The sequence below is a fragment of the Aythya fuligula genome, chromosome 5 (genome assembly GCF_009819795.1).
Source record: "Aythya fuligula isolate bAytFul2 chromosome 5, bAytFul2.pri, whole genome shotgun sequence".
Classification (NCBI taxonomy): Eukaryota; Metazoa; Chordata; class Aves; order Anseriformes; family Anatidae; genus Aythya; species Aythya fuligula.
The window spans coordinates 5,878,922-6,023,100 of record NC_045563.1 but is presented as its reverse complement, the minus strand read 5'-3'; the positions used below and the strand labels follow the sequence as shown (position 1 = coordinate 6,023,100).

Sequence of the window (144,179 nt, the reverse complement as noted above, 5' to 3'; positions counted from 1 at the left end):
GAAAGCAGTTCCTATCTTGCCCATCAGCTTTTTTTTTTGGTGAAGCATTGTGAGAAACATTTAGGTTTTTCAGGTATATGTATGCTCAGTTAAGCATGAAGCTTGCTGCGAGCCATCTGACCTGGGTGCTGCTCCCATCTGCTCTCCACGAGAGGAACAGGACGCTCTGACCACGGCTGGGAATCACAGCAGAGGCAGAGGAGGAACAGCTACTCCTGGCTAGGAAGACACGGTCCCTGTCACCTTAGGACACTGTAACTTCACCATGACAAGTGCTTCTCAATGCCAGTGCTGGGTTGCTATGCCCGGGATGTGTTTCTGAGAATGCATCCACTACAAGGGCTTCTGTTTTTTTTTTTTTTTTTTTTTTTTTTTTTATCTTAAGGCCAGTTATTCAAGAAGGCCTAAAAGGGTCTCCACAAAAGCAAAAGAAGTGCTGTGTGCATCTCCTGGCATCCTGCAAAGAGGCACTTCTCTACTTCCACCTTTCTCTTTTTCTTTTAAATGAGAATGAAAAAAGGTTCATGCCTTATCAGGGTACTGAAGAGACACATTTTTCTATACCTGAAATATCACAAACATTCATAGGACAGGCTACTGGTAAGAAATACAGCAAAGCTGAGCTAGGCTGCTTGCTCCAAGAACTACAGGTGGAAATCTGGCAAAAGCATTTCCAAGGTTTGCTTGACAGCATATTTTATTTTATTTTATTTTATTTTATTTTATTTTATTTTATTTTATTTTATTTTATTTTATTTTATTTTATTTTATTTTATTTTATTTTATTTTATTTTATTTTATTTTATTTTGTTTTATTTTGTTTTATTTTATTTTATTTTTTATTTTATTTTATTTTATTTTATTTTATTTTATTTTATTTTATTTTATTTTATTTTATTTTATTTTATTTTATTTTTTTGCTTTGTTTATTCACCAGGGATATAGCGATTCTTTCCCAGGGAAAGGTATGGCATTTCCAAACCTATTGGCAGGAAAGGCCAATGCTGTTCATTTATTTTTTTTATTATTTTAGCACAGAGATACTTTCATGCTCTGATCTTCTTGACACAACTGTTACCTCTCCTTTATGTTTGGAACGGCTCTGGGTGCCACGGGCATGGTCTGGCCACATCAGCCTTTCTTTACAGCACTGGGACAGACAGGGTGCCTAAAATCCAGGTGGAACATATATGCCCATCTCATCAAAGGAAGTTAAATTAAAAAAAAAAAACCTTTACATAGAATATGTTAAAGACCATAATGTGCTGTTAGATTATTCCTTTGGTTATTTACAGCTTTATTTGTTGGGAGAAATTATTCCACCAGCACTGGGGGTTTATTTGACTGACTGTACTGCAATGGAAGGGCTGAACCCCCAAGCATTCTAGCCTCAACCAGGGGAAGCAGAAATAAAAAACAGTTCCCAGTATTTCTACACAAGAATTATGGAGTATTTTCCCCTATATCACAACAATCTTCTCCTCTGCTGTAACATATCTGCGACCAATCATTCCTTAGACTTACACATCAACCCACTAACCCTGTTTCACAGATCAACTCACCTCTTAGATGTGCAAAACAAAGCAGATTTTGATCAATTTTCATTATGTTTTGTGACTGTGCACGTGACATAATTTAAATAAGCTTATCCTACTCAGAAAGAAAAAAAAGCATTCCTACCACAGTTTAGGTAAACCAAGCAATTATTCTGTTACTAAGTGTAATTAATGCCTAATGTTTTGCTTTGATTAATTGGACAATCAGCATCTGCTCCTAGTAATAGGGATTAGTAACCCAAGCCGTCTCATATATTAGAAGGTAGGGGGTTCTTCAGTATTAAAATCTCTTTTTCCACATTCATCCAAAAGCAGAAAAAAACAGCCCTGTACTATTTTCTAAAAACTGAATAAAGGGGGGGCAACAAATTTCTGAAAGAATATGGAGAAAGCTTTAGAATGTCTTCAAGAATTCATATTTTTTAGTCAGTAAAATCCAGTATTCTCCATTTATTATTTCTCCAAGAAAGGAAGAAATTTGATCTAATTCTCTGACAGTTTTTATGGACAAATGACCAAACCATTTAAGATTCTGCATCTTCTAGCAGTAGAGGCATTTGGAAGAGGAAGCTGAACTAAATAAGAATCTGCATTTGGTATTTCTGTGTTGCTGATTACTGCTTCTCTCAATTTAGGAAAAGAAGGAATGGCATTTTAGATATAATAGCTATTTTTCTCAATATTTAGTTTCTCCATTTTATTTTTCTCTGTGGCTAAAGAGTTACAACATGCAGTGAGATTACAAGGCTAATCGTGCTTTATCATCTCCTATAGATCCCAACGCTGGAGCTGGAGTGCAGTTAGATGCAAACACTAATCCAATCGTGTAACAGACATCCCCATATGGTTAGTCACCAGCTTTGCCTTAAGCCAATCAATAATCACTTTGATAAAGAAAAATAAATTTGGATTTTTTTTTGTTGTCGAAAGGTCATTTGGCCTCTGATTGCTGCAACCACCAAATTATAGCCAGGTGTTATGGGATTCTCCGTCGCTTCAGTGTCCACTCAAAAACAGTTCTTGCAGTGGGTGGTAGGTAACTTAAGAAATGATTCTCATTCCTGGGATTACTGCAGAGCCAAGAACAGAATTAACTTGAGCCAGACACTTTGCTTCTAAAAGCCTATAGTAGAGACTAAGCACCTCATAAAGTGAGGTGGGATTTCATTGTAATATAAACAAAAAATATATTTGAAGAAACACTGTCAGTATAAGCCATTGAACACAGGAGGTTTGTGGTGGAGGCTCACCTGGAGGCTTTCACTCTCCAGTCTGTGACCACTGCAAGAATGAAGAGTGAATCCATAGTAGGCACCTGATAAGCACTTGGTTTAGTCAGCTGATGGATGCTTTCACAGAAAAGTTCATCTGCTCTGATACATCCGGTACTGAAGACAGTGAAGAGATCATAAATGCCAACATTTCAAGCTGTGCTACTTTAGCCTCTCTCTGAATTTGTTTGGTTAAGGGCTGACTCCTCTGTTAGGTCACAGGCTGTGCATACGTCCCCTGTACCAGGTCCTCTGGGCCAGAAAGGCTATTTCAAGTTGTCCTGCATAGGGATTTGTGCTGCAGTTGTGGATGGACTCCAGCAGGTAAGGACTGATGATGAGGGATGAGGACTGATGACTGAATATTCACTCTACGCTCAGTTCAATCCAATGAATAATTCTCTAGTAATAAGCACTCGATATTCACAATGAATTGCCTTTAACCAGATGGGAGGTGAAACAAAGACATTGCAATAAACTTCAAAAATAACGCTGAATACCTGCATATACAAAGAAAATAAGATCTGCTCTAAGATGCCCCACCAACCATGTATTAAATAACTATATTTTATACTGAAAATTATATCTTTTCTTGACTTTATTTCCTCTTGGCTTGTATGTTTACTCAGATGGCTGTCCTATGTCATAAACATGCATCAGTTACATAGCTAAGGTCTTACAGTTACCTTCATACCCTTTTCTCTTTTCCTTCTATCTAGTCTGGCTTTACCATACCTTTCAGATGTGCCTTTCCTCCTGTTGCATATCACGGTGCTGAGATTCAGGGTTTTATTTCTCCTTCTGGAATTGAAGCTCCCTTGTCTTCTCCATTTGTCTTTATGGAGACCCAGAGACATGGCTACTGAAGCAGAACATTTTTTCTCTTTCCTGACACTGAAACCAAGTTCTGTCTTCATAGTCTGTCTGTAATATTTTAAAATGAATAAGTGAGCAACCAGATCCTCTTTGCTGTGTTGAAAGTACCAGCATGAAGTGTTACTCCTTAAATTGTACACTGTAGACATATCCAGGAACCTCAGCAGGGTGAAGCAGGAGCTGTGCATTAGACTACTCAGCCATTAGACTACTTCTTATGGGTCACGTTATGATATACAGTCAGTTCTGATCTAGATGGGGTGAAGATACTCAAATAGACTCAGAAAGAGCAGAACAGCAGCATTTCTGTGACTCTGCACCAGACCCTCTTCATCTATATTGCTTGCACGATGTCCACGGGAGTGATTTATCTGCAAGCTGGATAATCTGCCAGGGAACAATGGCAAGGAAACAAAGAATGCTCAGAGTATGTAACAACTCATAGCATTTAGAGGTTCTTTCCCCCAGAAGTTCTATAAAATAGGGAATCTAAGCATTAGCAGGTACCAAGCACTCAAGATGCTGGAATTTGTTAGTGAAAGTTACTTACAAGCCAGTATGCAAAGTAGGACCTCAGCAAAAATAACCTGCCTAAAAGATGCCCAAAATCCAGCTCCTAGACAAAGTCTTTCTCAGTATATATTCTCTAGCTAGAGGATGAGGGCTGTTTTGGTATATGTACTCTGGTAGGCCCCTGCATTCCTCATTGCACCGTGGTGCATCTTTTTACCTCTGTTTGTAATTAGAGCTGCTTTTTGATTGGTCTTGACAGCAGTTTGAAGTGGTCTTTTTGTTCAGAAATGTCACCAGGAAGTATATTAATGGAGAGATGCCAAAGGTATAAAAGCTACAGAGTCCCAAGTTACAATGGAGATATATTCTTGTGTATATTCCAGTGCAATCTTTGCAATATAAAAGCAGAGACAAAACATCTCCTACGTTTCTTTCCTCCCTTGAATTCCATCTTTCACCACCCTATTCCCTTTGCAGATTGGTGAGCGGCAGTTGCTAAATATATGCATAATAGTGAAAACCACTACATAATACACTGCATTGAAAAAGAGTCCTGCCAGGCTTCTAGGTCAAGGGAAGGAATATCTCTTTCTTTCCTAGTCAGCTTATCTTCCCATTTGTCTCCTTTCTCTTTATGAAAGAGCTGATGGGGAAGGTCTCCAGTTGAAGGAGCTATTCAGAAAAAGACCTGACATTTTGAATCAAAATTCACACTGCCTCCAAACATCCCAGTGCTATTAAACAATAATCAAAGTAGAATGAAATTCATATTTACTCTGAAAACAAAATACATGCAGGTATTTGATTTAAGAAAATCCAGATAAATGCCTTTTAGAAGAAATACTTGAAAAATGGGTGCAAAATAGATAGTTTAGGTAGAGTGCGAAAAACAAAGTAACGCCTGAACCTATGGGATGAGGAGAAGAGCAAACAGTAGGCAGAAGCACAGATGTTTGTATTCTTATTCTTTAGAAGAATGCAAAGGTAAATGGGGACAAAGACTTGGAAAGGGTCGCCTATTTTACCAAAGCACACCCCTGGTGTCACAAGCACTTTGGTGACAGGCTCGGAGGTTCACAGCACAGCACACACCAGTCCCCACGTACCATCATTTCTGGCCTCTGTGTCTCACAGCAGTCTCTGACAGTGACACCAAATTTAACACCTTCAGTGCACCGAATTAACGCTTTCAGTTCTAGTGAAAACTTGGATGACACTGGGGAGATTTTACCCCAAAAGTATGGGTAACAGCTAAAAAACTATATCCCTAAACCAAGTACAGGTACATGTGTCCATCTGCAATGCAAGTTGTCACCTGAGCTGCAAAGCGACCTCATAGCAGCCAGGCAGGCAGGGATCGTACTGGTTTATGCTCAGGATTCCCAGACAAACTGTTTCAGGATGTGGTATTTCTTGGTAGGTCAGGTTGGTGGTTGGACTTGATGATCTTGAATGTCTTTCCCAAGCTAGATGATTCTATGATTATCCTTACAGCCATGGGTGTATAACCACAGAGGATAATGAAATAGCAAAGCACAAAGCCAAGGAGGTGAAAAAGCTCTTTGTATGCCCTGTTGCTTTTCCTTTAACCTGGCAGTAAAGAGAAAGCAACCACTGCAGTCATTAGAAGCTCTGATACAATGAGCTGGAACACCAGCGAGGACCGGCGAGGTGTTTGCTAACCTCACTGAAGACCCACGGCTTGCAGGGGCCCAGACACATCCCATACAAGCTCTTGTGGTTTGCCACAGTCAGAGGCCTCATGTCTCACATACGATACATACCCACAGTAATTCCACAAGGTGACAGGAGCAAGCGTAGAGCAGTTGTGAGATGCTTCTTGGCTCATCACCTAAGTGCATCCCTAGGACTTTTGAACACCTCAGCAGGGTGAGCAGGGTTACTCAAAAGGGAATTATTGCCACATATGAGATCTCCAGACTGTTGTTGAGCTGGGAGAGTCCCAGATCCATGGCAGCCTGTGTGTGACCACAGTGGGTTGTGCAGACTGCTGCTCAAAAGCAATGATCTACTGGATTTCTACTGCTAAAACCCTTCTGCAAGAGTTTTGCTAGGAAGCACAATCCAAAGGCTGTATTCTGCTCTCAGGGACACGTACACAGAGCCCCCATTAATATGTACTCATGCTGAATGCATCTGCCTATTGCCTGGCACCAGGACATCCCAAGGTAGCAGAGCACCACAGGAAGCTTCCTGCTCTTCAGAGGCTGGATTAGAAATGCTATAAAGCTAAAGAAAACATCACCTTCGTTAGAATGATCCACTGTGCTTCACAACAGACCTGACTCCATCACTTCGTGCCCCTGCCCTGCCTTCCCTGCCTCCCTGCTACAGGATAAAAACCAAACAAACAACAACACATGCATCTGCAAAGCCTCCAGGGGCAAAACTTTCCTCCGCAGCCTTCATCGCATCTCTCACTCTCATATTCAGAAGTGCAGAATTCATTGTATAATCCACACCCACTCAGCACAGACATCATTCTTTGACATCAGAGGAAAAGTTAATGTATGAAGAAATAAAAGAATATGTAATGGAGATTTCCCCAGAGCAGAAAGGAGTGGAGAAATCTGCCATCGCGTATCATGCGTCTCACTAACAGATACATATTCATTCTGCTTAAATGTATTCTGGTAGTTCTTATGTATTCCTTGTAGTTCCTAACAATTATATCTGATCTCTTTGTTAGGGACAGAAAATGTAGACTTAATAAGATGTCAACAGACAAGGAGTATAAAGTAATTGCCCATTACGCTATAAATGTGTTATAATCATTTGCCAGAGGGAAAAGAAGTCTAATTGAATGAAAACTCTTGATGGTTTCATTATGCTTCTATTAAGAGGCAGTCAGTCCTCCTGATCCAAATACAAGGCTCGATGCTTCTTGCATTTACATCCGCAGAAAAATTGAGGGAACTGCAGTTTGCCAATGGATTTGCAGCAATGCAGGGCTGGAGTAAGAGAGATAGGAGTCAGTCCTGAGCATTTCTGAGCCAGGATGAAATGAAAACATTTACCGTGCATGTGACTGAGGAAGAAAAATTCAATACAAATGAAAGCAAAGCTAAATAAAATGCCAGAGCTCTTTTCAGCAATGCCAGGAATCAAGCAAGGTCTGTCTGTGGGGAGAATGCAAAGAGCTAAATTTCTGCCTTTCAAATTGCACTGCTAAAAATCCAGGGTAATTATTTGCTTATTAGTTATTTAATAAAACTTCCCTTTCTCCATTCTCCCTGCCACCCAGGCAGAACACAGCTGTTAAAATCCCTTTCTGTCTTTGCCAAGATCAGCCCAGCCTTTTTCAATCCCTCCCTAACTCCCCCTTTCTCTGCTGCATCTTGTTCAAGCTTCTTGTCCTTGCCTTTGTGCCCTGCATAATTCCAGCTCTTCCCCACTCCGCGTGCTACCCCCCGCACATCCTCCATGCCCTACGTACCAACTTCAGCATCCTGTGCATCTGCTTCTCTGTGAACCTCTTGGCATTTCCCCTGCTGCCACTATTCACAGCTTCCCTGAGGCGCTTCACGAAGTCATCCCCCTCACCTACTTCCAACACTTTTTGAAGAACCTTTTCTTCCATGACCTTAAATAAACACAACACCTGGTGGCTTCATCTGCTTAGCACATTACAACAGGGACTGTCGCTCCTCCTCTGCATTAGTCTCACTGAATATGTAGCTTCAGTGCCGGTGTGCCTGCCCGTGCTTCCCCAGCCCATCCATCTCGGTGGCTGCTGTAAAATTGCTCGTGAGCATCCTCTGGCAGGAACTGTGAATCTCCGTGGGGTCCCACCTGTGCTGGAGGTCAGACAGATGGACACTCCAAAGATGTGTAGTGTCTGGGAAAAATAAATAAATAAATAAATAAAATTTGGTTTGATTCATAAATGTCTTTTTTTTTTTTTTTTTTTTTTTTTTTTTACAGTGTGAGTAAGCACCCCTATGTAATGCCTTTTAGCCTCTGACAAAAGGCTGACTTTCCTTAATTGCTCTCCACCTGTTTCTTAAACACCATGCACAGCTCCCTGGGGATCTGCAAACCACAGCTGGGAAACCTCCACTCGCCCCTTTGCTCCCCTTGATCAGACAAGTGAGTGCAGCTTCCCGAGCAGAGGTATTCTGCTCTAGGTGAGGGCTCCTTGAAGCAGTGAGGATGCTCTCTGGAGGTAGCAAGGAGCAGTGATCCTTTCTGAACAGGAGTTTAAAGTGGTTAGAAAGCCAGACTGCTTCTGCTGCTTTGCATGTATGCAAGATCCTATGTACATGTAAGTTAGGAGACAATTTTTAAATCAGACCAGGCATTACACATGTTGTGCAAACCAAGATGTTGTAACCAGGACCATCACCCAAAACAGGGGGAAACAGGATGACTGTCCAGCAGTTCCTCCTTCTATCCCTAAGCCTTTAGGCTTCCCTGTCCTACCTGTCTACCTGCCTGCCCAGGCAGTCTGTTGCATACTGCTGGAGAGGGGGAGGTAGCTGGGGACACAACCGGGGAGAGAAATTTGGGGCACAAAGGGCACAGATCCATCACAACAGAGGCTTCACTGCTTCATGATGCAGTACTTCGTTACTCTGCATTGCTGTATTATCTTGCCTTCATTTAATTGGCTTGTGCACTTAGGTGAACAAGCCATTGCAGAATTCTTGAATGATGAACATTTCAGTTAATTTCCCGTCTCTTTTTGGCTGGGACAAAGAAACCTATTTCTTTCCGCCTCTTCAGAGAGGCTTGCTGCTGTATGCTGTTAATAGGGTCTGTCCTCTGTCCCCCAACTCCTCTCTGTTTGCAAAGCCACTTGCTTGTGTAATGTAAGGTATCTTGCACCCATTGTAGAGATTTACTTTCATGGACACCAACATCCTGGGCTCATAAGAAGATGGTATTAGCCAATTCCAAAATATTGGCTGGGAAACAGCCGTCTCAGCTCAGGTTGTTGCTGAGAGTCGCACTTCAGCATGCAGTCCTCTGCTTCAGACTGAAAAGTTTTTGTCATGTTGTTTCAGGCTCTGCAGAGAAAATTGCTGGTGGAGCTGTATCTGCAAGTGGAAATGTCTCCCTCCAGACAGAGTCTGGTCCAAAGCTACCTAGAGTTAATGGATTTCTTTCCCTAAGGCATCCAAAGTGGATTACATGTAACGGCGATGAACTGGTTTATAAACAGAGGAATAGTCTCTATTTACAGGCTGCCTTTCCCTGAGAGGATGAGTGGTATTGGTAATAAACATACAGCTTCTTGTACGTAGCAGTGGGATTACTTGTATCTCTGCTTTTTTTATATATAGATATAGATACTCTCTGTTCAGAAAAACCCAATGGAAGAAATGTAGCTAAAATGCTGTCTGCAGCCTGATGGACTGATAGACAATCCATCAAGTATTTGGGGTGAAAATGGGGTGGATTGAGATGATAAACAAAAACTGGATTTTATGTAAAAGATAAACAACGATCACTAAACCCATGTTGTTTAAGATTAAACACCACTGTTATTTTTCACAACACAAAACCAAACCAGTGCCAAAATACCCAAACTGTTTTATCATGTTAGCCTATAACTAAAACTCAGCACTTTTAACAATTTCTTTCAGTGTAATGCAGCTATGTTCAAAGCAAGGAATATAAAGGTATAAATGAGGAGTAATTCTGCTGAAATCTTTAGCCAAAATTTCCAGACTGGAAATAGAAAAGCAGGACTTTTTGTTGGATAAATCTTATTTTTAGTGAGAATTGAACCCTCATCTTTCCTGCTCTTGCAAAAACCCTCCAAGTGCATAGTTATGCTCTGAACTCAAAAGCATCCTGTATTTTAGTCGTGTTTTGCTGGTTGCTTTTCAATTGCAGCTGTTCTGGGAGAAAAAAAAATCTGACTGTATTTCAGAGTGATTATCAAAAATGTAGATTTAGGAGAATAATTTTAGGCACCCAAGCTTGAAGTTTTGAACAACGGGATTGCATTAGTGTAAATAACAGCAAAGCCACAAACCTGGGAAAAATAATAAAGCAGAAGGATCTCAAAGAAGAAAATCCAACTCCTGCAAGAGCTGCCAAGGATTACCATAAGGCAATAATTAATGACTGTTGCTGCTGGGTCTCTGGCTGATGCAGGGGGAATATTGATATAATCCTATTAGTGTGTTGCTCTCATTAATGTACTTATGTCAATTAGCTGAGCATTTTAGCAGAAAGGTGAATTTATATATATATATATTTAATGTAACATAGATTTCCAGTGCAAAAATCAATTTTGAACAACCACCAAAGATCAAGGTCCATTAACGAATCTCATCTGACACTAATGTTGTCTAATTACATTAAAATGTCAAAACTAATTTAATGGCATCAGAGCTCCCTGCTACATAAATAAACACAAGTATGGTTACTTTTCTGAAGAATTTCATTTCCAAGCAGAAAAAGGTGACTGGAAATTCAACTTTTGCTCATTTTCCACATTTCTGTCATTATCACTTGTTTGGAAAGCTCACCAGGACATTCACCAACATCTCACCAGCAAAACAACAGAGCTTTGTGGGAGCATTTAAAAGAATGTGAATCTGGTTGTAATTGGGCAGAAAAGAAGAGGGAACAGAGACTGCAGTGAAGATGCAACAAGGGTTTTCATCACTCCAACACACTCGAGCCTTGAAAATGAGTTGAAATAGACCTTGAACCAACAACTGTTCAAATGACTGATAACTGGTTCAAAGAGAGGAGATTTTAACCTAATTCCCATTGTGTATTTTTTCTTCAACAAAATAAAACAGAAGATTCTTTCACAGTTGCCAGGGCTGGAGCCTCTGTAAGAGATTATGAGACATGCAGCCAGTTACTAAGTTCAGATACAAAAGCATTTCTGATTGGTTTCCCGCAAGACGAAATTCTGTTATAAAACCTGCTATTCATTTTCCATTGAAAGAGCAATTTGGGAAACTGTCTTCCTTTGTGCTCTAACTAGGCAGCAGATGGTTCCAGATAAGTTTTACTTGGTCATATTGATTTCACTGAAGGGATTTAGTTTTGTTTCTCAGCTGAATCACAGAATCACAGAATGGGTGAAGCTGGAAGGGTGGTCTGAAGGTCATTTGGTCCAACCCCCCTGCTCAAGCAGGGACACCTAGATCAGGTTGCCTAAGACCATGTCCAGACAGCTTCCAAATATCTCCAAGGAGGGAGAGCAGATTAAAATATGGGAGATGCATCTCAGTCTCCTGAAATGGCAGAAACCTCCTGCAAAGCAGCTTCAGTGTCGGTCCTGCTGTTGGTGACTTGGTCACCAAGAGGATCTCCTTCCCTTGTGATAGCTCAAAGACATCTGCTTCCTCCTGCAGCATTTGTGTAGGGAATATCACTGGCAGACCCAGTGTAACACAGACAACAAACAGACAAAGGACAAATGAGTGGCTGTGTGGAAAAGACATTGTGCAATGTGATTATTTTTAAAGGCTGTCCCCAGTGTGGGCTTAATAAATAATTAAATCCCATTATTTACAAGCTCAGGTCCATTTTCACACAAATGCACTTCAAACTGCAGTGATAAAAAAAAAAAAAAAAAAAAAAAAAAAAGGATGCTTTTTTGTTGATTTTTCTTCAGTGCAGCCCTGAAGCAATAAACCAAATTGACTGCTAAATTTAGACATGAATACAGTCTGGCCAAGTCATCTTAGAGTCTATAAATTTATTAATAAGGGAGATCAAGATGAGGCAGGAAAGAATCCCTGAGATACAGAGCTGCTTCCCCTTTTAGTGGGTCAAGGATACTTTGGGATTTGAAACACGTTTTGTAATCTCCAATTGACATGTCTAGGTCTAGGTTTCTTCTGTTAGCTGTGGAAGAAACCTCCACAGAGGGGAAGCAGCTGGATGGGCACCCCTGACCAGGATGTTCCTGTGCCGAGGGGCTGCTTGTTCCAACCCAGCAATTCCACACTGCTTCCTCTGGCTTTCCCTGGCCCTTTGGCTCACTCCCCTTTTTCCCAGTTGTTAATCCTGACTTAACTCCTTCCCAAACAATTGCCCTCATGTCTCATTATCATGCTGGTCTTTCTGACCAGCTCCTCTGAGCTGTTCCTCACTCATGTCGTGTTTGGTGTCTCTATTTAGAAGAGAAAGTCTGGCATAGGAACACCCAACATGTGGATATAGCAAGGTCTCAGGATCTGTCATAGTGAAAATAAGCAGAATAAGAGCTCTTTTCTAAGCAGCATTTCATACGTGTCACCTATCAAAGGAGTCTTTTTGAAGCCCTAGCTGGTGCCTGCATGTTTTCTGCAAAGCAGGTGTGATGGTTGATGCTCGTACTCCTCACACAGTCCTTAACCTTTAATCTTAGACATTTCACAGAGGTGTCCAGTTATTTCACAACTTCTTCCAGATAAGAAAATAAATCCATAGCAAGAATAAATGATATGTCCCCAGTGCTGCCAAGTAGCTGACCCATTGCGTGGCAAGGTAGGAATTGAAAGAGGAGGGATATGAATAGGGAATTTGTGCCCTTCACTGGAGAAAGTCTTATCTTCCCAAAAGAGGAGAGTAGGCAAGATGTCACCTCAGAGTAGTTAATGACATAATCTGTCTTACTGCCCTTCTTCACATACCTACACTTCTCAGGCATGTCATGTTGTGCAAGAGCTTCTCTCCTGAAGAAGCCTGGAAGCTTCTCCAGGAATTAAACCTTAGACTTAGCCTTGAAAGACTTCTCTCATTTCTCTCATGATCCTCCTGCCCCATACAATGCATTTCTTCTGCAAGGACAACACGGGTACAGACAGTAGGGTTGTAGATTTTATGTTTAATACTTGGGGAAATGGTCTCATTTGGTGTAGATCTTGTGTCCAGAGAGTGGTCAGTGTTGGATGAGGGACCAAGACACTTACTCAGTTACCTCTGTCTACCATCTTTTCCTCCTGTCCATGTTGTGTCTGCCTCTCCCAACATCTCCTTTCACCTCCCTTCCTTTTCTCCTGTTCTTACCTGGGGATCACTGTCTGCAGTGGGCTCGCTCGGCTTTGGAGTGGCAGATTGTGCCAACAGCACAGCTGCTGCATGAAATAGGTTAGGAAAAAGCCAAGAGGGAGCTTCCAAGACAAGGATGTGGGGGAGGAAAGGTGTCAGATGAGAATGGAGGCTCTGTTGCCAGAGAGCCTGCTTTCCTGTGGTAATGCACCTCTGCAGGACTTGGCAAAGGTAAACACGAATGGTCTGTGTGATGCAGCTGCTGCTTTCTCTGGGGTTAGAGTTTGCAGTCAAGAAAATTACAGCCTTTTATTTACTTAGTGGGAAGTTTCCACTTTTGACTGCTTTGCCGTAACACTTGTGTGCCCATCACCCTTGTGAGTAAGGGACAGCAAGACAAGAATCTGCTCCTGTGCTTAGAGCATGAGCTTGAAGCTGGGGCACTGCTGTGGGCTTGACCCTGTCACTGACAGCATATAAATCAGCCATCAAGTTTGCAGTGCCAGTCAGTGACTCTGAAGATTACAACTCAGACTAACTAATGTTTGAATTCTTTACCAATCCCCCAAGTAGCAGAGTCAGTCCAACTCACCTCTTCCAAGTGGCTTCAAAGAGACTACCCAAGTCAAGAGAGCAGAACGCGATCCGTGGCAGCACACAAAAGGATTGGTGTTTGCTCTACTTGGCCAAAATTCATTTCAAAATGTGTCAGCATGAATGTAGGTGAAGTACCACTGTGAAGAAATGAGGACATGATGAAGATCAGTGTGACAAAACCATGTCTCCAGGACACACTGTACATGACAGCCTAAGCTTTAGACCAGGCATCCTGCCCCAGCCTGCCCCAGATATCTACGCCTGCCCCAGCCAACTCGAGACTTGTACAAAAGAGCAACTTCTGTTCTCAGAGGAGTCAGGAGAGCGTAAAGCAAAACTGCTTCATTCAGCACCAACACTGGCTTCTGTCTGCACAAGAAATGGATGGAATTGCTGCAGTTCAGTTCCAAACTACCACATGATGAGGCTGTTTTTGGGATCCCAAGAAGAGTCCAAATAGATTGGCACCTTGTTTGGGTTGGAAAGACTCGTGTTCAACGAATTTGATCAGGCTGATAATTTATAGGTAATCTGTGCTTCTTAATTATCCACTGTGGGGTTTTCCAAATTCTGCATGGCAATGCCAACACATCCCCCATGCCCGTGCCTATTCAGTGCTTGCCCTCTCCTGGCCCAGTGCATTACTGCGTGTGCTTTTCCTCCAAACATTTAAGAGTTTGCAAATTTTCCTCTCCTCCTCTGTTTCAAAGCTGGCTTTCCCCACCTAGGATTTTGCCCTTTGCTAGTAGGAAGGAAAAAAAAAACACACACAACACAATTATAGGTGAAAGTTCCTCTGCCAACATCCCCAGGATGTAAACTTGAAGTCTGAAACCATGGATATTAATAAAATTGCTCTTGTTATGCTGCCTGCTTCTGGTGATCAAATCTGCCCTCAGTGGTCTTGTTTTACAGAAACAGAATGAGGGTGATACAATTCACAGCTCCTGGTGTCATTAAAGCCCTTGTGCTGATGGGGAAGGAAGTCCTGCTTAGAAACACCTACTTAACAATTTGGGTGATTTTTTTCTCCTTTAAATTCCCCAAATTTGGCATTACTGGGCAAAGAAGAGATAGTGCCCTAGAAGCAACCACTGTCACCTATTTTCCCCAGCAACAATTCTCACATCTACTTGGCTATTCTTCTTAAATTGCCATCTAATTTTCAGTATAAAGAGTGTCTAAGTTATTTACTTTTCCATGATTGCAGCTTTATTACAAACCTGCAGGAAAAATAAGAGCTTTCATTCTTGTTTTAACTCCTTCAAACTTCTGAATTCATCTTCCCCACAACACACACATGACACAGAAAAAGTGTCATTTAAAGAGCATCCGGAATAAAGGTTGACATATTTTCTTCTCATGTTCTAATAAAAAGCAAGCATATAACCATAGTCTTGTAATTAGCATGTTCACTAAATACCATGTATTTTGCATCAGGTCTTGGAATGAAACCTGAAAGTAAAATAAGCACATTTCCAGAATGACTGTTGGACACAAATGAGAGATGCAATTCTTCAGCACAGACCCATCCTCAGAACAACATGGAACTTCACAAATGTGACTGACGGGTGGTCTGCACACGAAAAATAACAGCAAAAATAAGCGGGGTGAACAGTGTCATTTAATTGACTTCTGCCACTACAAATCTAGGCCAGATGCAGCCCTGGATTTCCAGTCACTTAAGAAAGAGCCTCTTACAAAGAAAATCTATTTTGCGAGATACACAAATGAAAGAGCTTGGAAGGTCACCAAACCTAAACAGTTAAAAGCAATCGCGTTTCAATTAAGTTGAACTGAAACAAACAGGCTTTAGAGAGAACGGTAAACACAGAAATGTTTCACTGAGCATTGAGATTAATAAAGACCATATCTTCTGAAATGTCTTTAAGAGCCGTCTCATCGCTGCGCAGACATGAGACATTGCACTGCATATTTCCCCAACTTCCCTGCGCCAAGCCAAGCACAAAAATTAAATAGTTTTTCCCTCCGTTCGAGATTAAATAATGGTGATACGGCCATCCGAAGCGCAGTAAAAGGGAAACAAATGGATACGCAGTATTAAGAGAGTTAATTATAGATGCAGATTAAAAGGCAAGACTGAGTAGTGGAAGAAAAGGAAAGAGTAACCTCCGGCGCAGAGATACTGACATGCAGCAGTTGTCAGTCACCTAGCAACAAGTTTCCTATCCCTGCTGTGCTCTTTAATTCAGCAAATCTGCTCAGGATGTTGGGCTGTTCTCCTGACAAAACGCATTATGTAGTAGACTAAAGGATACAAAAATCCACTGTACACAACACTCTGCTCCCTATTGACCACTGATCCTTTCTCTCAACCCACAAAAGAGGCTTGCATAATGCTCTGAAAAGAGAAAAGTCTCAACAGAGAAAACATTTGCTTGTAATTGAGATTGACTACATAATGAAAATGATGTTCTTTTTTAAATTCAGCTTGTTGAGGCCATGCTTTTTGTCTCCTGGCTCTCAAAACCCATCCCTGCTGGGAAAAGGGGCAAACATTGTACAAACTCAAACCTGTGGGTTTTTTCCCTTCTTTTCACTGGAAGCACACACACGCACGCATGCACGCACATGCATTTTGTAACTAAATGGCCAAGACCGGCTCCTAAAGACTTAAACAAGTTTGAAAAGAGAGAAGACAAATAGGAAAATTGTTGTGCGATTCTGCATCGGAGGAAAGCTGCCTTACTTCTGAAGGAATACTGGGGTGGGGAAGGCTGAATATGTTTTGTAATTGTTTTGACTAGCAGGTACTGCTGTCTGAGAAGAAAAGTTGTTTTATTCATGAGTCTGTGCAGTAAATTATAAGCAAAACCAGGAACGATCTGTGTGCCCACATAAAGTCTGGGCTGTGCTTTGAGATAATGATTACCTAAATACAAAGAATAAGCAGGGTGTTCAGCTTAAAAGACCCAAGTCTTGACCCAGCGAACTCTCTTCCAGTCTGTGGCAGAAGTCTGGGGGAGTGCTTCTCAAGAGGAAAGGCAGAGCGGTGTCACTGCTGCCACCACCAGGATAGCTGGTGGTAGCTGGGTGTCTTGTCCTATGTCTTAAACCTTGGTTGGTCTTCTTCAGAAGACAGTAGCAAGAGGGAGGAAGGAAATAAGGGAGAAATTACAGCCCTATCCAGCTCACATGGGTGCTCCCAGCAAATTCAGCAGAAGAAAACAAGCCTACTGAAGGCTCTGGGGTTTGACCCTAATTGGCACACTGAGCTCTTCGGGATGGAAATGGTTCATTTGTCCTCTGTATAGCACCTAAGGAAGCAGAGGCCTGGCATCTGAGAAGCTCCAGAGGTGCAGGTAATGGCACTAGCACATGACAAACCTTTCTGTTGATGTGGTCCAGCTGACTCAACAAGTGTGAAACTCCAGCTAAATGAGTGGTAGCCTGAGAAATGATCTGGAGTCCCTTACAGAGTAAGACTAGGCAGTATGTCAGTGTGGAGCATGAGGTTCATGTCCCAAACCATGACAGCAGGGGAGGGAGAACTGGTCCCAGAGAGCTCCAGGGCACAGCACAGGTAGGAAATATCAGGAAAACCTGATTTCCTCAGGATCCCTTCCCTTAGAGAAGGGAAAAAAGGCAAGGGCCATGGTTTAACTACTGTGTGTTTCCAGAGGTAATAAAGTACTTTCCCTGCTTGTACCTGTAATGTCCAGATGCTCATTCCTGCCCAAATGCTCCCGTTCCTTTCTGGGGCTGAGCTGAAGTAAGTTGGGGACAAAATGAAAATAGATATACCTTATTTATTAACTTACACCCAGATCCTTTTTTTTTTTTTTTTTGTACTTGGTGTGGCTGAGCCATGGCCAATTGGTGTGGGCTTTCCTCAGGGTTCATCTCACAGAATAAGGATAAAAGGTTAAATACTTCAATAATAAGAGATAGGTATCGATGACTTTATTCTCTGGGTTACTGAAACATGTTTAACAATTTCTCTTCTATATCAGTGCTTTTGCTGATCTAACATTTATTCTCATTTTGTGTTGTTTTATATATCAAATAACAAGTTGATTCTTTGTTTCCTTTATTTTAATAACCATGGCTCTGAAGATATGGAGGGTTACTAACAATGTGAGTGTAACGCACCTGTTAAAAAATAATGGATTGGGAATGGCTGCCATGAATATATTACATGCCCACAACCAAGAAAAAGTAGAGTTGTATATTTAAAACCTTCCCTCTAAAAATGATTGCGTCTCTGAAACCAATCAATTAATTTTGAAAATTTTTATTGCCTTTTTAAAGCAAAACCAAAATTTATTTTCAAGATAATTTAAACCAATAAACTAAAACTTAAGGATTAACTTCATGAAGCTGGGAACAATCAGAAGATAATGTGTAACAGCAGGAAAGTGGGTTATATGAAAACCCCAAAGAGTTGTTAAAAACATGAAATAATAGAAGGTTTAGAGAAGTCCAATGGAATTAAAAAAAAAAAAAAAAAAGCAGAAAAAAAAAGCAGAAGACATGAATAACTGTGGTGCTGGTGAAATACATCTTGCTATCTTCAAAACCAGTGTAGTGTTGTTTACAGTAGAACTTAAGACCCCCTGTCACTCAGAGAGTGCTGACAGATTTCATATAGGAGTTTCAAAGAAAAAGGAGTTGGATCAATCATAGAATATACAGAAGTCCAGACTGCTCAAAAAATGGAAGAAAAAAAAAAAAGGCAAATATTTAGGCTAAGAAGTAACTCCTAGTAGTACAGAATTAAGAGAACACATAGAAGTATTTACACCTATTTCTGGAGCTTTGCAAATATATTCAACAGAGATATTTGTTTTAAATCTACCTACAAGAACAACCTGTGTAAATCCTGGATGAGCTTAAATCTGTGCAGCTCCTTCCCTGCCAAGCTAGTGCACACCAGCTGCAAAAGGGACCTGGTATTCTAAAAGCAGAATTTCTGCTATGAAGAATATTAATTTTCAAGTATAATTTTTGGAAAAGTTTTATCTTGGAAAAGATAAAATTAAAGTGGACACCGGGGTCAGTGCAGAATAGTTGGATCACATCCCACCAAAAATAGGAATCGCAAGGGATTCTCCTGTTGATATGTTAAACTTTTGTTCATGAAAGTTTTAATCAATTAAAATGCATTATCTACCCTCTTAACTTTCTCAGAGAGGATTATCTGACATTTACTATTCACCAGTTTTGCTGAAAAGGTTAATAGTTCACAGGCTGAAGTTAGAAGTAAACAGAATTGATCATTCCTAATGCTTTGGCTGAAATGGAAGGGCTTTGTGTTGACAGGCTAGGAGATGTAATGAGCCTCTAGTACATTCTTAAGGCTTGTTTCATTTGCTCTGTGAATGGGGAAAGTAAAATTATAGTCTATAGGTGTTTTCCATGGTTCTTTCATAAGCAGGCCTCCTGACACCAATTAAAGAGATTATGTCATCAACTGAAAAGAAAGCTATAACCTTGTATGTTAATGCCGTGATTACTTAAGACAGGGTCACTGGACCCAATAGAACAGTGAATGACCTTGGTGAAATTAACTTCAGAGCTCAATTCCTAATTAACTGTTTTGAATGAAAGAATGTGTGATTTCAGGCTATTGGTCAAAATATTCACTTTTTTCTGTACAAGGACTTTGCCACCAGAAGTTAGTCTCCAATAGCATGAAAAACGGGAATAAGATTAGGAAATGGCAAACAGCATGCCCAGAGCTTTATGAAAGCAGATATTGTGCCCTGGATATTTTGTCTGAAAAACCTTATTCTCTTGAGACTTCTTTACCCACAGTTTAAAAAATACTGTCCTCAGGAGGAAATCACACATTTGAAAACACATCTAGGACAGATGATATTGAAAAAAAAAATTGCTCTAGAGTACTAATAAGAAACTATTTAGAAAATGTAAATGTATATTTATAAACATTATAAACTTATCATCTAATTTTAATAGAATTGAAGCATATACAATCATCTTGTCAGGGAATTATATTTTCTAACATCGAATGTAAAAAGGAGACAGGGAAACATTTTTAATGTGTTGCTCTTCTTTGTCCTTGGGGTAAGAGTACTGGATGCTCCAAAACCAGGGTAGATTGCCAAAGTCCCCCTTGACTTTGTCTACCCAGTGTCACAGGCTGCTCTCTATCAGAGATGTGTGCAATCAGCCCTCGTGCTGTAGTATTGTTAAGGGCTGTGTTTCACTTAAATCTGTTGCTCAGCAGTACACCTATATTAGACCTCTGATCAGCTACGTTAAGCCTCGCTTACACATGGTTCACTTTACCTGGAAGAAATACACATCTGAAAACATTTTCAACACTCACAACCATCTGATCTGGCTGTAAGAAAACCAATTTAACCTGTTAGTCTTTTACTAATTTCCTATTTTGCTCTTTTTATATATGGTCCAAGTCATATTCAAACTAAGAGTGCAAGTCTTGAGGATGTTGCTAATCCAATATTCCAGCAAGGAGCAAATTCATCTTCAAAATTATTATAAAGCTAATGGCAACTTGCTTCATGCAAAGAAAACCTTCAGATCTGAGCTGCTTGTATGAATACACCCTACTTCCATGGGCCTGAATTCACAGGATGACATGTTTTATTTAGAGATTATTGAGGATTTTAGTGAAACCATTAAATAAAGAAACTGTAAAGGAAAGTGATTAGAGTTTATAATTTAAGATCTCTTTAGCATACCTTTCATTTTTTTTATCTGCCAGATTTCAGGTGATGTGGAGAGAGAACTTGTGCTGACTTAACACCTCTTTCTTGATGACATTTTCTGGCTGGAGCTATTAGTGCCTTTCCTCATCTCACACCATTGTCTCCAGTCAGCATGCTCTCACCCAGATGGGAGGACAGCCCTGCTCAGACACACTGGGCTGTCCCTGTAGACCATGCAGGGTAGTAGACAACCAAAGTATGTGCTTTTGTAGCTGTCATGCTTCTCTTCTTTCATGTGCATGGATGAGTGTGCACATGAGGACACCGGCTATGAGAGATGGGCTGCCAGTGTCTCCCTATTACTTGTTATACATCAGTGCCCAGAGGCTGTCACTGTGCCCTGGATGTGCTTGGTGCTCCACAGACACACTGACAAAAAGGGAAGAGCTCAGCACCACGTGGGGGTTCCTCAAGTGTTATTATTTCATTTTACAAAGGGGGAAGCAGTGCAGGAGTCTAGATCTGATGCCTAAATGAACCTGTGAGGATTGGGGTTTGGCATCTTCACAGCTCAGTGCACTGGGCTGAATGTGCACGCGTGTGCAGGGAGGTATGGTCCCCTTATTAACAATGGGTTAATGGAGATGTCTGTACCAGCTCTGAGAATGGAAGTGGTTTCCTTCCCTGAATGCTCTGGATGTGCTCCTGCTACTGAACGATGCAATAAAGCTGGTTCCTCAATCTGGCTGCTGTAATGGGATGAGGTAAGTGAACATCGAAGTAGCTCAAGGAGGGGAGGCAGGAACCTCTCCAATCTGCCCACATCCAATTCTACTGGTAGAAGTGATTAGAAACAACGTGCCAGAGAAAGCCCAGAGTACCTGGTGCTCGGAGACAGTGGAGGTATCTATGTGCCATGCACAAAATTCCCACAGGGAGTCTGTACCAATGCCAAGGAGTGAGCCAGCTTCCTGAGACCATCTCCATTCACAAACCACATCTGTGCCAACCATACAGCACTGCTGGTTGGCCACCAGGCCAGCTGCTCCTCTCCTCACGTAGAAAGAAAATCTGCCTGGGCTTGGACACAGGCATTCACTGTTCATGGGAACACTCTGAAACATCAGAGTGGGCAAAAGTGTTTTCCCACGGTCACCATGTTATAAAAGAGTGTGATTAAAAGGGGATCTACATCCAGCTCTAGGGGACAGCTAGGGAGACTGAAGGAGATGCACCAGCAATTAAACTGGTGCAAGCTGGGTAACATCGCTGATTCCTGCCTGAAGTTATGGTGTGTGGATGGGGAGACATTAATTAAACATTAAGATTTGTGAAACTTATGACCATGTAATATGGGCAAAACAAAGCACACAGTTCAGTTTGAATCCAACCAAATATGAGCAGCTGCTTTCTCTAATAAAAAAGAACCCAGAAAATTAAATCTCATATAGCTTTCTGGCTTTATTTTTATTGTGGGTCAAAAATATGCCCCTTAGACTGGGCAGGAATGTAATCAAACAAGCCATGGGTTAGACATCACCAACCTCACAGTGAGTTCAGCCCCACAGAGCACACTTCAGATAACCAACCACCTTTCACACTCTGTCCCCTGGATAATAAATGGCAAAGGAGCAATTGGTAAATTTGCTGAAAGGTGCAATTAAAAGCGATAGGGACATTCTGCCTGCTGAAAGCAACGTATTCTTTACTGCTTGTTTGTGGAGGGTGGAAAAGAAAAGGAAAGGAAAAGATTTCTCCCATCACTGTGGACCACCCATGAAACTTTTTGTCTCCTAATTCTAGCACCATAAAGAAAAGAGATACTTGTTGCTTAAAGCAATGCCTGGAGTTCTCATGTGTGTTGCTCCCCATACAGTAAGGCTTTTGGAAGCTAATTGCATTAACATGTTGTCAGAGTAAAAGCAGGTGTTGCAACACCTGCATTTTCTAAAGCTGAATTTCATTAAGAATCTTTGCATTTTAGGAGGGTCAGGGCATGTGGTTTATACAAAGGTGATATTTAAGGGGCTGGGGCTGCACAGAACCACTAAATTGGAAAGGTTAATAACTTGTGTCATAAAACCCTGCAAATTATTGGCTACTAGAGCTAAGGCCTGGATAAATTGGGAGGAGCTGCTGGCTCCCTCAAGGGTAGAGAGGCCTTACAGACAGATCTTGGAAAATTAGAGGGCTGGGCAATCACCAACAATATGAAATTTAACAAAAGGAAGTGCCAGGTTCTGCACCTGGAAAGAGGCATCCCTGGATATCTGTACAGACTGGGGGATGAGAGCAGCCCCACAGAAAGGGATCTGGGGGTTCTTGTTGATGGCAAGTTGGATATGAGCCAGCAGCGTGCCCTGGCAGCCAAACGGGACAGCTGTACCATGGCTAGCATGGCTTTGATGGCTGGTTTGAGGAGCAGCTGAGGTTCCTTGGTTTGTGCAGCCCCGAGCAGAGCAGGCTGAGGGGAGGCCTCATGGCGGCCTGCAGCTCCCTCACAGGGAGCAGAGGGGCAGGCGCTGAGCTCTGCTCTCTGGGGACAGTGACAGGACCCAAGGGGATGGCATGGAGCTGGGACAGGGGAGGGTCAGGCTGGGGGTTAGGGAAAGGGTCTGCACCCAGAGGGTGGTTGGACACTGGGACAAGCTGCCCAGGGCAGTGGGCACAGCACTGAGCTTGATGGAGTTCAAGAAGCATTTGAACAATGCTCTTAGACAAGTGGGCTGATTTTTGGGTGGTCGTGTGTAGAGCCAGAAGTTGGACTTGATGATCCTTGTGGGTCCCTTCCAACTCAGGATATTCTATGATTCTGTGATTCTATTATAGCACTGAGTTGTCTCAACGAATTCAGCTCAGGCATGCTTTTCAGAAGTGGCAGAAAAGTCAGTTTGTGCAGTTTTTTGGCCCATGCTTTAGCCTTTGCTGAGACCCAATTACAGTGCTCAGGACTTTACAGGATGCAGCTCCTTAGATCTGGCCTTTGAGCATGTAGGGCTGAAGTCATCAGGCTCTCTGGCACCATCTTCCTTCAGAAGCCAGGTCACTGTAAACAAGGCAGGGTTTAGTAAATAAATATTGTGGTTACAAAGAACATGACAGTAGCAACACTACATCTAGAAATTCTCCTGGTGGTGAGGATTTTCTAGGAATAGCAGTTTACGGGTTAGAAAGCCCAAAGTAGAAGACCTGTTTACTCACATGAGTAAGGGTACCAGTACTAGGAGGGGTGGCAAGATTAAGCTCTGAAGGAATGAAGTGCTAAGTGTCAGTGCTAAAGTGCTCTGACACTGAGGAGGCTCTGTAGAAACTTGCACAGTTGAGGATATGGCCTGTGACATAACACATTCAGCCATGCAAGCTTCATGCGCACATGTCCATGTCATAAATACCAGCAACTTGTTAAGTGCATATAATCCCTCCCACTAGAGACACAAGAGCTACTTTCTTGTAAAAAGCACGTTAAAGTCTGGAGAAAATACACTGCCTTGTGCCAACACTCCCTTGTACACTGAATCATATGAGAGGTGAATACATCTTGGTTGAGATGCCCTTACTGCAGCAACAGCCCCCTCTACCACTTGTCCATGTTTGATATTGTACCAAAGCAGCAGGAAGAAGTTTGAAAAGCTCTGTTAAAAGCAGAGAGATGATTTCTGTAGGGGAGACAGTGAAGGGCAGCAAAATATCCATCTTCCAGGTAAAAATCCTGGTGCTGAGGGTGTGGACAACAGAGACCTAGGATAACTTAGAGAGACCACTGGAGTCCAAGTGAAAGTGAGGCTTTCTTACACTGCTGATCTAAGCTGAGAAGATTCAGAAAGGATTTAAACTCAGTATTGCTATGAATGTACTGTGAGGTTCAGAGAGGTCCAGTTCTGAGTCCTTTGTGTACTATGGTCATATTTCACATAATGCTTCAAATTAAGAATTAATATCTACTTCTGTTAGGTATTATTAATCTCATTGTTATTACTGGCCTCGTTACTCACATGCAGCGCGATCATACTCTCATGGCCTGTGCATAATGTACTGCATGGTTTCATTCCAACTCACTACAGCTTTCAGCCCAAATTATCCTTTCCTGAAAAGTGCCAGCTGCCAGCAACCATGGAGAGAAGTATTCTCCCCCCCGACCCTTATCCCTTCTAAGTGCAACGAGTTGCCCCTCTTGAATGCAGTACTTCCACAGGATGCCTCTTGCCCTGAACACACATGCTAGACACCCACCACAAGGGAAATCATTTCATTACTAATATCAGTTGAAATATTTAGTTCAAATGCACAGGAAAGCAGTGGCAGGCTCTAAACAGAGCAAGGCAGATTTGTCTTGTAAATGTTTTGGAATAAAATCTTCCAAAGTGGAAATGAGAGATGGGCAGCAGAAATGACTGACATCCGCTTCCTTCCTTCAGTTGTGGGCTATTTTCAGATATGACTGACAATGTCTTTCCTACTTCCTTCCTCTGAAATCCACTTACTTTTGAGTAAATATGCTGTGCCTTCCTTCTTTATGACTATTAGCAAGTGCACAGATCCTGGATAGCAATTACTTTTTGTGCTTTGAAAATGGCAGTGTGGAAACCCACAACTATTTTTCACAAGAGCAGCCTTCCCAAAGTAGCTTGAGAAAAAGGAGCAGCTGCCCATTGCCCTGGAGAGCCTGCTGGGACTGAGAAGGCTTCAGTATCATCAGCTTTTCCCAAATGATGCTCCAGCAGCCATTTCCACATGAGCTAAAACAGTAAAATACTCCTATATAGCACTCTTCACACCAGCTGATCTCAAAGCACTTTACAAATACAGTACCACTATCTCTTTTTCCTAGGCAGAAATGATCAGTGCCTGGATCATTTGGAAGGCAAAATACAACCAAAAACAGAAGAAAAGGCAACTGAGTTCCCCAGGCACAGCTTCAGACCATAGGCCACACTGCTCTGTCTACCCAAGAAGAACTAGGGTAGGCAATAAAGCTACTTTCAGACTGTTTGCTGGTGGATAGTCAAGCCTGTATTATGACAACCTTGATATTCAGATTTAGGATGCCTCTGATTCAAGTCCTTCTTTGGCAGGTCTTCTCCTTCAACCTTGAGGAGCCCTCCCTACAAGGCATATGAAACACAGGAGGCTGCAGGTATGTGGCTGCAGGACTGGAATGGCTTGAGGAAAACAAGTCATTAAAACATTCCCTCAAACCAGGCGGGATGCTGTGTCTTCCTGAGCTGAGAGCTTGGTGCCAGGGAGCCTCAAAGCCACGTGCTGTCCTGTTCCTGTGCACAGGGACAAGTGCTAATGGCAGTGCACACTTGGTTTGGAACCGGTGTGCGAGGAGGAGATGGCTGAATGCAAGAGCTGGAGCAGTCAGGGTGAACTTCTCTTGACCTCTCCCTAATGTCAGCGTTTGAGCACAAAACCTCAGGCTTTCATACACTACATGTTTTCATTCATTTTAACAGATACATTCATGCTGCGATTGTTCCAGGTTCTTCTGTTTCCATTTTCCCTGGGGATCAGCGAGTCAGGCACATACAAGACATCTTCTGCCAGCAGTTACACGCTGCTCTTTGTCACCATGCTGCAGCACTGTACCATGAGGAAACTGCTCCTCTCAGTTTTGCTGCGCTCTTTTCTTCAGCTGGGATTTTTCCTGACAAAAGGAACTGGAGCCCTCTTGTGTCGAGTTTTGAAGCTTGCAAAAAAATCTCTTCGGAAAAGCAGAGACACGCATGGATTAAGCCATCTCAGCTTCACCTGGGAGCTGCTGACAAGCTGCTATTAATAGGCATCAGTCTGCTCTGCATTGTCTTTGCATTAGTAGCAACATTACATAAAGTGATACTCCAAAATAGACTTCAGCTTCAAAAGCTACAGACTTAATTATAGAAAGATAAATTAAAAAATCTTATCATATACAAGCAGCCTACTTTAATCTCAGTGACCAAAAAATGTGGCTTTTTTAATCATTGGAGTTCAATTAATAGGGTACAGGATAAGCCAACTATGTAGGAGGCATATATTAGAGAGAGCAGTGATGATTATAGGATTTGCAATTTCACTTGAATTTCAAAGCCAAATAGAAGAAATCAATCTCTGTTCACACCTGCTACACAGAGCTGTGCAAAAGGACTAATTTCCACTTATGGAAACTCAGAATGAGTTTTCCAAAGACTGAGAGCTTTCAGGATTTGGTTATGGCAGAACAGAGTACACACTTTGGAAAAGGTAGCATTTTAACTACTGAGAATTCCTAGGATTGTTTCAAACATATAAATTTAGGTTTATTTTTCATTAATTTTATTTATATATTATGCTTTTCTGCCTCTTTCAGTGACATCAACTTGACTGTAAAGGCTGATATTGAAACCACTTTAAAAGCAAGTACCACATTTTCTTTTGAGAAAATAAAAAATTTATTTTGCAACTATGATTGTTTCACTTTTTCAAAGCTGGGGAAAAATTAGCATTGTATTTACCTTAGTATGTTGTTGTTGTTTGTTTGTTTTGTGGGGAGATATTTTTATTTCTTGTAATCCTCTTCTGATTTAAATTTTCTGCTGTGGACTCATTTAAGACAGCCTATAAGAAGTGTTACCTGTGTTTTTAAGTCCTGTAAACTGGCTTTGAATAGTCTCTAGACAGGGATCCTAATTGTATATCTTGCCATTTAGGGACATTTTATTAGACGTTATTGGTGCTATTATTTACTGCAAATTGCAATGGTATTCTGCAGACCTGTGAGAGAACAAGGACCTTGTCATATCTTGCTCACACTGGCTCAGAGAGACAGGGCCTGTGGAATAACATCATGCAGTACATGGCCTTGTAGAGATATGATCTCTAAGAAAGCCAGTCTTAAAAGGTCCTGTGAAGGAAACAGTTTAGAAAGAGGATTTTGAAGACGGGAAAAAAGAGGTGATGTTATTAGTGTGAGGCCCAGTCCTCTGAGATGAGCCCCCTCTGTCACCTGTGTAACACTTTGAAGACCGAGACCCAAGGTGAGGGGGCTTTCCAAGCAACGCAATCAATAGCAAAGAAGTAGATGCAAATATTGTGCATTTCACTGTTTTAATTGCACATTGGCTTCTCCCCTTCTTCCAATGCAATTCAAGACCATGTATTTCCTGTGTGAAAGAAGTAACCTAAGCTGTGAACCAAGAGTCCCCACAATGACTAGAGTTTTCCAAGCTTGTAAGACAACATGGGGATATGGCTTTTTGTGAGCTGCTGAGACACCCTCTGAAAAGTCAGGCCTTGTAAAGATGTTGCCAGTTTTTCTGTTGCAAGAAGAAGTACGCATTAATAAAAGCACTCAAGAACATTAAGTCACTTAAAAAAAACAACCCGTCTACATTCGGTTTGCAATGTAGATAGATATATTCAGTATAGGTGAAAGTCATGTCTGATCTTTCTCTATTTTACTTCCTGGTTCTCACCATATGTCAACGATCATGATTATAATCTGACACAAAAGTGTATTCAGAAAGTGATGCATTTCCTTTACTTGTGGTTAAATACAACACCTACAGAAAAAAAATACTTTGTGCTTTGAGATTGCAGTAACAGCAACTGGATGAGATAACACATAGGTATTTCCGTTTTTACTGTCTGGATTGCGAAGCACATCAGAGATTGAAAACCACAGCGCAGTTGCTGACTTTCACCATGGCACAGCTGAAATGGAAATAATTGATGCCGATAGTACCTTTCACTGAGACAGGATTCCTAATACCTCATGCAAACAGCAGCTGCATGTCTGAGAGACACCGAGCTCTAACGAAGCAAAGAAGGAAGAGTGTGACAGAAGACATTATGGTAATGTACTGTAATGGGACTGGCTGATTTGAATAAAGTAGCATGTTAAACACTCCATTGTCTCTTTACTGTGTGCCATGGCCCTATTTACAACTCTAAATTTAAGATATTTGCACTTAATACAATTTGAGACAAGCCAACATGTTCAGATTACAGTATTTTTCCATTTATTTTGTTTTAAAATTTTTAAAAAGAATACATAGAAACTTTGTCCCTTGGTGGCAACCTGACAGCTATGAACAAGCTTTGTGGCAGCATTACCATCATTCACCCCTCAGATTCATCTTTTGAAATGAAACATTCGTCCCAAGTCCAAGGTCAGGAGCAAGTCACCTGTCAGAAACACTACCACTCTTGGAAAACAGATAACATTTGTTTTTGTAGTCATTAGAGCAATAAACATGCTTTATTGCCTATCCATAATGAAAAACAAAACAAAACATTAATAAACTTAGCTACAAGTAGCTGTAGACCATCTGCAAGGACAAACCAATGGCTGAGACTGTCCTCTGCATGCATGTGGTAAAGGCAAGAGGAGTGCAAAGGTCTGGGGCTGCCATGGTGAGTGCTGGGGCAAGTGCAGGCCTGATGCCCTGTGGAGAAGCTGCCCCCATGGCATTTCTTCTCACCAAAGCTGCCCATGGAGGAGGCAGAGCTCCAGGGCAGTCAGGATTTTCCATGCCTGAGGCACAGCCTCAGCCCTGGGCCTCCCCAGGCACCTTCATGCTCTGTGAGGGGCTCAATGTGTCTTGTGCAGAGGTAAGTTTTTAATAAATACTTCACAAACTGCTGCCAAGAGACTCTCTACCCCCAAAATGGAGCTGGGATGGTGTGGCTGATTCTCCATCGGGGGACATGATTTAAAATGTGATCCTTCCCACCATGCCATGGACTGGCCAGCTTAGGACAGGTGACCTTCTAAAGTCAACAGCGTGACGCAGGCAAAGATAAAGAAATAATTTGATTAACAGAAAAACTTATTATTGAATACAATGACTTATTGGTCTGATACAGCAGGGCTGCTTGCAAATGGAGCACAGCTGGGGGTAATCTCCCAGGAAAGAGCTCCTAGGAACAGTATCACCACGAGGATAACGTGGTCAGTGGAAGAGACAAGATGGAAGGACCGCCATCAGCTAAGATGGCAGCCTGCATTTATAAACAGAGTCATGTTTTCTTTAAGCAATCTTTTTTATTTGTAAATTGTTTGTTGCTGCATCCATGCCAGGATTAAGCCCTCCCTGAGTGGTACTACACAGTCAGTGCAAAGCATTTGCCAGAGTCACAGACCTGTTGCCTCTAACCTCTGTGTGGAGACTGCAGCAAGTCCCTTTCCTCACAGGGCTATACTTGCTTTTGAGTTGCAGAGGCACCGCTGTTTTATCATTCTTGATCATGTTCATATTCTGATTTGCTGGTGAAGCCTGAAAAAAAACACCCTCAAGTCTTGAAAAACTTGAATTGCAACTGAAATGGGGAGGTTTTCTACTTTAATTCCCCTTCCCTCCACCTCGTCCCCTTCCCCCCCGCATAAAGTCTTCAATAAATCAAACATTTCCTGCAGGGCCAAATATCACTTGCATTTTTAATTACATCTTCTTTTTAACTCAAAATGCAAACCTTTGTTCTCTTTAAAGATCATTGAAATCATTTTCCTTAAACTAAGGAAACTTAAAATGTAAAATTCTTACAGAATTATAAATGTTTAATTTTGTTGGTGCTCAGATGGCTGCTTATGAACAGCTTAATTAAATGTATATAGCTTGTAACTTTCTGAAATAGCTGAACAAGTGGTTACTTGTTTCTTTATTTATTTGATACTCATCTTGATTGAGAGATTTGCAGCTAAATCTTTCTCCCAGTTTTACCCAGCAACGTTGCTGAGCTCTGGGGCTCAGAGCTATGTGTCCTGTGTATTTGTTACTAAAGCATTTCTAGTTGACTTTGTTTTTCATGTAACCCTCAATTTAACACTTCAGGAGCTCAAGAGTGCCACTGTTGGTGGAGTGTTTCTGCCTACATATTTAACATCTTCTCCACAGGTCCAAAATTTCATAAAATCTTCCATCAGAGACGTGGAGTCCCCTTGTAGTGAATTTAGGCCTGTCTGTTGGAAAGGGTCTTTCCTTGTTCCTGTTCACCAGTCTCTCAGAAATAGCTCAGGGACCCACAGGTTGAAAGGAACGGGTCTGGATGAGTGCTTCCTACTGGCTGGTGAGGATTTTGGCATGTGATCACACAAAGCTGTTTTATTTGTTTGTGTGAAAGGTTGGTTGGTCCACAAGAATCTCGTGGCTGAGGGTTGTCTCTGGTGCCCCCAAATCAGGAACTCCTGGCTTAAGAAGATGACAGAAGATGGTGCTGAAACCTGTTGATCATGACAGACTATGAGGTGCTCTGTGCACAATTTTGATCCCTGCTTCCAGAGGCATATATAATCAGAAAAGACACCATCCATCACAGGTAAGCACGCCATGTGATATGGCATTGCAGCAGAGGGATAACACCACAGCACACCTGTGGTGTGGCAATGCCCAAGCAGCTCACAGCTTTTCTGCTGTGCAAGGAGCCCTCTTCAATGTACATCATGGAACAGGACAGCCAGCAGCATCTGACATGGGGCTGGGGGGCAGCCTTGAAGTTGGAAGGAGCTGTGACACTGCACTGCAATGTCATGAGCTGCTACTGCTTGTAGGGCTGTGGAGAATACATGAGAATTGACAGTGAGGTCACGGAGATAATACAAAGGAGCTAAAGTGGCTGGAAACCTGGAGAGAAAATGACAAGTTCTTTTGCACTTTTTGAAGCTGAACCTTATTTACTTCTGGGGACAGATGATCTGAAGAGCTGATGTAGACTAGCGGGTATGTTAGAAATTCCAGGAAACTAGGAGAGCATCCCCTTAGAAACATGTAGGTAATGAACAACAGAGGAAAAATGAGCAAGGATAATTTTGGATCTGAAAATCAAGGAAGTTCCTAATAGAATTATTCATTTTATTTAAATAAATATGCATAAAAATAACTGATTGGTTAAAAATAAAAAGACAACACAACCAGATGTATTCACGCATGACTGGATTTGAACTGAATTCTCTCAATGGCATGATGCTCATCTTATTTATTTATTTATTTTTGTATATACAGGGGGAGGAGGGAGTCAGAAGTCAGGTCTGACAAAGCAGAAGTCACCCATGAGACAGTCTTTCACCTTGCATAAACCTAATGTAACTCCTCTCTTGCCACAGGAACAGCACTAAGGACACTGAACTGCTGGTCTGTACTGCTCTGGGAGCATGTGTTCAGGGCAGAAATGCTTGGCACAGGTTAGTTTCTGGAGAAATGAGAATGGAGAGAAAATTTGCTGAGTGTCCCAAGTTCAAGCACATCATGTTTAAGTTCTGCAAATGCAAGAGGGCAAACTGGCCTACAAACTTTTGTGAATTGGACCATGAGTCATGATTAATTTATCAAGCTGTTCTAAATACATCAACTAAAATAATGGAAATATTAAAAAGTTATGTAATTCCTCCTTGCCTGTGCTTGGGCTCTGTTTGTGATGGCTGAAATATAAGCTGAACTAGAGCATATAAAAAGATTTCCAAGAAAAAGCCTTTGTTTAACATCTCCCATGCATCAGATATTCCACTTGCCTCCCAGATGAATATATTCTAAATGATGCTTTTGCTGGCCACAGAAAATTACTTCATCTATTTATACTTTCAGATCCATGATCTTATACATTAATAAATAGTAATGAAGTCCTGAAGTAAATACCAATGCTAGAGTTGCACTGGAGATCTTGCTGACATTTATAAATATCTGCAGCTTTTATGGTTCAGGACACTGGCAAAGCTTACAGATTCTGTTAAAATTTATCATGATCATGTAATTGTACATATGGTCTCTCTTTTAAAAGTATAATGCATGGGTTTAATGGAATATTTCTGTTAGGCAGCACTGTGTGTGTTTGCTTCCTTTACCAAGTTGCTGTGTAGGTGTACCTTAGCTGACCTACCAAACCCACCATTTTTCATCTCACTTGACACCAAAAAACACACATAATTTGGACTTTTCTGAACAATGGAAATATTTCTATTTTGTGACTATTCACTGCTCTGACTTAGGCATCCATTTATATGTCTGTCTGTTTATACTCTAACAGATAAGCCAACAAATCTAAGAGCCATTCCACTTCTTGTCTATGCCTACATCTATCAACAGGACTACAGGACTTTGTTCCCTGCAGAGGAAAATTTAGCTCAGTGACCCAAAAAATACCTTCCAGATGAACACTGTTATTGCCCTGCCCCAAAAGGCAAGAGAGGGGAATTCCACAATACAGTCAGGGACTGAACTGGGCATGGGACAATCCTGGGCCAGTGATATTGCTCCTGGGATAAAGCCAAGTTGAAGAGCTGAAGCACATCTGTAGCAGTTGGTTTGAGTCTGGCCTTTCCCAGAAAAGTTTAAGGTATCAAGTGTAAAGAACTTGGGATGGAAATTTATTTCAGCCTCAGATTCACTGGTGGTACAGTGACCTCTGAGCCAGTTTCTTGCTGATAGCTCCTAATCATCAAATAATGCTTAACTATGTGCAAATAGACAAATGCCATAACATACATTCCTTCAACAGGCAGTCCTAAGTGTCCAGTTTCTTGCATGTATACCAAAAGATGGGGAAGTAGGAGGTAATTCTCTGCTCCAGAGAACTCTAAGTATGGCTTTGCTCCTTCTACAACAGGAAGACCATTGCTTTCTCTTGTTCTCTCAAATGTTCTCCTATCCAAGCAAGAATCATATAGCTGCAGTCCCTGATCTCTGCTAAAACTGGTAAAAAATTGGTAACTTCCACATAACAAAATGGTTAAGGCTCCTTTACGTGGTTAACTTTCACATTCCAGGTGAGCCTCATGTTCAGTCATCCCCATCTAACATTAGGCTGGATGGAGGCCTTGGGATAGTCATAGAATCATGAAATGATTCAGGTTGGAAGAGACCTCTAAGATCACTTAGTTCAACCTTTAACCTAGTACTGACAAGTCCACCACTAACCGAATGTTTCTAAGTTCCACATCTCAGTCAGAATGAGAGGAACCGTTCAGACCACACTTCCTTGGTTTATCTGCAAAAGATCTCACGCAGATACAGGCACTTCCAGTATCTCAAACACTGCATACCTACCTGGGTCCTAAATGAAAGGAATATTTTCCACTTAGTAAAGGGATTTTGCATTTCTGAAGCCCAAACACTATTCTCATTTAAAGAAAGTTAACAGTATGATGTGCTACCTCTTTAGGAAACCTCATAGAGGAACCTCTGAAAACAGCCACTTATTAGTTCCTTGTGCAGTCAGCAGAGACGTGAGCCCTGTGATTGCCAGTGCTACTGCTGAGGATGAGACCATGAAGAGAGCAGCAAAGGAAGGTGGAATGGCCTTGTATTGAGGCAAATACTAGAACTCAGAAGCAGATGGGATTTTGCTTGCAGGCTACAGGATGGCACTTCTGACTGCACAGTGTAGAAATAGCTTTTTAAGAGAACATATGAAGGACTGTTAGACTCTCTTCTCTCCAGATTTCCAGAGATGTGCTTATGCTGGTCTAAAAGAAATGTAACACTGAGGAAGGGAGAACGGCTTGCTGCATATGCCACAATACTGACCAAGTCAAGCGAAAACGCCAGTGTTGGTGGCACATGAAAAATTAGCTCCCTGAAGCAAAGTAGGCAATGACTTTTTTATGCTGACTGGAAAAGCTGCTTGTGTTACACACTTAGTCTTCTCCTACCTATAGCTCTTCCGAAGTAAGATTAGCTAGCCTAGTAATTTTACATATCAGATCTTTTTATTAGACAATATAATGTCTACAGATGCTGACTAATGTAACCTGAGTGAGTTAAAGGATTTGGCAGTGACTCATGTGTTTAGACATGTAACTTCATCCCCATTTATCATCATTCTGATAAAGGGAGGGAAAGCAGTGATGAAATAATTGTGTACCTAAAAAAAGGTTGTAAGGTCATGTTCTGATCCATATCTAGCAGTGTTAAATTGCAAAATAGCACAACGAAGTCTGCTTACTTTCAACAGAAAACTGGATAAAAGTGTTTGCCCTGATGTTTAACCTCAGGGACCAGAGAGGAGTTGTGCAGAAGAAATAAAGAACTCAGTTTTTGTGTCTGTATCAATACCAAGAGCAGATTTGAGACTGATCTTAAGACAGCTCAACTGCTTTCAGCATACACAGCGCATCTTGCTAGGACCTCTGCCATTGTCTCTGCTTCTCCTTCTCCCTTCCTGAAGGCTTCATCCAGCACAGGGCCATGTTGTGCAGGAGCCCTGTTGAATGCTTCATGGCACCATGGTGCACAGAGATCCCAATCCAGACCTAAGGGTTGTGCAAAGGCAGTTCTGTGAAGATGAAATAATCAGTTTGAAAATGGCAGAAGAGCAGCATTGGGTGAGGGGAGCAGGAGGGAAGGGTGAGGGCAGCCACAAGAGTGCAGTTGGGTGTATAGCCTCTGCGCTCCGTGAAGAGAAAGCTAGCTGAATATTGCTAAAAATCACAGCTAGAAAAATGTACTTTAAATGCCTTTATATGAACTTGCCAATTTATCATGCTGTTTGTTTTATTGGTTGTAACATCTCGCTACTAAACAAATCATTGCTTCAGCTAACGTGTGTATTTTCTGCCAGTTCAGATAAGACCAAAGGTAATAAAATAATATCCTTTCCACATTTTTTTAATTTTGTTTGTCAAAAGACAAGGTCTCTTAAAGGTCATATCTTGATAGAATTCCTTTTTTATCCCCCTGTTGTGCTAAAATAGATCAGTATTATTGACCTTGACAACAATGCCTGAAAGGTTTAGTGACAATCTATTCTGTATCAATGAGCACATAAAACTGCTTTTATGGGCTGGGGCGCTCTCGGTGCATTTGATAGCAGGCAGATCGGCTTTTCTTGACAAGGCATCGAGTAAAAAGATTTAATGTCTCCATCTCAATGTGAATTGGATCGTACTCTCCTGACATGAGATCCCCAGCCCCAGGGAGAGCCACGCTCGGTGCTGTGTTGCTGCATTAGTCGCTCGTAATGGCTACACGAAGAAACAGAGCATGACAAGAGCTAAATAATAACATGAGCGAGGAATTGTCCAGGTTTCACCAGCCTCTCTGCTTTCCCAGGCTTGCTAACCATGAAAAGCAGTAAGATGCTTTTAATGGAGTTTTATTTTTATTTTGAAAGCACTCTTTTCGAAGCATGCTTTGTAAAGGTAGCTCGTGCACAATGAATAGGGCAGCCATGGGCTCTGTTAAGGATCAGACGAGAACTCTGTGTTGGCTCTTTCAAGTGGCTTCATATTTGGGGTGGCGAAGCAGCTGATCAGCACGTCTAACTGCTCTCCTGTAGCTGACTCCAGTTTCAAAGGGGCCAGTCCTCAGCCTGTGTATTCTCTTACACCTGCTCTCGTACTGCTGCTAGGGCAACAGGTCTCTCTTATTTGATTTCTTTTTTTTTCTTTTTCTTCTGAATTCTCTTCTTCATTGATCCCCACTCCAAAATAACCAATAAAAATCCAGTTTTAACTCTGTATTTGGTGAAGCTCTGGCCCAAATGAAGGCAAAGTAAATGTGCCAGTAGTGTCAGTGGGGGCAAGATTTCACTTGTTTTGTTAGAAACAGGTTTTGCCAGAATCCTGACTCTTTCCCCTTGAGATACAGTGATTACTGGAGGAGAGGGTAAGGGGATGGGAGAGGGAAGAACTGTAAGAGATAAATAGATGTGTAAGAAATCCTGCAGTGGGAAAATGTGCAATGACTGTTGTTCTGGTGTTTTGTATTAAAATCTGAAAAACAAAGCACATGAAGAAAAGAAGACAAGATGGAAATTAAGAGTTTTGTTTCAAAATTTACATTTCTCTGGTGTAAGGGGTTATAAAAAGAATCCTTGCTAATGGTCTGAGTTACCGCCCATCATTAGTCTTATCTCCGTAATGTCTGTTCTATCATGTTGTACATTTCAAGGTCAAAAAAATTCATCTGGAAGAGCAGCAACACACAGCAGGTTTCCCTGAGCCCAAGCACTTGTTAACCAGCCTCTTCACTACTCCACCACCGTGAATGAACATCAGCCTCATGTATTTGGCCTCAGGGTGTTTTTCCCTGCATTACTGTGCCTGGAAGTGGCGCAGAAGCATCATGGCAACTCTTTGTGATCTCTACTGGAGATGCAGGCTTGCAAAGCAGGCTGAAATGAATTTTGTCTAAGGATGAACGGCTCCCACATCAGTCCAAAGGTAACTGGTTTAATTGAGGACAATATTTGGAAAGGAGAAGTGTCGCTCACCACAGCACAGTGCCCAGGACTGGAGAAACACTGAGCACAGACACACCGTGCTTCCCTCCTGAACTGGGCACAGTGAAGCTGCACATGGGAATATGATCTGCAGTGTGGCAGCTGTGCAGTTCTGCCGGGACCTGGAATAAATATCTGCCTGTATGCATGTTGACCAAGCAGCAGGGCTTATGCAGACACCCCTAAAAATCCCATTCTCCTTTCTTTCTCAAGAGTACAGTATTGCTCTCCCAAGAAAGAATGTTTCTGTGTTTCACATTTCACCCATATCAGATTTTTTTTTTTTTTTTTAATTCCTGCAGTGGCAGAAGGCATAGGGAATTGCCAAAAAAAAGAGCTTTGATCAGCTCAGCTGCATTCCACGTCTCCATGCAAGGCCCACCACCATCGCTTACAACATTCACTGAGCACAACACAGTTGCTGCAGGTCTACAAAATCCATCTCAGATGGCTGGCAAAGCAAATTCACTGGCAGTCAGATTCCTGTTTCAACCATTTAAAGGGTAGCTTGCAGATCAAAGGGATGCTGGAAAAAATGAAGACCTAAGTTATTTGAAATACAGTCTCGCTTGGAATAAGCCACAGTGGGGTTCCTTTCCTAAGACAGCCCCTACCTCCAGGTGTTGCTCTGGGAATGAGAACAAAAAGGGGAGGTAGTGGAGGATGAACAAAACCCCCCAAAAGTACAGGAAAGAATGAGGAAGAAAGGAGAAGAGTAATCGTTCCATCACCAGCAGACTCCTGAGCAGTGCATTTGTTCTTCCTGTATGAAAAATTCTTCCTTTGCCATCCAAAACAATCACCTGGCATTTAGCTTGCCTTCAGCCCTTTTCCCCCATTGCAAGCATGTAATTATTTACACCAGGTGCATTGCTTCAACCCATCTCTTATGACGTCCCCATTCACAAGTAAAGGATTGTAATTTGCCAGCCTTCACTGAAGTTTCTTTGTCGACGTCTCCTACCCTGGGTGTAACGTTACATTGACAAGTAGCACAGCACAATGGAAAGGGAAATAGAATTTACTCAGCGAACAAAGGGCATCAGTGCTCCCTGCCTCTAACCCCAGGTGACTGTACAGAGCTGGCTGCAGGGTCTCTGGCGACACAAGGCGAGGGTCATACAAAAACTGTGAGCGTGGCAGCAGAGCCGGGAGACGGCTACACCTGCAGCAGCCCACGGCTGTGCACAACCATAGGGCTTTGTGCGGTTACTTTTTTTTTTTTCTTCTTCTTTTTGCCAAATGCTGCTGCTGCTATTTAAAGTTTAAATTAATAAAAGATTTTAGCTGGCAGGGTCCTCGCAACCCAACAGGAAAGTGCCCGATTGCTGTGCCATTCAGACTGCGTAGCCTGGGCTTTTGTGCGCGGAGTTGCCATAGGCTTTGCTGATGGCTGTGTGCAGGATCTGGTGTGGTAGCAGAAATGCTGAGAAAAGTCAGGCCTCGTGGCACCCGTGACACTGAATTTTGTTTCACTGAAGCTCCTGGAATTTGCCTGTTGCTTGCAGGTGAGGCTGGACCCATCCTGGTGTGTGCGGCCAGCACCTCACCGGCCAGAGCTGCTCCCTGACAGATTCCTCTATGCACTGCTGTAAAACAAACAGGGACCACAGTAACAAGAGAAAACTGAGGAGTGGAATTATAATTTTGTTTTGATGTAGTACATCCAGGCATGGATGAACTGGGCACTGATGTGTATCAGTGCTGCCTGCTTAGCCCTGGCTATGCAGAACAGATGCCACTGCACAAGAGGCTGCTTGCAGCACAGTCTCTTTTCACCAGCCTAAATCAAAGGTGTCTCCTGTCTTTCCTTCCCCCAAAAATCACAGGGTCACAGGCCACATGCAGATGCAAATAAACCTACTGAGACAATGATGTAAACACTGTCTCTCCCATCATTTCTCATTGCTTCTCTTCCCTGAGAAGTATGAGCAATAAGCCAATAACCCAATGAGTCCTGGATGCTCAAGGGGGGACATTCCTACTTCTTTAACCTCTGGGATACTCCCTCCATCCCCCAGTCCACCCAACAGTTAAATGGCCAAAAAAAGCCTTCGTGACTTTTCTAATTTTTCAGTTTCTTTTCCTTTTCAATCTGTTGCCAAACACACAAGTAAAATTCAGGGGCGGTCAGCAGGACAGAAGTCTCTTCCTCTGAACATCCCCAGAGTAGTAGCTCACAACAGACCTCAAGAGCTGCATGCTGCTGATGGCACCAGCAGGCAATTTTGATAAATTTGGCACAACTTTCTGCTGAAGCCCCTGCTGCTATCTGACCCACCCTGCCTTCTTCCAGCGTGCCCGCTGCTTGCTGTGAAATCCGCTATGGAGGCACCTCTCCGCGCTTCCTGCAGATGCTTCTGACTCATGCTGATCTACCAAAGATTAGGCAATCCTGCCTTTGAAGTGCCCCGAAACATGTGCTTTAAAGGAAAATAAATTAATTGAAGCAACATTGGTCTGAGCCCTATCAAGGCAGAAATCAGACAGAGGCAGAGGGAATGGCCTTGAGCCTTTTTTTTTTTTTCAGCGCTTCCTCTGACCCGCGGGGTGGAGGAGGAAGTGGGCAGATGTTTCAAATGGCGACATGACATCAGCGGGGTTTTATATCCTCCATCTGTATGAACCGTAAGGCATAAATAAGGCCAGGCATAATTATTCTTAAAGAAATTAAGGCATGAGCAAGGCACGTGCATGGCCCCAAAAGGTAGCTTGTGACGTGGGGGAAGTTTGGCTTCCCTTTGAGGCCAATGAAGATCTGTCCATCCTGCCCATCACCATCCCTTCTCCCTCTAGAGCTGCAGTTGTCCATGGAGCTCCTGGGACACCCAGACAAGCCCCAGGCAATCTGTGCGCTCACTGAGACTGGTGGTAATGAGAGAAATCCAGAAACGCTGCCATTTCTCTGTGCCACGTACAGTAACTCAAAAGCTTTTCAGAAAACAGCTTTCTTGAAGGACACTTCTCTTCTAGTGCATTTGAAATGACCACCTCAGCCTTGCTGTTTGAAGCAGCAGGTATCTCTCATGTGAACAAGATTTAAATTGGAAAGGAATAGTATTTAAAAAAAAAAAAAAAATCCTGCCTATCTCCAAATTGTACTTTATCTTAAATGCTGTAAGAAACTGGCCCACCGGTGGGATGAGGACTCTGTTCAGTACTTGAGCCATCACTAGGCTGTTGCTTGCCCATTTCTGCATGTTTTCATCAAGCCACCACACAACCAGCCTTAGAGGTGTCCCTTACCACCAGCTGCTCAAAGGAAGAGTGCAGAAATGGGCATAAGGCTGTGCTGCAGCACTTTTGGACCTTCCAGGTTCACTATAAACTGTGCCTTGGGTCCAGCCACGAGCTGCTTGTCCCACCCCACCACCTCGTCTGAGCACCTCTCTCTGTCTGACTCTTCCAGAAGTGCTGTTTTACAGCCAAAGAGCAGAACTAGAGGCATCCTGCCCTTGGAAAGGCTTTGACATCCATAGGTGAAGGCTGTTGCTTAGTAAGAAGCATTGCAAGGCACTGGTGTAGGTTTACCATATTGCAACATCCTGATTTTTGGAGCACGCTGCTAATGCAAGCTTCTTACTAGAGACTGGAGAATTAGCCTGGAGATCAGCCGGAGACCACTAGCATCTGATTTTCTATTAACTTCTCTGTTTCCTCTGCTATGTTTTTCATCACTACTCATCACAATCAGATGAAATGAATTGACAGTTCTGGCCTCTTCCAATTTATCGCATGGGATTGTTTTCTTTTTCATTAACTTGTTTTGATCTTTGCTGCTTTTTGTTCTGGCAAGTATACCCTGTCTGCAAAAAGAAAAAACAGGTAAGTGAGTGTAACATTTTGGCCCTCATTTTTTTTTTTTTTTTTCCCCAGATTTCTAGTAGGAGCTCAGAGGAAGGGCACTGCTGGTGCTGAGATGGCTGGACCTTGTTTTCACGCTGCCCACATTTTCAGTTGCTCAGTCCTGCAGCAGCCAGCCTCAGTGGCAGCAACCCAGATCCAGCACTCACCACTAACCAGGAGAAAGAGGCCATCCTATTCTAGGATGTCTCCCTGAGAACAGACAGACAATTATTTGGAGCATAGGAGGGGAGAAAGAGAGAAAACTTCACCACTGACAGCCTGTTTTACAAGCATTTGTAAGTCCCACTTACAGGAAAATTACAGCAGGAAAATCCAGTGTTCACAGCTGGCTGGAAAAATCCCTGAAATCCTTTGATTCTCTGTTCTGCAACAGTTGGGACTTGGTCTGAAATTCAAATTAACTCTCATACCCTGCCTAGAATTCCATTTTGTGCCCCAAAGCAAAATTTCCTGCATAATTGTGTGTATTTAGGTCAGTTCTCCATTGTTCGCTTGTGCAAAAGAAAATAGATGATTTGCTAGTGGAGAAAATTCCTAATACAGTTTTCAAAGGCATTTTTGCAATTAGAGATTGTGCTCCTAAATGAGACCGGGTACTGCCTTGAGACTTTATGTGTCTCTTTTTGACAGCAGGGTGACTCCTTTTAAGCACAAACCGTATCTGACATTCGTATAGGAATGAGCTGGTTTGCCAAACTGTGCATTTTAAAAACTCGTCCCATTTCATACTTCTACCAGATATTAACCAATATTATGCAATATGTGCAAATATTACCATAACCAATTCAAGTTTAAGCCAAAGAAATAACACTGCTCATCTTTTCCTGTTCTAAGGTTCTTTTCCCTGCAATTTTTTCCTACACTTAACTTGTGTGAAATCCCTTTTATTTCTAAATTTCCACTGTGAGAAGTACTGCATTAGTTTCTTCTGTTTATGTCTGCCTGTAAAGCACAAGCCACACACATGGACAGACATATATAAACATGTATAAAATATATAAACATTTTAACTTGTGGAGGTACAGAATTAAATCAAAATATTCTGAGCTGAGTGTCATGAAGGAGAAAGCTCTCTTAAATGTTCAGTTAATTGGCTTAGGCCAGGGATCTATGTAAAGCAATATCTTTATCTCTGTATCTTGCTAAAGAGCAAGGAGCATGACTCAAAATGTGTATTTTTCTCTACATCCTAGTGGCTTGGTCTTGTGACTTCATCAATATTTTTGTGAATGAGCTGTCAGAACAGATCCAAACAGTCTGAACAAACACATCACACAAAGGCCCTGTTGGGGCAGAAATTCAGGGCAGTGACACCAAAGGCTGGGTAGTGAAAAGACAAAAGCAGATTCCATGTGTAGATTTCTAGGCATGAATTAAATATATATATATTTAATCTCTACTATCCCCTCTCCCCTCCAGAAGCTTGTGAGGGACAACAAAGCATCACAAATCTACTTCGGGATGCTGGGAGAGGGGGGGGAGAAAAGAATCAGGTCAAAGCACACAATATACAAATCCTTGGGATGCCTTAGGGCACAGAATGCAACGACCTCAGACGGTTTTGAAAATCGATTAGAGAAGGCCTTCAGCTGCATGGAGTCAATGACCCTATCTATGCATATCAGGAGGAAAACAGCTAAATCTCCTCTGAGCTAATACTTGTAAGGGTTTCTGGCCCAAGACCTGCATGGTGGCTGGCGAGAGGGGACCTAAGGAAACAGTCTCACCCAGCTGATCTTCCTCAGACCAGATGAGGAAAACATTGGCTTTCTTTTCATAAAGATCTGATTTCCACGAGATGAAAATAGACGGTTCCTGGTCTTCCTCCTCCCCTTCAAAAAAACATCACCAGCTGTGCTAGGGGTCACAATGTAATAGACAAAGAACGTGTGTAATTCAGGAACTACAACTGCCTAATGAAATATATGTCAAAAGAGACAGCTGGCCTGAAGGCTCGGGCTGCCCAGTGTCTTTGTCTTAAGGTTTTCTCTAGCTAGAAGCACAGGAGAATTAGGAGCGATGAAAGGGAGTGAGCTTTGTCTGGTATATCCAGTTGCCAATGTCTCCTTTTTTTGTATATATGCTTGCACCCATCAGGATTTGCTAATCCTGTTCAGTTAAAGCTGTTCTGCACAGACAATACAAGCCAGAGCCAGGGCACGAGAACGAAGGGCTTTGCTCCCAGTGAGCAGACCATTCAGACACTGGAGGGAACCATTGAGTGTGATTTGGAGAGCAAATAAATGGCAATATTTATTGCATGGAGCAATATTAAGACTTGCAGTGCTCCAGCAGACACAGAAAAGTGATTCTTGTGGTATGACTGGCAAGAGACTTCCAACAGCTGCTTCAGGTATCCTTAACAGAGCAGGAGAACAAGAGAAGTTGAAGGTGCACAGACATGCGTTGGGTCTGCTCCTTCCATGAGTGCTTGGACACAAGCAAGATATTTATGCTAACCATATAAAAACATTTTAAAAGAGATAAAGATGAAGAAATTGGACATAAGCTTGGAAACAACTACTGCTTAACAACTGGTAAAACTGGGGCAGGGGGATTACATTCTCAAAAGCCTACATTTTTGTAACACGGAGAACGTGATACACCAGCACTGGTTCACTACATGAACAAACATGTTCTAGGCAGCAGTGCAAAACCTTTTGAAGTCAAGCAATACTGAAGAGTTAATCAAAAAAATAAAAAAGGGTCAAAAGTAGCTCCATTAATTTTCTTCTCCTTAGCTAATGTAGACTGAGCAAATGTGTTTTCCTTTCTTTCTTCTTTCAAAAAACCCCATAGCAACGGCAGGGGAAATGAACTGCGGGTTCAGCTCCATGAAAACATATGGCCAGGCTTACTTTTAAGCACGCGAGCATCTTGCTGGCTTCAGCTGGCACTGAGCAGTCAGCGCCCGCTGCAGGACACTGCCAACACCGGGCAGACTGGGTGGAAATGGACAAAGGGTCTAAGCACTGTCAGATGAGCTGAGACAAGTTATTCGCACTACAGCATGAATTAGCTGTCTGTAGAAATGGAAAGAGTTTCGTTTTTTAGCAGTGTACCTAAAAGCTTCAAACCCTCTCAGAGCAGGCGTCAAAGAATGGAAGCACAAACTATTGCTTGCAGCAGAAAATGTACAAAATGCAAGGGTGAATATGGCAACACCTTGAGAATTTGCAGACTTTTCCAGAATACTCTGTGAGCTTCAGGCCAAAAAGAGATGGTTAAGGAAGAAAAATCAAAGGAATCAGGCGTATGCGAGAGGTGGCAGAAAGGAATGCACTTCACTGCCTACAAAGCAAGAACCGACCGCAGAACAAGACCCAACTGATTTGTGTACATAGGGAATATCGAAATTAGGCTAAAGGTTACAGTCTACCTAGAAACACAGTGATAAACTGAGTACAGCCCCTTATCAAATTTTAATATGAAAGCTTGTTATTAGCTATTAGATAACAAAAGCTGGGCTGTGGCCTGGAGCAGTTTTCTTCTAGCTGAGCTCACATCCATGCTGAGGTTTTCAGGTAAATCAAGACCCTCACCCTCAGCTTAACATTTGAAAATGGGGTAAGACCCAGCCCTATTAGGCTGGCCACCTACTAATGTTCCCTAACAGAAAAATAAAGCATTTTTATATCGAAACTCCTGTAAGTTTTAAGAGTATAAAATCATTAAGGTAATATATTTCTGTAATTAAATATTGACATTATTTTAATTCATTTTGTAAATTTCATTATTAGTATTTTCAGTATATGTCTTCTAAAATCAGCCTTCAGGTTTTTGTTGCTGCAGCTGGTTCCTGAAATCCAGGCAGTCTTCAGACCATTACTGGGATTCAACAGCAACAGATTAGAGGGTGGAATTGGAATAGGCAAGCAAGCTAAGATAACTGAAGGTGAGCATTAAAAAAAAAAACAAATAAACAAACAATTGCAAGGACAGGAAAAAAAAAATCTGAAATGCATTGTTAAGCATAATTATAATATGAAGTAAAAGATATTAGGATTAATACTGATTTATTTGATTGTGTTACTTCATATTCTTCAAGTAATAGACTCCCACTACACCCATGACGGGGTGGGTAATTTATTACTCTTCTAAAGGACTACTGAAAAGCTTCTAGCTTTTTAGAAAGAGTAATTTTGGTAAGTAGGAAATGCAGAAAAAGCACAGCTACAGAAGACCTGGAGGTCAGCCATGTCCAAATATCCTATTCCTACCATCTAGCTCTTAGTTTAGTGATGACATAGGTTATTTTAAAAACAGACCAAAAAAGATTTTGTTTCCTTAAATGCCTTTTTTTTTTTTTTCATGCTTGTGACATCCTTTGAATTATTTTGTTGAAGTAATTTAAACATAGCTGTTTTATCCTGTACCTTTTTATAGTTTATGGGACAGGATTCAAGTTTCAGAGGAAGGTGACTGTTCCCACCAAGTTATACTTGGTATTCATGAGCCAGCAGCAAACTCTGTTGTGCTATTTCAGAGGAAAGGGGAAGAGCCCTGGTGCAGCTTCGGCAAGATGATACTTCCTTGGAGAATCAGCCGGATGCCAGGCACTGGCACAGACTCTTCTACTAAGGGGTAAAGACAAGAAAACACATAGAGCTACTCACGGTTAATTCATAGTTAATTCATATCTGCTCTATTCTACAAGCACACTCGCTGGTTTAAATGTGGATTCAGCAAACTTAATTCAGGACAAGTCTACATTGTAGGTCATGGCAAAGTTTGCAGTCCTGTATAAGAGGATTAAAATCCTGGCAAGCAAAAGTTTTCTTAAAGTCGAGGATGAACACCAGAAAGCTGCTAATGGGGCAAAGAAAATAAATCTGTTTCACAACAGCTGTGGCTCAGAAGTAGGATCTTTCAAAGGATGTGGCTAATTTTAAGTCCTCCCACTTCTAGTAAAAAAAAAATAATAATAATAATACTGGAAAGTTTCCAATAAAATTGAGGAGTACAAGGTAATTTGATCAATACATGCATTCTAGTTATACTGATGAGATTCCAGTCCTGCAAGCCCACAAATATGAGCCATGCACCAAGTTCACTCAACACCCACTCTCTTGTGTATGCATATTTGCAGGAATAATCGTCCTAATTATTTGTAACAGCAGCTGTAAACAACTCTCTTTGCTCCTCCTTGCCAAACTCGCCTTCATTCCTTCAGAACTTCGTTGCATTAGAATGAGCCCTTGCACTCTTTAAGAATGCTGAAGTGAAATCGCAGTTAAATGATTTAACTGGGCTTCAGTGTTTTACCTTTTTAAAATTAGCCCATGTAGATGGTGTTTGATTGAACTCAGCCACAACAAACTATTAAGTTAGCTGAAAACATCTGTCTAAACACTGCTGGTGACATTCACATTTATTATTACCCGTCAAGCATTACAAAAGCATTTACATGAACCAACAATGCTATTCGGAGGCATATTATTCTTTGCCTCTGAGGAAAAAATATACTAAAACTTAAATTTCTAATCAGAGGGGATAAAGCATTCTTTCCACTAGCTTTGAGCTAGAAATCAAAGGGACATACCTTATCTCTCTCCCATGTTTGCTCCATTACTGTGAACCAAGGCTAACAGCCAATTGTATCAGAGCAAGTTCATTTTTTTTAATCCCCAGAAAACATTCCCTCATTTTGCTAGAATCTCATTAGTTTTGATTTTTAATCCTTAAAAGGATGGTGCTGAATCTGTAGAAAAGGCACTGCTCCAGGTAACAGGCAATAACCAGATACCCTCCCACCCCCTTTGCTGCTGTGATTTGTACAGCCTGTGTCAGAATCCTACCAGCTCTCTGGCTATCATAAAGACTTCAGGGAAGACAAAATGTGAACTGATAACATATAAGATCATTCTCCCTCCAAATTATACAGGTTAAAAGGAGCGTGAGGATTTATTTTATACCTTAACATCCTTAAATTCTACAAATTACAGAGCTCTGTCCTGCATTTTACGGTACCGAGTCAGGACAGAAGATGCAAATAGATCTCGCTCCTGTGTGACTTGGTTTTCCAAAAGTTGGGCATCCCCAGCTCTCCTGAAAACCCCCGACCAGGTGACTTCTGGGGAAGGTCACAGCTGGAGCCAGGCTCGCTGCTTGATCTTGGAATTTCAACATGTGAGGGGAAATCAGTGAAGAGGGGGATTTTTACTTCTATGACTAACCAATGATGAAAATAAGCATTTAACAATGCGTTTTAATAGCACGAGCTTGAATTAGAAAATGGAATGAGGCCTGATATCAAGTTTGTAATTTAGTGACAAAACAGAGGTGAAAATGGTTTATAGCATACCACTCAAATACACACACACGATGTAATTGCCCGTTTTATTTAGTGGAATCACTTTTGTAGATTAGAAATATTTCCAACTCCCATTTTCTCCAATGCAAGCCTCCACCATCAACAGGCATAACGCAGTTTGTTCAACTGATTCAAAAAGAAAAAAAAAAAATACAATCTCAAAAGTTAAGTTAGAAACTAAGTTCACACATTTTCTTTGGGACCAGGAATCTGTACATAGTACAAAATATACATTTATTGAACTTTCTGTAAACACACAGTTTGAATTGTGTAAAACTGTAAATAGTGGGTGAACTACGTGGAGAATAATTTATTATTATATATTGTTATACATTCTACTTAAGGAAAATAGTTATGCTCTTGTATATTACTCTGTTAAATTTATAAATTCCATAACGAGGCTGCAAACATGCTTTTCAAGCTTGAATCTCTCCATTCGTAACACACATTTATACAAGTCATCAGTGAAAAAGTTACACTTTCCACAAAATAGATATAAAGAAGTCATGAATTTTCTAAAAAGACAGGCACAGCATGTCACTACAAACGAGACTCTTTTATGAGACGATGTGGAGTCAATCCGGTGAGAAGACAGGTGAAAACTCTCTAATTCAGCATGTTTGTACAGAGCCTTAGTAACAAGACAGATGCTAAAAACCCCAAATCCCTGCTTTGAAATGTTTATAAAGCAGCCGGTTCTGGAAATCATACTCGACTCTGCACTTCTCAAATATCCCATATTCCCTGGCTTGTGTCTCATATTACCCAAAGCCATTCGGTTTTGTGAGCAGTGATCTACCCGGCACGATTCGCCACGAACATTTGCGTAATTCAGCACTTCCTCTAAAAACTAGATTCCTGGCACCAAAGAGTTAGATCCAGTTAATAAACACAACTCAACTCTTGGTACTCAAGGTCACTGTGAGTCACACCACCACATATAGCACACAATTAAATGTATGCTAGGGAAACCCAGCTGCCAGCATCCGAGTGCCTACACAGCCTAAACCAGCAGAGCAGTGGGGGGACTATTTCATAACACCCAGCTTCCAATGTACACATCTGGAAATTTCAACCTGCAGCAGACTTGAGTCTAGCATCAACCACTCAGTAAGAATAAAAGCTCCCCTAAAAATGCCGGTAGGCCCATTACTGGACATGGAAGCAATGCCATGTGTATTCACAACATGTATTCCTAGAGGTTTTGGGCTTCATTGCTTTCCCATCCAGGTGACTCATTTTGTTTTCCATCCTTTTATCTGTTTTTTATAGCCAAAAGCACTACGTGAAAGACTGAACCTCTTAAATCATGCCCCTCTGATGTTTTAAATGAAAAAAAAAAAAAAAGCAAAAAAAAAAAAAAGCTGTTGACTTACACCTTCAAAGAATTAGAACATTGTTACATCCAATTTACCTACCATTTTGCTTTAAGATTGCCCCTTCTTCCTCTTTGGCTTTGAAAAGCTTTTTCAAAACCAAAACAGAATAAAGATTATATTTCTCTTTAATTACAACAGAAGTAGGGCAGTTAAAGCTCCAACAATACTTGTGCAAACTTTACATATTGTGAGTGATGCTCCATCCACATCAGCAGGCTGTGAAGTGTATGCCTGATTTTCCCAAGATCATCTTAATTCAGTTTTCCCTCGCAGTACAAACAAAAATACTGTGCTTCATCCTGAAACCCCAATAGTGAAAATGAAATTGGCTACTCGTGTTTCCACTGCTCAGATTGAGTTGAATTCAGTAATACAAGTGAAATTAAACTCTGAAGACCTCAGTCTACAGGTATCAATAGAAGTAAAAGGATGTAATGTTTTCTGACCTGCCAGTCTCAGTTTTCTCATTTTTCTTCACAAAGATATTTCTCAAAAGAAACAACAATGACATCTCCTTCACTCTGAAGGCTTACTCACAATATGTATCAAGTCCTGTCTACTTTAGCTGCACAAAACCACATGCTCCCACCAGCTCTTCAGAGCCATACAGTTAATGGAAGCAAAAATGAATTTCAGTTTTGGCTCAATGTTATTGAGTGAGCTGAGAAGTACAGATGTAGTGCTCTTAAAGAAAAATGCTGCTATCTGACATAGCACTCACCCTTGCAAACAAATTACTAGTTACGCAGTAGTAAGGACCATTGGGTTTCTTTTCCTTTTTTTTTTTTTTTTTTTTTTTTTTTTTTTTAATTTAAACAACAAAAAAAGTAGATGCCTGGTAATATTTTAAAAAGTGTTCGGGCAGGAATCAATGAGTTAAACATGAAAATCTGGCTAGGTTAAAACAATATATGCTGTAGAAATCTGACCTATCATCCCATCCCTACTGAAGTTTTGTTACTTTCAGAGTAGAACTATTTCATTACTTCTATAAAAGGCAATCTTTAAGTTAAGCCCACTTTTCCAAACTTTGTGGTTGCAATGGTTATGATTTTTTGCTGTTTTATTTAAAGCAGTCTTCCCTTATAACCCTTTTCCTAAGACACCATTATCACTCCTAGTCTCTAAGCTTGGAAGCAGACTTTTTTTTTTTTTTATAGAAGCGTCTACAGAACGGGGAAAAATGTTTCAATGCTATGCAGAAGGAGTATCAAATGAAAACATAGATAAAACAAGTAATAGGCATAAAACCTAGCCCGCTGTAGGTCGACAACTAAGACACAATCAGATTAAAGCGCCAGACTTTTTCATGTACTAAAAGTAAGTCGTAGAAATATTTGTAGATTTTCCTGGAAACTGTTTTTCAGCAGGAGGTGATGTAATCTCTACTTTTAGCATGCTCTGTGTTCTTTTCTACTTGAAAGCTTTTAGCGATCCAGGGCTGTAATGAAACGCTTTACATTTTCCTACAGCTTCTTAAGCTTCTGGGATGAAATGTCGCAGTCCAGCTGACCGCTGCGTCATTTACAAAGCAACATCTCTATGAAGCAAAATAAAGGTACAAGAAGCTTCAGAAGGCACATGCCTGAGACCTGCAGACTGTGCAAGACCTCTGCAGAGGCAGCTCAGGGAAAGCTCAGCTGAGAGCAGATTCTCTGGTCAACACTCACGGACTGGTCAGTCCAAAATACTCAGCCCAGATTGGTACCTTTCAACTTTTCTTCATTTTTGCACTGCTTTATTGGCTCACGTTGGGAACCGCATGCATTTTATGCACTACAGCATTCTGGAAATAGGATGTACATAAACAGTTAAAAAATCTATTCAGCCAAGTAGAGACTTCACACCCTGTGATAGCATATGAAGGCTCGGGTCATGATCATACATAGCTGTAGGAACAAGGAGCTATACCAGTTATCTTGAAGACATTTTTACACCTCAAGAAGCTTGGCACAGAATAGCAATTCCATTTCCTACAGAAAACTGTAAAATATAGCTCTACATGGCTTTGCTGGTTCTTAACCTAAGCAAGATACATCAGGTTTGCATTAAAAACCCTGCGTTTGCCAAATGAGGAGGAAAAGGGTAACATTTAATTAAAGGTTAGCCTGTTTCAGAGAGGGCCAACTTTAAATATCAAGAAATTTAAATATCCCAAGTCATTTGTGCATAAAGCAATTCAGGAACGTGCATGTAGAAATGAAGGTGAACACCTTGGCATGATGAAATCCTGATGTACATTTAAATAAGGTAAACTCTGACAGCCACATCATTAGTCTAATTGTGACAACCATGCTAACTATCTCTTAAGACGGAGCTACAAACACAGAGACAGCCAACAAAAAGCAAGTCTGCCAGCAGGGAACTCGCATACAAGACATTAAAACCGAAGTTTCATGATTCCAGTTTTAAGAAAAAGAACGTTGACCAAACTAAAATGTTTAAGTACAGCGTGAAGGAAGATCTGCAAAGGCTTTGATACTCCCTACACAGGCCCATCATTTATCTGTGCTTTGGGTCCAATTTCTTTAACTGTGGTAGAAGAGGTGGTGCAAGCTTTCCTTCGCTCATAGCCCAGTCTTCACCCCATGTCCTGCCCTGTGCTAGCACTGGGTAGCTGGAATATCACTTTGTCCAGCTGAGAGTACAAATTTTTCTTTTCTACTCCTAGCTGCATGACCACAGAAGCGCTACTGCTGGCACAAGAAGGGCAGTGGGAGCAGACTAACAGTGATAGACAGTTCAGTCTTGATATCAACTGACCACAAAACTATAGCCTTAGTTCATAAAGGATTAGGAAAAGGCAATAGGAAATCTATGCTACCCACTGTAACAAGTCAAGATGAGATTCTTAGCAGGGAACGAATTGCAGTGAAAACCGTTCCCCAATTTGGTTAAAACCCTGACGATCCAATTCTTGAACTAAGCAACGTGGCTCAGATCTAACCGATACAGCTGAGACAGTCTGAGTTTTGTGACAAACAGTTTAATTGACATTCAAGTTAGCATCATAAGGAGGTGTTAAAATGATTAGCTTTGGCACCTGCATGAACTGCCAAGGTCAGTGCTACCATTCCTCATCTGCTGTTTAATATTCTTCGGGCATTTTGCTAGTAGGAGACAACCTAGGATTACCCCAACTCATCACAGTTTCATGACAAGTAGATGAAATTTCTCTCTCCGATTCTGACTTCTGAGGGAAGATTAAAATGAGTGATGGCCACACATCAAGGCCCGTGCAGTGCCGCCTGCTGACCAGGCAAGAGCAGCCACCAGAAAGGCCCCAGCTCCACGACTCACCACACATACCAGGACTCCGCCGATACAACGGGTTTACAAGGCCTCGCAAGTCTAGGACCCTGCTTAACAATTCCGTTTAGCTAATCCAACACTTGTTCTAGGACGTTTTAGAAAGCCTCTGTCTTGAGCACATTTCAATGCTGAATTAGTGAGAATTGTTTGAAACAGTGGTCTATAAAGCAGTACAGGTAATTTTCCCAGAATGATCAGTGAAACATTTAATCTGACTGTAACAAAACTCACAGAAACTGAAGCCAGTGAAGCTGTCAAATGTAGAAGGAAAACAAAATCGCATGGCATACGAAGTGAAGTAGCTTTACAAATATCATTTCCTCTTAAAAAAAAAAACAAGCAAATTGGGACCATCCTAGTTGAACATGTATTTAAAAATACATCTTTTAACATCACACAATTTTCATTTTTGTCACACAGGAATAGTTTTCCATGAGGGAAATAAATAGCACACAATACTTCAAAAAAAAATTGCTGCCTTGCCCCTGAGGTGCTAATGTTTTTAGCAATTAACAAAAAAGTTTCTGGTGCAAGAAGGAGATGCACAAAGGTGCAAAAGTGCCTTTTTCTTTTTCTTTTCAGAGCAGTGAAAAGTACAGCTTGCCTCTTTTCTAGGATGCTTTATATACTTAAGATTTTGTAATCAAACTCTGTATCTAAAATGGCAGTGTTTGTGCATTCATCATAGATTCAGTGCTCTGACCTCATCAAAATGCTGCACGTAGGTGGTAGGGAGAAAGGCCTGAAACGGGCTTTCTTCTGCTACCCTCAAACCTCGTTACAGCACCTGCAGCAATAGCAGAATTATTTTCTTCCTAACCTTTAGGAGACCTCATAGGAAGAGGCTTCAAATACATCATTTGTCACTGAGACACTTTAAGTGATTACGGTTCGAAGTATGGCTTTTCACACCACAGTTTTGCTTCTGATTCTCAAAGTTTTAAACTCAAAGTTTCCACAGTCCAGTTCAACGTTTTGCAGTTTCCAAAACTAAACTTTAGTCTCTACAAAAAAGGACAGAACTTTATCCGCCTAGTCCTAAACTGAGTTTAGCTTTTTGCACTAATACGCCATGTATTAAATACGCTTGTTAATTAGGTGCCTGTGAAGCTATAACTTAACATTATTATAGTTTTGCACTCTACAACAAAATTAGACATTTTAAGCATTTATTCATAGGTAGGTAAGGAACTGGTTCTTTAAGCAAAAATTGCTATAAATTTATAAATACAAATAGTGCTTATGTTTTCTTCATTCATGCTTGAACAGATTACAAACTGAATACAATGAAGTTACGTTTTAAGCACCCCACATAGACAAGAGGGATAAAAGAAAAGTTTGCTGGTATATACTATACTTAGTTCCAAGACACTATAAGTTACTTTTTCACTGTTCAGTGTTCCCTAACTCTGCATTAGTTTTAAGGCTATATATACAAATATGTATATTTCAAAGTTAGGGAAAGACAAATATAGCAAAATGCATTGTACTACATTTTCCTATCAAAAAGTAATTATACACCACGTCTTGATTCTGTTTAACCGCAGTAAATGTTACAATCTACTTGTTTTACTGATTTTCCTTTTGGGGAATCTGCCTACTAAATGAGTAAACTACATACTAAATACAATATTCTCAACCAAAAAGACAATACAAGGTGCACAAAACAGCAGTTTTGCAAACACGACTGACTTGAAAACTTAATTTTGCATGTTCAATGGGAGAAAGCTAGGCTTAAATCAAATTAGTTTATTATCTTATAAAATTTTAAATTAGAATTTTAAACAACGAACAGTTAAATATTGTCAACATGCTATATCTCAAATCACAAGTACTGTTTAACCACTAGTCTCTCATTCTAAGTAAGTGGGTCAATTAAAAACACACACCATAAAACGTTAAAGATTGTCAGGCTTTGACAAATGTATTTTTATCAAACAGTAGGCAAATTCAAACCAATGCACATCCTCAGTGGGGAGAAAAAAAGCCTGAAAAAAACCCACACTCGTAAAAAATAGGGTAACATTAATCCCACTTCATCCTCTAGCATATGGCTATGTCTTGGGCAGTAATTAAAATTCTTCCCATTTTAAAAATGGGCTACCAATTAATAAAAATACTCTTCCACATGTAAAATATCATTTACAATGGCACTGACATTTCAAAAGGCAGGAAAAAAGGAATTACACATTTATGGATAAATTTCTTGTTTGTTAAACCAAGCTTTATTGATAAAATGGAATTCAGAGTATTTTACTTGGAACAGCAGCAGACCCAGCCAATCAGTATTGTAAAAATGCTGCAGACTCCTACTGAATGTAGAAAGCTGCCTGTTCGTGCTCAGTGATTAGTAGTTTCAGGTAAGGGTTAATGAAAAAAGAGGTGCAAAGAATCAAGGCATTCTAATCCCAAGGTTCATACGCATATGAACATGATACTATTAATAGGGCATGATTCAACTCCCACTGAAGTCAAAATCGGAACTCCCTTTAACTCAATGTGAGAGCAGGAGTGCCTCCAAGAAAACGAGATACGTTTGTTGAAGAAAGTGCACTACTCTTCGCTGTTCGTCCTTTGCCGAGCAAATTCACACACTGATTCCTGGCAAGTTGCCCATGAGTTCAGCTTTCGTATAAAACAAGAAGTTGTCTTTACAGTTTTGTGCACCTCTTGAGCACCTAGCTGGCTAGGCTGCTGCTCCTTGCAATCCAAAACCACAACATGAATTTAAAGGGATATATATATTGTTGCATCACACAAGCCAAACATTTCTTCTAACCTTTATAGTGATTTAAAGCAATTCATAATTAAATATGAGCATTTTGTACAAAGACAATTGCACTTTACAAAAACAAAATCATACAACATAAATTGCTGGAGTCTGATTTACAACATGAATTATGGTTTGAAATCACGTTTACAGAAGTCTGTTTTACAAAAAAGATCAGTTCCTGGGCTAGATGTCGTACTGCTGTAGTTTTCTGCTGTAGTCACTCTCACCAACACATCATATTCCCTTCTTTAATTAATATTGAGGATGGATGTTAAGAAGGGTCACTGAGGTTGGGCTGCACTTTCATTTGAAGGATGAAACATGAACTCCACAGCTAGATGAGCAGTTTTACCACATATCATCAGTTGAGGCAGAATCCTTAAAGAAAAAAGAAGGAACCCTTTAAAGTCTGGAGTGCCCATAGTTACAGCAGTTTCTGGATAATCCAGACTGAAAAGGGAAAAAAAAACTTAAATCATTTTAGGAGCTTGTTTTCTCTCCCCTTTCAGAAACAGCAGAAATAACATTCACAAACATCTACAGAAACCATACATTTAATTAATGAAGCACTAAGGTACAAAGATGTTTCAAAATCTGACCACATGTTTTCTAAGATGCTTACCAATTGTCATAACAACATCCCAGGAACAATATTCAAAAGCACTCCCAGAGTAGTTTGAAGTAACCCAAATGGAATACACTTATACAGGTGTGTCAAAAGATCAGGATGTGCCCCATATATTTTCTTATTACCATTACCATCTTTTATGAATTCAGTCCTTCCTCACTGCATCAGAAGACAGTCATCAACTGACACCTTATTTTAATTCAGATGAATTTTACCACTTATAATTTAAGGTTAAATAGAGAAGTGTAGTTTTGGTAACTGCAGGAAACCCTGACTTTCAATTGTAATAAAACTGTAAGAAGAAATCACATAAAAATTCCCTAACACAGAACTTAAAACAGAGACATGTCATACTCTAAGTCGTAACTGTATGGCATTACATCCATGCATCCAATATCTGAGTATCCCTAAAATTTGGCCTATGTAGGCCCAAAGACCACAGTGGATCTTATATAGCTGAAAAATGAAATCACACTGAAAACTGTTTTACTGATTCCTGCTATCAGTTAAAAAAAAAAAAACCCTAGTACAGATCAAATAGTTAAGTCCTAGTGATTTTTATTCCATTTACCTTTGTGTCCATTTCCTGTTCTCTCGGTTATATAAAGCTGAATACAGAACAATCTAACAGCCTCATTTCACGTCGGGTACGTACGTTAACACCACAGCTACAAAGTGTGACCACAGCTCAGTAGCTGAAGCAGAAGTTAAGTCAGCAGCACAGGCAGCAGAGCAAGCTGCTACGTAGCTGCTATGTACAGCAATCTTTGGTTGCTCCAGCATGACATGCTACCTTCCCCTAATAACTAAGAGACATGATGGGCTTTAACAACAGCCTCTGCTGGTGCTTCCATAACTACACTTCCCTGTCGTTAGTGAGACTGCAGGAGGTAGAAATGTTACTCTTCTTTGGAGGCACTGCCTTACTGATTCCTTTCAAAGGAAAGAGGCTAATTAAGTCTCTAGCAATGCCACATATGACGATTTTTTAGCATTAACTTTCTGCACCCTTCATTCAAACTTGCACACAGAATTCATTACAAACCCAAAAGAACAGTTGGCATGGAGGTGTAGTAAAAAAAAGCCAAGATCACTAAAATTACTCTTTGCAAGAGTACCACCTCCAGATTTTCCTTCAAGACCAGAAGTAGCAAAGGAGAACCATTATACGAAAGACTAAAATGGCTATGTTTGTTCCAATTGCAAGGATGAAGAATAAAAGCAGCAGTGAGTAAAAATGCAGGAGCTGCATGCCAGCTATTCACTATGCAAATTTCTGAATCCGACTTGACAACATCATCACAAAACAAAGTTTACTGTACATTCATAGAGCAGTAACTTACTACAGGATGTATTTTGAATATAAAGCATCTTCCTTCAGCCAGTATTAAGGAACTGTTATGCTAAAGTTACCGTGACAATGGCCAAACAGAAGCACTCGGCTGTAAAGCCAATGTACAGCTTCGTGTTTGGAGGCATTTCACTTTATGTCACATCTAAGCACATAAGGAATTTTTACTGAAATGTAAATCATGAAGTAAATACTACTTTATGAAGTAGAGCACCTTCAGTGACTGAACGCTATTCCCAATAATCTAAATGCAACTGAGACCACTGTTTATATTTTAGAGTTGTTCCCTCCATCATCCTGACATAGGTTCCTACCTGATCACTGACATACAAGAACCTAAACCATATGCTCACTATAAGTCTTATTTAGAGATTGCTTCCCACAGCATTTGGAAAATGCATATATCCTTAGAACTGAGAGTTATAAATCCAGACAGGGTTCAAATCACAATATGCCAGAAAACCAGCACGTCAATGAGGCTGGAGTTCTGAGATTACCATCAGCAGAAGGCATCAGAAAACAACCCTAAAACAAACCCCGAAGAGAAAGACCACAAGAAGGTTATCATTTTTTTGGGGAAGGGGTCTTCTAACCAAGAAATGGCAAACTTAAAATAAATAAAGCAACAAAAAGCAGCTGAAATTACTGGGGTGAGAGGAAAAAATGCAGGGGAAAAGATACTTACAGTATCATCGTTCCTGTAGGGGTTCAGTCTGTTATAAACAGCTTCAATCACACTCCGTCTAGAGGGAACAAGAAATTCAAGAAACGACAAGATTTTAAGGCTCTGTCTTTTTAAGTCAAAGTCTCCAAGCAAAACTGCAATTTCAAATGCAAACTTTTAAAGGTTTCAAATTCCCAGAACCAAGTTTACTGCAAGTTACTGCTAAGTGTCACTAAACATAGCTAAGATAATCCTTTAAACCCTTATGAAAAACAAGGCTGGATAGCACTCTGCATTCAGAACGAGAAGAGCACAGACATTCAGATGAGGCCGCAGTGCTGCTTGGTGGCATGTGTCTGAGGCTTTGGAAGCGGGCATCTGAGTACGTGATAGAAGTTGAATGCCACGGCGTTTGTGTGCCCAATGAATACTGCAGTAGCACCTTCAGATATTATGATGCCTCCAGAGGGTTTCAAGATGTTTTCTTGAAAACTGATACAGAAAAAAATAAGGGAGGCTGAAGGAAGAGGAAGCCTGTGCCTTGCCCAGCACATAAGGAATAAATTTTGGAGGGGGAACCGGGAAGAAAGAAGAGAGCAAAAGGGAAGAGCCACAGACAGGACTTCAAAAGCAATTTTCTTCAGATAGCCTATCTGCAGAACCAAGTATGACAAAGCAGCAAACTACAACTGTGATAGAAAACAAACCTCAAAAACACTTCTTAACTGCTCATGAATACATGCAGAGGAATCACAAAGGAGTGTTTTAGAAGAAAAAAGCAGATGACAGGCTTTATATCATCCTGCAATGATGAAAAGTCAAGAACTATCAGGCAGCAGTATAAACATCACAGTGAATCTAGTGAATGAATATACAGCACGGAAGAAGAGGTTGAATTTAAAGCAATAAAACAAGCAATTATACACAAAGTACATCGCGTGTATGAACTGCAAAGCTGTTCTCATCTTTCAGCAACAGGTATCTTTGATCCTAAATAAAGCCAGGTTTTTGAAAAGCATTGTTTTCCTTCCAAATTGTCATTACTGCTTTGAGTTATGCTAACATTCAATTAAACCCATACTTTTGTCAATCTCTATTCAAGCTGGCATCACTAAAGCACATAATCACACAGAAGTCAATTGCTTCAGTGACCTCCGCACTTCCCCGCAACCATGATGCTAGAGCTAGCCAAAGGAGCTCAAGATAAACAATTTGTGTGCCATCTTTCATGAATAACTGACTCGTCGATACTTCAAGATGACTGCAACACATCCTAAATAGATGCTACTATTATATATAAACATCAATCTCTTTTACTGGTTCATATAAGAACAATTTTGTAGAAATCATCCTTACAACTCAGTCATCATTTACTCACTTATGTGCCCACAGACCATGTTTTGGTGCAATAATATAAAATTACACTCTGAGGCATTAAAAATAGACTGTTCACAGCACATGTGCTCAATCTGCACAGTACAGGTTCATGAATAATCTTTAGAACCAAAAGGCACTTGGTGTGCAAAAGAGCTAAGTACATCCCTCCCTTAAGTGCTGCACATCTATTTATGCGACACAGCACCAGCCCTGAACGCAAGGACAAACCCAGCCTCTATTTAAAGTTTTAAATATAACATTCTACTTAACTTTGATAGACTTCTGTAGAGTTTTCATATTTGTCACAAGCAGAGAGATGCATAAGCAAACTTTCAAGCATTGACAATAGTGCTTTAGCTGCAGACAAGAAAGACTGCCAAGCAAAACATCATATGCACACCTTCCTGAAGTGCAGAACCACATCTCCAAGTAGCTACTACAATCAGTGCATTATTTTTTCATCTTCAGACACAACCTCCCACCCAGATAACCCAGTTAATTACAAAAAAGAGACACTCAGGCCACCCTTAAAAAAACAACCTTCCCCAAACTACATTTTGGCTTTTAATTTTGGTAGTGATCAACAAGTTAACTCTGTTTTGTACTGTCCCTTCTCATTCAGAGCAATTCAAAATCAGAATTGGAGAACAGATCATCTTTTGTACTGTATCTTTTCTTCCCTCCCCCCGCTTTTAAGAGTGGCCTTAAGTTCAACTTTAAATAAAATAAAATAAAATAAAAAACAACACATTTACATTGATGTGAACTCACTTGCTTGCCAATTCACCCCCTGGCGGGAGGTTTGGGATGCTCTCAGTTGCTAACGTACGCATCACATGGACTAAGTCTGGTACTCCTTCACCCTGCTTCTTTATGATCTCTGGGAATCAGAAGTACTTTTTTTGTAAGTGCAGTCCAAATTTAACTTACAAAGATTGAAACACTCAGTTTTATAAAAAGGCAGCTTAACGTCTGTTAATATAAGAAATCAATGACAGACCAGACTCAACACGGTACACGTTAACTTTGGTTCAGTCAGAAAAAGAACCTGCGATGGTTTTGACACAAAATATCCTGCTAACTGTTAACATGCATAATGGTTTTAGAAGTACACAGCTACATAATACAAGTGGCAACAAATTCTTTCGTGGCTTTCCTACTGTATCATTATTTTATCTTCCCAACAAAATGCAATGGGCATGAGGCAAATCTTAACGTCAGCTTTATCACTGCAATAGAAGGTAAAAGATTATTGCCATCATACAAAGCACAGTACTTTCAAGAAACAAAAGTTTATACACATGAAAAATAACTCCTGTGACTGGATGCGTATAAGCCAGCATTTGTACCTTACCACATTACCGCAACATGCAAATATTAGGAACTATTAAGTAAAAATTAAAAGCCAGGGACATCAGAGTTAAGAGACAGCTCCATCATTCACTCAGTTTGGGGAATGTGTGACTATTGGGCAGTTATTTAAAGCTGATCCACTCCAACTTCTGGCTGAAGAGACATTTTACTGCAGCCACAGTCACATTTGTTAGGGAATTAGTTATATAATTTTATTGAGACCTGTTTTTTTGTTTGTTTGTTTTTAAAGCAAATAAAATTGTGTGCTTACTGAACTCTCAAGAGATTTCACTGTACCACTCCTGGAAAGATTTTATGAAATTTAAACACGTAACTTTTTAAAAAATGCATCTCATCAGTTCTTCTGTAACCATGAGCTCAGAAATGAGAGGAATTAAGACTTGGCACTGTTGATCTTCAAGAGAATACTGCAGCCCACATACAAGGAGCATGTCTGTGCATATATACACATGCGTATATACACACACACTATTCTTCACTTCGTAAAGTATTTACACAACTTGAAAAGTAGTTGGAATTCATCAGTACCATTTTGAAATAAACAATTTAGCATTTAGCTTTTACCCTAAAGAGTAATTCCAGATAGCATACCAAGTTTGCATTTTATAGATTAGTGAGGTATGGCACATTGAAGCTTTTAAAACGAGCACATATCCAGTCCTTCTTAGTTAAAAAAAAAAAAAAAAAAAAGTGATATTTTTGTGCATGCAATTGTTTTTCATGGCTACGTGTATTTACAAAACCAATCAGGTCTATTTGCAGTCAGGCTGTGTAAATTATTTGCAATGTACACTGAAAACACTGTCTAGTCTTCAAACAGTGTCAGACTGCAACATAAAGCTTTACCCTGGTCAATTCAAAACCTACATTTAAAATGTTTGACACCACACACCATCGGTACCTTAAAAACTTGCAGTTCCCTCAAAAATCTAAGGCCAAAATTCATTTTACCATCTAACATTTAGCAAATAATCTAACACTCATAAATCTGAATAAGAAGCAAGATCTCAGATTTGGTTTGCCAAGTTCCTTTATTGTGCAATTTTGAACATCTAGTATATTCTACATTGTGCTAGAGCTAGAGTTCTGCTGTACAAAAATAAGGAATTTATATTTTACCTATACTACACAGTTTCACAACCTGTAACTGCAGTACATTTAACATACAGTCTCCACTAAATGAATACATTTATATTTTGAGAAAACTAAAGATACAGACTGAATGAACACTGATGACACAACAAATGGAGTCGGTCTGCTAGCTGTGTTTAATTTATTGGAATACCTTCTTTCAGTACATCTTCCAAGCCCCCCTCCCTCTTCAATTTACTTTTAAACCTTCTACACATTTCCATGGCATCATGTACTGGAAAAATGTACTTACAACCCTAAAATAAAGGATTTTAAACATATCTGCTTACTTCATATTCTGAATTAGAATTCCACACAAAGTTTAAGAAAAAGCCAAAGTTTCAATGTTGTGTAAATATGGGAGGGCACACGTAACAGCTAACTGAAAATTATTTATCTCTACATAGATATAAATATTGCAAGGACTATCTATTACTGTATGCTTATATGTAGTGAACTTAGAACAGAAAAAGAACCTTAGACAAGTGTCTTTTTAGAGTCAACACGTCAATAACTCACATATTAGTGCAAATAATAGCAATTCATTTTGGAATGACTAATTAGGATGTAAGCTACCAGGAAGTTTACATGACATTTTAGGAGCAACACTGATTTATTGCAAGTAATGGCACAACGATGCTTCTCCACACTTGCTTCTTCTTCCATTATCATCTGTTGCAGCTATGAATCTGGACCACAAACACATCAAGAATTGATAAAAGGAGAGTCCAAGGTGACACAGTGAGTAGGAAGCTCTCTTATTTTTTTAAAAACGGAATCAACTCTCCTTATTCTAAGAATGGTTTGGGCTGGAATGCACCTCAAAGATCATCTAGTTACAACACCCTCTTGTTCAAGAGGCCCATCAGCAATAAGCCCTGTTCAGTCTTATAACTTGCACTACTTCTTCACAGCATAAATATATGTTCTAGGCCAAGGGAATAAAAGCACAACCAGGAAAAATGCACATTAGTAAGCATCAAATCTCATTACCTGTTAGGACTACACTGAGTACCAAAGTGCAGAACACATTATATGCATTTTTCACCAGGTTTCTGCTTTAATGAATTTGAACTTTGATATTACAAATTAGTAAGGGAATTCTAGAAGTAGTCTTTATATTTCCTAGATCCTTCAGCTACAGGTTAGGCTTTTAAAGTCAAGATGCTTTAAGTGTGGCAGTGCTTATGTTAAGAGGAAGAATATTTACTGTAGTGTTGAAAACTTCAGAGGCTGTAACAGTCTCACCTTACTAGCCAATTCTACATAATCCATTTCCGCCAAGAAACAATATAATTGCACAAGTATTATCAAGTCAAACATAACAAAATTAATCAACACCTATACTTGAAGTTCTGCTTTATTTCAGCCTCTCAACTTCCCTCACGTGTAAGAGCTAAAATGACAAGTTCTGCCTACAGCTGATATAAATCACTGTGGGGTTGAGTAGTGTTTACTACACGTTCATTAATTTAAATATCTTTGTGCAACAATAGACAAAAGATTGAGGACAACTCTAAAAAGAAGTAAAGACCCTTGAGGGGAAGTACAATGCATTTCCTCAAGTAGTTCAGATAACACATCATTAAATTAGTATTAAAGTGCTTTATAACTACATACAGAATCCTTCTGCCTCTATTCAAGTATGACACTTCACTCATTCCTGAAATGTTGTATTTGTATAAATGGAAAGAATTGGCAACCAATTTCATTGTATGTACCATAATCACATGCAGTTCCAGTGTTAGGTTCTTCATTTACTGAGGAGTCTGTACAAAGGCGTTAACTTTCCCCACTGTTAATATTCTGAAGAGTACAATGGGGTCAGCTGAAATGCAGCCTAAACTTGAAGCTATCTTCATACTCCATGTCATGGGTTTGTCTGAAGTAAGACAAAATAGCTAAGGTATGAAGGTAATGAGGTAAGGTAACTGGGAGAGTTAGCATGCTATAAATTAACGTGTGAATTTACAGCATACTTGCTCTTCACCAGTTCTGTGAGTGGGTCTATATAGTGAGCTCTTCAGATGTCTGCTGTTCACTGCTCTGAAATGGAGAAAGCCATCTGACACTCAACTCATGCAGTGCTACCGTACGTGTGGATACTCCCTGCTACGCTGTCAAAAAGATTCACACTGTAGTGCACCAACTTCTTCTGTTAGGGAGAAGTTATATAAAACACAGAAACGTTCTGTGTGGACATTTATTCGGGGGCATAACAGCTGTAGTTTGCCAAAATTCAGGAACAAGGCCCTCAAAAAAAGCAGTACTTCCTGAAGGAGCACCTACAAGGTAGCAAGTGCTTTAAACCACACGTTAATTTGTCTGAACCCAGAATTCCCACATAAACAAGTCATCTGTGAAACTTCTGAAGTTATACTTTGCGTTACCTTCACACAAGTTAAGGAGGAAAAAAGTGCACAATATATTCCTGTGGCGTACTAATCACTGATACCATGTTGCTAAGTACTGTGTTTCGTGCCACATGTGCTGTTAAGGATTCTTGCAGTATATGTACACAACTAGACTGGTAACATATAGGTCTAGGAGTCCACTTCAAAAATAGACTTAACCTATGCAAACAATGCATACGGTTGTGTCTTACGTTTCAGAAACAAAATCCAAGCTGTGATCATCTTTAAATATCAAAAGGCACTGTAAATCCAGTTTTAACGAGAAATCTCTTAAATGAAACCGATTTTAAAATGCCATTTTTAGTTAGGTGAGCCAAAACACCTAAGATTTGCAGTTTCAGCTAAAAGTTTAAGAACTCCAGAAATACGTATTTAGACAAAATTTTGAAGTTATTATCAAAGATGTGCTCCCAGATTGTGCTCATCAGGAATGCTTAAAGATTAGCTTTAACAAATTTCTGACATACTTTCAAGTAAGTATACATGTTACCAGATGCCTTTAAGATGACAGTAATTAAGATGTAACCCTACCACAATTGTGTAATAAAATATTTTTCTGGCTAATTTGCAGACAGATCTACACAGAAAAGTGGCACTCAAATTACCACCTTTGTAGATACTGTACAAGATATTCTGACTATTTTATTTAACTCCATGTAACAGGCAGAGGGACTGACTGGGCTGAAGTTAGTGCTGTCAATGGACTCACGAAGAACACTGAGTACAAATGAATCCTCTCTGCCATCCTGACCAATTTTCAGAGCTACAGTCTGCTGCACTTTCATAGCAGAATTTTGTCAGGACACGCAGCAGCACTGTAAGAGTGCCTTTTTCAGAGATGTACACTAGATGGCCAATGGCACTTGAAAGTCTATTAAAAAGCCTGTATACAATTAGTTGTTGGAAAGGGAAGGGGGTCAGGGGGTCTGTTTAAAAACAAAGTTACTTATTTTTTTTTAAATGATCCACCTTCTACTCTGCTTTCCAGGTACTTGTCCAACTCTGCCTCTCTTTTCACCGCCTCTGGTGATACCTTTGGTGCATTCGGAAAACAGATCAATATCACACTCATGTTGTCTCGACTTCCCTGGTGGAAAAGAAAAAACGATTTGAGAATGCATACATACCAGACTAAATCCACATCAAAGCATTTTACACACAAGAATTCACCAATCATGGTTCTAGAATACAACTTTTGCTCCCACAGATTATCATCATCATTAACCTAATTTTTTTTTCCTTCCAGAATTCCAGAAATCTACTTTTTGTAGTTTGTTCAGTAAAAACTACCTTTTAAGTTATTTTTGTTTTTTTCCACTTTTATGGTCTGACGACTATCTGGAGCCAATTAGACAGCCCGTTGTCTTTTAAAAAATGATGTTATTAATAAGTGATGTTCAATTACAAAGCTGTGTTCCCTCTTGTTTTAACTACCATCTGATCATTCTGAGAAAACAGTTGAAATATTAAAATCAGTAAACAAAACCTGTACTGCTTAAAAACAGTACATAATAAATTGAATTCAGACAGTTGTTCCAAAAACAAATCAAAACCACTGCTATTGATTTTTTTATTTTTTTTCCCCATTTCTAAAAAGACGGATTACAGGTTAGAGGATCTATTAAAAGACCAGCTGGAAAGGGCTCTGGCGTTTACGAAATCATTCTTTGAAATGGAAATGTTTAAAAATTAAATGCAACTCTAATACTCAAGTATATTAGAATACAGACACCTTCTGCTTATCAAAAGTAACCGTTTAGTTTGCTTTCCGTATCCCTGAGCTCTTGTCTACAAACACGCATCTATACGCTCAGCAGTTAATGCAAATTAAATGCAAATAAGATCAAGAACAAGCAGAAATGTTTTAAAAAGTATATATGGGTGTATGAGGAGGTGCTGAGAACTGGCTACTGCAAAGGTTACAGCATCCATGAGCCAGTGTTCACTCCCTTGTTTTTAAGGCTACCAGACAAAGTTGTAAACAAAACTACATGCATTATTAATCTTCCAAAGTGTTGGAAAGTGATTCCTTTTTTCCAAATGGGAAACAATGACCTTTGTAGCCACGTGGCAAGAGCTGAGATGCTCTCTTGCCTCTTTAGTATCAAAAACGTTGGGCATTTTGCATTATGACTTACAGCGTGCCTTTGGAAAATTAAGTAATAAGCCATGAAACCAAATATTTCAAATCTCTTAACTGCACCATCCTACACAAGGTGGAAGTCATTGTACACAAAATTGCATAGATTTGTTAAACAAAACAGTCCTATCTTGTTCTGCGTTAGCTTCACAGCTGTATGACACAACACTGAATAAGAAGTACAGCAATTAAACCAGAACAAAAGCTGACTTGGGAAGTCAGATCTTCATATAGTCGAGAGAAAACTTTAAATTGTAGCAAAAGTCAGGGTTCAATCATTCTGCATTTATCTTGATGTAATTACAGCAGTAAAGTTACGAGAGGAAGGAAAAAGCAGGAAGAATATCTTCCAGTCTGATGAAAGAGTTAAGGTTTTGTAAGGTATGTTGTGAAATAGAAAAGGACAGTTATTGTCCTTGGCTTGCCCATATGCTCCCATTAGCTTCTAGTTGCCCAGGTATCACAACATATCTGTACATGATTTTCAACTCTTCATCAAAGATGCCCCTACTGTTACTGTTGCATGTTTGTTTTCTCTCTATCACCATTTTTATGGGAATCAAGGTAATTTAATTAGTTTCAAGGTCATGTTAACATAGAACATACTTATCAACTGAAATCAAAACTTATTATTCTTAACTCATTCATAAACATCTAATAGTGGAAACACAAACTTTTCCTCTCATGTCTTGCTACCTTGTACAAGCAGGTGTCAACTATCTCATTGCAAACTTTCTCAAGGTCATCAGTGACTTCAAGTCTGGATCTTACAAAGTCACACAGCTCTTCATTTCCCATAACATCCCAGATACCATCGCAAGCCAGTATGATGAATTGATCATCTTCTTCTGATCTCTCAATTTCATAAACTTCAGGCTCGGGTGAGACTAGCTGTTCGGTAGGACCTTTCCCATGGACACATTTGTAATCAAAGTCTCCAAGTGCCCTTGAAACAGCGAGGGAACCATTCACGCGCTGAATCATTACAGAGCCACCTGCGTTCTGTATACGCTCTTTCTCCAGTGGATTACTCGGTTTGTGATCCTGTGTGAAGAAGTGAACCTTCCTGTTTCTACAAAGTAAACCTCTCGAGTCTCCACAGTTGATGAAGTATGTGTGTTGGGGAGAAATCATGACACCCACAGCTGTTGACCCACTTCTGTCTGCGCCATGTTTCTTCTCGGAGATGACTCTCATGTGTTCATCAATTTGCAGAAAACCTGTTCTGATGCCGCTCTTTACACTTTCCACAGATGGGGGCCCATCTGGCCCTTTAAAATCCTGGTTGCTTGTGATGTGATCTAATAAATGCTCACAGCAGTACTTGGCAACCTGGGATCCAGCGTGCCCGTCATATACAGCAAAAAATGACCATCCATCAAGTCCATTTGGCAAACCAATCACAGCTGTATGTGCATCCTCCATTTCAACTCGCCAGCCTTGCATACTACTCAGACCGTAACGAAGCCCATTCCCTTGCCCTTGGGCATTATGCTTCTCCATCTTTGGCTTGTCTAAAAATGCTCCCATGATGACTTTCCTTCAGTTCTGAAACGAAAGAAAAAAAGGATTAAGTTATTACTGAACATAAATAGTAAATACGCTAATGAAAGCTATTAAGTAACAGAAAGTGCAAGTAATGCTAAAATGACAAATACAAAGCCTAATTTTCTCTCAATTCAAATTTGCATCACTTTCATCTCATTTAAACAAGGACATTGCTACTAGCTTTTGTACTTTTCATGTGTCTTATTTTTTTAAAGTATTTCCAACTATTATACTTAAAGAACTTTATTCCACTATCATTGTTTTGATAAAAGTCTCTGGTATCAGTATATATAAAAGGAGTTTGATATAAAATGAGATTGGCACACATCTGAATGGGTAATGTTCCCTGCAATTACTGGGCCAAGGAAAGAGTTCAATGTTTCCAGGCCAGTGACATTTCCTAGACCCCTACTGCCTGGCCACGAAGTACTGCTCATGTTCTGTTTTTATGCTGGTGATGGGTAAACAAAAGGAAAATGATTAGGTTTTCCTTTGGGAGAGGAGATTTGTTTGTTTATTAAACAGGTAAAGTGATCTGGAGAGTCCAGATGAATGCCAGAGCCTGCATAAAAAAAAGTGACAAGACTGGATAACTAGGAGCAAGACACAGAAGGAACAGAGCAGCTGTCCCTTTAGGCAGCAGCAAGCCATTAGCATGGCTCAGCCATCTTGTGAAAGCTCATCCTTAGATTTTCAGTTAAATTACACAGCAAGCTTCTCAGATGTCTGTGCTGCACATTTACTTAAAACCTTAATGTATTCATGCTTCAGCGAAAGACAACTACCCCTGACAAGTTTAAAGAAACCTGTTTAGAAATAAAAATCACACACGTTGTAAATTCATGCTGCTTTCTTTTTTTCAAGCCAGCCCAATATATTGCACGCCCAATCCTCCTCCACCTCAGATCACTGGGATGTGATGCAGCAAATATTCATGCTTAAGAAATGAAGAATTACATTTGCAAACTGACTGGTTTATCCTCATGGCTCTCACACCCTACCCATCCAACCCACCCTTCTAATCCACATCAGTTTATTTGAGCATTCATTATTAAAAAAAAAAAAAAAAAAAAGAATCACACAAAATAGGTCGCACATTTTACATACTTGCAAATTCAGCAGGCACCAAAGAATGTGCAAATCACTGTTATACAATACAACGTAAGGGAATAACACAAGCTTTTCTATTGGAAGACGGCAGACAAAAAGCAACCGAGATGAATCTCAAAATAAGATTTTACCCGAGGCCCTAGCTAAGTTGCTGTACTAGGAAAGAAGTTGGTTTACTAGGGATTTTAGGAGGTTTTACCATCTATGTGGAATATGTTAGATCAGCTCACTAAGTGATAACATCACTTTTTGCTCGCATGTTACTCCAGCACAACCCCAGCTAGCAACAAAACCGTGTACGCAATAAAGCCTTCCAGCATGTCTCCTCCAAGCCACTATCACCCTTTTTGAAACATCTGTACGTGTTAAAATAAACAGGCAAGGAGTGTTTATATTTGATCTCACCACGACAGGGATCCAAATGCGAGGCACACGCGCTGGTTATACGCTTTTGCTCACATGCTTTGCTAACAAAAACAAAAGCCACGCATATTTCAGCTGCATGGGGAGAGATGTCAGCAGCAGCACACCTCTGCTTCCTCTCACGCCAGCCCCTGCTCTTCGGTTCTGGCTCTTCTCAAGGGAGCACGAAATGACGATGCCCGTGCAAAGTGGAACTAGGCAGCAAAACACAGCGCACGCCGCTCTCGTATCCTAAGCACATGCATGAGGTTCACGTTACTGCAGTTGCTAGGAAAAAATACGACTTAGATGTTTTTATCTTGACATACAGCTCTAATGAAGTCAGAGTGATCAAAATAATTACAGAACGCTGCCATAGATCAAACGGGGAATTATTTCACGGAATGGACTTCTTATTCGCCCCTTCGTCAGCAGGGGAGTTTGAACTAACGTACAGCATTTTTTTATTGTTGAAGAGATCACAAAGCAGAATTCAATTGTCTAACCTGAATTTAGAGCTCATAAAGCAGAAAGTGCCCTGGCAAATGCCACATTTTGCAAAGTATTTTGCATTTTTTAATACTCTGTTTAAAAAACAACCAACCAAAAGCATTAAGAAGAAGATATAGTTAAACCAACCACAAGCACTGCCAAATTTGAAGCAGAAAAAGCAGTTTTGCTTCAAGTCTCTCACATTAGTAGGTTCCCAATACTCAGAGTTGTGCTCTGGAAGCTGTTCATCCCCCTCAGCAGTTTGTCACCTAAACCACAATTAAAAAAAGAATCAAGGAATCTGCTCTCCATTTAAAATCAAGCTGCCTTATCCCTTCCCAGGAGGCAAAACGAAAGCTGTTGCTATTCTTCTAAATTAAGCCTTGGAGGTGAGATGTTGACACATGATTCTTCGAGGGTGTGAGCTACCCACCAGAGATGTGAATACAACCAGAGAGCAGGATAACCACAATGTGGTCACACATACCTTTTACTTAGGAAATTATTCAGAGCCCATGGCATGAAGTATTCACCTTCTGGAAACTGCAGCAACAGACCATGGTTACCTTCCTCGCAATGCTCTAGCTAGTCATACTTCCACCGTACCACTCTACACCTGGAGGCATGCAAGGCCAGGTTCTCAAAATCCTTGTATCTGAAGGGAAAGCATAGCTTACTAGCAGGTAGGATGAACGTGCCAAGCCTTCGAGTCTTCCAGAATTTCAGTTCATGTTCAGAAAAGTGGGTTTAGTAATGACCAGTTTGTGAATTCTTAGGAAACGCAGCCTGCCTGCTACTTCCCCCTTATGCAGTCTTAAAGTTACCTTTTTTTTTTTTTTTTGAGTTTTAAAGGAGCAGAAAAAACACACTGACTGACATAAAGCTGTGCTGCCTCCCTACTAAAAAAAAAAAAAATCTTAAACCTGCTCTCGAGTCCCTATCTATAGACACCTTTCACACATCAGTGCCTACCTAACTCACCAGTACCTCATACATTCTTTCACGAGGAGCTGCGAGCACTATGCTGCTTAAGCCTGAATGACACCTTTAGTTCAGCATATATAACCACGCATGCAAATCAGGCTGACCTACAGCACTGCAAGCAACCACGTTACAGCAGGATTTCGTTAAGTAACACCACTAACGAGAGGGAAGTCAGGCCCAGAAGAGTCTGAACGCACCCAGACTCCACGCACGGCTTGGCTCACCCCTCTTCCACAGTTCTTTAGTCACCTGCAGCCATCTGGTCATCTCTGGCACTGGGATACCAAACCTGGATGCCTTCACTTTCAGGATGCTTGAGCAATGTATGAACGACCAACGGAGACAGATAGCATTCCTGTCCCTACTAAAGCTAAAGTCTGAGAAAATGTACTTTTATCTGGATGCTTACCGGTGCATCTATTGGCAAAACGTAAACCTCCTGTTGCTTTTTTCTTAGAGGAGGATGATTCTGAACAGCACGACAGCAGCAGTGCCCTGTAGGAACATTGGAGGTGCAAGATTTTCTTCAGAAGGGTAACTAAAACACCATCAGGCACTGCAACTGTCACAGCAATTGGCCAAACAACCTACAGTTTTAACCAAGGCTGACTTTTGGTTCACCATCTCAGTGTCTATGCCTTCCATTAGTTACTCCTGAAAGCAAGAGCTTCCTGCAGTCAAAGTTCCTGGGTTTTGGCTCCCAAGAATAATTAGAGGCTTCTGATTTTTATTTTATTAAATAATTTCTTAATTAAAAGAAGTGAGACTGGACCCTGTGCATAAATATGAATACCCAGGGATGCATCTATGAGTGCATCTGAAGCATGACTTGAGGAATGCTGACTCCATAGAGGTCAAACTGAAGGAGAACCTCTACAGCAAGTGCACGAAAAACTCAACTCGCAGTTTGCAGACAGAAAAGCGAGAGTACTGTACAGGCCTAGAAAAATCAACACAAGTAACAAGATCTGGGATAAAACACAAGGGTGCCAAAATTCAAAGGACTGCAGCATTAGAAACAAAACCGAAATAATGAATGGAGCATGCCAAAGAGTCAGTAGCTAAAGCCCTTGAAAATAGATGCAATTGGAGAACTGAGTGGCAAAGAAAAGGAGGGTAATTAGTATACCAGACCATGGACAACCACGGACAACCGCAGATACACCAGTGGAATGCATGAAATCCCTTTGCCCCTTTATTTGTCCCTCAAATTACACTATCCAGTCAGTGCAACTGTATTAACTCCTGGTACACAAGAAAATAAATTCTACGTATGCTTTTTCATTTGCTTGAAGGTTCAAACATCTTAAATCGTTCACAAAGGACAATCAATGAAAATCCATACACCCCTGCAAAAACCTTATGGATTTTTCCAAAGATCTCAGACTATGAACCGAGCATTTTGTCCACGAAAAGCCACCACCCCCCACCTGCAGCTTGTACTTTAACAATATATAATTTAATAATCCTTTTAAAACAATGCTCGAATTGTACTCCTTCCACTAGGATAAGCTGCTTATAGGAGGCACACTGCAGCCGTAGCTATTTGTCCAACCTAAGCTGAGAAGTGTCCCCATCCTACAGTTTCCTGGAACAATTCTCCGAGTGACATTACGCCCTGTATGCTGTAATGAGCACGCATAAAGCGAGATTACAAGCTTTACTTGAACTAGAGGACACAGAAGAAGTCAGCAGCAGTATGTATAATTTGGTGAATAGAAAAGGGGCACCCAAAGCCTTCAGCTCCAACCTGATCTGTGGCACTTTGCCCCCCTGCCTTGGATGCAGTAACCAGTCAGGATATAATTGTGCAGGCACAGAAAAAAATTTCTCAAGTTAGCTCCTGCTGAATGAAAATCTTCCATACTGGAAGCCCCAAATCAATTAACATTAACAAATAACATGTCAGAGATCATCCCGGGGATCAGAAGAATGACTAAAATAAAACAGAACACGCGGACGAGGAGACGTAATTACACCACAGTCATGGGCTGAATGAAGTCATGAAAAAGCTTCTTGCCAACGAAACTATTTCAAAACTATCAGAGGCTATATGACGGAGTCCTGGCATTCGCAGCTCAACAACATCAATAAAGTACTGAAAATTAGAGCTGATGTTTCTGAATGTCTACTTTCAAATGCAGGAATAGATGGCCAATAAAGAGACCTGTGAATTGTCTCCAGAAAAGAAGTAGGACAAGAAATAAAATGAAGAATTTGGGCTACTTTTTAATAAACCATTTCACTGAGCTTTTATTTATTTAAAGATAACTCCCCTTTGGGTTAAAATCTGCCGTTCATGCTAGGGGCTGACAGCCTTTCTGAATGTCTCCTCACATTAAATAGCAAAATATTTTATCCCACTTGTTTTCCTACATTGATGCATTTGTTGCTTGTGTTGGGGGGTGACGGTAGGACTATGGAGAGGATTGGTAAAGCCTCCAAAAGTCTCCTGGAACATGGAAAGAGACCATTCCTAAGCTAGCACCCTGCCTCCTTTCACCTTTTTCTGCTGTTATCTGCCTTTTCTCCAGACAACCAAACCTGTTCCAAGGTTAAACGAGGAGCTGTTCTTCTCAACATGCATGTGTGCTGGCGGAGATCCAAACTTTCTTGAAAGATGTTTGTAATCTGATTTTCCAAAAAAGAAAGTCCCGAACATGGAAAAAGATAAGTCGTCTAACAAATTGTTCCTGCAGAGATTTAGAAAGAGGGTGATGCAGCTTCAACATTTCTTTATGGAGTTCTTTTGCTCTGTGGTCAGTTTCTGAAGAAAATAACTTCTTCCCAGAAGCACTAGGACCACTGTGGGGAATAGCAAAATCACTAAATTGATTCTGAGAGGAGATACAACTTGCATCCACAAGTACCAGTCACTCATCAAGATCCTAACAAGACTTGCATCCTCAGAAAAAATAAATAATATTTCTTGGCCCCAAGAAATTTCTTGATTATTTCTGAACATTTGTACTTCAAAGTAGAGGTGGGAGAGTCTAAGAAAAAAGCACTCGGCAGCAGTATCAAAGTACAAGCAGCCCAATCACTATGAAAAAAAAATCTCTGAAAATCAATGAGCTAGCTCTGCACCATCATACACTGCTGCCTGAGCAGTAGGAACAGAATGAAAACCCCAAGGTCCTTGCTTGAAAAAATTAATAATCAGAAAACATCCCCCCGCTGGTGTTTAGCTGCAGCCCCTTTTTGGTTATACAACATTTTCCAAAGATTTCTTATTTAAAATGTGTTGGAAGATAAACAAAAGACACCCATTTTAGACACCGAGATTAAACAAACGCTTTGTTAAGAGCACACAAACTCCTGCAGGCTCCAGCCAAAATTCAAAGCCCCATTGAGGAAAGCACTGTAGAAAGGAACTGTGAGATCCAAGGAAGCTGCAGTCTTTGCAGGCAGAAGTTGGGAGAAAGAAAGCCCTTGCTTCATTTTGTTTCAATAAACAAGATGCAGTAAAATTCAAGATCTCTCAAAGAGCAAGGCAAGCAAGTAAAAATAAGAAAATTGGAGCTATACTGTCATGAAGTTGAACTATAATTTTTCCCCTATTTCCAATACCAGAGTATTGCCACTAGCACCGTACTATTACCCCCTTCCTAGACACAGTGGCCGTAATATCCAATTCTGGAGTACAAATAAGCCTCAGAAAGTCCAAGAACTGAACAGACCTGAACGTATCAAATGCTTCAAGCAACAGCTAAATAAAACTGTTCTTTAAAACTTCATTCTTCCGACCTCTCATTCACAGCTTGAAGTCTCAGCAGCTTTGTTCCCTGCTAGTATTACCAACCAAACACTATTTGCCATTTACAGAAAGATATTCTGAAGATTCATCGAGGAATGTTTTCTTTAGTGGAAGAACTGCACTATTTCACTGCTATTTCTGACTCAGAAAGAAAAACAAAACACGACGGCATTTGCTTTTTATCAACTTCAGCTAACCCCACTCAGAAGAACCACGCAGAATTTGAGTCCAGCCCTCGCCACCGCTACCCAAAAGAGGGAAATGAAATTCTTGGTAACAGACCTCGAGCCCAGAATGGCTTATTAGGACCAGGACTGCTCAGGTTCTTCAAAGGCCACTGCAGTAAAGTCAAGCGACTACAGATTCCCCCTCCCAGCACCCCACAGTGTTTTAGCTGAAGTGTTAAAATAAACGAGGAAAAATATGCTGCATGGAAAGAGGTCCTGATGGGATTATTCGCTGAGACTACAAAAACAAAGTGAGGCTTGAAAACAGTAATTAAAAAAAAGACCAAACATCAAATGCATTAATTGAACCATTCCTGAAATATAGAAAAAAAAAAAATTACACACACACCCACTTGTGATGAAACAGTTTCCTACTCAGGAAACTGCCAATTTTTTATTTTGAATAGTTAACGTAATTGAGAATTGTCACTTGTGGCAATGGAGATGTAGCTGAGGACAAGCCCTTACAGCACCGCACCACCTTTCTGCGATGAATGCTCTTGCAGTGTTTAACTGACACCCTCACCACAAAGGCTGCTGTGCTATTGCTGCTCCCTACAACCCAAAGACAATCAAACACGTGGAATCACCACCCATCTCCTTCCAAATTTTCAGTCTTTATGTCTCAAGCTGTTCACACCCGATGATTAGAAGATGTTTCCATCAGGGTCACAAAACCTCCTGCTTCGCCAAGCATTATTATGAAGTTATTTAATGTAAGATACATAAGTAGTTTTCCAGACTCTTCGTTTTACGAGAAAATATTTGCGGTTCCCATCACAGTAACGTTACCACGATTCTGGTGAGGATATAGGAAAAGCAGCACGTGGGACATCAAACCTGCTGACTACACATGAGAATCAAATGGGAATAAAATAGGAAATGTTCTGAAGTACACAGCTGTAACCTGGCTTTGCTTGCAAGGAAATTACATCAAAACTATGCCAGAAGCACATTAAGACCTGGAAGTCAAATCCTCAAAGCTTAGGAAAAGCTGGAGTTTGTTCACTTGTACACGCCAAGAGCTTTTATTTACAAAGCTGTGTTGCCCTGACATCCCCAGCATTCCTATCTTGTTTTTTTTTTTTTTTTTTTAAAAAAACTATTATATTTTTTATACTATTTTTTTATACTATTTTTTATACTATTTTTTTATACTATTTTTTTTTTTTTAAAAAAAAAAAAAAAAAGGTAGAGAATGACTGATGGAATAATAGTAGATTTTTTTTCCCCATCAAGACAATTTAAAAATAGGAAAGAAAGAATCTAAGGGGAAAAAAATAGCCCTGTTGTAGTCCTTATTAATTTTTGGGACAGAAGGCTTTCTCTGAGGGTCCAACCAACTGCCAGGCTCAGCCCTGGTACCAGCAGCGCAGCCAGAGCTGATGGAGTTGCCTTTGATGGCCAAGACAGTGAGGTGATGCTCTTCTGAGTCCAAACCTGAGCTTGTTGCAACTCTAAATATCCTGGTCAACAAACTAGGACACTGTACAATCCTCCTGTTTTTCAACGTCTAAGCAGTGTGAAAACCAGCAGTTCCTGAGCTTAAAGGGCCTCACTTCGCAGCCCCAGAACGGTTCCCTACAGACAGAAGGAATACAAGGTCTGTAAGAAGGGTCTGTCCAAATACTTAAGATATTTGATTAGGGGAACCAGAAAATTATTTATTGATAGAAACTGATTCTTTCTTCATGAAATGTTCCTTCAGCCTAATACTTAACCGCTTACCTGCCCACATTTCCCTGCTTTCTGCACCCCTTCCTAAAGATTGGGTTTACGTAACTTCACAGACAACTGGTGAATTCCTTATAATCATCCCCAAACACAAACAGCTTAGGCACAGATTACACAGTTCTCATGGCTACTGCATTTTAGGGTATTTCCTTAATCTAAAACCGGCAGTGTTGTGCACAAATAGCCACGATCCGCGGCCAAGAAGAATACAGATTGGCATTCAAACTCCAGACCCAAAGCACAGACAGCAGTTAAAATGAATTGCACGCATAGCTACAGAAAATCCTTCAAGTTACAGCTGAGACCCAAACATGAAAGCACATTTCATCCTCTGGGTCACAATCCAGCAAGGCATGTAAGTATGAGGGTTACATCATGCATCTGCGCAGTCCCACATAATTCAGCTGCACATCGCCAATGCGCGTAAGGACCTTTAAGTGCTTTGCTTTATTTAAACCGCAGCTACCAGAGCACAAGGCACATTACGCTTGAGTTTCTGGGCTTTACAAACTATTTGAAGATATTTTAATCAATTAAAATATTCTTACCTGAACTGAGAACTAAGATGTTAGCGATAACGAGAATAATGTTCTTCTCTAGCTGTGAACTTGTAGCATTTCTCTGAATTTCAACACTGGAATCTGATTACTCAGCTTTGTTTTTCCTTTGCATCCCTCTGAGATGCTCTTCTGCTAGTATGCTGCTCCAAAGTTTACACTCTAAACAGTGGAAGCGTACTTTGTTGGTATTATTTATAGATGAAGGAAGTGTTTATTCTGTTGGTTTGGTCACATACGAACACCTTTTTAGACGAGCTGTTAAAAAATCTGAGCAACTGTTTGATATATTTATAAACACGCTGTTCTGGAGACTCCAGCAGCAAGCTGAAATATCCATTAGTTAATTTTACTGGTATGTGAAAACAACAACAAAAAAAATTAAACGAGCACCCAGTAAAACAAAGGCCTGTTCAGTTTAAACACACAAAGAGAAATGCAAAAAAGAAGAAACTTGACAGACATCTTTAACTTCGTAGGTGGTTTAACAGGGAGCACAGTTTGGAAGGTAGAAATTCAGAAAAGCAGCCCTTATAGCACTGCCTCAACACCTACAGCACTCAGCTGGATACTACCTCGATCCAGGAACAAGAATCAGTCTGTTCCCTCAGTATGGCATCTCGCTTTTTTCTCTTCTGCCCTGATTACAATTTCCTTGGACTAGATGTTCTCGCAAGCCTTAAGATTTAAATGATTTACTCTAGAAACATAATAAATCTAAAATTGTTCCTTCGCAGACAGATAGGAAGAAGAGCAATGTAAAAAAGCCACAAAGAGATAATGTTATCACCACTCTGATCCCTGCTACATCATGGTTCAAATACATGAAGCCTTCTGAAACAACTGTTTTAGGCACTGGCTCTAAAACTACATTTTAGGTATGTTCCCTGGATCTTAAAAACACTTTTTTTTCAGGCATTACCTGTTTTTGATGTAAACTTTAGTTTGCAATTTGTCATTCTTTCAATGAAGAGCATCACAGTTAACTCTATTTAAGTTTTAGAGAAGTTTAATTATTATCCTAATATTTTTTAACTGAAATATTGATCAGAAAACTAAAGCTAAAGATATGGGTTAAGATTTCAACAGCAAAACACTATCCAGAAACAGCTGAATTTTCAAAAAGGATAAACGAGACTATAGGTTGCATCATTTAAAAGGAGCTACAGATGACACAGATACACCAACGTTTAAAAAAAAAAAAAAAGTAAAAGTGAGCTATGGTTTAAGAGAAGAGAGGAGAACAATTACAACCACGTGCCACAGTATGAAGAAATGTTGCATGGCTCAGGTGCAGCTCTGCTAAGCCACTATTGTCTTGACTTCAAACATCATTAAAGTCTTTAAAGTGAGTTGAGGTCTGCAGAGACAAACTGAAGAGCTATTTTACAGCACTTCCCATTCCAAAACTTGCTTATTTGTAAATAACTCGCAATTATGTAAAGATATTTTGACATTAGCATAGGCTTCAACATGTGAAAATGAAGCCAATATTTATGTCAATATTTTAGTAAGAAATATACCGTTGATAAATGACTTATATGTAGGTCATCCCGTGAAAGCAGCTGCTTTATATTCCCAGTTCCACTAAAAAGGGAAAAGTGCAATGAGATCTTATTGACAGCTGCATTCAAAAACATACCAGTTACATAAGTTTGCAAATTACACTGTGCCAAAGTTAAATATCTAAGCTTTTTAACGATAGTTCTTAAAATGCCCTCTCAGCAAGAATGACTCAACGGCACCGTATAAGCTGCTCTCCAGATAAGAAGCAACCAGCTCGAATTTTATAGAAAAGACTTTTTTTGTGTGCTGCTTTAATTCAAATTGCACCGAGTGAGTTCTGCTTGTTTGGACCTGCCAGCTTCACCAGTCCCTTGGCATTTCCAGCCCTGCTCCTCAGCTCCAACAAAGTATCTCGAGCTCACCTAGACGCAGCGAAGCACTTGGAAAACAGGTATAGTTTTCTGCTGTACCTCAAGGGGAAATATTTACCAGACAACCACCAACCAAAGGACTCAACCTTTTTAACCAGAGCTAGGCCTAGAAAAACATGGCTCTACCAGAAAAAAGCGAGGGTAAAGACCAGCTCTTTCCAGTACAAGCTACGTTTATCAGGAGGTTTTATCAGATGAATATGGCTGAGGAAAACATTAATAACTGGCACAACGCATCAGCAAGGCTTTTACTTTTACAGCAGTCCCCTACACAAGATGTAGGCCCAGAAATACGGGCCTGGAGGGGAAAGCTTTAGGAGCAGCTCTCCCTGCCCCCGTGAGAAATGCTGCTGTACCTACCAAAGTTGTTCCTCAATACCTTTCCTTTGCTCAGACAGGGAAAATGTAAAACTTCCCTGACCCGTGCTTTCCCCACCCCTTCCCTCTGTCTCTGATCTTATTCATAGAAAACCCATGAATAGCATTCAAAGCAAAGCTGTCAGAGAAGAAATGTGGGTAGAACTTGCTCAATTCCTGTTAATTTGGCAATTCGCACAGGGTCCTGAGTAACAGCGGTCGTCTTTAATTGCACTGGTGCTTCACTAATCCTTCGCCAGCCACCTAAGCAGCGAAGCAGCGCGTGTACAGGCTCAGCAAAGCGTTACCGAGTCAGAACCAGGACTTCATGAAGCGACTCCACTTATTTTGATGCTACCCACCGCAACCCATGGACAACGTGTCACCTACCCCTGGGGAAGAGAGCCTCCAACCTACAGCTCTCAGCATCTCTTTTAAGACTGCCTCCTGCTTGAAAGAATTGAAAATCAAAAATTCCTCGGTGTGGCACGCACAGCCCTAAGGTTACCATGTGGGACATCTGAGCCACCACCGCTTTCTCCCCTGACAAAAGGTACAGCTCGACGGCAAAGCAGTTCCTCACAGGTTGGTTTTGCAACCACAGAATTTTGCCACACGCGGGGCACAACCCTGAAACGTTTTAATTGTACGGGATGAAAACAGATATATACCAGGATAGATGTGGCAGACATCTCTTTGAAGTGACCAACCTGCAGCCAGCCCCAGAGCTGTGTGGCCACCACAAGGTAACGTAACAGAAGGGTCCGATGGGAGCTCTGGCGGCGTAGCACCGACCCCAATTATCTCCCAAATCGCCGGGCAACTTCTCCACCGAGGACACCGTCCTCTCACCTCCGCTTTCCATGCCGGGGCCGTGCCAGATCACAGCTCCCCGCCAACCTTTGCTCCCCGCCGCCGTTCCCAAAGCCTCGCTCCAGCTTCTCCCACCCCACAGGGCGAGGGCAAGGCCAGCACCCCCTGGGTGCCCCGCACCTCGGTGGGGCGGGTGCTTTATAAATAAATAACACACCTTATGGTGCTGAGGGGGTGTTTTTTTTTTTTGTTTTGTTTTTTTTTTTCCTCGTGCCCCACGGCTCGGGCGAGGAGGCTGTTTATAGCCTGTGGTAAATGAACTCTGGAGCAGGGAGGGGGCGGAGGGGAGCTGCTGCCGCCTCAGCTCGCCTTCCTCCCCCCTCCTCATCCTCCTCACGGCCCCTCAGGGACCCCCACACCCTCAGATCCCCCTCAGGGCCCCCCCCCCCCCCCGGTCCCCACTTACCCCGCTCCGGGCCGCGGCGGGGACGGCACCGGCGGCTCCCCGAGGTGCGCGGCGGGGAGGAGGAGGAGGAGGAGACGGAGAAAAAAGGAGGAGGAGGAGGAGAAGGAGGGAGGAAGGGGCCCGGCCTCGCCTCGCTTCACTCGCAGGCCGAGGGCGGCTGGGTGCGCAGGGGGAGCGCAGCGCTCATGGCGGCCCCGCTGCCCCCGGCCCCTCCCGCTCGGCTCCCCCCCGGCCCCGGCCCCGGCCCCGTGCCCGCGCCCAGCCGCCCCCCGCCGCTCCCGCGCACGCGCGCCGCCTCCCCCCCCGCCGCTCTGCGCATGCGCCGCTCCCCGTTTCACCACCCACCCCTCCCTCCCCTCCCCTCGCGGCACCTCCCCGCAACGGAGGCCGCTGCCGCCGCCGCCGCGCGCGCGCGCGCGCTGCAGGGGAATAGAGGGGGGGGGAGGCGGGAGCGCGCACGCGGGGTGCCCGGATGTAAAGGGGATAAAGGGGAGGGGGGGTGGTATTACATCACCCCGCGCCGTGCCCAGCGCGCATGCGCGAGGTCCTGGGGAAGACGTCATCAGAGCCCTGAGGGGAGCGGGGAGGAGAGGAGAGGAGAGGAGAGGAGAGGAGCGGGAGGGAGGCGGCGGGGTGGGGAGGGGAGGGGATGGCGGCCGCTGGAAGCGGGTTATCGGCTCCGTGAGAGACTCCTTGAGGAGGGGGTGGGCTGAGGGAGCAGCCCTGAGGAGATGGAAGCCATCCTGAGGGGTGCGGGGGGCCGCCCGCCATGAGGGAAGCGGCCCTGAGGGGAGGCCGCGCCGCCACCCCCCCCCCCACCCTGAGGCGAAGGGGAGGCCGCGCTCCCTGAGGCGCTGCCCCCACCCGGCTACGCCGACCCCCTGAGCCTCCCCCCTCACTGCAAGCCGGTAAAACCGAGCCCTGCATCCCCCGGCTCGTTTCATAACCCCCCCCCGGCCCTACCTCCTCCGCGGGCGCCTCTCCCCGGCCCTGTCCCATCTTCTGCCTCCGGCGAGGAGTCGGCCGTGGGCCCCCCGGCCCCCGGGAGCAGCTGCCGGCCCTGCCGCCCCCCGCCCCCCTTAGCGAGCCATGCAGAGGAGAAAGGGGAGGTGGGATCCCGGCTCTGGCTCTGGCAGGGAACGCCGTGTGCGGCTGATGCCAGCGAGCCGCGGTTAAACCCCGGGCTGAGGATTTTAAGAGGTGGAGTGGATGTGGGAAGGACTACTTGGAAGGGGAGGGTTAGGGATGCGGGCTGGTGTTTTGAGCCCGTGGAGGAGGAATGGCTGAAGCGGGCGCTTGGCTGAAGAATCACGGAGGTTGCCTGGAGGGTTTCCGTGTTTGACAGGAACCGGAGCACACAGCCATATGTGAAGGTTTTTCTACCCTGAATGTTTGGAAAGCCCTCAAATTGCCGGTTAGCTTCCTCTGGCCATTGTAGGTAACAATCAGTGTAGCTTCAACCTGCCTGTGCCAGCGACCGAGGGCAGTTAATTGAGGGCTCTCGTGCAGATAAGACCTACACAAACAGAAAAGCCTTACCCAGGGAGGGCTGGAAAAGCTGTAACTGTAACAAAACCTCATGGTTGTAGGGTTTTCTGTAACAGATTTAACTTACTGTGTCTCAGTGTGATACAAAATCTCCAGTTCCCATTGCTGACTGTGAGGGAATGGTATGTTTGGACCTGATCTTACTCCATTCATCCGAATCATGTTAGCACGAGCATGAACACCACTCAGCAGTGCTCAATGTTGTTTGAACTATTTCAGGCCTTGAAGTTGCAGATAAATGCACCATGAGTTGTTAAACTAACCTTTAGGGAAGCTTCACTGCAAAATATTCCAAAAATATATTGGAGGTGGGAGCAGAATATATGAAGTCTATTCCTCAAGGGGAGATTTTTGGAAGGTCACAGAGAATTCTCAACCTTCGTTAATGGTATTTGAAGTTTCTTCTTGGTATTCAAAGGCAATTAGTTATAATTTTGATGCAGTTCAGATATGAAAAACTGCATTTTTTTTTTCCTCAACACTTCTACAATATACAGTCAGGGTAGAGGTTACACAATTTTTTTCCAGAATGCATGTGCTGATGTACATATACAGTCATGCTTCTTGAACCTCTGCACTTAAACATAAATTCAATAATTTTCATCCTTCTTTTACACTTTAGATTTAAAGCATTAGGAGAGATTTATTAAATTTCTCAATCTGAGCTGTCTTGGTTGTTAAAGTGGAACAGTCTTGACAGAAAAGCAGTATATCATGAGCCTGCTCTACAAACAGGGACAAAACATTTAATAAACCTCTCCTAACACTTTGAATTATATGCAATTGCAGATGTTACTGGATTCTATTTGGTGTTACCTGCACCTCAGTTTTTGCATTAAAAAATAAGTGAACAAAAACCTGGCCTAGCTTTTTAGTGATGCCCTAGATTTAAGCCACAGGAATGGAATGACAACAGAGAGTTTGCTCCTGTTCTTTTTATGTTTTTCTTGAGAAATTGGATGGAGTCAAATTATGACAGTATTTTCTTAAAGTGTAACTTTTATTCAGTTTGCTCATTTTGCCTGGCCAGTTGTACAAGCGATGGTAATCAGTAGTTACAAGAAATTCAAACATCACATTTAAGTAAGATAAAACAGAGTTGTGAGTAACATATTTCTATGCATATTTGTAGCTGATGAGGCTACATCTCCCAGCATACAACTCTTCGTTTTCCCTTTAGTGAGACATCAAGATTGGGTACAGATGACTGGGACCTGTAGTCACTGGAAACATTGGCTCCACAGTTGAGGAGCCAGTAACAAGAATTGTTGTGAAACTCCTTCAGCACTGCATCATCAGGTATGCCTGGGTTATTAAGAAGAATCACTTTTCATTGTTGGGAACAAGGAATTTTGATTAGCTTAAGAAAGCATATTTAAAATGACATGCTGCTCCAATGTGTGTTTTAAAGAATATTTTTCTGCTTCAAAACAGCTTTTAAAAACTATTTAGATGGATGTTTCTCCCCAAAATATTTTAAAATATCTAAATAATACATATTATCCGACTATGTACACTTGATTACTGCAGGCAGGAAGATGATTTTGTCCAATGTATTCCCTCAAACTGCCACCTGAGAAAAATTTCACGCTTTGATCAAGGTTCTCCATGACATCATTTCTTAAAAACCAGAGCAGAGCACTGCAGTTGCTACTGGGACCACGTGGCAACGTAACTGCCTTTTGGGATCCGTTTCCATTGTACTGGGCGTATTCTGTATGAAGCTGCCATAGTCTGCAGGTTGGTACTGCCACTGTTCCTTTTAATTCTTTTAGTTTTAATGCCAGTTAGAGTTCTGGTTAAACTTTTTGTATTACAAAAACATGAGTTATCAGAAGTTTTTATGTTCTTTAGAGAGGGGACAGCTAGTGCAAATATTTATTGTTGTGTTTCATGATTTCAATTTCTTGATCCCCCAAGTGAAAAAGCTGCACTTTTTTTAGTGTCTCTTATTGTGGTTTGCCCAACAGGTTGGGAAAAGCAGAGTGCCTTATTTTTTCAGCTTCCCTTATTTATCTTCACTCTTTCTCCTTCTGCCTGCCATGAATGTTTGGCAAAGATGGGAAATAACATATCTGAAGTTACTTCGCAGCCTATACAGCCGGTAGACTGTCAATGTATGTTTTATTTGGAATAGGTTTTGTGTCACTTAGTAATACTCATTTAAATAACAGACGTGTAGTCAAGCTGTTGTCCAGGCTGCCTTGAAACAGTGGCAGGAGGCAGGCACCTTCAGACAGTTTTGCTGCTGTGCTTACCCTGGTGTTTGCAGCCAGCTGAGCGAGCTGCCTGCTGGAGGTGACTTTTCCTCTCCTGCAGTTTCTCTGACTACAGAAGAAGCTGAGATGACAACCTAGACTGAGTGCTTAACTTTCAGATGGCTCAAATGAATTAATTAGCCATGGTGCTCGGAGGTGATCTAATACAAATCTTCATACTAATGTACTTAGCCTGTAATACTGCAATCTTGAACTTGCCAGATTTTTGTACTTGGCTTGTGAAGTACCCATGCCCTGCCCCATCTCTTCTCCACTGGGCGCTACCTATTTTTAGAATCCAAAAGCCAGCTGGACGACTACGCTGCAGGCTTTGCATCTTCTGAGAACTATTGCTGCAACACCCTGGTGTGATGACATCTGTAGGTATCTGTTCAGGCAGCTGTGCCATTGGGAACTCCATAAAATGCCAGTGCTGTAGCTATGATTAATAATCACATGATGTTTAAATCATCAAAAGCGCACACCTAGAGTGTATCCTGTATCCAAACTGAATTTATCTGAAAGATGTCACAAAGACTTTGGACTTTTGAAGAACGTGGTATGCAAAAGTTCTGCATCCTTGAAGTGCAGCAGTTCTGATATAATTTGCTTTCTGCTGGAGTCTTGAGAAGGGCTAAACAAACTGCCACACTTTGCCTGAAGATTCATGCTGTCTTGATAGTTTGTAAAAACAATGTTAAAACAGCAAGGACATTTTGTAAAAACAAATACTAGTACTTTACAATCTACGAAATCATTAAGGCATCACAACGTTGTTTTCTGATTGTAGCTTAACAGAAAAAAAGCAATTCTCAGTGATGAGTTTTATTTTTCTGGTGAGAATTTACTGATGGAAGTAACATGCAGTTCAGAAAAATCAGCAAAAGCAAAGCAGAGTAACTGTCAATAGAAGGAAAACCCTTTAATATAAAAAAATTATATAAAGTTTTATTCTAGAATATTGTTATTGTTTTTGTCCCCCTTTTTCTCCAACTCTTCATATTCTATTTGTAAATTTCTTATTTGTCAGTATTCATTAGGCACCACCTTTACACTGACACTCCAAACACAAATAAAAAAAGCATATTTTAAATCTTTCCTATTTCATTTCAGCCATCAGTCAGTGGCTCCCAGCCAGTAAGGCGGGGAGCCACCAAGTCTTGTTGGACTGTGCTGGCTGGGATTATTGTGCTGGTATGGGATGTGGTTGGGTTTCCCAAACAGAGCTTGGCTATAAAAGGCTTGGGAGCTATGGCCTTGTGCAGGAAACCTCTGCAATAAAGATTTGGTCTTCAAGGTTGTTATTTGGTTGCTCTATAGAACATTTTCCAGATTTAATGCTAGCATTGGTCACTACTGTGGCAGCTGACTAAACACATGAGATTCAGAAGTTCAGTAACACTCCCTCTATTTTCCTTTACTCAGAAGAAAATCTTGCTGGAGATGCCAGACTGACAGCTGTGACTCTGAATCTGTGTCCTTCGTTCTTACAAATTCTCAATGTGCAACGCATTTTCTGTACGTCCTAAATAATGCATTTTTGTTATGCTATGTAAAGGACAGTTTTAAGTGAAGAAACAAGTCATTTAATTAGGGAAGCAAGTTTCATTTTCAGTACAAGCAGCACTGTGCTCTGTTGTCAATAAGAAAGTCATTTTAGAAAAGGATTTTTTTGTATGTGAAATACAGGAAAGGCATCACGTGTCCCAGTTTCTCCCAAAGTCCAAAGCTTACACAAAAGAAGATGACAAAAAATCAGGCAGCTCAGGAGGATAAATGCAGTTAGTCAGGAAGGTTCTTAGAGCAAATCACCTTCGTTACACATGGCTCCTTCTACCTATAGCAAAATATCACTGAAGATCTAGTGGCAAGCAAAGCTTGCTTTTCGTATTAAATAGGGAAATTAGAAAATAATGTCAGTACAGTCTACAAACATTTTAAGAAAATGAAAAATTAGGGAAAAAAACATTTGTATAGGGTTTTATTTTTCCCTCCCATTTCAATCTTAGATGTCTTGGTTGTTAAAATGGAAAAGTCTTAACAGAAAAGCAGTGTGTCATGAGCCTGCTCTACAAACAGGGACAAAACAGATGTGTTTGGTGTCAGAAGAGGTGCTGGCATAGCAGACCAGCATGTGCCAATTCATTTTGTTGCCTGTGCTATCTACCAGATTCATGATTGTATGATGGAAATGGTCTCACTGGGATCATCTGCATTACTCTTCAACGCAGAAACTGTGAAACAACTTGTAGCAACAGTAGTCAAAACCTGAAGTTGATTTTAAGTGTTCTGAAAGCTTGGCCGAATTCACACAACACGACTCTAGCACAGACACCTTTCTCCAGTTCTTTCCTATCTGAAAGGGCTGCACTTCAGTGAATCTTAATCTGTCAGTGGTGAATATTTACAAAGTTTGTGTTCAGTTGCTGAAAGTTTAATTTTCTTTTTTTTTTTTTATTTTTTTTTTTTTTTTTCCAGTAAGACAAGCTATAAAGTACAGAACAATCAGAATATTTTATCAACTTGGCTTCAGACTATTTAATTCAGTGGGTAGTTCTTCTCTTAAAAATGTGAGGGTGTATGTTAGTTGCTGTTTTCATTTGCCATTAGTAGTCCGTGCATGAAGGCCTGTATCTTCACTGAAGTCAGTGACAAAGCTTCCATTGACCTCAGTGTTGCAGGATCAAACCCTTCGTCATTAGCATGTTGTAAAAACGGCTGTTGTCCCAGCCAATTTTAGTGGGCTTGCCTACAATTGTCAGTTGTTTAACCTAAAAATTAGCTTAGCAATCACAGCTGAAAGTGCATGTCAGACTGTTGATGTGGAAGAATACTTCATACTGAGTCATTGGGAATCTTACGATGCTCTTAGACTTTTATAATTATTAACACTCAAGCATAGACTCTGAAAATCAATAAAGATGTGAACTTCCAGATGTGGAGGAGATTCATATTCCATAAACTCCATTTTTTCTGTTACTAGTCCTTTTCTTCTTTCAATAGCCATATCTAGTTGCCCTCTTTGTACAACCAAACACAGCTTGCTTTTTGCTAAATTCATTCATACAAATATGTTCATTCAGTTGTCTCCTTTAACTAGCCTGTTAGCTGAGACACAGCTGAGGAGATCAGGTTTTGTGTATCAATTAGTCACATTAAGCTGGAGATTATTTAAAACCAACATGCCAGAATCAAATGGCCAAGGTCTGGAGATATTGACATCTGAACGTTGCTTAGTATTTTGCAAAATAGGTTTATGTAGTACCAAAGATTCTGGAGAATCCAAGTTTGAAAGGAAAATCTGCTTCTGAAGATGGATTTTGCCACTTTTCCCTTTTTAGCTGACAGCATAACTAAGGTTTAAATTTAGTTTGATTACGTAGATGCTGATGTGGTACAATTGTACAAAGTAAGACACTGTTTCATGTTTGCTGGTATAAGGAACACAATAAAAATGGATGTGAGATCAAAGCTAGATGTGACGATTTTCTTAGGAAAGCAAAACAACTTCTAGTAATTTCAATTTTTAACATTTTTATGTCAACCCCTACCCCTGTCACAGTTTTGTGTTTCTCCAGGGATGGAGCAGAACAAAATATTAGCAAAGCAATGGAGATAATTATTAAAAAAGCACCTCCATGTTGTGCAGTTCAAGCTCAGTTTCAGAAGGAGGAACCTATCAGGGAAGGAAGATCTCATAAGGCAGGATGCATTAGCTTATGTCCTTTTGTAAAAATGTTTCACGTCTACTGCAAATAACGTGGTGCAGTTTCATATCAGAGTGTAACTCAAGACATGAACAGCACTTGAAGTTATCCTGAGTCTCCACCCTAAACAGAATGGTATCCTTTCTTCTTAGGAAATTTCAGTTGGTCCAGTGGACTTGGCGTCCAACTACTTCTTAAGAGATTTGGCAATGGGATTTCTTTTAGGTATTTGAAATAAGTTTGCTTTCTTGCTCGTTGTCATTCATTGTAGTGTATCACCTATGAATTTATTTAGATAAATATCTGTGCTATATTTGTGTGTGTGTAAAGGCCTACAACATATTTTTATAAGCACATTTATTATTATATCTTTGTAGGAATAATCAAAATAATTGGTTTGTAGCTGAAATTTATCATGTCGCATTCTAATTCCTCCCTTGGGTTGTTTTACTCTGTTTTCTGCTCAAAATAAATAGTATAATCCCTTGTAAGAGATGAGATAAGGAAGATGAAAAAAGCTTGCCTTGCAAAGATGAGAAAAACGATGAGGTAAAAAAGGAAAGGATTGGTGATGCTAATTCACGGCAGTCAGCTGAATACTGGATGGGAGTCATTAGCTCACTCTACAGAGGTCACAAGCTTGCCCTTCTATGACACAAATTTCAATTAATATAGACGCTGTCTCAACATGAAAGCAGCAGTCAACATGAGCTGAACCCAACTTAGGTGAGAGGCTCATTACCAATAGCAGTTAGCAAATAGGAATATTCCTGCAAGTGCAAACTGAAAAGCAGAGTGACATACCTTCTGAGCACTGAGCAAACACTTCAATCTGCTACTCATTCTCTAGGTAAAATCTGTGAACACTCAAAGATAGTGGTTGTGGAATGCTTCAAGCTCATCTAGCTGCTACTGAGTAACCCGAAGGAGAAAAAAAAAAAAAAAAAAACAAAAAAAAACACAACAAACAATACCCTGATGCTGCCTTCAAAAATAAAATTTAGGATCTTTTCTGAATGCAAATCTTAGAAGTGTTGAAGTTGATCCAGTGCCTTTCTAGTTAAACTAAAGATTCCCACTAACTTCAGTGAGTCTGGATTGGATTTAAATTTCTTACTTGCTTGGGGAAGCATTAGTACTGTCAAAATGACTTTCATCACTTTAAAATGGATTAACGATGCAGAATCATAGAACAATTTTGGTTGGAAGGGACTTTGGAGGTCATCTAGTCCAACCTCTGGCTCGAAGCAGGTCCTAAATGATGGGGTTGCTGACCTGTTTGTTCATGTGAGTTTAGAATATCTCTGAGGTTGGAAATTCCACCTCTCTGGGCACGTTTCAGTCTTTCCAATCAGAATTTCCTGTGTTTTGATTTGTGTCTATTGTCTCTTTGCTTATCACAAGGTACTCCTGAGAAGAGTCTGGCTCTGTCTTCTCTATATCCTGTCAGGCAGCTGAAGACAGCAACAAAATCTGCCCTTATCTTTCTCTTCTTACAGCTGAACAAAGCCAGCTCTCTAAGTCTGTCTTCGTCATGGTGGCCATCCACTGCACTTTCTCCAGCATGATGAAGAATTACTTACCCAGGAAGGATAGCAGGAGGCTGCTGACATGACTTCTATATTTAGGTTAGTATCTTGCTCATTGCTGTGACATCTAAAATGCTTGTTAACATCATTAAAAAATTCAGCTATGCAAAATAAGATGTTATCATCTTTTGCAACTCTGCCGATCCTCTCTGGGTTGACACCTGTGCTGTCATATACAGAAAACTGACAGATCTGCAACAAAGCACCAGGTTGCTTGCACTGAAGCTTAATGTCAAGTAAAAGTTGAATTCATAAAGTGGAATAGGTGAAACTTTCCTAGCGCCAGCATGTCCTACCCTTCAGTAGATTAAGAAAGCACTGTGCTCTGATTCACTTCTCTGATGTCCAGGGATTTTCTCAGATGAATAACAATGTCAGCTGTTCTATTGTGTAGCTGGAATGGAAGCTATTTACCCACTATATTTTCTTAGCTATTTACCCCCTTAAAATATGTACTATCTATGTAGGACTACTATCTATGATTTTTGCTAACCAAGAGTCCATGGTAGTGTATGCTTCTAGAGCTACACAACAATGTCATTAAAATGCCAGTCACAGGTTTCTGCTAAGAGCCAGGTCAGACTGTGAACAGCTTCTTAGGCCATGCTCACTTTTGGACTTTTTGCCTGATAAATTCTACAGGTTCACATGCTTGATTATGCAATTATTTTCTTGAATTCATTAAAACACTTCACACACACTGAGTTTACAGCCCTAGAGCTGGTCTTCCTTGTAATTTATATTCTGGTAGTAAAAGGTTTAGAAACACAAAAATCTGGATTTTTTTCCTCTGAAAACCCATTGTTGTGGATGAAGATTCTAATATTTTGTGTTTTGCTTTGGGAAGACCAGCAGAGGGTGCCTGAGTTAGAGAGCAAACCCCATTCCCAGATTTGTACTGAAACTGTTGACAATATGAGAGTAAAAAAAGAGAAGTAAATTTTAATTTAGAGCTCTTTTGAAACCAAAGAAAAATACATTAATGAAAATAATGAAAATAAAGGGAAACTAAATCACTAGGTAAATTGCACTATTAAGAGATTGTAAAAAATAAATAAAATAAAATCATAATTTTGATTAGGAAAGGAATTTCAGTTATCTGACCTGTCATTGGCTACTAAAGGACAGGTTCCCTGAAATATCTTTTCATGGGATTCAGGAGACTTTCACAGGTTCTAGCTTTAATGCAGGAAGCTACTCTGTAAGTGACCTCTGTGTAAGGAGATGGAGGACGAGAAAATCTTTCAGTGCAGGATTCAGAGCAGGCTCCTACTTCATGCTCCCTGGTCACCCCAACAACGGAGTTTGTTTCTGTGGGCTGCTCAGGGAGACTAAGCTCTGCAGAATCAGCGTGTTGGACACCATCTTAATTTCCTCTTGCTGTCCCTCATTTAATATTAAACATTCCAAGAGAGAAAGTTTTCAGTAGTTCCCTGCATTAGTAGTCTTTTCAGTACTAGTGCAATACAAGAGCCCAGACAGAAAAATGTCTTTCTAGATTGATTACAACAGATTTAAGTTGAATAAATATTGCTTTATATACCTATGTATATATTTTAAAAATTACAAATGTGGAAAATGGGGCCCAAATCTTTCCATTGACTTTGGTGATGCTGGAACCCAGCCCAGGATGATAGAAACAGAATAGGGATCTACGAATCAGAATATAAATATTGAAGATAATGTCCTCCTCTTCACCAACACAAGAGATTTATCCCACATCAAGAAAAAAAAAAAAAAAAAAAAAAAAAAAGGCTGCTTTTTAAAAAAGAAAAACATGAAATACTTACTTACCCTCACTGGATATGATATATTCATATAACTTGTTATGTTCTAACCTTTAGGAATGTCCTAACCTTTACCTATACCTAGTCCTCCTGGTAAAAGTCATCCATATATTTGTATCTTGACTTCTTCTAATATTGTCTTTGAATAATTGTGAGGAATTGCATAGCAGTAATGTCACACAAACAAAACAGCGTTAGCATTAGATGTAGTTTTGTTCAATTAACGTGAACATGTTCTGTATTTTTAGTATTTACATAAACACAGTCGATTTAGTCACAACTCTTAATGTAAACCAAAGAAAGTACGTTATGAAAAGTAAATGGATAATACAGCTTATGGACTCTGGGTTCCATTACTTTCCTATCATGTTAAACAAATCTTACCTTCGTATAAATGGCACACGTCTTAGAGAAAACATTGGAGTTTTTCTGGATTTCTCGTTTTATTATTTCTCTGGGTAAATGTGCTTTTAAAGTCAATAAACAGGAATAAAATACAGATTAGTGTGGTCTAAAGGAGCAGAACTGATGCAGTTCTCATCTTAAACTTTTGAATAAAATTCACTGTTACGTGAAGAACCGGCATAACATGTCTGCAATACTGAAGTCACGTTCAAATATCCAGTTAGGGCATTGATGGAAACTTTTTAGAAGTAAACGGCCTTTTTAGCCTTTTAATGTAGGTGTCAGTAAAAACACGCCAAGCGCTTAGAAAACAAAAAGCCAGGCTGTTTATAATCCACTTGAAAAGTCATGGATGTGAAATCTGGAAGAAGGACAGGGCCAAGTATAGCTGCAGGCAGCTGGGATCACTGCAGAGTTTTATAGCTTCAAACCAAATGTCACAATGGTGAGAGGGTAGAAAATGCCTCTAGCTTATTATATTGAGAAAGTCCTTCCCAAAGGATGCCACAAAAAGGGAGTGACCAACAACCAAGAGTCATCTACTACTGTCTATAGATGCTTCCTATATTTGTCCTGTCTGCCACTGTGTATATTACAAACTTGTATTTTTCTATGATGATCTGTTGTTGTCAGATGTTTTGTTTGCTACCTGTATTTTTTTCTTGTGGAGGAAGCAATGAGGTATAGGGAGAAGAGAGAAGAAAAGAATGATTTACAGACAGTTTCACCAGTTTAACATAGGGTTTGCGTAAATAAATGGTTGCAAAGACTTGTGTAACCATTTTTGCTATGCCTCTGCTAGGAAGTTGAACAGCCTGTCAACTTTCTGGTCCTGAAGCCTTCAAGCTGGACCTGGTTTGTGTCTGTAGCTGATGCCCCTCAGACATACCACATTGTTTGGGAGTGTGTGTGTGGGCAAACCATACCATGAACGTTGACAACAGTTTAAAAGCATGGATGGTCACGTGCCAGTGCATAACTCTGTGCCTTGGCCCTGTTTGACCTACTGGTATAGATGTAGTTTAGTCTGGCCAAAAACGTGATTTCTGTGGTTTACCTAGTGTTGCTTGGGAACAGGTTGTACTGAACTGTAATGCAGTGGCCAAGAAAGCAGTATCAACAGTTTTAATTATTGTTTTTAAAATAGATAGAAGATACAGCAGTTCATTTTGCCCTGTTTAGAATTGGTTTACATTTGTAGTCTCCAGGTTTTGAACGGGTGCAGGTTCACACACCAAATCTTAACTAAACAGACTGAAATGAAATGGATGGAAGGAATAAGTCAAATTAAGGAGAGATCTGAAGTAAGAAAAGATGGATATTATTATTAATTATTATAATTGAATAATACTCTGGCCAGAGTAGGAAGGCAGGGAGAAGGGTCTATGTGTGAAAAACATGAAGATTGAACAACATGCTAAAAGCTGAAATGAGAAGAGATTAGGGTAGCTAGAAATGCAGAGGCTTAAATGCACAAAGAAACAGAGACCTGAACTCAAGAAACTAATTCTGGTACAGAAAGGAGAGAGCTTGTGCTCTTTGTATGCAGTAGGAAAAAAATAATCCCAGACATACTGAGAGCAGAATTGTACCTCAAATCAGTGTCAGAACAAAATGATTCCTCTCATTTAAAGGGTTTGAATAGATGTCCCTTAGTGTATATTTTTTACATTTTCAGTAAATTTTATTACAAAAGAGAGTGCTTTTTTTTTTTTTTTTAAATAATAACGTACAGTTGAAACAGATATAAGACAGAAACTGTGGAAAATGTGGATGTATCCACTGTCTGACCAGACAGGTTTATGTAAGAAATATTTTCCGCACTCAGTTACATTTACATGGGGCGGTGTCTGCCTTGATGTGCATTTGTTAGTCTCCTCTTACAGCAACACTAAACCTATGGCACAAGTATCATTCCGATACAGATAGCATGGAGTCAAAACTGGCCTTACTCCACTTGCACTCATTTTATCATGGGCTCTCCCTAAAATTTTGTTTTCCTAAACAGAAGAAAGAGCTTTTCTCTGTAGAAGTCGTTTGGTTTGCTCACACTGGAAGAAGAAATACTGGAAAAGGGAATCCAGTGCTACTCTGTATTTTGTTACTCATTTAAATGTTACCATACCTACATAAATAATAGTGAAGCAAGAGCATTTTTCAAATTTATGTTTTACACAGACGCTGAAATAATCTCAGCTAATTGCACTGGAGCTTTATTTACTATAACATGGATCAAAGAAATTGCATCACAGTACTGTGGAAAATATTCACACCCATGCTCACAGTATTATTAACGGGGCTGGCAACAAGTCATCTGAGGCCCCCTTGTGAACAATCAAAGAGGAAGCACTTCACCCATAAACCTGTGAAAAGTTTACTTATTTTATATTGAAGTCTCTTGGCAATGTTGCGTTGTCAGACCTGCTGGAACCTGGTTCATTCAGACTTAACAAAGAAAGTGATTTTAGACCTTAGATAGAAATGAGAGACCAACTAGCTATGGAGGAAAAGCTTGACTGGCAAAAAATTGGCAACGCCTCAAACAACTAACAATGTATATAGCTGTCACACAGAAAGTGTACAGAAAAGGCTCAAGCACAATAACCCATAGGCCCTGCACATCTTTTGTATGCATTTTTTGGCTGTAATTCATGCTTAAAGCAACCAAACTGCTCTTACCTATTACAGTATATTGTATGCTGTGTATACAGGGGAAGCTGTCCCTGTCTGTGGCAGGGGGTTGGAACTAGATGATCTTTAAGGTCCCTTCCCATCCAACCCAAACCATTATATGATTCTAGTATTTGTTGATGACTGGTTCTGCCTTAGTTTTGCCACTTCCAAGTCTATAATCGTGAAGACTGTGATCTACCTATCATGAAACATAGAATCCAGTTAATGAAACTAGTAGAGCACTTGCTCTAAGTGTTTGAACAGAATAGAATGGGGATGCTTAAATCTTCAGAATTCGAGACCACTTTTATTTATGTAATTACATGTGGATTAAAAGACACAAGACCAGGCAGGGTGTATAAAAAATCTTTTTTGTTTGTTTGTTTATTTTCCCCCGTTTAATAAGCCAATCATAATTCAATGGAAATAATTTCTCGTAGTCTTGCTCTGTGATCATGGCAGTGCCTATAGTGTTGGACATACACAGCTGATACATCATAAAACAATTAGAAAGCTCCGCAAGTCTTTTACAGTGAATCTAGAAAAAAATGCAAAGTATCACAGTTATTAACACTTTGGTAGTAGGCCAAAATTATTTCTTTCTGTTTTGGAAATATAACCAACTTCTAACTATGTCTTCTTGTAACTGTAGAACTTGGCTAGATCACCTGAACCTAAGGAAGGTGTATAATTCACTACCGCAAAACTAATTCTTAAAAGTAAACAGCTTAATCAGATTATTGTCACAGGCCTATCTTCAGAAAAATAAATAAATAAAGCATATAATTTACAGATCATGTCCCACTGAGCTCAAAGACATGTAAGTGCATGCATATTGTTTAAAACATAGTTAAGCACTTCACTGAGTAAGGATGGGTTGAGACAGATGCTGAAATGCCTTGCCAACTATGGTTTAAATAATACCCATCCATACCTTCCTATAATGCGATGTTTGCAACGTGAACATCATGTTTTTTTAAGCTATCACAGGAGGATTTATGAGACTGACACGTCGTTTACTCATTTCTTTTGTGCATCTGAAACTTGTATATTTTATGCACTATTTCAAGCTGCTTCATCTCCAGCACTGAAAACGCAACACCCATCTTACTTCAGCTGAAGTTGGTGGGAACCCTGAAGGAAGATGAATGTCTGTCCAAACTTGAAATGGGACAAGGAAACAGATACAAGGATTGGAAGGTCAGTACCTACAGCATGAATAAACCATTTCAGTAACAGTATCAAACATCAAAACCAACATGATAAAATCAGTTTGAAAACAGATGTAAAGTAAGGTGCAAAACAACAATGGATGAGAATGAGGACTTGTCATCCTCCCCAGTATCTAGAGAAAAGCCTATCCAGTCCTACTTGGGTGTGTTGACTTGGCACTATGAAAGAAACCCATATACACCCTGATGATACATTCTGATAGGTCTGATATGCATGTGTTTATAAGCTTATATCTGATAGGTCTACGCATTGCATAAATTTACTCTAAAATAGGATGAATTTATGATGCTATTCCTGAAATTCATTCCACTCACCTTTGGCTTTGGGTTACAATATGGTTATTGGAAATACAACTAAAATATGAAATTATTACAGTTCACATGACTTAGAAGTTCTAATGTGGTGGCCAGATAAACTGTAAGATAAATCTCCACTTAATCTTTTTTTAATGTTGAATTCACATGATTCTGATTTTACTTCTTACTCTTCTTGTTCCTGATGGTTCTAATGCCATAAACATTGTCCCACAGAAAAAGCTATGCACATACTTAAATAAAACCCTACCAAAACAGGTCTAATTGGATTCAGAAAGCTGAAGAGCATTACTAGAGTTCCAGATTTTCAGTCTACTGTCACATTTTTTGTCTCCATTTAGCAGCATGAATAATACTGCACATTTATTATTCATTTATGGAGGTCACCCGAGTTTATATCTTTGCAGTTGCGCACAAGGTCTTCTTAATACTGCATGATTGCAGAATAAATATACAGAAACAGTAATTTAGTTAAACGTATTTCTCTCTTATTGCTTAGGGGACAAAAGGGAACTTATTTTGCTTTTAATTACATCAGGTGCCAATATAATTCGTGTAACTTTCAAGAATAATGCATGTTATCTTGTTATGTTCAGAGTTTAATTGATCTGTTATCTGCTGCCACAGAGTCAACAAAGGGAGCCTCACCAAGGTTCACAACAGTGCATGGAGCAAGACTGTGACCTCTCATACTGGTAACTATTTCCTATTTTGTTTTCGGAGCATTGCACTTCAGCTTCTCTTTGGCTCTTGCACTTCACTACTGCAGTTCAGTACTTTGTATAAATATCAGAACATGTTTACTGGACTCCGAAGTGTCATCTGCATAAATCACTGGATAAAGTGCATTCTGTTGATGTTCGGGTTGACTTTGGTAGATTGACTTTTTAATCCTCAACTAGACTTCTAAAGACTTAGCAGTAATGGCCTCTTCAGAAACTGAAAATTAGTTTTGCACATGGAAACTAAACTCAGTCTTAAAAGGGAAATACTTTTGGTTTTCCTTGGGAACTTAGATGTTGATCAAATCTAAGGGTTTTGTTATGTTGTGATCCTTTAAGAGATGTTTCATTTTGCTTTGGTACTTTGTCAAACAGCTCTTCTCTAAGCAGTTGCTATCTTTGAAGCAACAAAAAGAGTGTATGTTACTGTCAACACTCAACGTTGTGCTTCCAGCATGGAAAGCTAGAGCACTACTGGCCATCGAGGTGAGACTGGAAGCAGGGAGCCCTGGGCTCCCATCAGTCTTTTGCCTGTTGCTTTGGGGGTTAGAAGAAATCATCTCGTAGTCTGGCATGATGCTGATGGCTTACAGCAAACGTGTAAATGCCACAACCTGTGGTAGCTTTGCTGCTTTTTAGGATATCTTTGGGTATCTCACAAGATTTTTTTCGATAGGCTTGGGTGTGTATAATTAGTATAATTTCTTAAGTATCTTTATTTATCATTCAGATAATTCATCTACTAAGATGGGCATATTTAGTTTTTATAAGTTGGCAAACACTGAGAATGGATATCACCTTGTGAAAGACCTTGTAACTTTCTTCAGTGCTCTTCTTCCCATGCTCAGTGTGACACTGAGCAAGCACTTCTTGTCTGTCTTCATAATCTTGGACATAGGCAGTAAAATCTCCACTGATAGTGACTGTGCACGTGTACAAATGCACAAGGTTAACAGGAGAAATCTGTTTTACTCAATTTTGTTGTAAAAATAGGGGTCAAAATATGGTGTTATATCATGAATTCTCAGTGTTCTCCAACTATGGGATGCTGGGACCTCGCGAGCTTCTCCTACGTATTCTGTGTTCAGCCTGAGCCACTGTACACCTGTCCCTTTGGGGATAACTGGGAAAACTCCACTGGGAATATATTGTGCAGGTGCAGTGTGCATCATCTTCCCATTTTATACTTCCCATTCCAGTATGCTGTGACACAAAGCTTCGCAATCCCTTGTGTATCACCTGCACTTACCACAAGGAGAAAAAAGTCCAGAGTATTTTTACCAGAGAATATAAAGATCTGGCAAGTGTAGACAGATGAATTTTGCAATGAGCAAATTTGTTCATGTCCTGATTTTCCACAGAGAAGGAAACAATATATATATATTACTTGTTAGTTATTTCTTTAATTAATTACTTGTTAGTTATTTGTTTCATGTGGCATTAAGGTTCCATTATGCTATGTGTTGCGCTAACACAGAATAAATAGTTCAGTAACAGATGAGAAAGCAGAAATACAAAACAGAGCTGTCATCATGACACACAACTGTCTTTATATAGCAAAGTTCCCTGAGTTACTATGGGTTCTCCTTTTATATCTGCCTGCTGCTGCTGCAAGATTTTGAAGCACAAAGGTTACACGAGTTACAAGCTCTGCACTTATGCACTAGCAAATCTATGGTGAAGAGCAGCAGGTGAGGGTGAGGTACTGTTCTGAAATGCCAGTTTCTGGCACTTGTGGCTGTCCCACACGACTCGATTCAGAGCCCAGTGTCTAAAACCAAGGTTTGAAGTGTTGGGCAAAGCGTTTGCCTCCTGTCAGCACAGGGGGGAGGCTCGGCTAAGAGGAGGATTGCTGAACAGACCTAGGTAGGGAAGACCTCAGTGCTGCGCTTCCAGCTGCAGAAGGGCACTGAGAGCCACCGGTGAGCCTGAGAAGAGGGTTCGTAGGTGTCCCCCCGAGGGGAAAGGGATTCATAGGTGTCCCCCTGAGGCTCTCCTCGTGCTGGGCACTGGGTTTTGCTCTCCAGGCACCAACCCCAAACCGCTGCCTGTGCCGGGGCAGCCTGAGGACGTGCGGCATCCAGCACCTTTTCCAAACCCGAAGCCATCCAGCCCTCCGCTCCCCGCGGGGGCACGTCAAGTTGGGAAAAAAGATTCCCCCGCTCCCAGAAAGCAACCTTCAGCCCCTGCCACACGCACGGCCCCTGCCCTACAAACCCAGCCCTTATCGCCGCAGCCTTGACTGCGCCAACCCGCGTTACCACACCGTGACGGGGGACAAGGGACGGTGGCGGGCGGGAAGGCGGGGAGGAGGAGGAGGAGGAGGAGGCGGCGGGGGCCCTCATAAGGGGCGCAGCAGGAAGAGAAGGGGAAGGAAGGCGGAGGGGAGGTGTCAGCCATGTCGTGGGGCTGCGCGCTGTGCCAGCTGCTGGCGGGCGGAGCCCTCCTGGCCCTGCTGGCGCAGCTGGTCCGCTGGCTGCGGGCCGATGGCGACCTCACGGTGCTGTGGGCCGAGTGGAGGGGGAAGAAGCCAGGTAAAAACGGCCCCAAGGGAGAGGCTGCCCGCCCGGAGCGGCCGCCACCCCTGAGGGAGGCTGCGGGGCGCCGAGGGGTGGCGGCGCTTGAGGCGCTCCGTGAGGGGGCGCGGGGATGGCGGCGTGTGGGGACGAGGGGGGACCGAGGCAGCCGGGCTGGAGGCGCCTCAGCTCGGCCGATCCGACCACAGCTGCCCCCGGGGCTCGCTGAAGAATAACCCTAAAAGCAGTGTTTTCAGCCCTCAGCAAGGTGTGGCGATCGCATGCGCAGCTGCAGCTCGCTGTAAGGTAGCAGCGAAGAGACGCGTTGAATAAAGTAGCCTAAAAGCAACTTTGCAGGGCTCGCTCAGCTCCAAAAATGTTGTTTGGCATTGTTTCTGCTCTGATGTCTGGTTCTGGCATCAGCCTGTGGGATAAGCGAGGCTGTCGGGTGTGTTGTTGCTCCAGGAGGCTGTGGTGTGCTGGGAGACGCACAGAAGGGGGGACAATAAAAAAAGGGAGTGCTTAATATGAGGCAGGGATGAGTTAGTTCCTCGATTTCTGACCACCATGGAAGGGATTCTTCATGGCACCCCATGCTAGTGTGTGCAGGCGATGCATGTTCCTCCTTCAGGTGCTGCTCAAACCTCTCAGGATCCTGGGAAAACCTGCAGGTGAGGGATGGATAGTGTGGGTCAGAGGGAGAAACTTTCAGTTTTTCTGGAAGAAAGAAAAACAACAACAAAAACTCTTCTAGTCTCTTTAGTTTCTGTTCCTTCTTGCATCTTAAAGCAGATCTCAGTTTCACAGTAGTGCTGAAACTGTTTACAGGATAATAAACATGAATATTAATGCTTGGATTAAATGGGTTTCCTCTTCAGAGGTTTTTGCCCCAAAAGGTGTGAGGGAGCAGCACCACATGATTGCTGTCTGTGGATTTTCCTCACTTTTCTGTAAGGTGTTGCTTTCCACACTTGTGGTTACAAAGATTCAATAAAACGCCTTCAGCCAGGGATTTACAGCTCTTGCATGTGTTGACCTTTCTAATCTGTCTGCAGTTCTGCTTCCTTTTAGACAACCAAAGATCTGTAAAAATCCTCAGTTTTACTTGCATAAAAGAGGCTTTGATTTGAAGAGTCGTGCATTTCTGAATATCCCGCCTCAGCTTAGCCAGCCGCTGCAACTTGGGATGTTGTTGGAAAGCTGGGTTTGGGTGGTTGAGGTGAAAATGGAGCAGTGACCATGCAGAACCATCTTCTTGTGTCTGAACAGCTGGGTGGAGAAGCTGATCTGGGAAAAGATGGGATAGGGAACACTATGAGTTGTCTTGCGTGTGAAATGAAATTGGGTGATGGGTTGAGATGGGGAGATAGGACTGTCTTGGATGAAGGAGGGTTGTTGTGTTGGAGGGGAACTGAGGAGTAAGGGTTTGGGCTTGACACAAGGATGCAGTAGGGAATGATGCTGCAGGTACAGGTTGGCATTGGGAAGGTGCTGAGAGAAGAACAGGGCAAGTTCTGTGAAGAGTTTGTCAAGAAAGCCATTTGAAACAGGAATTTGGGATGTTTTTTTTTTTTTTAGTTCTAGCCTAGTGGGCCTGCAGCAAACCAAGGGTGAGGATGGAGACCACTGCAGGTTGGACAGAAGTAGGAGAAGGTGGGGATCATCCCACTGTGGAGTTGGGTTGGGAGCGTGGCACAGACTTTGAGATCAGTCTGACTTCTGTTTTCAGTAGAAACTTGCTGCGAAAGTGCCAGTCTGTGTGCTGGAGAACAGGAAAGTGTGCACAAGTAATCCAGCTCTAAGAATACTAAATTTAAATATGCAACCACTCTGTAACTATACGCAGGGTGAGTCTTACAGCAAGTCCATCAGGCAGTTCCCTCACTATAAGAAAAGTACGAAAAATACCTGTGTGTGTTGACTTTGCAAATATCATGGAAAGACTCAGGGCAGAGAAACAGGATAAATCTTGATAAATATATACGGAACTGAAGCTTTGTCTTGAGGTATCTGTGTGCAATGCATGTGGACACTTAGGAGCTCTCAGGTGGACATAGCATTATTTGAAAGTACCTTTCAATCTCATTGGAAGCTTGGAAACCTTTAATTTAGTCTCTGAAAATTCCCACGTACAGGGCAATGTAGTTTTAGCTGTTTCAATATGTGCTATAAGGAGGATCAGTGAGAATTTTGTCAATGTTTCTTTGCTCTGCAAAGTGGTGAACTGCGTTTTCCCCCCACCCTGGGCCTCAGTGCTTGTAACTAACTGAAATATGCAGCTGAAATGGGAACATTTAAGTAGCATTTTGCCAATAGTTCTGCCTTGCACGTATGTGATAGTGGTGTAACAGTGCTGAACCTATCTGCTCAGCGAGGAAAACAAAAGGGACAAACACTAGAAAAGATCTTTCTTCAAATATGTTCCTGCTCGTCCTCCTCCCCACATTGTGCAGGCAGCATAGCATGTCTGCAGACATCTCCAGGTGAGTAGCACATGGGTCAGGTGGAGAAAACTTGAATGTTAATCAAAGCTGTTGATAGAGCTGTCACTCTTGCTGTCATTATGTTTTGTTACAGCTTCCACAACATTAGTATGGGTGTTGGAAATTTTTGCAGATAAAAGTACTTACCAGAAAGCAGACTCTTATCTGTTTCTTTATCTTGAAAACTATAATTATAAAGCACAGCCTTCGCATAGGTAAGACGAGTTCAATTCAGTGATTCACTTCTATAGGGAAGCATCTGGATTTCATCATTGGCAGGTGCTGGATTATTTCCCATGATCTAAGTATTTGTGAGATCAGGAGACAAGGGTTATGGGGTGCTGGGTGACTTCCCTTATGTGTTGTATTTCATTAGCTGATGAGCAGTCACTCTAAGTGGTGCGCTTTTCACAGACACTGTGGTATTACCGAGCTTAGTAGGATCCTTTTACATATGAATATATGAAAACTGACTCTTTAAGCTAAGAATAATAGTGTGATTCTTCATGGGTCTGGGGAAAATGTTCTGATTTAGACTTCCCCACTCCAAATATTTTCATGAATGAAATGAAGTGGTAACCTTGTGCTGTGGGAGTTACAAAATGATGGAGAAAAAAAATAAATCCGAACAGAGCTGAACTACAGAAGCACTTGGAATATTGCAGTAGTACTCTGTGCAACCTCTCATTTGCTATGTCTTTTAACACAGTAGTTAATGGTTAGTAAAAGTATAATCTTTTATTTTTCAATTTGGCACAGTTAATTTTTAAACTTATTTCCAGTTACAACAGGACATTCATTCTAGAACAAGCTAGTTGCTTGATAATTGTTCTACAACAACATTTCAGCTAGGTTTTGCACTGTACTAATTTCCAGTAGATCAGTGTAGGGTAACTATCAGCACTGAGAAATCAGTGAAAAACCTTCCTCATCTCAGTTAATTATTCTGTCCACAGAACAAGATCCTGAATAACTACAGTGAACCTGCTCAAGGCAGGTTGAGAACAGGGAAACTGTGTGGTGGGAGGAGGTGCATTTGTTTTCAGTAGCAAGAGGAGATGAGTGCGGTAAGCAGGGATGAAGGCATATCCATGTGTGCTTCTGTTCAAGTACTGTTTGTTTTGACAGGAAACAAACTGTGTTTCAAGAGGAAACAAACTGCCAAAAAAATAACAAATTAATCTGAGAGGTAAACTCCATGTTCCTTGTAGTTAGTTCAATGATTTGTGAATGTGTTGAAATAAAACACTTGGAAAAGAGTGTGAATAAGCCTTAGTGACAGCAGCTTTCTGATATAGTTATTAAAAAAAACAGTTATTCCTACAACTTTGTTTGGTTTTAGGAAGGTTTTTTCTTTGGCTAAAAAAGTTAGCTTTCTAAAACAAAACATAAAGAAAATAATAATGATAATAATAATACCTGGTGCCAGTCCTACAAATTCAAGTTGAGCTCTGATAGTCAGTCTTGAAGTCTTCAGCAAGGAGGAAGGCAAACAAGATTTTGGTGCTCATCTCTTCATTGGATTTATCATTAAGACTCAAAAGTAGAAATTTGAAACAGAGTAGTAGAGAGAGAACCAGGAACTGATCCTGAAGCAGGAGGTAAAAGTTGTCACTGCTACTGGCTTTAGTAAAGAGGTATTTTTGCTAAACCAAATGAATGGGTAAGTTTCAGTGAGCTGACAAATGCTATTCTGGCCTTTTCCAGAATAGAACAGGCTTTAAATCCCAGGAGCTGAATTTGCCTTGGCTATTTGAATTATAATGTGAAATCTTTCTTGGTTGGTTAGAAATAGTTGGAGTGCTGTGTACAAATGTGTTAAATAGAAGAAAAAGCCCTTCTCAGCAGCTGATCAGTCCCAGATTTTTTACTGGGACTGATGATGAAGAAGACATGCAAGTTTTAGTCAGTAATACGTTCTGGAAAGTGCTCTGATATTAGTGGTAACTCGTCCTTAAATCGTGTTCCAGAATTAAATGGGTGACTTTCATCCATCTATTTTGTTTTGATGACTTTGGATGTACGTCTGGAAATCTAAACCTTTTCCCAGGTTCTAGGTGTTTCATAGGGTCAGGAGGGGGGAATGCCTGCAAACCAGGGGGAACAGGCCCCAAGCAGAGGAGTGAAGGAGCAGGATACCACGGTTTTTACTAGAGGTTTAAAAAGCATGCCTGGGCAGGAACTGCGAGCACGCAAGAAATTCATAGATGAGCTGACGCCCTGGGAACTCGCTGTACTGTATTCTGGCCAATGCAAGAATTAACCTGCATCAGATCCAAAGCGAAGCGGATGAACACTCATTCCATTTGTTCTGATAAGCCACCTGTGATCAGAGAATTTTCTTCTGTCAGCAATTACTTAGGACCGTTTTTGAGGTAGAACATCTATTGGGAAAGGTTGGCTTAGGTTTTTGTTTGGATTTGCCGTACAGTAACCGTTTACCTGCTGTTTCCAAGAATTCTCTTCTCCATTTTCCTCTGAAGCTCTTTTTGATGAGGTCAGTGGATACGCTCTGCATGGACGAGTTGCAGAAACGCAATCCAATTTCTTCCATCAGGTAGATAATTCGTGTTTATTCAGATTAGCCGTGGAACAAAGTTCAAGTAGCAGAACAGCATGGAACGATTTCACAACTGCACATGACCAAAAAATAAAGAAGTCAGGATTTTGTAACAGCCAATATAGTGGAGCATATGTCTTAACAGTATCAGAGTTTACCTCTGCAGGGACTTAAATGTTTATTCTAGTATTGGCAATGTGTGAACTGCTGTCTTGATTCTCCTGACAGAAATTGAACTACGTGGCAAGGTTGTCTGGGTGACAGGAGCTTCGAGTGGAATTGGAGAAGAGTTGGCTTACCAGCTGTCAAAGATAGGAGCTTTCCTTGCCATCTCAGCAAGAAGAGAAGATGAACTGGAAAGAGTGAAAAAGAAATGCCTTCGTAAGTATAAGTTACTGCTTCACGTGAGCAGCTCCACTCTTGCTGTGGCGGGGTTGCCACAGAAATACTCACCCACAAAGCACAGAAATAAAATTCATGATGAAAGTGAACTTTATACATAATTTCACTGTATATTTGAAGCCAATACTTTGTTTTCTTGAGAGAAGGCTTTGTATAGGTTTGTGGTATGAGAGCCCTTATAAGCTGGTGTTACCCTTATTATCAACTGCAGCTGGTTTTATAAGTTACAGAAAACATATAGTGGGGGAGGGAGGTAAGAAATTGAGGGGTGTCATCCTTTTCAGAAGCAAACAATGTGGCTGCATGCTACTGAGAAGTCTTCTTCCTTTGGGTTTGTGCCTTCTACAGTCAGATTGACAACTGTCAAGGAGTTTCCTTTGGAAAAGGAATGAATAGAAATGTTCAGGAAAAGCTGTTCTGAGTAAGTGCAGAGAAGAGGATCTCCTGTAGATCGAGAGGAACATGTATGATGCAGGGTGTTTAACTGTGCCAGTTATCTTTCATATGCCTGCTGCGTCAGTAGTGTAACTTCATTCCTCTTCTTTATCTTTTTTCATCGGTTTTCTGGCAGGCTGTGGGAGGGATAGGCAATAAATTAATGTCGATAAATAGAAGTGTTGAACGTGATTAACATATCTCTTTCTGCCTATTTGCCCTCCATATTGTTTAGTGACTATATTATCACACTGACAGTTTGTTCCTAGTAATGTTGATCAATGTCTGCAGCGTACTTGGAACGCTTGCTAGTGAATGTTGAAATGTTCATTTGGCTTAGCACAAAAATTCCTTGAAATCTCAAAGTTGCAGCAGGTTACTCGGAAAATCTGACAAGGAGGTTTCAAAAATGCACTGCTCCTTATTTCCATTTCCTGACGCTTCAAAAAAGCTGGTACTTAAATAGATGCCTTCAAAAAGAAAGCAGGGCTGTCAGATGGTGTGGTTAGACGGTAATTATGGCAAAAGTCAAATGATATGATGCAGTGTTTAGTGGTCACTAAAAGCACACAACTGCACTTACGTCTGTGGCCGTTTGTTGTCATTATGACACTGATGGCACTGGATATGCTGGCAGGAGCTGCAATCTGGATGTCCATTTTCAGGCAACGTTTGTATAAGAGCAAGGTGCTAGAGAATATTCAGAAAACTTAGTTCAGTTGATATGAACCGAGAGCACAGATTTGACTAAAATAATTTCTGCCAATTTGAAATAACTGTGTGAATATCATGGCTGTGCTATGTACTAGTCTTATGTAGCCATGTGTTTTGGAGAAATATGCTACTGAACTTTTTTAGTTATGGGTTAGATTAGTAGGAATATTGGAAACTCTTCAGCAGTATAGGTACTCTGTATTTTCAATAGCCAGCCTTTAAGTAGTGGAAGACAGTAATTGGCTCCCTTGCCCTCTTACTTCTCTCTCTAAACTCAGCCTTCCACCCCTTTCCTTAATTATAAGGTGTGCTAGCTCCTCTAGCATTCGTGGTGGCTCTGTGCTGCAGATTGATGGTATTTGTCGTTAATGAGAGTCCCAAATTGGACACCGTACTCCAACTGCAGTCTTAGAGTGCCATGTAGAGGCACTTAACAGCCTCTTCCCTCAATCTTCTCTTGCTGTTGCAGCCCAGTAGCACTTATAATTGCAGGAGCTCATAGCTGCACATGGAATATAAATCAGCAGGCTTTTCATCAGGACCTCAGGCCTTGTGTGGAGACCTGATACCTCGCTTTTTGGGCACTGGTTTGCAGTACTGCATAATGCTGTTCTATACCAGCTGCAAAATTTTTCTTTTGACTTTGAGCTTAATGAGGTTTATCGGACCATTATTACAGCTGGTTAAGATGCCTCTGAATGGCAGCCCTACCCTCCAGCACAGCAACTGCTCCTTTGAACTTGATGTTACCTGAAAATGTGCTGAAAACCAGGTGTTTTATCCCATCATCTGGGTCATTAATGAAGATGCTAAAAGATACTGTCCATGGAGGGCTACCACTTGGAGTTAACTCGTCACCTGTTGGACTTTGAGGGGTTGGTTGATCCAGCTTGGTTTTCACTTACACTGTAATCCACTCACCTAGACCCCTCACATTTCCCCAGCGTAGCTGTGAGGTTGCTGTGGAGGACAACACAGAAAGCTACAGTCAAGATACACAGCATCTGCTGCTCTGCCCTTGGCCACAGAGCCAGTTGTGTCAGTGCAGAAGGCAGTTAAGTTGGTCAGGCCATGCATGTCCGCAGTACATCTATGTTGGCTGGTAGAGTCACTTTCTTCTCCTTCATATGCTTGGAAATCGCTTTCAGGAGGAATTGTCCCATCGTTTTCCCAAGGACTGAGCTTAGGCTGTGTGACATTTGCTTTTTTCAGTTTCTGGTGATCTCCTCCAAAGATCAGTAGCATTGCAGTGATATTGGTCAGCTCTCATAATCCCTGGATGCATATATTGCCCTGTTTGGATGTCCAGTTTGTACCTACTTTGGTCTTTCTCTGATGTCTGTAGCATTTCTTTTTCCCAGAGTCTATTCTCAGGGCTGTAGGAGACCTGAGAGATCCTGCCAGTGAAGGTGTAGGCAGAGAAGGCAATGAGCAAGTCATGTTTTTCTGTGTCACTTCATTGCCATCCCTACTCAGCGGTGAGCTCACTCTGTTTTTCGGTCTTCCTTTTGTTGCTGCTGTACCTGTAGGAGCTGTCCTTGCCCTTCGCATTCCTCAACAGCTTAGACTTCTGAGTTTCAGCCTTCCTGATTCCTTCCCTGCACACCTGGGCACGTGTCCGAGCGCTTGCTGGGTGTGGTGGTTTCACCCTAGTGGGGAGCTGAGCTCCACCACACTGCTCTCTCACTCCCCCTCCTCAAAAGGATGAAATGTGATGGACAAAAAAAAGCTTGTGAGTTGAGATAAGGATGGGGAAGTCACTCAACGATTACTGTCACGGGCAAAATCAACTCAGTGTGAAGGAGATTAGTGTAATTTGTTACCTATTAGTAATAGGCAAGAGCAGCAAGAACTGAACACAGCACTGCTCTGGCCAGCAGCGGGTCCCCTGGAGCCGGCTGGAGCTGGCCCTGCTCTGACACAGGGCAGCTGCTGGACTCTGCTCACAGAGGTCACCCCTGCACCCCCCTGCTACCAAAACCTTGCCCCATAAACCCCATAAACTGGATGGCTTGTCCCTTGTCCCTGCTCACACCTCCTGTGTGTTTCCCTTTTGCAACTGAGTTCAGGAGTGTTCTGTAAGGCTTGAGCAGTGTGGGACGGGTCAAGATTGAGCTGCTGCACGTAACATCAACTTGAAGTTAGCTGAATTGTATGGCATAATTGGAGCTAGTAAGCTTTAACTTGACTGTGGAAGGCGTTGTACACAGCAGCAACATAACTAGATGACTTACACATTACTGTCACAAGCAAGCACAACTATCTCGTGTATATCTGATGTCATAAGAAAATGCTGTTTTAAGTCAGCTTACTTTTACGGCTGTCTTGCAAAAATATACTCAAAAAAACAACTAGTTGGCTTTGGGTGACTGTAATAATTTTGTAGATTAAAAATAACAAAACTTAATGAACCATAGGAAAAAATGTTAGTCGGAAGACCTGCTACTTGGTGGTTGGGCAGTTTGATCCTGCCCAGATGTAGCAGCGAGCTGCTGTGTAAGGAGACTTTAAAGGGTTTCCAGAAAATACAGCGTATCAGGAATGTGCACTCACAGCTGTGTGAAAGTGGCTGTTGTTCTGGGCAGGCTGAGCGCTCACTTTCAGATATTGCATCTGGAAGCTGATGCCCACGTGCAGTTTGTTTTGCCAGCAGCTGGAGACACGTCAGCATAGGATGTGAGCAACATCTGGTAGCATTTGTGTAAAATGGTGAACCCGAACCCAAGGTCTCCCACTTGGGAACATGGTTTTCTTTGCTTTTCTTGAGTGGACAGCAAAGGAAGCCTAGAACAAGGGTAACAAGAATGTGTGAAGTTTTATGAAAGCTGTTTGAGGAATGACTACAGCAAGGATTCCTCACCCTAGAAAAAAGTGACTGGAGGAGGCTGATAGAAATCACAGAATCCCAGGCTGGTTTGGGTTGGCAGGGACCTCACAGCCCATCGAATCCCAGCCCCAGCCCAGGCTGCCCCCAGCCCCATCCAGCCTGGCCTTGGGCACTGCCAGGGATGGGGCAGCTGCAGCTCCTCGGGGCAGCCTGGGCCTCAACCTGCTGCCCACGCTGCTGCTGGTGCAGCCCAGGGCACTGGTGGCTTTCAGCACACATTGCCAGCTCATGTCGAGCTTCTCATCCACCACCACCCCCAGGCCCTTCTCCTCAGGGCTGGGAGCGTGCTGTATAGCTGTAGTTTAACCTACAAAGATTTTCCTGCTGTCTGTAATGGTCTGAGGGAAATAGAGGAAAAGGTAGGGGGGAGGAGGAGGGAGCACTGGAAGCAGCAGTGCATGGAAATATGGTAGTTTTAAACCAAACATGGCTTTATTGTATCCAGTTACCTAAATACAAGCGACCTTTGAGCAGAGGCAACTTGTGGATTTCAGTAACCTTATCTGTACATCACTGTAGAGACAAGGTTCAACGGTACCTGTGTGTGCAAGACGTGGTAATGAAAAAATAAGAGCTTTAGGTGCGCTCTCTAAAGAGCACAGCTGGTCAAAGGGGAGCAGATGTACTTAACTGTGGCTAGGAATCGATTTAAAAACAAAAAATAGCACCATCAACCTAGTATGCAGATATTAAGAAAAAAAATAGCTTTGGTTTAAAAAATGGAAAGATTAACATTGAAGGTATTATTTTTGTGAGTCATCTGCCCCCAGACTCCAGGGGTAGCAAATCACTGCTCAAGAAACGCTTTCTGTGGGAAAGGTCAGATGTTCCAGAGAGTCAGTGGTGAAAACACTCAGCATGAAGGCTTGAACTTGATGACAGCTGCCTTTTATTGCAGGAGGTGGATGTGTTGAAAGGTCTTCGTTAAACAAAAACCTTCTTGCAGAATATCCCAGGTTGGAAGAGACCCACGAGGATCATCCTTCTTCTACCCCCTACAATGAACCATATTCTCTAAACTTAGCCCTAAAGCTTGTAACTACTCATGTATACGTGTTGTGGTTTTGGTCTAATCTCTGCTGTTCCTATTGTCAGGAATAAGCACGCTTTAATAATTTACCTACGAGGAAAATGTCAAGGCTGTCAATAAGCTGAGCTTCAGAATGGCTCAGTGAAAAGTTTCAGGATCAAGTAATCCTGTAACAATCCCAACTACTGCAATTTATTTGGAGAATTGAATTGTCTGTGTTGTGATACCCAAGCCTGTTTAATAAAGTCAAGCTCATTAAAAGCCAAAGGTAATAATGAGGAAAAAAATGGTAGGAACAGATTAAAAATGGATTCTATGTGGAAATTAAAATGAAAACAAAGCATTTTAGTTCCAACTTAATGTTATCACTTCTTGGTGTCTTTTTAGTGAAAATGTGGGGTTTAAAAACCCACTTCCACAATTGTTGTATTAGTGATCTTACTGGTTCCCATTCGCTTTATGGCTGTCTTTAGAGATCAGCAACTTGACCGAAAAAGACATCCTTGTTCTGCGTCTGGACTTGACTGATAGAAGCTCTCATGAAGCTGCAACCAACAGCGTTATTAAGCATTTTGGCAAGGTAAGGTGCACCTCTGGGGCTGAATTTCTTCTCTATCTCCTATCCCTGCATTTAGGTCAGTATTTCATTTTTATTTTATCATACGGTAAATTCAGCAATGCTTAAATTCACATATTGCTCAAGTTTTGGTATCAAATGTAACAAAAGTACTTAAATTCTCATCCTTTCTATTGCTTACTTCTGTATTTCAGCGGGCTCTGCAGAGATGTAGCAAGGAACAACTAATCAACTGGCCAAGAATTAAAAATTAACTTGCTTGATTTGATTGATCATTTGCTTGATTGATCACTGAAATTCTGCTCCAAATGGAGCTATCCTCAGTTGTATATTCTGAGCTTGGAGCTGTGTCTGAAAGTCAGAACCTTTAGTTTGTAGTTTTGGTGAGGCACGTAATTTGGGTTCAGAGCCATGTGGGACAAAACTGGACATGAGGCCCAGCTGCTTACCTTGTGTGGTGCGTAGTCTTTTCGACTGCTGGTCCAGAGTTAAGACAACAGCAGTCGGATCTAACACTGTGCACAATGGGCAAAGCTTCAAGTTAGGCCTTTAGTCTGCTGGTACTTTGGTGTCACAGAGAAATTATTGGCACTGGATTTGTCCCTTCTGTTCTTTAATCTAATTAGTTTTCAGCTGCCAGTGTTCCTGTGCTAGGAGTTAGCACTGTTTGGCATCAAACATCATTCCTTTGTTGTTGTCTCCCCTGAAAGTCAGCCAGCCTGCAACTCAAAGGGGGAGGCTAGTGGGCGAGACTAGAGGGATGAGAATAGTCAGTTAACAATTGCCTGAGGAAGTGCAAATATTAAAGAAAACGTGCTATATTTATTTATCGCTGTATCTTTCCCGAGATCGATGTTTTGGTCAACAATGGTGGACGTTCCCAACGCTCCCTGTTCATGGACACAAACCTGGACGTCTACAGTGCGATAATGGAACTTAACTACCTCGGCACGATCTCTCTCACAAAGCACGTCCTGAAACACATGATCGAAAGGAAAAGGGGAAAGATTGTGACTGTGAGCAGCGTGATGGGCATCATGGGAGCCCCTCTTGCCTCTGGGTACTGTGCCAGCAAGCATGCTCTGCAGGTAAGTTACATTTCTGAATTTTATTAAGTCTTGTGTACTCTACCAGCATCAGTTTTATTGCTGTAGCAGAGGACTTTATTCTGTGCAGAAATAAGTCTCACCTGAAATTGCACACAGCATATATAACTCTCCCAGGTGCTGAAAGTTATATAGAATTGCTCTGAAATGTTCTGAAACTCTTAGAGAATGATTCTGGACTGAAAGAATTAGGGAAGGGGGGCTCTTCCTCTGGTCTCTATTTTTTGCAGCCTCTAAAATATCCTTGAATTGAACTTCAAGCGCTTCTTCAGCTAACAGCCCTGTAAATTCCTTGCTACAGAATCCGCTTTGTTTTTAGCAAAACAAAAGGTGAGCCCAAGGGGACCTTGACTCAGAGCTTAGGAACTGAGTAGCCATATGCCCATATGTCCAGGACATAACCCAATCAAAGCAGAAAGAGATGAAATAGAGACTAATACATTAAAAAAAAAAAAAAGTGGAAAAAAAAAAAGAACAGAGCTCTCAACTGCCTTTTTTTCATGCTTTAAGACTCATCTTAATTCAGTTAGGGAAGAAAAATCCCTGGTGAGAGGGTTTTAGACTGTTGGATATCCTTTGGACAGTAAAGTGAGAACAGTGATTGGGAAAGCAGACTAATGAGGAATGAGGCCTCCTGTTCTAGCTAGGAAGCTCTGAAAGAACCTTCCCAACAGTTTTGAATGTTGCTGTGCTGTGAAGAACTGGCAGCTCCTAGTGCCTTAGGAAGGCAGACATTATCTTCTGCGTAACACAGAATTTTCAGTATTGGTTGGAAGGATTTTTGAAAGGCATTTCTCTCATGCAGAAAAACATAAGAGTTGAGAAAAGTGTCTGGAGGGAAAAAAAGACTGCCTTTATCATTGCGGAATCAGTTGTTTAACTAGCAAATTTATTTAGACATATTTGTCTTTCACCACTGTTTGACTTCCCGCTAATGTACGTTTTGATCTCAGTAAGCTAAACTTCAGCTGTGCTCAGGGATGATTTTAAAAACAAAAACTGGCACGTTCCTACTCCCTGCTGGCTTTAAGCACGTGAGCAGAGTAAATAACTTTGCTAAACCTATTGGATCGATATCTTTTTGACAATTTGACTAACAACAAACATGTAACTAGTGGCTGACACTGCAAAGCCATTAGATGCTTGAAAGAATGAAGATGTAGAAGACTGTGGCAGGTCTCTGCTAACATTTTCAGTTAATGACAGGGAGAGAGCTGCTACCCTTCATTTAGGTGGCTGCGATGAAATTGCCCATTAGAAGCCAGCCAGCCTTTGATTTAGGTCTAGTAGATTTAAATTAGAAGGATGCAATGAGCAGAAGTGTGGTCTCCATTTATGCTCCTTTATTTTAAAGCGTTCTTTCAGTTGAATTATCTCTTGGCTGTGGTGCTGTTGGAATAAGCACTAATTAGTTGCAGAGGAATTCATGTGTTGCTTTAAAAATTCACAGAATGTTGAATTTCATGTTAGGATTGAGAATGTGGAAGAAGCTTAAAAGAAACAGTTCACTAAAATGTCAGGATTAGTTAAAAAGAAGCTAACTGAACTGCTCATACCTTTGTTATCTTCTGCCTCTGCTCAATGACCACTCCAGGCTCCAGAACACCTTTCCTGTTTCTTTTACAGTAATCCTGTAAATACTGATTCCAAGGGTTAAAATGTGATTTGCAACACAGATTTTGAAATCTAAATTGCAAATACAGGCTCGGTCTGAGAGCATCTTACCAGTCTAGAGTTAGGGCTAGGTGTGGGCGTGAACCCCCCCCAAAATATTAAAGCTTTTTTGAGATACCAGACTTCACCAGTGCACTCCACATAAAGGAAGCCTGTCAGAACAGCCGTCCTCTGCAGGTAGCCGAGTAGCCCATCTCTGATGATGACCAAGAAGAAATGACTAGAGAAGTTGGGGAAAAATAGCACAGCATAAAGCGATGCTTTTATTGTTGTCTTCCCAGCATGTGTCAACCTAGGGTCTTCTTGAACTGCAGATCAGTATTTTAGCCACTGGTTATTAAATGTATGTCCCCATCTGCCACGAATTCATCTATTAGTGGTTGTTTTTAAAATTCAAGCCTTGAAGTCTACCACAGCTGACAGAGTTAATGCTGCAGTCGGAGGGGGAAGGATGGAAGGAATTCTGTTAAGAATTAAACTTTGTTCTTGAAACAAGCATGCCTCGAGTCCTGCCAACTGGAATTCTTCATAACAACATTGCACTAATGAAATTACCCTTTACTTAGTTCTGCAAGGAGAGCTGCAAGAGCATGAGTTGCGTCCACAGGAGGCTGCGTCTGACTGTTGCAGTTTCTCTCCTGGTGTTATGATGCTTGTGGAGATCATACACTGTTCATCTAGCTGTAATTCATATAATTGGTGGCATGTGGAGTGGGTCGGAAATGGTGATCTTCAAAATGTTCCTTAATCAGGAACTTGTCTAATAGGCACATGGACTGCACTGAGCAGCAGCTGCCACTGTCTTTGTTCAGCCTCTGATTGCTAGGGCAATTTCTGAAGTACATTTTTGTCCTAGTAGAAGTCATTTCAGCCTTTCCCAATCTTTCAGGATTGGGTTCCTAAGCTGACAAGGCCCAGAGATGGGCCTGGGTACTTAAAAGTTTAAAGACGTGGTCGGTGTTTTTACAGACTGTCGCTGCAGAGCCTGCATGCGATCTGAAAGCTGAAATTAGCCACCAGCAATTGGGAAGTCAGAGCCCACGGTCCTTTCTTGGTTGGAAGTGTGCACAGGCACGCAGCTCGTTGCCTAGCTGTACTGGGTTGTCCCTGTTGTCCTCTTCCGTGTCATCGCAGGAGCGGGCTGACTGATCACAGTCCTTTATTGCAATTTAGTGAAGAGCTCTGGGCCAGCCAAATCATAAATCTGTACTGCAGCGGCAGTTTATCAGCCTGCGCTGGCCTTCTGTCTCTGTTGTGACACAAAATTATGTGCTAGAATAAATACAGGGAACTGCTGCTAGCCAGATCGAAGATAAGGCACGGTATGTTGTTTGCTAAATCGTAGCTCAGTAGTGCTTGAGCAGCAACTTTGGTAGGTGGCGCATTCCTGAATTGGTCTTGTTCCCTGTCACAGCTGCTGTCTATACATGGATCGCTAGACATTGAGAAAATTTGTATCCTGGTAGTTTAAGGAAAAGAAATACTTACAGCTTTTGTAATTGCAGTTTAACTTAGCATATCCTTGAGCTGAAATAAGTTTTTTGTCTATGTGGATGCAAATTTAGCACTGGAAATGTATTCAGTGGTGCGGAAGTACCCCCTTAAAATACCAGGTTGCTCCTTTGACTTGATATGATGAAAGCTTCTTCCTCTTTCTCTCTTATATATACACCACCTAATGGAAACACTTTAAAAGCTTTCATCTCACCACAAAGAGTAATTCACCAGCAAAAAATAATTATTTAAATAAATATTGCAGTTCTTGCTCAGCAGGGCTGAGCACTTGTGTCCAAGCTACTTGCAGCAGGAGCTAACGATGTGCTGCACCCCCAGTGAGGAGCCCCACAGGGCTCTGAGAGGGGCTGGCCCTTGGTGTGGGAACAGCAGAGGCTGGCTGCGGTGTAGAGAAATTACTGTGTGTTTGGGAAGTTGGGGATAGATTCCTCCCTGATAGACATAATTGCAGACAAAATTGTAAATTACCCATTGAATGTCAAAATAATAGGAATTGCTTTCAGTAGAATACTGTTGTCTTTATGGCAGAGAAATAGAATTAAAATCTGTAAATAGCAATATCTTTCTACATAGGGAAATGCAGCAGATGATCACATTACAGCCTTTTCTTCTAGGGCTTTTTTAATTCTCTTCGGACTGAGCTGACTGACTACCCTGAGATAAGTATTATCAACATCTGCCCAGGACCTGTACAGTCTAAGATTATACAAAATGTCTTTACGGAGAATCTTGCAAAGGTAAGGACTCTGAATTCTATTGTGCTAAATCCAACTTTTTGCTACAGCCATCCTTTTGTGGTTTCCTTTTCTTTTGCTCCCTCTCACAAACACGACCCTCATCTCCTCACCAAGAAATGCTTTGATTAATGCAGAACCCTGTGTTGTTGTGTAGTGCTTTGTGATATCGAGTCCATATCAAATGAAGTTGGGGAGTTGTTATGCCTTCTCTCTTCCAACATATAGAGTCCCCAGCTAGTAAAATTTACCGTATGGCTGCCCTGCCACAATTCTGGGGGAAGGGTCAAGATTTCCTAGACACAACTCTACAGCGCCGAACAGCGTCGTGTCTGCACAGGTAGCTTTTTGTTTGCCCTAGTCACAATGTCCTCTGTTCGGTTGACTTTGGTGCAGTTGTTGGCAGAGCCACTGGAGTCAACTGAGGCGAGGCTTGCATTCTTTTCTTGTTAGTAGTTGTTCAAGGATGAAAAGCAAAACCTTCCAGTTGTTGTTTTTAGTAAAGGCTGTCTAACAGAAGAGCTGGCAGAAATTATTACTGTGATACGTATTGATAATCTGTCATAAAGTCAATTGATCTGCGGTTCAGAAGAACCCAGCAGTAAAAGGGGAGGAAAAGTCTCCCATTGTTCAATGGAGTTCTGAAAGAAATGTTGTCTTGCGAAGCTGCATACTTTCACAAAGATGTACTTTTTCAGCAATCTGGAAATCTTGCAAAAACAAATTCCTCAGATTTCAGCATGGCAAAAGGCCTAGGAGGAAGGCAGAATCTAGGCCATAATTGCTTTTGCTCTGGGAAATAGCAGAACAGATGACAGAGCAGTCTGTTATTGCTGGAGTGAAATGCACATCAATTCACAGGGCTGTGGCTTATTTCACTACGGGCTACATATGCACAAGACATCACTGCCACTGAAAAAGCCTCTTGCTCTTCTCTTGAGCTAACTGCATAGGGCAGAGCTGGCAGGAATATTAAGTTAATGGGGGACACGTCCTCAGGTACTCATTTGATTACAGAGTAACTTCTAAAGTATAATGGGGCAGACAGCTGGGAAGAGGAAAGTTCACATTTCTCAGAGCCCGCTGCTGCAGAATGGGTAACTTGGTGATACATCTAATTTGAAGTATAAGTAAGTCAGTGCAAAGCAGAATAGATTTTGAAGGTTGTCTTATTTTTAAATTTTAAGTCATCAGTCGAGACACTAATTTAAAGGTGCTTTATTGAAGCGTGTGTGTTAAAGGAAGGTGGTAAGCATTCTCACACTTATTCTACTTTTGCACTGTGGAGAAACTCTGACTGTGTCTGCTGTGCAAAGCCTGGCCCTTCCTCACCCCTCCCCCCGTCCCCCACAAACAGAAGCCCCATTTTACTCCCTGCCCTCTCTCTGCCTCCTCCAGTCACTGGAGAACAGCGGCGACCAGTCCCACAAGATGCCGACCGACCGCTGTGTCCGGCTCACGCTGGTGAGCACAGCCAACGACCTGAAGGAAGCCTGGATCAGCGACCACCCCTACCTGGCCGTCTGCTACCTCTGGCAGTACGCGCCCACTTGGGCGTGGTGGCTGATGAACAGAATGGGCAAGAGGAGAATACAAAACTTCAAGAGTGGCGTGGTAAGTTTATTCTTATCTCCTCCCCTTACTTGCGTTTCTTTACCCTGCTGACAGCCTCTTTAGCTGCAGGAATGTTGGGGTTGCAGTTTTGGATCCATTTCTTTTCCTCCTCCTCACATTCCTAGCAGCTGATGCCAGGCTAGACCCCGTAGCTGCACGCCTGGTAGTCTAGAATTGCTGCAGCGCCGTCACAGCGCAGCGCAGCAGCCAGTACATCTTGCAGTGCCAAAGGTCTTGCCTCTGATCTTTATCACACCGGCCACGAGCTGAGAATTCAGCATTAATGCAGAGCTGAGCTGTAAGTCAGCGGCCTGAATTATTTAATGCAGGTTGAAATTAAGACTGTTGACAGGCTCTCCCCTAGGTCTGTCTAGTTTTTATATCGGGCGTGTAATCTGAGCGCCTCCCTGAAGTACGTCAGGCAGCACCACTGCCTGTCAGGTCTCTTCCCTCTCATTCACCTCCCAGAAGACAGCCGTGAAGCATGGTTTGTTCTCACAGTGCCGCTTGGCGTTCTCCTCACTGTGCTGTTGTTGTACCGTGTTAAAGCACTCCAGAATCAGAAAATGGAACACGTGCAACTTCCTACCTTCACATTGAGCTAGTCTCTGACAGCAGGCAGTTAAGAGCAAAGTAACACTGGGTGAAGGACTCCAGTGCAGTAGAGGGCAGGGAGGGGAAATACTGACTGAATAAATTCTCACTCCAGGATGCTGATGCCTCTTACTCGAGAAAGACAAAGTAAGGAGAAACGGGCAAAATCCTGCTGTACTTGTGCTAACGCAGAAAGAAACTTTTTTCATATTGCCTGACTGCAAGCAAAACCTTTTTTTTAATCTCTTGTACCTTTGTCGTCATATAACTTGACAAATCTATCAAGCTGTATACGCACTTGGTGAAATAAAAATCACTTTCTAAACATACCTGGTTTTTATTATTTTAAGCTTACAGAAATTGAGACGGGGGCTAGAAATTTTGTTTTTCTGCTGCTGTAATACTAACAAATACTTGGTGAGCAGGCTACAAATCACTTACCCACAGGATCCCATTTCCCTCATGTTCATGCCTACTGGACCTTGAGCAAAACAAACAAACAGAAAAATAAACCAAAACAAAAAACAAACAAGTAGAAGCTTGTGATAAAGGGTCAAGGGTGTATTAGGCAGTGTCTGGGAAAAGATGATATTTGATCTTTGCCACCAGCCGCAAGACTACTGTACAGTTGGTCTGAGCAAGGTGTGTGTTATCAGGTGTTTGGGGGGCTACATTCCTGAACTTCTGTCACTTGATCTTTAGGTTTTTAAATGCATTTCTGAGGACCACTTCAGAGTCCACAAACCTCAGTGTGCTGGTTGTTGGGTGAAGTCTGAGAAGTGGGCAGTGTAGAGAAGCAGGAAGGAAGGACCAGAGCACGATGGTGTGCTTGTAACCTGTCCTGGGTAGTGCTCAGCTTTGCACTAAACCTTGCAACAACGGTGGACAACCAATGACCACTGTTTTAAAACTTAAACCAGCCAGTTAAAATCCAGTTCAACTGTTAGCTAAAAGTACCTCTCTGTAGTGGTCACCCGTGGGTGTTTACAAGCTTGGTGACCTTCCTGCTGTTGACAAAGGCCCCAGTAATGTTTTGATGCACCTCTACCCATAAACTGTGCAGGTAAAAAAAACAATCCTACTTTGTGATATCTCATTCAGCACTAATAAAACCCTAACAACCCAGTTATAAATTACTGAAACTTACCAAGTGTAGCAGCACTTAAGTCAAAAGCGACATTTTCCCCATGACATTTAACAAAGATGGAAATACTGTCTAGAAAAAAGATGACTGATCAAATGACAAGTGTCTTTCCTCATGCAGTTCTGGAAGAACAGAAGGTTCATTTCACTCCATTAAACTGATTCCCGTTGCTTCATGGCAACATAAATGGGACTGAAGCAGTCCCCAGGACTTAATGTTTTTTGCGAAGGCTAGAAAAAAATCTTGTTTGGATCAGAAGGGTAGAGATCCTCCAGTAAGCACTGACATTTGTTAGAAAATTAATTTAATTAGATCAGTTCTAAAGATTCTTTATCAAAGTCCCAGTAAAGGTGTCTTACGCTTACCTTGTGTGATGAAGGTCACGATCCGTAAAGCAGGTAGGTTTTGGTAAGAATGTCAGCACAGCTGATGCACACCTGGTTAAAACGGTACAGCAGGAAAATGGCGTGGTGGGCTGTCAGAAGCTCAGCACCAGATACTCCATCCAGTAGTATGCCATCAGTGCTGTGAGTAACAGCGTACGTGCTTGTGAGCGCTGAAGACACCGCCAGGCTTGCAGGTGCTGTAAGTTCTTGATAAATCAAAGAAATGCTCCAAAACAAACGGGACAGTTCGAGGAACGTGCACACAAAATAACACACTTAACAGAGGCAGGCAGTTGCATAAATTTGGTACAGAACAAGAGGCTGTAACTTGTAGTTCTGCCAAAAACGAATCTGAAGAGGGTTAGAAAATCATAACATGAATCAGGGTCATACTGTTGCAAAACAGCCTGAAATGTGTGAATTGGCTCAGTGTACTACTGAATAAGGGGCTGCAGAACACGCTGCCTGCAATAGCAGGGGACAGGATGTTACAATGCATTAGAGCCTAGCTCTATATTCCTGTCCATAAACAGGAATTCTGCACGTAAGTAATTCTATTCCTCCATCTGGTACCAATCGAGATCTCGGCTGGAATACCAGGGCCAGTTACCAGCACCGCTTTGTGAAAGGCTGGGTACCAGATGGAAGGAACCGGAGGACAGCAAGAGAAAATGATCACAGCTCTCTTCAGTCTCAGTTCTCAACTAGTTTATTCGGTTTACAGAAGACAAAAAATGAGGGCAGAAATTATAACCATCAAATAAAAGACTGCTGCTGCTGCTGAAAAAAAAAGTAATTAAAACTTCTGTAACCACACAGAGGACAAAGTCAGTAGGAGGTGTACAACAAGGCAGGGAGGTTTAAATTAATTTTAGGGGGAAAAAAAAAAAGACAAACCCTCTCCAACTGTTGCAAGAACAGCAAAGAACTGTAGTGAACTACTTGATAAACTCATGCTATACTTGATACTAAATTTTAAGTTGAATTATACATTTGCCAGGAGTAGTTCCTTTTGACAGCGAGCTGAAGCATGAGCTCTCTGAAAGCCCCTTCCAGATCTGTTTCCACAATTCTGCATTTCCGGATACAGTTCGTGGCCAACCAAGGATTTTTTCAGGTTATCAGCACTCGGCTATTTATGCTCCTGCACACCAATCACTTTCTAAAAGCTGATTCCACTAATACTCTGTGTGAATTTTTATGTGCTGTTAGAGGGCTCTACCCTGGGGTCTGAAGTTTGTTTCGTTACCACTTCTGAATTCCATTCCAAGGTTGGCATATTTCTTTAAAGTAATTTATGGGCACCAATCAAAACAATCGGTTAACAGCTTGGCATGTAGCACACAGTCCTGTGACAAATTTTATCCAATAGCAAAAGGTCTTAAAAGGTGAGGTGTAGAAGTAATAAACATGCTCCAATTAAACAGGACTGGGTTTTATAAACCAATACCAAAACTATTACAGAGCAGATCTCTGTGAAATTGATCCTAGTTTAAGACAGACAATTATTTACATCCTGCTGCGCATACACCGGCAGTAACTACACAGTAACTACTGACCTACAGAGAAAGTACACTCACGTGCTAATGGCGGGTGGGAGTGACCAGGAGAAACACATCGCTGGAGAGATGACCCAAACCTGTTTTCAAGGAGACCTGTAACACTGCAAACCAACTGCCAAACTCTGTTCTAACCTTTGCAAAGGTTAAAAAAATAAAAGTTCTCTCAAAGACAGCTGGGTTCCTCTCCTCCCACCCCTCCACCCTCAATCATCAAGCTGTTTTCGTGGAAGACTGGTTAGTGGTATGGACACGGGTTACACACAACAACTTGTATATATATTAATATATATGGATACTGGAGGAAGGAAATAAAATCAATCCATTTGGACTTAAATTCCTTCTTCCCCCTAATTAGACATGTTCACGTTCATCAGTAGGTCACAGGGGTTATCAATGTGTCAGGCCGCACACTGTTTTATACAAATTGTCTTTGACCCCAGAACAAGCACTTGGTAAAAATCCTCCCAACTTCTTGCTAAAGCATATAACTGATAAGTTACTAGAGCTAACGAGGATCACCTAAAGTCATATATATTATAACAAATGCTAAAACTGAACTCAGTCCCATATAAAATGGCCAGAATAAAAAAATTCATATAAATAGTCATATATACACTTTGGTTACCAACTCTGTGGTTGACGGTTCTACAATGAGCTGTAACTTGGCAGCGCAAGTCACCTGTCCAACTATTAAAAAGAAAAAAACAAAAACAGAATGCACCAAAAATAGTTAATGATCAGAATCATGCTGCTCTCCTCTAACCTAGAGAAGAGAATTTCAGCATTTCCTGGCTCGTCAGCCACACAGGCAATGGTGTCTCAAATGTTCCAGCAGCAAGAAAACCACTCGCAATGTCCTGCCTGCCGAAGGTTCTGGCTAGCACCATTTCTGTGCAAATTGTGGACGCTGGCTTGGCACTGCCACCCAACGCCATTACGAGAGTAAACTCTTCTAGCGTATAAATGTAGCATGAGCATGTTTTCCAACACACAGATGGAAAATACAAAACAATAATACTACTACAAAGTGCTACAGAGAGCCTAGAACAAAGGCAGATGCAGAAGCTCGGATGAATAAACGGGGTAGCCAAGAGGTGGGTCTGCAGCTTGCACAGTAAGGTTTCTCAGAAGAACTGGGTGTGCCTGGATGCTGTAGCGCTCTTCATCATCATTCGTAGCATACAGCAGCTCCCAGGACAAATTTGCCCACTGACCCCGGATAGCTTCATTGTTCAGTTTTCCCACTTGTACTAACAACTCCTGGAGAGTGAGGACTCGCCCAGTGTAAATTCCCTTCAAAAATAAACAGATCAAAACGTTCAGTACATGCTGAAAAAAGACACACAATGCTTTAGTTACAAAGCACTACAAGCAGCTTTGGGACTTCACATGCTACGAACACCGGCCCTCTGAAGTAGCAAGCTGTATAAACTGGTCTCCCTGATTCAATTCTTCCATCTTGGAACACAATCAGCAAATTTTACTGCATCTGAAGAACAATGCCTTGTTATTTCCAACAACAGTGATGTCAGTTTCTGTTTAGTACAAACACAAATTTGGTAGCACAGCTTCATGTTTTGGAACACAACAATGGGGGGAGGAAAAACAAAAAAACAGTGGGAAGGAAACCAAACCTTGACATTGCTAATCAGTAATTTTTCTTCTTACCATATTTGGATCATGTCCCAGCGAAAAAAGGTATGGCTTTTCCTGAAGAACTGCTTGCTGCCACTCAAGATCCGATACCAGCCCGATGTACCAATCATTTTCGTATTCTTCCAGATAGTTAACTAGTTCTTTGAAGTTCTCAACTGGCCCCAGGCTTGCTTTGTCAACCATCAGTTTAAAAGTGTATCTGAAACGTACAGAAAGACCTACAGTAAGCACTGCTGCAAAGACAGGAGGAAGAAAGCCTCTCAGCAGTGCCAACTTGCTAAGTTACCACTTGTCAGCAGACGAACTGGAAGTTAGTAGGCACAACTTTTAGCTAACCTAGACGTGAAACACATTTGCTGAAACATCTTTCCTTCACTTCAAACACTGTTCCCTCTGCCTGATAATGGAAAGTGCCAAACATTGAACTCCATCGCAATTCTATTAGATTTTGTGTTTTTCCCCACTTCAGAAGGCAGATTTCCAGTATTGGAGGCAGCTGCAGTGGGGAAGGGACTACGGAAGGACATCACAGGCTTCACGGCTCAGGGTTACAGGCAATATTCATGTAGAAAGAAGCTACAAATTTATTTAAATATTATGGTTTTAAAATGAACTACTCTTAGCAAACTGATACTTTCAAAGCCCAGTACTCCTGTATCACTGTTCAGATCTGTGAGTCTGTTTACCTGAATGCTTTCAGGGCAAGCTGGAACAGCTCTGGTTTGCCCGTTAGCCAGTCCAACCCAACAGACCATGGGATGCCACCGGTGTATGCTCTGAACACATGGCTCGGGGCTGGCACAGTGTTATCCAGTCCAAACAGACCAAAGCAACACGACAACACACCATGGACATACAAATCTTTCAAAGCTTCATCTTTCATGAGGTCTTCAAGTAAATTGGAAGGCTTTTCTGTCAGATGAAAAAAGTCCAGCTGACTCAAAATGAAATGGTACCACTCTTCTGGAAACCTCTGCCGCATTTCATTGACTTTCGAAGTAGGCACCGGGGCCGTTCGCCATTCCTCAGGGATGCTCAACAGCTCTGAGTACGAGCAACTGAACTCAACCTGAGGTAAAATTTCTTCCTGTTTTCCTTTGTCTACAGCAGGGAGCCCAAGGACAACAGCCCTGTGTAACTTATCATCTGGTGACATTTCCTGTAGGACATCTTGGCCCTGTGTTTCCACAGATCCTGGAATAGAGAGATGTGCTTTTGGTGTCATTCCCAAACGTCCAGGTTCTTTTCTGTCTCTCATTTTGCCCCTGGGTTCGAGATCAAAAATGTCACTATCATCAGTCCAGTCCTCAATTGTATCAACAGTAAAGCTATCTTCATCCCTCAGAGGCCTGGGTGTTCCTGCTGCACTGCTGTGCTGATTTTCTGGAAATGATCTTTTTTTGTTCTTGTCCGCACTGCCCAGGTTGTCCCGTATTTTTGATTTCTTATAACAATACTGGACAAGCATCCATACAAGCACTTTAATGAAATCATCTTTCAGGTGCTTCAAATTCTCATGGGAGTCGATTATTCCAGATAACACATTTCTGGCGTCAGAATACAGTCTCACAGGTAAAACAGTACAAGGAGTCAAAATGTGTCCAAAATGGTTGTTAAGAGAGAGAATCTTTGTGTGCTCCTGTTGTTCGAAGGCCATTTCAAAAATCTCATCAACTTTGTGAGCTTCAGCAGCATGACAGGATGTTTCCTGCAATTCTAGCCCCTAAGGCACAAATGAGAACAATTTGGGTTTAGTCTTCACCAGTACCTATGCTTAAATACTAGCAAGTTCTGTTTTCTTGCAGCGTTTTTCTCCACAAATGAAGACATGCTCCATTATCAGCATTTCCAGAAGTGAGTTACCAACAAATCTAACCAGACATAATGATAACCCCAAAGCAGTCACTACGCTGCTAGGCACAGATAAGAATCTTAGGAAAAAAGCCAACAACTTCGCCTCATGAAGATCTGTATTAACGAGCTTACTAAAAATGTTACGTTACAAGGTAGATGATAAATAATTTCACAACTGCTAAGCACGTCAGCTCTAAGACCAGTTAATATAGAAATAACACTTAACATAAAAAAAATTGACTGTAATGTCAGGTAAATTAATGACATTGCATAAGTAACCAGTAAGTTACTTATACAGTGAGTTAATCCTCAGCATGCACTTACCTTAATGTTAACACCACAATAAGTGAAGCCTTTTTCTAGCACCAATATCCACATCAATCTATCCTGAAAACGGCACAGGTAATGTGATCCAGGTAGAAAGAGACCTAGACAAGAAAAAAACAACAAAAAATACACAGAAGCTGTGGTATAACTGTAGCATTATATCAACAAAAGCCTTTTCCACACGCCAGCTAAGAAATTGGTCTGTGTACACAAAACATTCAACATAAAAAAATAATTAAAACTGACTAATTAATACCCTAGAATCTTAAAGGAATTAGCTGCAAAGATACATGTTGAAATTGTGGTGCTATCTTTGAAAATGCTGTGGAAAAGCGTGGAACCATTAAAGAACCACAGGACAACAGTTTTCATCCTGGACCAGGGTTAAGCAACCCCACCCTCAGTTCCCTTTGTGGATGTGACCGTCACGATTAACGATCGTCTTTGGCTGCATTTCCAAGTGCACAGCTCCCACGGGGGTCACTTGGAGATCTGAAATTCTTCTGAATGCTGAATACAGGAAAGAATCATGAGCTAGTACATGGGTACCTTGATGGCCCTGCTTACTGTGGAGTACAGAGTTTACTTGTCATGGGGGAAATAAAAATCTAAGTCAACACAAGTTGGTACCTACACTACCAGTTCCTAAATTAATTTGCCTGCATTCTGGAGTGATTAGAAATATCCCCCAGGATGCAAAATCCAGAGTGCTACAGAACTGTCAGATTACCAATGACATGGTGTTGTACCCATTTTACAGATCCATAAATAGAAGCAGAGAAATGAAGACCTACATTTTCAGGAACACCTATTTCTAAGGGCTTCTCTTTAAAGATATGTGAGCCAGTATCATACACATTGAATGCCAGCAACAGATACAATGGGAATCACCTGTGGTCTTTCTGAAGTACCCCCATAAGTAAATAAATAAATTCCATCACACTTTCTTGAGTCTGACATCACTAAAAATGCAGCCACGCAAGAACAACTGAAATTTGAAAATTAAGACCTGAACAGTTCAGGCCACAGTTCAAATTGATTAGTATTAAAAAAAAATATCCCACAATCCAGCTCTCACTGTAAAAATTAAATTACTTATGTCAAAAAAAACAAAAAACAAAAAATAATAATAAAAAAAAAAACACACAACCATAGTATTGTTTTTCTCTTCTACCTATTTCAGTAGAAAAGGCAATGCCAAACTTCTGAGCAACTGGTGGATAATGATCTATTTAAGTTACAGCCTACTGTCAGCTCCTCCAACACAATGGTGCTGTTCTTAGCACAAGGTACCTTTAGTGCCAGTTTACAACTTGCTTCTGCTCTCTTTCACATCCAAGTGATCACTCACTTGCAGGGAGAATTTCAGTTTTAGAATGTTGTAAAATGGAATTAGTGAAACCAACCATTAATCTCTAGTTAAAATTTAAGTAACCTTTTCTATCCCAGTGAGCTAATGAAGTGCATTTTCTTGCTAACATTTTGCAAAGATTTTAATATTCTTCTTGGTAGCTGTTAAAGCTACTAAAACTCCTTAACATAGAAAAAAGTATGAATTTAAATTAAAATAGAGACACACAAAGTGGTACGTCTTCAAATTTTAACTCAGTTGAGAACACAGCATTTTTTCTTGCTCGAAGATGTTCATTCACAGATTTTCCCATTAAAGAGAGGACATTTTTACCATCAAGACTGGTGTTTTAAATTATTGAATCTGAGGTCACCACAGCCATAATGGCAATGGGGAAATAGAAAAACACACACAGAGGCTGATCGAGTAGACAGTGAAGCATCTCTCTATACTTCAGAGAAAAAAAAAAACTTACTAGTTTTTAATACCTTTCCACTTGTACTAAAACTGCAGCAATATTTCCTAGTAAAGCACTTGCATACATTCTTCAGGAAAGAGTGATTAAGGTTAACTTCCACTCTCTTTAAATATCAGTCCAAGCCATTTCCAGTTGCAAGCCATTTTCTAAGAGGCTTATGTAAATGTTTACCTCTTGTCAAAGTGCAACGATTATTTATGTTATACAAAGACTGTTTCCCTAGAAAACGAGCTTGCTATTTTAACAGTTATCCTGTCTCGAGCTGGGGGAAAAATCAGCATTTCCTCACTTCTGTTTATATAAATCTGTGAAATACCCATCTTGATGTCTTTCACAGGCTTTATGACCAGAAATGTTACAACCTCACCCTGACTGCCTGCATGAGATATGACACTGTCTCATCAACTGTTTCTGGTCTCAGCTGTGCACAGCTAGTTTAGTCTACAACATATTCTACAAACATCTAGTCCATATCCATCCTACCTAATTCATGTATCAAAATTAACAAAATCACCTTGAACAATGGAACTGATGAAAACAAAAGTGCATACATAAGCTCAAAGAGCAGTTTGAAACCACCTTCTCTTCACTGTTAAGAGAACTCCTCAATACACTTGCCTCTAATTAGGTGAGATAAATCCATAGCACCTTTCTTGTTCAGTATAGAAAGATTAGGATTGATACTGTTTCATCGCAGTTTTGTTTCTGCTTATTTCAAAGGCAACAAAGAATTGTTTTCTTACAAGAGCATATGAAGCAGAGAGGTATGAGAAGTAATCACTTTTTCTTCAAATGAACAATCGCTGAATATCAGATTTAACCTACGCATTTGAAATATGGTTTCAATCAGATGCTGCTTCTCATATTCCCCAGCAAAATCACATTTCTCAAAATATTTATATACATTCCATCACAGTGCTGCTAGCACACCTACCTAGGCTACCGGCTGCTAATGCAGACTGCAGAGCAACAGCCAGACTTGGAACCATCTGCTGGTAGTACACTGTATCGGAGCAAACACATGCTGTAGCGCCCACCGGTCCTGGCCAGCTTCGGATAGGCCTAGGAAAGCCAATCAAAAATACTGGTAGCGTGAAGAGTGGCAGCAGCGGAGAAGAAAGGAGCGCAGAGAGGGCGATGAAGATCAGCAGGATTGGGAAGAAAACCACATTCAGAGTGATTAAGGTGGCGGTAGATTTGCGACGTTGTTTTTTCTCTGTCCACGATGTCAGAAGAATGGCGATGGCGAACTGCAGCTTGGAGACAAACTGAAGCAGTCGATCCCGTAGGATGCCAACCTGCAAGGCACATATACAACAAGCACGTGCTTATTTATCCTCTGTATCAGAACACATTCAGCACTGCTAAAGCTGCCTTATCTAGAATAATTTTGAGAAAATGAAGCATGATTATCATTGATAATGATAATTATGGCAATTACCAGCAAGAGTCTGATTCCTGTATCAAGGCTCCTGTTCCACCAGAGGTCTGGACTGAGCACCAGCATTTGTGCCACTGACACAACCACTATGTCCAGCAGGGCATTCTCTGTGTTCTGCCATACCTAAAATGGAGATACGTTAGACATACATTTAAAAATCTCTTTATCTTTTCTCTGCTTTCCTGACCTGGAATATTTCTTCCAAGTCATTTTAATACTTAAACCACATAGAAGAGAATTGCTTAGGCTAATGTAATTAAATTTTGAATTACCATCCTAAATATTCTTGTGAATCCAATGCAAACAGACACAGAATGGAGATTTTGTAGCGAACGGTCTAGTGACAGGAATGCTATCATAGCAAATGGAGACACTGTAATTGAAACAAAAGAGTAACTGATTTCCTTTCAAAAACACAATTCAAGTTTACAGAGGTAAAGTCTTATTGCAGAATGGAAATCTTAGTGTAAAAAGAGAACTCCTCCCTTCATTATTACAAACTCCTCTTTGTGTTACACTTCCAGGATATCAAACAATGTATTTGCACTACTGGCCTGAGATTGCAACCATTTATGTGAATGCTTAGTTTTTACTTATTACTTTGCTCATTTCCCTAAGGATAATGGGAATACTCATATTAACAAGTAAAAATAAACACTGAATAGTGCTCATCAATCCACTTCCCCAAAATGACACTTTTTTATGAAATTAAATTAATTTAAGTCTAATTTTGGCTCCTCCAAAGTACACAGATTTGTCCCAATCTCCACCAGCAAGGGGACTGTTCCCTTTAACTAACAAGTACAGTCAGCTTGAAGACTCCCAGTTCATTTTGTTTACCAAGTATTTTTGTTAAAATCTATTAGAGACATTTTTTTCAAAAGTGGATACTGATGTAAACAAAATCCTTTAAAAGGCCTTGCTTTCTGAGCTGGAGTTTTGAAAAGTTCATCTTCTTACATGTACCTCTTAAAAAAAAATCAGTTACCACTTTCAAATATTCTGAACCAATATTAATTACCTCAATGCATAATCAAGCAAAACATGAACCAATATTTTCAGCTACTTGTTTTTTCTTAGTTCATTCACAGAGTCTTGCACATACAGTAATTCTAGCGTTGTTTCAATCTCCCTAAAACATCATCTAACAAACAACAGATAGCGTGTATTCCTACCTAGTGTTAGTAAAATCCTCCTGACAACACCAACTTTCATTAGCCTTCTTTGCTTCTCCATGAACACAGTCACAGTCCTGATATCCTTTGGATAAAAGGGGTTTCGGAAGGTTCCAAACAAGTACACTCCCTGAATCTCTCTAAGAATCCACATAATTACAAGTAATACAATCAGGATATAACTTGCTATAGCCTGAGGACTGGCTTTGGAAAATGATGAAAAGCCTGCAAATTGATGCAGCAGGCCAGCTTCTATGAGAGCGAGTGTCAATACAGTCAAATAAAAAATAAATTCCCTCCACCCAAACTGTATTCTAAGACCACTGCGCATATGTTTAGATTTTCTGGAGGCTAAATGGCTGATCATGGTGTGTTTGAAGGCAAAACCAATCTCGCTTAGGTTAAGACTCAGTATGAACCCAAATCCAGTCATGAAGAGGATCACACCGAGAGTGCTGGGAATGAAATACGATGCTATTGCTGTTCCAGCAGAAATGAGAAACATTACTAATAACCTGTGAAGGAGAAAATAAAAAAGATTTGCTTGAAAAGAAAAAGGTTATCAACAATATTGCTATATTTTACCATTATATAAACAAAATTTACTTTGTGTTACTTGACATAGGTGAACCTCCTAGTCCAAACTCCAACAGTTGTTCCATTCCCCACAGAAAAAGTGCGTCAAGCGGGGGCAGAATTCCCATTGCCCACAAGAACGGCAGAAAAAGAAATACGATGTGCAAAATCTGGTTTGTCTGCTCTATAATGGGTGCGTTGACAGCAAACCTGGAAAGAAGAAATGCATTTGACTTCTGTGAAGGAAAACATAGCTGATGTGTGGGAAGGCTTTTTGTTTAACTAGTACAGTAAATCCAGAATTATAAACAGTACACATTCAATCTACAAAACCTCAACTGCTATTTTTTTTAAAAGGAAACATAAGGACAAATTTATGTTTTGGGCAGTAATGCATCAGCTAGAACACTGGAACATTGGCTTTTTTTTTTTATTAACAAGTTTGGAAGCTTTCAAATTACACAGATGAGCCAAATGTTCTAAGTATCCTAGTTATTTTTATACTATTGTGACTATAAACTTAGAAATACTTGTACAAAAGGAAGTCTAGAAGCTCTAAAACCTCAACCATTTTACCAAAATAAAAGTTAAGTATCATCTCAAAACTACAAAAACAAAACTTTTATGCAAGTCCAAGATCCAAGATGCAAGATTTAACACTGAAAGAATTGGCACGTTGCCTGCACATCAAGGTATCTACTCTCTTTAGGAACGTAAAATGTAATTTTGTACATAAAAGCTTTTAAATCTTTCTGTAAAAAAATATACAAATCAATATTAGAAGTCTGCATACATCCTAAGCCATACATAGTTCATCAGCAAGCTCATTTACTTAATGGTGGACTGCTAAGATCCATGACTTCTCTCTACTTCTTAGTAAATAAATAAGGAAGTCTCAAAAGAATTTGGTCAGGAATTTAAAGGTTTTTCTCCTCCCGAATTTAGATAGAAGAATTTGGTGTCCAAGACCATGTGTGTAATTACCATATTGTAACTGAAGAAGCAGCTAGGGTAAATCAAAAGCGAAGATATCTCCAAGTGCAAAAGTGGTAAAATCAAACATGCTTTTTTAAATGCATTTGATACAACCCAACTACAAAATACATACATGTGACAAAGTGATATTAGTATCACCTGACAAGGAAAAAGAATGCATAAAGTAAAACTAAAAGCATCTTGCTTTAAGAGATTCTACAAATGTTTCAGCTAAGACATTCATCTGAAAAGATGAAATATAAAACAGTCTCCCATTTGCACAATGATGCAGTTCTTCCTTATTACTAAAGCATTTAAAAATCCAAGTTCAAAATCCACATAACAAACACACAGCAAGGTTCACAGTGGTTTATCCACTCAGTAAAAGCCAAATTCCTGGTATTTTGGCCTGTAATTTATAACACTCTGCAGTGACTTTGCACAGACTAAATTAGAAAACATTGCAGGACAAAATTTGGATATAAATCTGGTACTCCTGAAGTTTGCAGTGTTTAAATTTACAGTTCCAGATCAGGAACATATTTTTGAGAACATATTCTTCAAAAGGATGTTGACGCAAATGCTCTCGTACAAAAATACCAAAATCAACTCTGTAGAAGACAATTTTAGCTGTCCCTAACTTAGAAGCCTCTCAGGGGCTCTCTCGGGGGCTTCTGAATTTATATGGAACACTAAAAAAAATTAAGAACAACTTTTTAAGCACAGTGCAGACATCATTGTCTGCTATGTGTTCTTCTAGCTTCATTTGGACTTCCTACAGCTGATTAAAACCTCAAATTTCATCTTTCTTATTAAAATATATACACAATAACCATTACTTTAATTAGCAAAATGCTGCATTAGCTTTACCTGTGTGCAAGATCCACTGCAATGAAGACAAAAATGTAGAAAGGTCTCATCAGAGCAGTGATTTCGTAAGTATCCAGTGGCTGGAAAGTAGCTGTTTCGGTAGCTGTGTTTATGATTAGCGAATACTCGGCTATACATACAGTCACCCATCCAAATACAAAGATCGTAACAGTTCCTCCAATGTTGCTATACAGCAAGGTTATTCTGTTTGGTAGCAGATACCAAGTTCCCAGCCCACACAATACCCCTGCCAGAAACGAATGAAACACGGTGTTGATTATATACTTCTTGCCAGGAATAATAAATTTTACTGTCTCTGAACCTACACAGCTGGAAAATTCAAACTCATCTTCATCTGTTAGTGTATTCTGAATTTGCATTCTTTCTACTGTCACTGTTTTCTGTTTTGCATATATATTTGCCATCTGAAGGATAAGTGCAGTAACAAACATCAGTCCTCCTGAAAGTGCTGCAGTGTAATAGTCTTTCATAATGTCTAACTGGTACAGAAGTGTTCCTACTCCTCCCAAAACCCATGGCATCAAGAAAAGAATAATCTGATTCACATATATGTAAGGAGGGGCACAATAGCCTAATTTAAACCGGGGACCTCCCAGCACAGTCTGTGGAAAGCGCTTCAAAAAGAACTCCTGCTTGTAATCATTCAGCAGAGGTACATCTGGACCCATTCTTATTACTCAGGAATGCTGGATGAATATCATTTTTCCTGTAAAAGAACAGAAAGAAAAAGAAGGAAATATTACCAAATCTGGAACTCAAAACTTAACCAGGGATTTTTTTTGTGTGTCCTATTTTCATTTACCAGATTGTAGTGGAATTCTAATATGTTAGTGTTAGTAAACATATCTTAAAGCATCCATAGAATCTGCTACCGGAATACAGCTACTAAGCAAACACCTAAGATAGAAAAAAAGATTATTTTATAAATAAAGAATTAAAAAAAAGTTGTTTTTACCCATCAGCATTTTTAGTGTCATAGAATCATCACAGAACGGCTTGGGTTGGTAAGGACCTTAAAGCCCATCTGGGTCCAACCCTGTGCCACGGCAGGGACACCTCCCACTAGACCAGGCTGGCCAAAACCCCATCCAGCTTGGGTTGGAACAATTCCTGGCAGCCTGTGCCAGGGCTTCACCACCCTCTGAGTAAAGAATTTCTACCTAACATCCAATCTAAATCTCCCCTCTTTCTGGTTAAAATCATTCCCTCTTGTCCTATCTGCCTGTGTAAAATGTCCTCCCTACACAGCCTAGTCACAGAACAGGATCTCAGCATGCAAAGCACCACATGAGACAGCGACAACAAACAGTTCACTTTCCGTATCCTAAAACATACAAAAAAAAACAAACCAAACCAAAACAAAACACAATACTTGTGAGTTGTAGCAGAATTGGCACATCAACATCTTCTTTATGTCAACGGAGAAAGCTGAAAAAAAGGAAAAAACATTCCTGTAAACCTTTACAGTGAATCATCAAACAAAAATCAGACATGAATACTCATTTAGAGGGCGTCAGGCAATGTAGAAGTAATGAATGCAAAAACGTAACTACAGTATTCAAATATAATTTTATGTTACTGGTCTCAAAAGCAAAAATCCATGAATGACAGGTATGACTATTCCAGGTAAGACACAGGTATTTGTCTTACAGCACAAGGAATGCAATGCAAAATAGTTTCATAAATATTACTACTTTAAAAAGAGATGCTGAATTTTGTTGCCCAAGTACTGAAATTCTGACTTCCTTCTACTGGACCTGTATTATCTCATGAACACCCCTTAGCTATCACTGCTGATATAGTAAAAATGAACTCTACTGCCATGCAGTTTCCAGCCACCGTTGATTTCTTTGCTCTACAAAACCAAATACTTTCAGGTGCTTTTGAGCACATTTTACTCCTCACATTTAAACAGATACTGATTATCACAGGTCTAAGCTAGAAACAACGCCAATGAGATATCTTAAAGGCCATTGATAGGCATCATCACAAATGGAAATTTGCTTTCAGGGTACACCAAGTCAACGCACACCGCAATGAAAAGCAGGACCCTACAGGCTTGTTAACTACTCTCCATGAACACAGTGGATTTTAATTTTAAAAATTAAAAAACGGAATTTGTAAACATAGAACATGAAATACTGAAACCATAAAGATTTTTTTTGTCTTCCTATTTCAAGCCATTGTATGTTTTTGTTTTTAAGGGAAGGAGAAGGCAGTAGTCAGTCATAATGGAAAAGACACATGTTGACAATGGAGAGGGGAATTCATCGCAGCCAATTCAAGAATTTGAAAATGTAACAAGGACACACCCAATTAAAAACAATTTTAAAATGTAATTAAAAAAATATAATTCAGACAAGCTTGTCTATAAAAAGAAACACTGCTTAAAGAGCTATGTATGCATGAAACAAAGTTGCTCTGAAAGTTAAACACAGTAGATTTATGTGTCTGTAAAGGACAGAAGATGAGTTTAAAGAAATGTAGAACCAAAAGGTGCATAGTTTTCCCTTAAAAACAGTTTTCTGGCAGCTGTGATTTTCTGCTCTAAAAAGGTCTGTTTTTGGTTCACGTTTTAGCTTGCATTTGTGTTTGTCACTTTATATTGCTAACAAAATGTTAACAACACATTCCTCTCACAGTTTCTGTGTAAACAATAGACATCTTTGTGCGAGACAAAATCTATGCATATAAACAATATGGTTCTACTCCAAAACCTAAGAGCCATAAAAAGAAGTGAGTTTATTTATAAATGACAAGTCAAAGAAATATGGAAATGATACTGTCAGCTATCCTCCTGGCTTCCCAAGTCAGGTAACGCGTTAGGACTTCAAAGAGGCACTCGTGCACGTCTCATTATTTCTGTGCAAAGCCTTAGCAACAAGACTCCACACATTAGGAAGTGTTTACAGGACCTGGCTTCAATATACATTCCTAACATACAGGCCTGGCCCGACTGTGACAACTTGCCTGGTTACCCAAACAGCCTTCACGACAACAGTTTGTCATCACTGGCAGGGATCTAAGTGACTTAGATGCTATCGTAACACGGATGATAAAAGGACTTTAACACCATAAAACCATTTAACGTGCTATCCCCACGATATCCTCCCTACATCCACATTGCATAAAAGAAAGTGAGACAACACAAATCTTGCATAAGTTCGGGCAGCAATTCACATGAAGGTGTGAATTTTTGGCTAGGTAAACATCATCATCCTTCGTATACACCAATGACAGATCGGTGCGGTTTGGTTTTATTTCAAGCAGATTACAAGAGAACATGTGTACAGCTCTCAAGTCAGCTAAGCTGCTGAAGCGGGTAAGGCTTAAAACTACTTACCTAGGTGGTCTTCTTTTCACGCGAGACTAAGCAAGGGTTATAAGCCACCTGCTAGCACAGCTCGGACAAATGCAAGCATGAGGGTGCAGGGGAAGCTGCAGACAGCCCCTGCCTGGGCAAACCCAGATGCACCTGTGCGAACCTACGTGCTAAAATGCCCACATTTCCACCCATTTCACCCCTCTGCTGCTTTTTAACAACGGAGAGACCAGGGCTACCTGGGGCCAGGCACAGAGGGAGGGGGGCACCACCGGTCTGACAGAGCCGGCCCCAGGGAAGGGCCCAGCTGCTGCTGCACCCCCCGGGATGGCCGCACCCCCTCCTCGTCCCCGGGGGGCCGCTGTCTGCGCCTCAGCAGCCGTGATGGAGATCGCCTCAGCGAGGCGGGCACCTACCTCAGGGCCGGGCTCGGAGCAGCTCAGGGGATTTGCGGGGCGGTGGGGAGAAGGGGGAACGGGGCTGAGCCTGCGGCAGAAGGAGGAGGAGGAGGAGGAAGGACGGTGGAGCGCTCCCCACACGCACACCCCAGCCCCACGGCTTTCCACAGGGAGCGCGAACAGCACAGGCCGCGACCCAACGCTCCTCCCCGCCGCCGGGGCCCCTCCGCCCGGTTGCTGCTGCCGCTGAGGACGGCGGGGAAGGAGGAGGAGGAGGAGGAGATGATGGAGGAGGAGGAGGAGGCGGCTACGGGCAGCGCCGAAGCCCGGCCTCACGGCGGCGGCGCCCCCTCCCCTCAGCCCCCGCCGCCATTTTGTCTCCGCCTCAGGGCCGACGCCGCGCGGGAACGCCCGGGCTGCCCAGGGGGGGAAATGGCCCCGGCCTGAGGGGGGCTGCACCGGGCGGCTTCTCGGTGGGGCTGGCACACGGGCTGTGAGGTGGAGACGAAGGCGAAGACGAAGGGCTGGCCGCCTTCCCCACCCCGCTGCGGATCGTTTGGTCCCGGGGCTGGCCGGTGCTCAGCGCCACCGCTTCCCTCGGAGGCTCTGTGTGTGCCTTCCCCACAAAGCTGTCGCCTTCCCGCTGTAAAATCAGACGTGAGGGACTTGTGGCGGATCCCCAAAATTAAATGTGAAGAGAAGCCCTCAGCTCACACAAGAGCTGTGCCAGGGGATGGTCGCTGCTGCTGTCCCAGATCCTGTAGTGCTGCTCTCGGAGCGTTGTCCCCCTTCCTCTGCTGAATTCATCGCCTCAGGTTTCTTTCTGTCCCTCTGAGAGCTGCCGTAAAAATGTCTGAAGCTGTTTTTTCATCACCTATTTTAATTATTTCTAATCTTCCCATAATAACAGACTTGTCAGACACTTGTCAGACTTCCCATAATAACCAAACTGGTCTGTTAATCCTTAATTCTGACTTTTTTTACATGAATATTCAATATGCAACGTCCCAGTAGTAAATTAAAACATTTAGCACAAATACTCAATCTACAGCATCCTGAAATCATATTAAAATAAAAATATTTTTATTCACATGGACATTAGTCACTTTAATGGTCTTTCTCAGTTTATGTAAATCAAACTAAAGATGAAAATACTGGTTCTAGCCACAGGTATAGGAAGGTGCATTCTCAGTTTTCTTTTAGGTTAAATAAATGTTAGCATTCACTGGCAAATTGAAATTTTAATCCTATACTTTAAATACTTCTCTCTATATATATTTTATACTTTTTCTAATTTAAATCCTTAATGCAATACTACTTAATATTTCAAATTACACATATTAAACATTGAGAATATTTAAGAGTGAGCACGATATAATTTATAGCTAATAATGATAAAATGTGTAACTGTATTCAATAGGACATGCATAAGTCTACTTTAATATCCATGTTATAACAAACACTATATGAATTCTTAGAAATAATTACATCCATTTTAATCTGAATCTCTAATAAAATTTAACACATTAGCATATGCTTAACATCTCAGATAGGCCAGAGGGATTTCTGTTATAAATTTAATTTGAATTAGATGCATTATAACCTTTTTGTAAGCTTGTTAAACTGTATTATTCAGAGACAATAAAAAGACAGATTGGGGTATCCAGTGTAAAACTTTGGGAACACTACCAAAACAAAATGCTGATTAACATTTACTGAGTTTCTTTTAAATGAGGCTCAATGGTATAAATAATAATAAGGGTCCAGCCTGCTGGAAGATAAATGCACGTGTCTCAAGCTCTGTGTGTTCTCCAGGTTCCTTGACTTAAGATTTGTTCACCCTGACCTTGAAATGTATCTCTGGCAATGTGATTAAAACTAAATGTAAGGTAAATAGCTTCTCTGTACAATTCACTAGGGTCTGTGGCAGGTATTTACTTTTTTGGCTGATGAGTTTCAGCCAGTCCTCATTTACCAAATCAACTACAGTTTTATAAAGGTGATGATTCTGTTCTGGAATATGTAAATCCTAAATAAGAATTGCAGGGGAAAGCAGACATTAGCTTTATTTCTTCACAAGCTCTGCAGTTTGTGTTTCAAAGCTCAGAGAAGGGTTCTTGCCTGCCCTCATTTCCCGTAGTTTCTCTTATACTCAAAAGAATAAAAAAGAATTTCAGTCAGTGCAAACTTCAAGCTTTCTAAAGGAAAGGGGAGCATGCTAATTTATTTCTCTAAAAGTTCTAAGAGTTTTCCCAGTCATATAAAATAAAACTTACTAAACAGAAAAGTGTTCAAATTAAATTCTGCCAACCTCTGGCTGCCTTTTCCAGATTTTCATAGAATATATAACTGCAAGCATGTGAATAGTCCTACTGAAACTAATAGGAGTCTTCATCTGCTTAATTTAGGATGTACATAAGCTATTTGCAGCCTTACAACTTGCTTTTTGGCTTGCTTCTTTTTAGTTTGTGAAAGGGCTATTAATCCTGAACCTCCAAGTAATCATTGTGTGTATTTCCATACTTTTTATGTTTACTTTCTTCAGAATGATGAATGCAGTAGCGAATATTTTTCTTACTGACCTTTCTCCTCTTTAAAGATAAACTGAAAAAGTGATTTTTGGTTTTGAATGCATCTTTATATGTATGGATAATAACACCAGAAACAGGTGCTTTATTGCATTTACTAACCATTAAGGAAGATGGAGCTTGTAGGACATTATTCTTTTTAAAGAGAATTAGTGTAAGTTAAAAAAAAAAAAGGCAAAAAAAAAGCTTTCTTTTGAGTCAGACTATGAAAGTTATTTATTCTCTTTCTCCTGATGCCTGAAGTTAATTATTGCTATTTTGAGATCTGTAAACTGGCTTTCCCAAACAAAAGATGTCAGAATGAAATCTGATTCCTCAGATTGACTCAAGTCTTTTTGTTCTCCGTTCTATACCAGGCCCATCATTTGTATAGCAGCGTGGCTTTCTGGAAAGCTGTGTGTGCTGGATGTATGTTATCCACAACTACTTTTCTGTGGTTCCCTTGGAAGTAATTCCTTTAGACAATATGGCCTTAGGCTCGCAGAAAAACATGGCATACTAGGTAGTTTCCTTCTTTCTGGATGACTATCCCTTTAAAATAAAACCATCTACTTTACAAAAAAGTACCCTGTTCCTACATGTGCAAGATACCTATGTTTTCCAGGGGGCAAAGGCTTCTCATGGCATTTCTGAACTACTATTAATTGTGCAAGCATAACAGTCATCCATGTAATTAATGGGTTTTATTAACTGAAGTATAACCTTCCATTTAGCTACCCTTCCTTTATGGCAGCTAAAAATATACTTCAAGTAATTTGAGAGTTGATACATAGCTATTTATTGTGACATTAAATCAAGATACAAGTATTTCTTATCAATTTATTTTTGTGCATAATGAGGTTTGGACTTTTTTGAGAACACTAATCTTCTTCCAGTATTACTGCCAGTGGGGGATAAAACAGTCTGTGAGACTGAAGATGCCCTTGGCTTTTAGTTTGTATAGGATATTGCTAAAATCAAGAGCTGTGAACTGAATTCTGTTCGTTTAACAAAGCAAGGTTTTCCTGCTTGCTGTTAATGCTGAAAACATCTTGATTATGGAAGCAATCTAGTTAAATATTTTACATTTTGGGAAAGACTCACTTGCCTTTGAAATCTCCTTCAATTGCTGTGTTTTGAGAATCTGTCACTGATTTGAGGAGAAGGGGGCAGAGAAAGAATTACAGATTGCAAATTTGTGTACTACTTGAATCGTAAGTGACAACCCAGGATTGACTATGGGATGTTTAGTCTGACAGGGTGTAACAGTCCTGTGGCCATTCAGGCTTCACAGTTGTCATTTATACTGCAGTCCATGGCCACGTAGATTTTGTGGTTATAAGTGGAGACAGACTGTGTACAAGACATGCCACACGCACTAGTTATTGAAGACTGGGTTCAGATTGCCTCCATCAGGCATCGAACTTTGCAACAGATTCTTGACCCCCCAAATTAATGCAGAGACCTAAGTGGGATATTTGAGAGGAGTAGGTATGTGTCTGGAGGTCTCCAGGGGATGTCAGCACTCACTGAGCGGAGAGCTGCCAATGTTAGCCATCAGGAAACATCACTCCAGGAGCTGGTCTGAGCTGCTGGCTTTGTGCCTCTAATTCCTGGCTGTCCATAAGGTGCCTCCATGCACGCAGCAGTGACACCCTTGGCAGGGCCAGCAGCTGCTTGTGAACGTTTGTGGGTTTTTTTGTTGTTGTTGTTGTTCTTTTTCAAAAAAGCAGACTGAAGATCTCAGTGTGAAAATTCTCATGTGAAATTCCCACGACGTTTAGGAGTGCAGCTGTTGTTTCTCAGTACACACCGCAATCATCAGTTGTTCCTACGGCAGTACAGACCATTAGGCCCGCTGGTGAATTTCAAACTTCATGTAAAGAAAAGCATTTTTAGCGTAAGAGTTAAAGGCCTAGAACATCCATCCACATGCTTCACCTTGCTAGCAGCAACGAATGGATTTTTGTCACTGCTAGAATCACAGTTAGGAAACAGGACTGTGTTGGGGTGCTGGGGGTTAGGGGAACACAAGCCAACCACCAAAATGCTTCCGAAGAGCAGAGCTCTTACAGGTGGCAGTACTTGGACGGTAGATTAATATTTTGGGTGAACTGGTTGCTCTTGAGAAGAAGTTGTGAGCATGCCTGTGTTTAAGCCTGTCCAGGTCTGTCCTAAGTAGTAAAAGTAGTAAAACTATATATATATATATACACACATATATATACACATATATATACATGCACATGCATAAATGGTAAAGTGCTGTTCTTTGCTGGTGCTCAGGATACATCAATACTGTTAATTAAGCTTCATTAGTTTGATGTCCAGCTTTTCTGACATGGGTTTTGATCTAATCTTTCAGAATCCTAAAACTCTGCCTTTTTTTTCTTTGTATGTGCAAGTACATTTAAAAAGGATTTTCATAATTTCTTTGTGTCCAGCTTCTCTAATAAGGTTGGACAGATTCTCACAGTTTCTGTTGCTAATATGATTCCTGGCAAATAGAGCAGAAGGTTCAGGAGAACAAAAGAAATGATCTGATTTTAGTAATGGTGCAGACTGAGTCTGTCATTTTTCTTTCTTTTTTATCCTCCTACCCTTTTTGAATGTCAGAACCTTTCCCAGCACTGCGTCTTTTCGGTTTGAATTGAATTCTTGTTCTTTGTCAAGGTCTGGGCATGATGAGTTTTTAGATATTCCTCTGAACAGCAGCTGTAGTATTTGAGAGGCTTATCAGTGAAATTCTGACTTGTCATAGGCAATTTTCAGAGAATGAACCACTTCCAGTGGAGCTGTTTTTGGAAGTCAGAAAGCCATATATCTGAAATTTCACTTAATATATTTAAATCTTAAATCAAAGTCGGAGTCTAAGAAATACACTACAGTGTGAAGACAATTAGAGAATTTAGCTCCTGAAAGACAAAGAGGGTTACATTTAATGCTGTAGGTCTATTCAACTTGTGAGGTGGTCAGACAGAGGTCTGACTGAGGTTCTCTGCCCTGTGCATAATTTAAGAATTTCTATGAAAGCCTTAACATAAAACATATTCTTTCAAAGGCAATAGGAATACTGTTATGTTTTAAATTAAATATAATCTTACAAACTTTGCTAGATTTGGATCTAAGGGGATTGTTCTCATGAACTACAGTTATGTTTGTCTTAAGCAACCTTTATTCTTGTGCTCCTGTTTTGGATGTGAAAAATAAACAGGCTGTATTTGCAATCTGGAGGATGGCAATTACAGATAACTGATGTGCAGAACTGTACAAGAAAGCAAAGAGTAAAGAGCAACATGGTTTGAAGTGAAAATTGCTTGAGCAGTAACAAAATGCCGACATCTTTTCCCATATATTTATTTATTGAGTGTACCGCAAAAACACCAGTATGATTAGAAATGAATTATAGCTCAACATTTAGAGACATAATATATTCCAAGATCAAAAATAAAGCCATCATAAAGATTTATTTTGTTCCAGAACAGGTCTATCTAAAAAATTAATTCAGTCTTGATTAAAAATGGACAATCATGTTTTCAAATAAATCATTCCTAAACATCTAGCTTCAGTTGGTTTCATTTTGTTTCATTTCATGTCATCTATACAGAAGGGAGCTGGCAAGCATTGCAATTAAATCCGTAAAACCTAAAACCATATTAATGTTAAAATAACTTCCTTTGATGTAACAGGCTACACTATTAGGACTAAAATTGGGTTTTGGAATACACTCAATGTACTTTAGAATAGTATTTTCAACTGAAATTTCTCAATAAATAATTAGGCAGACCTCTTACCTTAACTGGAAGCTGGCAAGCATCATTCTGATTTTCAAAGGCAAGAAGGAAGACCGGGTAATTACAGGCTTGCTAGTCTCATTTCAGTGCTTGGCAAAATTATGGAGAAGGTTATTCCAGGAGTTAGTGAAAAACACCTGAAAGATAATGCCATCATTGGTCATAGACAACACAGGTTCAAGAGGGGAAAGTCCTGTTTAATGAAATTAATTTTTTTTTTTTTTTTTTTATGACAAGACTACCCACCTAGTTGACCAAGGCAAGCCAGTTGTTGTAATTTTGGGATTTCAGCAAGGCTTTTGATTCTCTTTCTCATAGTACCTTCTGTGCAAAATGTCCAGCATACATCTAGATAAGTACATAGTGCAATGGGAGAAACATTGACTGATTGGTCAAGATCAGAAAGTTATAGTAAAACGGGATGGTGGCCAGTCACTACTGGGGCTCCACAGGGCTCCATTTTGGGGCTAGTTCTCTTCAGTGTTTTCATAAATGACACAGGACTTGAGGGTATTCTAAGTAAGTTTGCAGATGACACTAAATTAGGAGGAGCCGTTTACTCCCTCAAGGGTAGAGAGGCCTTTCACAGTGCTCTTGGCCAATTAGAGGGCTGGGCAATCACCAACAATATGAAATTTAATGAGCAAGTGCTGGATTCTGCACCTAGGAAGGGGCAACCCTTGCTATATGTACAGACTGGGGGACAAGAGGCTGGAAAGCAGCCCCACAGAAAGGGATCTTGGGGGGGCTTTGTTGACAGCAAGTTGAATGTGAGTCAGCAGTGTGCCCTGGGAGCCAGGAGGGCCAGCTGTGTCCTGGGGTGTGTCAGGAAAAGCATTGATGGCTGGTCAAGGAAAGGGATTGTCCTGCTCTTCTCTGTGCTGGTGTGGCCTCACTTCCAGCACTGTGTGCAGTTTGTGGCACCACAGTATAAGAAGGACATAAAACTGTTAGAGAGTGTCCAAAGGAGGGCTACAAAGATGGGGAAGGGTCTGGAGGACAAGACGTATGAGGAGCAGCTGAGGTCCCTTGGTGTGTTCAGCCCAGAGCAGAGCAGGCTGAGGGGAGGCCTCATGGCGGCCTGCAGCTCCCTCACGAGGGGAGCGGAGGGGCAGGCGCTGAGGTCTGCTCTCTGGGGACAGCGACAGGACCCGAGGGGACGGCATGGAGCTGGGACAGGGGAGGGTCAGGCTGGGGGTTAGGGAAAGGGTCTGCACCCAGAGGGTGGTCGGGCACTGGGACAGGCTCCCCAGGGCAGTGGTCATGGAACCGAGCCTGATGGAGTTCAAGAAGCATTTGAACAATGCTCTCAGACGTGGTTTTTGGGTGGTCCCATGAAGAGCCAGGAGTTGGATTCATTGATCCTTGTGGGTCCCTTCCAACTCATGATATTCTGTGTTTCTGTGACTATGATTCTAACTCGTGTGACTGATTTAAAAACTAGGCTGAGCAATTTTGAGATCAAATGGGTATTGCTTCTGAATTTTCTGTCTTTAAGAATGTATTTACATTGCTTTTCCAGGAATCATTAAGCCTGAAAAAATTGAAAAGCTTAAATGCATCCATTAAATGAAGCTTTAAAAAGCCCTGTGCTAAATAGGGTTTGCAATGAAATCTCCCATGTCTCTTCAATACCTTGTACATGTTTCAGTCACAGGATGATTTTTTGGCCAAGCTAAGGCATCTATAGCCCTTTTGGTGCAGCAGAGCCTGTGGCATAGGCTCACTCACCATTTCAGCCAGCTCTTCTCATTGCTATCCCATGCGGTTCTCATCAGGGTGCTAATCCTGTGGCTAATGATGTTCGTGTTCTTGAAGCACATTAAGAAATACAGCGTATAACCCACACATAGAGCTCAAATTCTGCAACAATAATGTTTACTTTGGCAGGACTTTGAATACAAACTCACTTTGACTCCAGCTGGCTGGTGTGATTCTAGCGACTAATTCAGCTCTTCCAGGGGCAAGAGTTTGTTGATACAGCTTGTTGTTCTTCCTGTTGAAGAACACATCGATAACCTGGAAAAAAAAAAAAAGTTTAGGCAATCACAGAATCACAGAAGTGCTGAGGGTGGAAGCGACCTTTGGAGGTGTTCTATTCCAAGCCCTGCTCAAAGCAGGATCATCTAGAGCAGGTTGCTCAGGGCTGTGTCCAGTTGAGTTTTGAGTACCTCCAAGGATGGAGACTCCACAACCTGTCTGGGCAACCTGTTCCAGTGTTTGACGTCCTTCACGGTAATTTTTTTTCTTATGTTTAAATAGAATTAACTGTATTTCAGTGTGCCCATTGCTTTTTGTCCACTTACTGGGCACCACTGAGAAGAGTCTTGCTCTGTTTTCTTACTCCTTCATTTCAGTTGTTTGTACACATTGATAAGATTCTCCTGAGCTTCTCAAGGCTAAACAGCCCCAGCTCCATCAGTCTCTCCTCATCCAGTAGATGCTCCAATCCCTTAACCATCATCATGGCCCTTCGCTGGACTCATCCCACTATGTCCTAGTCTCCTAGTCCTATGTCCTAGTGTCAGCCTTACCTCTGCACAGAGGAGAGGATGAGGATCACCTCCCTTGGCCTGCTGGAGATGCTCTTCCTAATGCAGTCTTGGAGGCTGTTGGCCTTCTTTGCTGTAAGGGCATATTAATGGCTTATGGTGGACAACTTGTTGTCCACCAGAACCCACGTGGCCTTTCCTGCAAAGCTGCCTTCCAGCTATTTGGTGCCCACCCTGTACTTGTACCTGAGGTTGTTCTTCCCCAGGTGCAGGGCTTTACAATTCTCTTTGTTGAACTTCATGAAATTGCTGTTTGCCTGTTATAAGTCTTTATAAAAAAACATTCAGGATAGAGTTGGAGGGATGGAGATTTAATTATCTCATGTTCTCACAAAATCCACACACCATTAGTTAGCTGTTTTTTATCTCATGACCTCATCTATAAGACCATGTCATCATTCTGAGCTCTGGATGCTGTCAGAAATCTGAAAAGAAGACAAAAACAATCCATAAAATTATTAACTTCTAAAGTTTATGCAGAAAAGGAACTTCACGTATTTAATTCTCCATGTTGTTACCTGAGTTCTAAAATATTGTATCTGTAGCATTTCTGTTTTAACAACAGGAAACCTGCCCCAAAATTAGTGTGTGCAAATCAAAGTCTCTTGGTTATGAACGTATCGATTATTTTCTTTATATTTATACAACTGAAAATCGTAGTTTCTTCTGTCAGCCATGCTTTTTCTGCAAGGCTCTTTCCAACAACAAGGCCTCACTGATTCTGTCCTTGGCTCACCTATGGTGAGGAAGTAGTGCATGTGTTGTTTCCTGAGTATATGAAATACTGGGAAATGCTGGCTGCAAAATGTCACAGGCTGCTATCTCCATCAGGTTGCCAGATGTCCTGAATACATCCAAGCTTGCCTTTTTCATTGTACATGTTGTTTTGGGTTAAATGGGACTTAGAGCCTCAAGGAGCAGACTCAGAGGGCTGCTG

The 144,179-nt window shown here is 41.1% G+C and overlaps 3 protein-coding genes and 1 long non-coding RNA gene across 7 annotated transcripts; 2 read left to right on the top strand and 2 right to left on the bottom strand.

Moving 5' to 3' along the window:
• Positions 1-53,682: 53,682 nt before the first annotated feature.
• Positions 53,683-80,761, bottom strand: PPM1A (protein phosphatase, Mg2+/Mn2+ dependent 1A). Of its 4 annotated transcripts, none has more exons than XM_032189476.1 (6): positions 80,680-80,761; positions 66,029-66,880; positions 64,162-64,279; positions 59,045-59,153; positions 56,918-56,975; positions 53,683-54,631 (listed from the first exon to the last, which is right to left on the bottom strand). In XM_032189476.1, the coding sequence occupies exons 2-6, from the start codon at positions 66,860-66,862 to the stop codon at positions 54,602-54,604; spliced, it is 1,149 nt and encodes a 382-aa protein (XP_032045367.1). In that variant the 5' UTR covers positions 66,863-66,880; positions 80,680-80,761; the 3' UTR covers positions 53,683-54,601. The 4 variants fall into 4 exon arrangements, with proteins under 4 accessions (XP_032045367.1, XP_032045368.1, XP_032045369.1 ...); XM_032189477.1 differs by lacking the exon at positions 80,680-80,761 and adding an exon at positions 79,717-79,925; XM_032189478.1 differs by lacking the exon at positions 80,680-80,761 and adding an exon at positions 69,372-69,464.
• A 1,104-nt stretch (positions 80,762-81,865) lies between these two features.
• Positions 81,866-95,961, top strand: LOC116490366. Its single transcript, XR_004253359.1, has 5 exons — positions 81,866-82,563; positions 82,795-83,004; positions 88,729-88,857; positions 94,754-94,883; positions 95,858-95,961. It is a non-coding gene; the product is annotated as an uncharacterized LOC116490366 (long non-coding RNA).
• Positions 95,962-98,326: 2,365 nt separating this feature from the next.
• Positions 98,327-117,122, top strand: DHRS7 (dehydrogenase/reductase 7). The gene is made up of 7 exons (XM_032189228.1): positions 98,327-98,486; positions 103,740-103,892; positions 109,453-109,559; positions 110,405-110,644; positions 114,466-114,588; positions 115,984-116,199; positions 116,909-117,122. Exons 1-7 carry the CDS (start codon positions 98,351-98,353, stop codon positions 116,942-116,944), a joined length of 1,011 nt encoding a protein of 336 aa, XP_032045119.1. The 5' UTR covers positions 98,327-98,350; the 3' UTR covers positions 116,945-117,122.
• Positions 117,123-119,014: 1,892 nt separating this feature from the next.
• Positions 119,015-134,542, bottom strand: PCNX4 (pecanex 4). The gene is made up of 12 exons (XM_032188632.1): positions 134,348-134,542; positions 131,982-132,037; positions 130,589-131,315; positions 128,774-128,953; positions 128,168-128,682; positions 127,265-127,365; positions 126,993-127,115; positions 126,486-126,849; positions 123,720-123,823; positions 122,228-123,264; positions 121,554-121,740; positions 119,015-121,178 (listed from the first exon to the last, which is right to left on the bottom strand). Exons 3-12 carry the CDS (start codon positions 131,275-131,277, stop codon positions 120,927-120,929), a joined length of 3,552 nt encoding a protein of 1,183 aa, XP_032044523.1. The 5' UTR covers positions 131,278-131,315; positions 131,982-132,037; positions 134,348-134,542; the 3' UTR covers positions 119,015-120,926.
• Positions 134,543-144,179: the final 9,637 nt, after the last annotated feature.

Bases quoted from the DNA above. Each gene is read 5' to 3' on its own strand.
- PPM1A (XM_032189476.1), bottom strand. From the start codon at position 66,862: ATGGGAGCATTTTTAGACAAGCCAAAGATGGAGAAGCATAATGCCCAA. The intron at 64,280-66,028 runs GTAGCAAGACAT...CTTTTCCACCAG, and splicing joins TTGACACCTGCTTGTACAAG to GGAAGTCGAGACAACATGAG. The intron at 54,632-56,917 runs GTAAGTATCTTT...TTTTTCTTTAAG, and splicing joins CCTACAGGAACGATGATACT to GATTCTGCCTCAACTGATGA.
- DHRS7 (XM_032189228.1), top strand. From the start codon at position 98,351: ATGTCGTGGGGCTGCGCGCTGTGCCAGCTGCTGGCGGGCGGAGCCCTC. The intron at 98,487-103,739 runs GTAAAAACGGCC...TTCTCCTGACAG, and splicing joins GTGGAGGGGGAAGAAGCCAG to AAATTGAACTACGTGGCAAG. The intron at 116,200-116,908 runs GTAAGTTTATTC...TTCTCACTCCAG, and splicing joins AAAACTTCAAGAGTGGCGTG to GATGCTGATGCCTCTTACTC.
- PCNX4 (XM_032188632.1), bottom strand. From the start codon at position 131,277: ATGGGTCCAGATGTACCTCTGCTGAATGATTACAAGCAGGAGTTCTTT. The intron at 128,683-128,773 runs GTAAATTTTGTT...TCTCCTTCACAG, and splicing joins CCTATGTCAAGTAACACAAA to GTTATTAGTAATGTTTCTCA. The intron at 121,741-122,227 runs GTAAACAGACTC...TGTACGTTTCAG, and splicing joins CTTGCCCTGAAAGCATTCAG to ATACACTTTTAAACTGATGG.